The following is a 107,000-nucleotide window of genomic DNA, read 5'->3' as shown; positions in this document are numbered from 1 at the left end:
GATTTGGAGTGAGAGTGTGGAGGAGGGAAAGAAAAGAAATGAGTGAGTTTAAGTTTAAAAACTCTAAAAACTCACTTTTTATGTTTTTAGATAATAGACTATATTTTTTAGTTAGTCTTGAGTTCAGTTTTTGAAAATAATCCCACCAAACAAGTTTTTAAGGCCTAAAACTTGAAAATTGTTTTTGAGTTTAAAAAGTTGGATTCAAGTAGAGTACCAAACAGGCTCTAACTCTCTTCACAAATCACAGTTTAAGGCACTGGAGTGGAAGGATTGGATTCGCGGTATGAAGGGGATCTGGGGATGAGAGTTGAGGGCTTGGGGCCAACTGATTTGCGGAGCTTTTGTGTGAAGTGGAAAGATTTGCATACTCGTTGAGACTTGAGACCCACCGATTCACAGTGTGTGAGAAAGATATTAATGAGACTGAAAACACTGACTTTGAGCGGGCGAAGATTGAGAAAGTGGTCAAATTATGGTGTGGTTGAGTTTTTAGTATGAACTGTAACAACCAACCAATTAGGACACAACAACTAATATGGGTATTTAATTAAATATTTTTTTAATACTTGCAGCGCGGTTTAGTTTTGGTTCGATTTCAAGGGTGTTGTTTAGTTTTTCTTACAATTAAATGATTGTAATTTTGGTAGTTTTATGAAATACTATGTTCTTTATTTTTCTGATCTGTTTAATTTTTTTGATAAAAAAACTAAATGAAGAATTATAAAATTAGACAATTCAGACATTAAAATAAAATTTATAGTGCTCTCACAACATATTCCTCAAATAAAGTTATATAAAGAGTAGAGATTATTCATAAACTTTCTTTTCGTGTGCATGTGCTACTAACTAACAATTCACATTAGGAAATATGCAAAATTTCCTTTTCCATATATGGAGTGATCACTATTCTTGAGCTATCTAGCTACCTAGCGTGAATATATGAATATATCACTGTTCACTTTGGAGAATATGGTCTGTCTGTGTAAAGCAAACGAATGGGATGTCGGTCTCTGTGTGTGCTGGTTTGAGCAGAATATGGCGTATACATGTATGTCTTGAAGTTTAAAGCAAAAGGTTGACGCTTTCGTAAGACAGCTTTTGGAGTGGGAGAGTGGGAGTGGAGAGTGGAGGTTGTGAAGTGGATGAAAAGCATAACCTAAAAGATGCAACTATTTCTACAGTTTTAGTTTCTCAAGTTTCCTAATATTTTTATACTACGTAATTTTTAATTATTTAGTGTCATAATCCTTACTTTAGGAATTAGGATCGCGTTAAATGCATGGGCCAAAAAACTATGGTGACCAACATGCGTATACGTAACAACATCACATACATACGTGGCAAAATATTTCGAAGATTTTTGTATACTGTTTGATGATGAGTTAGTTAACTAAAATTTAACCCAAATTAACACGTGTTTTCAAATGCACATACGACTTTAGCTAAGTTAGCTAAAGCAATCGATATGCTTCAAGCTCTGCAACCAAGTTTGAATCTCATTTTTCAAAGTTTAAGTTAATTTAATTAATTATCTTAATATTTGTCAAAACAAAAATAGATATATTCAAATGAAATTAATTTTTCTAGTTATAAGAAAAACTGGACATGAAAACCTAATGAATTAATGGTGAAGGGTAACAGAGCGTACAGAACTGGGCTTTAAGCCTTGGGGTTTCGTAACCGGTGGACACGTTAATGTTGGGCTAAAAAGGCAAATACATAGAGTGATTCTTTATACAGGGACTAAATTTTATTTCTGAACGTTCATCAATTTTAATTTAAAAAAAAAAAAATTCATATTCAGTTATATTACGCATGTCTGGCTGACCACAGTGAACGTCAGAAGTCAACCAACGGCCCTGGATAGCAACGAAAATGCTGGAAAGGTTATCAAGGAAACCCTTACCCTTCTTGATGGTTGCCAAGATACAACTTTGCGAGTAATGTTACTCCTACTATATTTTTACATACTAAATTTGTATCACTTTTTTAATAAAAGTAAAATCCGCTAATATATGTAGGTCTTATCTTTATAAAAAAATGGTGAAAAGTGGTATGAAGATATGGTAAGAGTAGTATTTTTGCTTTGCAATATATATGTGATGGTACTGCTATAGTCATTCTAACGAAGTAATGACGAATGACTATTAGACAAGCTCTAATGGTGGGCTAAAAGCCAAATTACTCCCAAAAATTTCCTCTCAAACCCAATCCAACCTAAGGGGAAAATTTTGGCTAAATGCTAAATGCTAAACCAAGGCCATATTCCCCCCAAATTTAACCCATAAATTGGAATTTAATTTTTTCAATATTTATTGGAATTTAATTTTTTTTAGATTAAAATATTCATAAAATTAATTTACGATAGTCTATATATTTATTTAAAAAATAATAATTTAACAAAAAAAATAGCATAAGTTCATTCTTTAATAATCCCGGGCTAAAATTTTAGGATAGAACGGTTAGAGTAGAAAAACTGTTTATGGGCTAAAAGCTAAAATATTTGGCTTTTAGCCGAATCATTGGAGATGGTCTTATGGAGTGCTAATAACAATTGTGATACAAACAATATATTGCTATAATTGATCATAATCAGCAAGCTAGCTAGCTAGATCCATTAACCCGTTATTAATCTTCTTTTAACTGCAACGGACTTAGTTTGCCTTGTTATAATATAATTACAGATATTAACGATTGCGAGGTATCAATCCTTTGCGTTAGCCCAAAAGACGGGTCAACTTGCCTGGAGGCTTTAATTGCAGTTGTCCAAAACAAAACAAAGGAGATGGGATGAGAAACGGAGTGGTTGAAGCTTAGAGGAAAAGTCTGGCAGTCAATATGTAAGGCTGCGTTTGGTACGTGGGACAGGATGTGACAGAACGGAACGAGGCGTTCCGTTCCGCGTTTAATACGTCAAAAATGGGTGGAACATGATGTTCCACGGGATAGAAATTTGGTGTTTTTGCGTCCCACCTCCCCCCTCCTGAAACGGGTTGTTCCACGTATGTGGAACACAAAAATTCCACTGTCTACCCTCCCTCTCTCTCCTGCAGCCTTCCTCTCCCGTAGCTTTGTTACCCTCCCTCTCTCCTGTATCCTCATCCTCCACCATAAACCCAGCAACCCAAATGCTTCGTTACCCAGCAACCCAGATGAATTCGAGCTCAATTTCGAGCTTTCCGGGCTGAGTCGGAGACGAATCCGCCGAAATATCAACGAAACAGACCGAAACACACTTCCTTCTAGGGAAAAACTCGGCGTTTGCGCTGGTAGGAACGACGCGGCGTTTGCGAAGTGCAGGGAAATCATAGTTTGATGCAGCTCAGTCCACACTCGCCTCCCTTAGCCTTTTCATATCGTTGGTTTTAAATTGGGGAAAAATAATTTAATTTATTGGAATTGAAGAGAAAGATAATGAAATGAAGAGAAAGTATGTGACACGCCCCGACCATGATATTCCCCGAATCCTAGGATCGACACGTGCTGGCCGACACCCGGGGGTGACAAAAGCCATTAATTGATACAAAAGCTAAGAATAAGAAATAAATAAGGGTTATGAATTTAAAGTACAATGACATAATAATTTAGGAACGTATTCAGAACATACAACTAAACCTAATCACTAAAAAGAATTGAGATAAAATTGAATGAATAAAGAAGTGGGTCCTACATCGAGAGAATTCAAAGATGCTGCTGCGGAAGTGTCTTGACGCCGGGATTAGGTGCCTTAATCCTAAGTCCTGAATGGGGGCGCAAAACAAAGGTGAGTGGACCAAATTTATATATATATAATAATAATAAAACAGTTATCAAGATATTAACCCCCACAGTTTAATAGTGAAAACTATTAGCATAATAAGTGATGGATTTAATAAAAATCCTAGCATGCCAAAAATATCTCAAAGGCCATATTGCAGAATATCATCGCGTAAAACCAAAGCATGAATCGTCTCACAGATTGTCTCGTAAACGCGGTGTGTTGCTAGTAAGATCATCGAATAAACATAACTCCCGGCCCAATGCCTGCACCTAAGTCTCTGTGCCCGTAGCCAGAGACAACTCCCTCCCGGCCCAATGCCTGTCACCGTGTCCCTCAGCCTTTCGCTAGGGATTATTTCTCCCGGCCTAACTGCCAACACTAGATCCTCGCCCCGGGCGGCATAATGTCTACTAAGTACGCACAAATAGTTACACATCTCATAAATAACCACTTCATAGCATAGATACCGATCATCGTCTACACTATAAAGAAGGGTTCAAAAACATGTTCTAGCATCCTATCGTCATATGTCAGATAGTCTACCAGTTCATGGTTTTTATAGAAAATACGATATATTAAAATATAGCTCAAAATAGGCTAACAATTTATTTCCTCACCAAAACACGAGACGAAAATCAATATATTAAATCAACAAATTTCACATAAATCAAATTATAAATCCGTAGGCATGCTAATCATTTATGCAATTAAATTATCAAATCATGTAATTTTAAAAGGCGTCCACTCACAGCACTTAGTTGCCAAAAACTGCGCCACTAGCGAAGACGGGAACGTCACAATAATTGCCCCTAAGCACATAAAGAGTCCAATAAATAAAACTATATAATAGAAATTGAATTTGGGAAAACGGACGTTGGAAATGGATTCAGAACGTTGAATTACCCTAAGAAGAGTCTCGGACGAAACCCGAAAAGTCAACCCTAAAGTCAACGTTGACCGGGGGTCAACGGTCAAATTAGGTCTAACGGGTTCTAGGCTTGAAATCCGGATTAGGGTTTAGGTTAAATAGGATTAGGATATATTGGGTTTTGGGTTTTTTAAGGTTTTTGGTTAAAAAGGGTTAGGATGAAAAATGGTGGTTTGAGCTTAAGCCCAAACACACGCACATACACCACTAACACACACACACATGCACGGGCTACACACACACAGCCCATACACATATACACACAGGCCCTAAGGCCTTATTAAAGGGCTGGGCTTAGAGCCCCTTAACCAAAAACCGGCCCAAGGCCATTCTAAATAAGGCCCGTGGCCTTTGGGGTCTTTAAAACAAATAACTAAAAATAAAAATCAAACGGGCTGGGGATTTGGGCTAAGGAAAAACGGGCTTAAGGCCCGTGGGATTCTAAACGGCCTGAGAGGCCTGGTTTTGCCGAAGAAGAAGGCCGGAAATTCGGCCGGAAAACCACCCATCTTTAAACGGCTATAACTTTGTCACTACTCAACGAAATCAAGCAAGACAAAAACAAAAGTTGTAGCCCTTGAAGAGACGAAGAGAATGGTACCTCACACGATGTCTAACTCGCCGTGGTTTGGCCGTAAAATTCCTCGAAAGCCGTCGGACGCGCCGGAAACTGGGTAAGATTCAAATGAGTATAACCTCTTCAATACTCAACGAAATTGAGTGAAACAAAAAGGAAAGTTGTAGTACTCGACGAGACAAAGAGATTGATACCTTACACGCCGGCCAACTCGCCGTGGTTTGGCCGGAAATGGCCTTGAAAGGGGCGGGTGCTCGCCGGAGCTCGTGTACGGGGCTTCGTGGTTCGACTTTCAAGATGCCAAGACTATGGTTGAGTTCGTAGCGACGAGATAAAGACGATGGTGATGATTGTTGGTAAGAAAAACTCTCGGAGGGGTTGAGATAGAGAGAGCCGAGAGAGTGAGGGGGAGAGAGTTGCGGAAGAGGTGAGGGAGAAGAGAGAACTGAGAGAAGAGAGAGGGAGACCAGAAAACATAAAATAAAACAAGGTGGGCCCCACGGGCTCACCAATTAAGGACTAAACCAATTTTAAAATATAAAAAGGGGGTTGGGGTGTTTCAATCTACCACCCTTATAAAAAAATTTCGTCATCGAAATTTAAAATAACATACTACACTAAAAAACTCGAAAATACGAAAAAGGATACACATATATATACGTAGCGAAGAAATCAAATCAGAGCGGTTGCACAAAGGAAAAATGCCATCCCGTCGCGATCGGGTTGCAATGATTCCATCTTCCGTGCCTCCAGGCTCAAACTTTATTTCCCCATCTGTGTAAAAAAATAGGAAACATACTTTAATAAAATGTAAAGTCGAAAACACAAAATAATTTAAGGCCAGATAACGTCAAAATAGATATGTACTAACATATATTCCAAAAACTCGAATCAACTTAAAAACGAAAACAGCAATACTTTTCCAAAACATTTGTAACGTCAAAACAATTAACTAGAGTAAATGAAGTTAAAATACTTACACTGAAAACCAAAACTGAAAAATAAGAGTGGGTCTCGCCCAAGAATTCGAAACGTCACGTACTCCGAAAACATATGTGTCTTTGGGTCGAGTCCCAAGAATAACAATTCTGAATCTGCGTCAGTTGCTGTAGATGAATCTTGTTGTGCACTTGCTTAATGAACCCAACAAATAAGCTATCGATATCACAGTCGGGCGCCCGTGATATTGATCACACATTTGTTGTCTCGATAAGTAAGCAGTAATTCCCTGAGGATGCACAATTTTACACGTCGTAAATTCGATCCCCTGAATACAAGCTCGCACAACTCCTCTAACAACCAATGTTACCTGCAGAAATTCTAGTACCATGTCGCAATAATGCCATACCCAAACCAAATAAAACAGAAACTGCCGTCGTAAAACTCTATCCATCACCAAGCATCATATTCTCCTCAGTTCTTCCAAATGTGACCAACTACTTCAAAATTTTGCCAATAATTAACCCATTTGAAAACTGTACCTTGGGATTCAAGAGAAGTGGCTACCATGTTAATAGTAGACCCAAAAGCTCGAACCAAGCAAGCAGAAAACGAGAAGTCATCTTCCTTAACACGCAGTATCTCTTGGGAACTGTCGTAGTGCTCAATCCACCTCTCCATTTTTGCTTAGTTGCAGATTTCTAGTCAAACAAGGTCAAAGTTGGTGGAAAGAAGAACGACTCGCAAATGGTCAACCTAAAAACAAAAGAGAGTACACACCTTTCAAGAGAAGTGTAAAGATTATCCAATTCTCGCTTCGACCGTCCTGTAGTGCCATTCCAAAATGCACCAAACAGATCTGCTAGAAATGTTTTAACAACCACGTACTCACAACAATAAGGTTCGAAAGTGAAGCAATGGAAATATGCGTTGAGACGAACACATATCGTTGGAAAATAACCGATGTGATGCCCATGAATTCTAGTAAGATGGTGATACAATATGCTGACCTTCTGCACCAAAATCTTCACCAGTCTCTTACCAAAGGACAACTCAAACTTCACACCCACGATGAACTCTTTATGGTAAGTCTGGTAAGCTTGTGAACAGATTATGCTCCCAACATTCCTGTCCAAATCGATAAGAATTGGGCGTACGCTTCCGCCAAATCGATCGATTGTGAATTCCTCACTAAATGAGTAAGAATCCACGTCGAGAAGGCTAAAAGAACACTTAAGAATTTCTCTAATAATTAGAGGTGAACCTCATTTTTTTCCCCTTCTTTTATTTACCATGTGAGGGCAGGCGTTTGCGTAGGCATTTTGGTGTTGATCACATGAGGTTTTTGGATTTGTTGGGGAATAAAGAAAAGAAATCTCATCAAACTCAGAGAAGTTCTTTCAACATAATGATAGCTTATTGTTACTACAACAACTCATCTCCGATCATAAAGGTTCCGTACGTGGAATTAATAGAAAATTTCACTGCAGAAGAGCTCGAAAACGCCACAAACAATTATGACGATAGTGAAGTCATTGGCCAAGGAGGAAATGGAATTGTTTACAAGGGAGTTCTACATGACGACAAGGTGGTTGCCATTAAGAAGTCCGATATTTGTGACTAAATCCAGATCGCACTTAACGAGGTAATTTTGTTTTCACAAATCAACCATCGCAACGTGGTATGGTGAAGCCATTCAGTTGTTGCTTGGAGATGGAAGTGCCCTTACTAGTTTACGAGTCCATCACAAACGGGACTCTTGCAAGTCATATTCACATTAATAACTTTAATCAGCAGACGTTTTCACTTAGACTTTCATGGGAGATGTGCCTTAAAGTTGCAACGGAAACTGTAGGGGCGCTTGCGTACTTGCACTAGGGAACTTGTGTGCCCATCATACATAGAAATATCAAGACTGCCAATATCATGTTGGATGATGTCTACACGGCAAAAGGTTGCCGACTTCGGAGCTCGAGACTTAATCCTATTGATCGAACTCTGTTAGCGACTTTGGTGCAGGGAAAACTTGGATTTTAGACCCAGAATATTTCGCAAGTGGCCAATTGACAGAAAAAGGGACGTGTACAGTTTTGGTGGAGCTATTAACAGGTAAGGAAGCTGGTTTTACTAATAACCAGCTAGATTCTAAAAGGATTAATCTGGCAAAGTACTTTGTTACTTTTAGGGAAGGTAATCACTTGCGCGAAATTCTTGACGATCAATTGGTAATCGGTGTCAGTGAGCTAATCTTTGAGTAACTAGAGGGTTGCTGACCTTGCAATGACGTGCTTAAAAGAGAGAGGAGAGGAAAGACCAAATATGGAGGAAGTCAAGACTAAGTTAGAAGAGCTCCTGTACATGAAATTTTTTGAAGTCGTAGTGTATATGTTACCTAGACCTAGTTAGAATATTTATTCCAAGCCTTTTCTTGATGGATAATGCTACGAAGACTAAATGTGTAGACTAAATTTTATAAACTAAATGATATGGAAGTTGACGATTAAATTATTATATACTTAATTGTTGATTAACGTGCTTAAATCTTATTAGTGACACGTTATTTAGTTTGCAAATTGAATCTATTTTAGTCTACTTGTCATTACTCTTTCTTGATTATTCGTTTTCTAATTAGACAATGAGGATCATCAACAGAAGATGAAACAAATTCTTTTGGCATATTTGTTCAGTTGACTAGTGCTGTGCAGAGTATTAATTTCTAAAGTCTAACCATTGTGCATTGTCCATTTTGGGAATTGAACAACAATTCAAGGGACGGACATACATTTGAGTTTGGAGAGACACCTCATTACGTCTGTCTGGCTAGGCAGCTCTCACGCTTGGCAGGCCAGCCACTTGCAAACGGCTTCAGGAATATTGTCAAAACCCTATTTTGTATAATTTTCTAACACTATATTTATTTCCAACTCGACGGCCAGGTCTTAATTCCCATGGAAGTATCCGCCTACTTTCTCACTGATGATGACAGCGCGGGTACTTTCGGCATTCTGTATATATTGTGCTTTCTAACAAATGAGCTAATCAAAGACTTGCACCTAGCCTACTTGATGACCGATCAGCCATGTCGAACCACGAACAACTTCTGCTATTTCTGGTCATCATCATCTTCTACTTGACACCAAAAACAGCATTCGGGCAACCAAAGTCAGGCTGCCCCGGCACCTGCGGCTCTCAGAGCATCCCATATCCATTCGGCACAAGTCCAGGCTGTTACCTCGACGAGTCGTTTCTCATTTCCTGCAACAACACGTCAAACGGTCAGAAAGCATTATTTTTCCCAAAAAGCAACGTAACCATCCTCGGCATATCGCTCGTTGATCACGAAATACGAGTCTCCAGCTCCATATCCTACGATTGCTACGAATACGACAACTCAGGCCATCTCAGCAGCAGCAGCAACAGAGTCTCTTCCATGCTCACGTTCTCCAAGTTCCCTATTTCAAGTAGCCGCAATAGGTTCACGGCTGTCGGCTGTGACACTGTCGGGGTTATCGTAAGCTCGAAAGGGCGAAGCTACACGACCGGATGCGTATCCCTTTGTACAAAGTTTGAGGATGTGGAGAACGGGACATGCTCCGGCATTGGTTGTTGCCAAATACCTATACCGGAAGATGTGATAGATTATGCCACGGCAACTGCGAGCTTGAGAAACCATTCGGACGTCAGAGGCTTCAATCCGTGCGGCTACGCTTTTGTTGTGGAAGAAGACGCCTTCAACTTTTCCTCCTTGGATCTTGGAAACTTTCAGAATAGGGAGAGTGTCCCGGTGGTGGTTGATTGGGCTGTTGGGAACCAAACATGCCAACAAGCTAAAACCAGTGCTACTTATGCATGTCTGGCAAACAACAGTGAGTGTTACGAATCAAACAACGGGGGTGGCTACATCTGCAAATGCAATAAGGGTTATCAAGGAAATCCATACCTTCTTGATGGATGTCAAGGTACTAATTAAACTCATCTATAAATATTACTAAACCGTAGTTTTTGTGACAGCTAGGAAACCTATCCTCTTCGTTCTTTAAGCTTAATTAATAATCATACGGTTGGTTAATTGTACTCTTAATTAATTAATTTTTCTGATGGATTAATTGTTAATTTCAGATATAAACGAGTGCGAGGTTTCAAACCCGTGCAGCAGCACAGCAACATGCAACAATATCCTTGGAAGCGTGAATTGCTTGTGTCCCAAGGGACACGACGGGGACGGAATGAGAAACGGAGAAGGCTGCAGCCCAATTGATAAACGTAGTACTCAATCTCTCAAACTTGCTATTGCCTTAGGTGAGCACAATAACATTATTTATGAATTGATTAATATTCTCAATTATATTTCATACTCATTAGAGTGGATCGATCCTCTATTTAGATTTTCTCTAACGAGTTCAAATATTCTGCATTCATTTTGCGTGTAGTTTTTTCTGTGACCTCTATCATTGATTAACAAGTTCAGAAGATTTGGTCTCTTCTCTGACATGGTTTGCTTTTAAATATAAAAATGTCAAAAATCTGACTTAAATACACATAGACATATAATTAATTTGAGGGTTGCCTAGGTGTGGCATTAATCATGAAGACTTTGAGAAATCAACTTTCCCAGCTAGTGTTAATATCACAGCAAATGAAAATGATATAAATCAAATGATAAATCTAATTGACTAAATCATGAAGTTAAAGAAAGACCTAGAAGATATAGAATATGGACGAAGTAAACAACGTTGGAATTACAAATGCAAACATCATTATCTTCAAGACTAGTTCAACTTTGTTCTCTTGTGGACTGGGGCTTCTTATTATATATGCAGTAGTCGTCGATTTATTCAATGGTTTGCCTTGTTATCTTAGTTTTCATACATTTAGTAGCTTTTTTTTTTATTGATTTATTATTTTTGGTAAAAGCATTTTAATCATGTTTTATGCTATTGGTTTCTTTGAGTTAACAAGTCAAGAAAAACTGCATATTTCTATAGTTTCTTCTTAGAACAAAATTTGGGAATTTCATTGTTTCTAAACCTCAATTTATGGTCAGCAAGGGGAACTGAACATGCATTGTCATACCCAATTTATGGTCAGTTCATGTTTCAATTAATTTGTAAAACTTTACTGGTAGCTTACAAATGTACAAAGGAAATTTCTCTCTCAAAGTAAAATAATGGACTCTAGTGTACGCTTAAATTGCGTGCTAGTGTCATCAAATTTATATATGTACGAAATTTGTTTAGCAATTCATGTGTCAGCGTATGTGCCAATTAATGCAGGCATCTGTATAGGCATGTTGGCATTGCTCGTTGGAGGTTTTTGGATTTATTGGGGAACCAAAAGAAGAAAATACATTCAACTTCGAGAGAAATTTTTCCAACAAAATGGTGGCATATTGCTGCAGCAGCAACTCTCTTGTCACAAAGGATCTGTCGAGACAGCCAAAATTTTCACTGCAGAGGAACTGAAAAATGCGACTAATAATTACGATGAAAGTAGGGTTCTTGGCCAAGGAGGCTACGGGACAGTGTACAGGGGATTGCTATCAGATAACAAAGTTATTGCCATTAAGAAATCCAAAATTTGCGACCAAAGCCAAATCGAACAATTCATAAACGAGGTAATCGTGCTTTCACAAGTAAATCATCGTAATGTGGTCAAGCTATTGGGGTGTTGTTTGGAGACCGAAGTACCCTTACTAGTTTACGAGTTCATCACAAATGGTACTCTTTCCGATCATATTCATGATAATGGCCAAAACTATTCGTTGCTTCCTTGGGAAATGCGCCTTAAAATTGCAGCAGAAACAGCTGGGGCACTTGCATACTTGCACTCTGCAACTTCTATGCCTATCATACATAGAGATGTGAAGACTACCAATATTCTATTGGATGATAATTATATAGCAAAAGTTGCTGATTTTGGAGCTTCAAGGCTTATTCCTATCGATCAAACTCAGCTAACCACTCTAGTACAAGGAACACTCGGATACTTAGACCCTGAATACTTCCACAGCAGTCAGCTGACAGAAAAAAGTGACGTCTATAGTTTCGGAGTTGTTCTAGCGGAGCTGCTAACGGGTAAAAAGGCACTTTCTTTTGATAGGCCAGAGAGCGAGAGAAACCTAGCAATGTACTTTGTTTCTTCGATGAAAGAGGATCGCTTAATCGAAATTCTTGATGATCATGTGAATGTCGATGAGGAAATAATTATCAAGCAAATACGGGAAGTAGCTATTCTTACAAAGAGGTGTTTGAAGGTAAAAGGAGACGACAGGCCTACTATGAAGGAAGTCACGGCGGAGCTAGACGGACTGATCAGTTTGGGGAAGCATCCGTGGGGAAGAGATGGGTTTGGATTCGAAGAGACTGAGTACTTGCTCAACCCTAATTCTGAGCGTTACAACGGAGACGGGGATGAACCTGGTGGAAATTGCAGTACTAGTAATACTAGTTATGCAGGGTTTGATAGCATGAAAAACCATATAATAATGCCACATGATGATGGGCGATAGATTCTTCTGTCTTTTAGCTAGTGGATGTTAATTAGACATGTGTACTATATTAGGATTAATGTTAATATTTGTTGATGGTTATTGTTTGAAGTTGAATGATTATGTTGGATTCTTTTTATTAAATTAGCAAATTCGTATTGTAGTGTTGTTTTTCTACACTTGCAAGTGAAAAAATTTATGTTTTTTTTTCTTTGATTACAAACCCAATTATTATAATTAGTCATGTTTAAAAAAAATTAAGAAAAGGAGAAAAAGGCTATTTCAGGTAAAGAAAAAAAAAAAGAAGGAAAAAGGGAATTTAAGAAAAGGATAAGAAGTAGTGAGAAATCAATTGTATTATCCTATCGAAAGTTGTATTACCATGTTGGGACAATCCCCCCACGCGATTGGGCCGTGGCCATTCCTTTTGAAATATATAAAAGGCGGTCTGTCTTATCCAACGGACACAAATTCTACTTTTTATCCCGTTGAAGATTCAACTCTCTCCCTCCCTAGAGTCGGAGTCTCACTCACACAAAAAGCTCCCAAATTGCACACAGACCTATAATAACCTCCCTCAAGTCGGAGTCTCACTCACACAAAAAGCTCCCAAATTGCACGCAGACCAATATTATTATATATACGATCAGTGGACAGCAGTAGTAATTGCTAGCAGTCTCTGTCTGAGATTCTCCAATGGCCCTTAATCCTAATTTGTTGAACATGGCTATGATATGGTGTCTAGTACTACTTTTTCCTGTGACCAACGCCGTGAAACATGAAGAAGTAGAAACGCAGGGACAACTGGGAGAAGGTGACAGGGTCACCAACTTGCCCGGACAGCCGCCGGTGTCATTCCCGCACTACGCCGGCTACGTTCAACTTCCCAAATCCGGCAAGGCCTTGTTCTACTGGTTTTTCCAAGCTCAAGAGAATGCATCTCGGAAACCCCTTGTTCTTTGGCTTAATGGAGGTCAGTTCCCTCTCTTCCAATCAAAATTTGCTTTTCATTTTGGTTTTTTGCTAGGGCCGACATACATTTCTTCTTTTACTGTGGCGTTTTTATAATTCACAAGTATATGAGTATATGAGATACACCGGTAACGGTTAAATTGATATTGCCGAAAGTTAATGTTTAATTGTCTACCGCACTGTGCATTTCATACACCAATGTATTATAAAATTTTCAAAAGAAGGAAGGGATAAGATTTGGATGTTTCAAATGAAAAGTGTTTCTTTCTTTTTAATAATATAATTATATTTTTCATGTGTATTTCATTGGGTTGGATGGGTTTACGCTTTAGCCTTTCCATATTTTGCCATTTGTTTTTCTTTATCTTCTTTTAGAATTGTGTGTTGGTGTCTGTTGAGAGGCACAAAATGTCAACAAGAAGACAAAATAGGCATAAGAAATCAGAAAACACAAAGCATTAGATTTTAGAATGGTGGCTTTTTCCGTTATTCTTGACGGCGAGAGCCGGTTTGCCGTAATGTTTCTCCACTCTCAGTCTGAGCACACCAGACGGACAAAGTGCCATCTGTCCTGTCCAGTAACGGACTTGATTCTCAGGTCCTCTCTGGGTCTGGAGCCTCTGGATCGTAGAAGAGCAGAGAACATAACAGAGAGCAGGGATCATCCCATCCCATCCCATCCCATCCCATCCAAATTTCAATGAAGTCAAAAACTTTTACAGTAACGAATATTTGCCGCCCCGCCGTAACATTTGACGGCCGTCCTACCCATACCCAAACCAAGAAGTGCATTCCCCCGGGCCCTAATATGTGATAATTATACAGGAATGAAGCAGTCTTTGGCCTCGTTTTTCACTTGGTATGATTTTAAGTAAAATCACATGGTTGAATCACGAACCAACTTTGTTGGCACCTTTAGACCAAAGCAGATATATAATTAATATATTTCCATCTTCATCGTCATGATTTAATCATAAATAAAAGGGACACTTTGGATGCGGTCCCCAATTATCAATATTCTTTGATTGAAACCTTGTTAGTTTTTAGTTTTTTATTGAGGTTCCTGATATTAATGTAATAATGTAAGTTACTATATTTTTTAAATTAAAAATAAAAAATTGAAATTTGTAATTGTTTATATTAATGAGATTTTAAATAAAACCCATAATTTATGGGATTAAAAATAATAAAATATAAATTATACTCTCTATTATATTGTGTGTGTGTGTGTACATATATGTATGGGTACATTAACCAAAATTAACAAAAAAAAGTTATTGTACCAAAACATGGATACATTCTCAAATCAACGAAAATGAATGTATCCATATAAGTTTAAACATGGATTAAAAAATTTGAAAGGATTTTATATTAAAAAAAAGGGTACATTTTAAATATAACAAATTGATATATTTGAGAATGGGTACATTTAAGATTAAAAAAATTGAAAAATTATATGAATGGGTACATTTAAGATTAAAAAATTGAGAATCTTTTTATATATATTTAAAAAAAAACTAATAGGTACAAACTTAATTTAATTTAATTTAGTATTATTTTGGAAATGTTTGAATTGAAAATTAATTAGAAGTTTAATAGAGGTGTGAGTATTAAACCCTGAATTAATTACTAATTTTTATATTAAAAAATTATATAATAAACATGTAAATTCATTATCACATTAATGCTAGGGACTTGAATCAAAATTTGAGAACTAATAAGGTCTTAGTCAATGAACAGTAAGAATTAGGGACCGGATACTAATTTTTCCTAAATAAAAAGAATAGAGACGTTAATGTTTATATTGTTTTAAAATATTAACTCATTAACTAGTGTACATGTGAGTCCAGTCTCTATTATATGAAGCGAAATCATCTTCTGTGTCTCTCTAGCATTGTTGGCAATGGTAGGGCATGCATATGGGATATTTAAATATTTTCACGGATTTTCTCATATACATTGAATACGGCCTGGCCTGCCTCTGGCCATCACTGATTCAGTTGCAGGCCTATGCTTCTATTATTATTTAACTAGTATATAGGCACATACAGGGAAGTTTTATTTATTTATTATTATTTATATTTTAATTAAAGATATATTAGTATTACCTGTAGGTGAGTCTTTGAAAAAAAAACAATAAAATTTGGTTACGTGAAATTACATTTATATCTCATATTTCTTATTCATGTTTTATTTTAATTAGAGAGTTAAACTGGTAATTTTATAGGATTTTGAATTGATAATGAGTATTTTATTAATTAATAAAGATGTTATATTTTCTTTTGGCCGAAATTTCTTTACAAGACTGAGAGAATTCTACAACTACTTCTAATAGTGGAGAAGATAATATAACGGATATATTATCACGGTAATATTTCGACTTTATAGTGTAATATTGTATGTGAATTTTTTTTGTAAAGTATTTGCATTATAGTATTAAGATGTCACGTGATAAAAAAAATTAAAAAAACCTGTGTCGTGCAAAACCTTTGCCTAATGAGTTGGTAGGACCCACTATTCTCCCGTTCTCTTCGTCATCATCCAATGCAAAAGCAATATACCCTTTTTTTTCCTTTTTCTTTTCCAGTTTTCACCCCACCACTTCAATTTATTTGTTTCTTTGTTATAATTGGTAGCAAGCCTGGTTCTGGAAGGCTATGCACATGCAAATGCAAATGCAACAACCAACGCCCCAATAGTCATCAATCCCTACTTAGTCAATGCCGGCCAATTTGATTTGGTTTACTAATTTGGACATGCAATTAATTAAGATAAATATCCCCTCTTTTTTCTTTTTTTTTTCTTTGTATTTTTTGCGCTTTTACTGAAATTGAGAGAGAGCTAGGTCTTCCCAACTTTAATTTTAGGCATTTCTTTCCATTTTTTGCTTGAATAGTAATGGTCCAGTAATGATGTATTGGTCCAATGACACCATCTTCCATCATCCAATTATTTATCATCTACCTCCGATCTGTGTCAGTGATTTATTCATCAGGAATGTTTTTTAGGGAAATTTAACGAAAAACATCCGGTACTGTTCACTTTAACGAAAAACCACATTTTTACACTAAAAAGTCAATCCTGGTACTATTCACTTTACCCTTTATTTTGTCCTTATCATTAAAACTCAAAAAAAATTTCATTAGTTTTCCTTATTTTTTAAGATATGTTCTAATTTAATAAAATTGTAATATATATATATATTTCAGGACCTGGGTGCTCATCCGTAGCTTATGGAGCTGCACAAGAACTTGGCCCCTTTCTTGTTCGAAGCAATGGAACCCTAATTCTTAACAATTACTCCTGGAACAAAGGTTTATATTAATTAATTAATAAGTAACATTGCATAATAAGCTTGATTTCTTGAATACTTAGATGATCATATATGTATGATCATGATGTTCAGTTGCCAATGTGCTGTTCCTGGAGTCACCTGCTGGAGTAGGGTTTTCCTACACAAACAACTCCAAGGATCTGCGTACGCTGGGCGATCGAATCACAGCTGCTGATTCGCATGCTTTCCTGGTGGAATGGTTTAAGAAGTTCCCAACCTTAAAATCCCATGATTTCTACATTGCTGGGGAGAGCTATGCTGGCCATTACGTCCCCCAGCTTGCCAACCTCATATACGACCGAAACAAAGGAGCCACCAGATCATCATCCCCATCAGAGTATTCCTCCTCTTTCATAAATCTGAAAGGTTTCATGGTGAGCCAGCCTACATGAACCCTAACTCTACATACAATTAACTCATTTCTCTAATTATCTAGCTAATTAATCGATCATTCGCATTATAATTGAATTAGATTGGGAATGCTGTGATCAATGAACCGACGGACAACAGTGGGATATTTGATTACGCATGGAGCCATGCCATAATCTCGGACACGCTCCACAACAATTTAGTAAATAAATGTGATGTCATACATGATGACAACCAAACAGAAGAGTGCAATGAACACATTCGAGCCTTCTTACAAGATTATTCTCAAATCGACATCTACGGCATTTATGCACCCATCTGCCTCACTGATCCATCTCCATCTACTACTGCTTCTCCCAAACCAACAAGGATTAACAATTTCATGAAAAATGTTGCACCTCGTCTGCTCAATCAACATGTAAGTCATCATTCACTCTGGTACGAGTTTATCTCACCTAATTCATTAGCTAACCAGTAATTAGTAACACTAATAAGTTAAGGAGTTATGTAATTTTGGTGTGGTTAATTAATTATGCCAAATGTATATATAGGAGCTTTGGCAGAGGCTACCATCAGGGTATGATCCCTGCACAGAGGATTATGTTGAGCAATATTTCAACCGAGAGGATGTTCAGAGGGCCCTGCATGCCAATGTTACTAAACTTTCCTATCCTTACTCCCCATGCAGGTAACTATGATCTACATATATATAACCAGTTCTCTTTCTCTCAATCCCTCTGGAATTTTGGGGGAGAGAAATATTCGGAGAGGTAACTGAAAGTCAATTTAAAGAATTTATTAGAAGGAACATGCACGTTGAGAAATCAATCAACTGGAGCTTTCTTTCTGTTTCCACACTGCCGCAAGGCCCAGATCATAATTAATGAAAGATATCTTGCAGTAACATTTGTCCTTGTCTTCTTCCTTTTGTTTTTTCTTCTTTTTTTCTCCAATAAAACGCAAAATTGAAATATTTGATAAATTATATTGTGCAATCGGAAATCAATAATTTAGATAGATAGATATCTAGAGGATTACAAATTATCGACACCTCGTTTTAATTTCCTTACTATGGTCCATGGTTGTTCCCTTCCCACTAAAACCAGTCAAGCTAGCTGTTATGTTTTTCCTCCATATTTGTCTTTTATATAATTAGTCAGCAGAAATTAGTCATACGATAGCAAAACAAGAAAAGCTGGTACTGGTTGGTGGGTATGTCTGTGGTAATATTAAGTAATTCGTCAAAACTCTAAACACAAATTGCATGCAGGAGGACCGTCCTATACTTTACTACTCTATTTAGGGTGGTGGGGAGTGGAGTGGGGACATATGCAAGTTGGTTTCCAGTATGGGATCTCACTTATTATTACATTCTCGAATCTCACTTGCTTTTTTAATTTCCCACCTCAAATTAGGCATTAATTATTTCCGCAAGCATTTTTCTGCAGCATATACTTATTGATGTTCACAATAACATCTATGGTATATATCTTATTCTGTTGCTTCCTGTGGCATGCAGCGGCATCATAAAGGAATGGAAGGACTCGCCTGATACCGTACTGCCAATCATTCAGAAGCTCTTGAAAGCTGGCTTGCGTATTTGGATCTATAGGTAATCGAGTTAATTAAAGATTACTGCACTAATAACTTGTAATTTTTTATTAGTAATAATTAAAACCCTAATCAATTACATGCATGCAGTGGTGACACGGATGGGAGGGTGCCGGTAACATCAACGAGGTACAGCATAAAGAAGATGGGTTTAAGAGTAATTCAAGGATGGAAGGCATGGTTTGATAAGGGTCAAGTGGCCGGGTGGGCGGAGACGTACGAGGGCGGGCTCACGTTTGCGACGGTGAGGGGCGCAGGGCACCAAGTCCCGGTGTTTGCACCTCGGCAGTCTCTTTCTCTGTTTACCCATTTCCTCCATCCCAATCCCAACACCACCCACGGCCTCCCTTCTTCTCGTTTTTAGGCTTTTACCTAGTAATAAAATAATAAAAATTAAGCTGCCTACCCCTCTAGTCTTTTACACATAGGAATACGATGCTACTAGCTAGCCATCGTTGCATTTGCAAGTTTACAGCCAACAAGGTGTACTATGACTCATAATTTATTAATAATATATATTCCAATATTACGTGTTATATATCTTTTTCATCAGATAAATTAGGGCTTGTTTAGAAGACTTTTAAAATGGTTGAAAACGTTTTTTTAGAGAAAATGTTTTTTTGTTGTAAAAGCATTTAAAAATGTTTCTTGCAAGAAGCACCAGTTATGTGCTTTTGGTAAGAAGCACTTGAATTGCTTGTACCTAATTTTGCATTACTAAAGATTGATTCAAAAATATTTTTACAAAAAACGATTTCAATCATTTTAAAATCAGTTTCTAACGAGCCTTTATTAACTAAAGTCAATACACATGGACAAAGACTATATGTTTATCAATGATATCACGAGTTTATTTTATATACGCATAATTAACATAATTGCAAGCAGCCCTACCATAGGCGCAGCCACTCCCCCATTCATCATCTTGACAGCGTCCACGGGAGAGATTCCATGTCTCTCAAAAATTAACACAAGGAAAATCATTTCCCACTAATAAAATGAATCGATACCAGTCTGTTTGATCTGGACCGTTAATTTGATGGAAGAGGCCCTAGAATTGTACAAGGGAGTGCTTGTCCAGTTATATCTTCATCGTTTAATGTTAGCCCACTTTATTTATTTTTTCTTTAAAGCTGGCCCAGTCCAATTGGTTTGGTTGGTTTTCTTGGAACCCAAAACGAATTAGATGCAGAAATTGAACTTTTACAGTTGCGAGCGGCTTCATAGCTTCCTTCCTTCCTCCGTCGTCTGCTGCTAAGTGTCTGTCTACTGACGACTGACTTGTATTGAGAGTGAGAGTATTCATCCCAATCATTTGAATCCAAATGGCGTTCCTTTTCCACAAATTTCAGGAGGTAAACGTAAATCCTTCTCTCTCTCTATTTCTCAATTTCCCTAAACCAAACATTTCGCATCTCTATTTTCAGTGATTTTCGTATTAAATCTGCTGTCTTGTCACTTTTTCTAATTCTTCATCGTTTATGTATATTTATTTGCACTAGAATTTATTTAGTGACCACAAATTTGGCTTTGAATCATTCTCAGTGTTCTTCAGTTGGATGAAATTACCACATTCCAGTTTGAGAAAATTAACAAACCCATGAAAAAGATTGAATTTTGCTGACAGGATCTCCATAAGAACCAAGACGCAACAATAAAAATTACGACTTGCAAAGAAACGTACTTTACAATTTGAGTTTCCTAAGTTGCATTACACAAATCCTATTTCCCTAGACTAGAGAAATGGGCATTGGACATGTTCATCCTGAGGTCAGGTTTTCGTCAGGATTTGGTGTTAATGCACTTCCAATTCCAAATGGGCTACCGCACTTCGCCATGCTATATGTGAAAATTAACGCTATAATTGTTTTTATTTTCAGGGTGTGAGAACTCTTGCTAAACAACCCATGTTTAACAGGAATCCAAGGCAACTGCAGTTTGAGGCAGATATGAATCGCCTCTTCCTATATACCAGGTTGCTCTCACACCACCATCTTCCCATATGAAAACAAAACTACTAATTTTTCCACCACTAAGGCCCTTTCGTTTCAAAAGAAAAAAAATACTTGTATTGTACATCTTGGATGTTGATTATGAAATACTTGTATATCCATATTGTGCATATTGTGCATATTGTTCATCTTTGATGTTGATCATGAAATACTTGTACCTTTCTCACTCATTCGCATATTGTGCATCTTGGATGTTTGTTATGAAATTCTTGTACCTTTCTCACTCCTATCGCATATTGTGCATCTTGGATGTTTATTATGAAATTCTTGTGTATCCAGCTACAATCGCTTGGGAAGGGATGCGGATGAGGCAGATGTGGATGAGATCATTGACATGGCTAATAAAGCCTCCATTGCCGATCAACAGAAACAAGTCCAGGAAAACGTTCATCTCCAAATTAAAAACTTCTGCATGTCTATGGATGAAGTTCTACTCCCTGATGTTAAGAAGCTAAATGAGGGAACTGAATCACCTAAACAATCAAATGCTTCTACTCGACGAAGTGGTCTTAGTTTTGCCATTGGTAGGAATGGTCCACCAGTTAAACATCGTGGTGAGCTTTTTACTTCTGTTTTTGGCTTCTTATTCCTCTCTTCTCAGCAATTTTTCAGAACGTTTGATTACTATACTGATTAGTTATGGTTTTCAGTACAGATGTGCCCGAAACAAGGCCATTACAGAGCACTGATGTTTCTCAAAAGTTAAAAGATCTCTTCGGCTACACGCTTGATATCAAACCTTCTCAAATACCCCACAAGGAAGCAGGCCAAGGTTTATTTCTAAATGGTGAATGTGATGTTGGTGCCGTCGTGGCCGTGTACCCTGGTGTAGTATATTCCCCTGCGTATTACCGCTACATACCTGGATACCCAAGAGTTAATGCTCAAAACTCATATTTGATCACAAGGTATGATGGGACTGTGATCAATGCACAACCTTGGGGTTATGGGGGCGAAACCCGTGAATTTTGGGATGGTTTAACTGTTCCAGAAAACAGGCCTAATATGCAGGGAGATGAGAAAGGTCGAGATCGGATCTGGAGACTTCTCAGTAAGCCTTTGGATCAGAAGAAATTGGGAAACGGTGGCGACATAATAGAGCGGAGGAATCCATTAGCTTTGGCTCATTTTGCCAACCATCCTGGAAAGGATATGTCTCCAAATGTTATGGTTTGCCCTTATGACTTCCCGTTGACAGAAAAAGAAATGAGGGTCTATATTCCAAATGTAATATTTGGAGATGCAGAAGAAGTGAAGATGAAGAGATTTGGAAGCTTTTGGTTCAAGCTTGGAGGTTCAAAAAATAGCGGCTCAGACGTTCCTGTTTTGAAGAGTCTTGCCCTGGTGGCTACAAGGGCACTTAGCGATGAAGAAGTGCTTCTGAACTACAGGTTGAGCAACTCCAAGCGTCGGCCAGAGTGGTATAATCCTGTTGATGAGGAGGAAGATCGAAGGAGGTGGAGCTAAGTTTTGTCAAAGTTGCCATCTTGTGTTTTATGTATTACTTTCAACCGGTTCTTTCTGATGATGAGCGTACTTTTGGTTCTTGCTGGGTGGGGACTTTTTCTGTCTTTTGGTATTAAAGATCTGAAAAGCTGAAGGTTATCTAGACTTGCAGAAATCATGATGCTCAAAGTTAAGTCTTTGCCTCCGTCATCCAAAGCGTTTATGTTGCGAACGGTCTCTCCCATTTGTTTTCGTTTGATTTAGTTGCGATGATCTTTCTTTGAGTGAAAACCAAGCAAAACAATGTGGAGCTTGAGCTTTTAGAACTAGTATAGTTTGCTTGTTTGGATTCAACAACAGGTCTAAAGAGTAAAGACAACGAGGTTAGGATCTATTCCATATGTGCACACACACACACACAAAACATTGATCAACGATGAGGGTTGGTGGACGACGATCCTCAACCCTTTTACAACCATCATTCTTTAGTTGGGCCAAAATATCCCCTTTGGTCCTCTTGATTCATATTTTGGAAGTTAGTGTATAACATTGCACACACTTACAACACTTTCATCCATGACTTTCCAACAATTCGAGAACCTGCTCTATTAATTTGTATGTATGTGATTAGATCTTGCCATTTCACCACTGTGGATGCAAATTTCTTCTTCCTTGATCTTGGACAATTTTGCACCTACAAAACAATTAACACTTTAGGTTAAGGCCAAGAGCCTCACGCGCCCACGATGAATGGGGGGGGGCTTTGGCCGAAGAACTTCCGATGCCAAAGTTAGAATTTAGAGAGACATAGTGTTTAGAGAATTTTGGGATTTTTGCCGAAGTGTTGGAGTGAATATTTGGTGAAAATAGGAGCCTATTTATAGGGCTAGGTTGGTTTAGGTTTTATTTTGGTTTAATTAGCCAATTAATTGGCTAATTAAACATAAAAGGAAATATTTTTGTGGTTATGGAATTAATTGGCTAATAAAAAGGAAGAAATGGTGAAAAAGGTAGAAAAAGTGATGGATTAGGTTTTGAATGGGGATAGCCGGCCATGTGGTGTTTTAGGGTTGAATTGGATGTGTTTTGTGGTTATTTGGATATAATGGATGGTTTAATTGACAATTAATGGGTTAATTAGGCAATAAACCCATTAATTAGACAATTAACATAATTTAAAAGGAATGTGTTTGGGAATTACCTTATAGAAAGGATTTGATGAGATGGACTTTGAATTGTTACCTATTTTGGGCACTTCTGTCTTGGTTGAAAGAGGGTTGCGCGCTGCTTGGGCGTAGGAACCTCGTTGTACTGCAAGGGTATTTTTGTCCTTTTTGTCCAAAAATCCACGTGTCGCCTTGAAAATATTTTTAGCTCCACAAATGCCCCCACACCTGTTGGGCTGCTCGCAGAAAAGGGCAGCAGGTGTAGAGATCTTCTTGCTTTAGGAAACTTAGGAATGCTTCCTATTTTGATGTAGATTCTCTCTTTAATAAGAAATTAGATCCTTCTAGGAAAGGGAAATAAATTTCTCTCAAAGCCTATTTAAGTCCACCTTAAGTGGGTTATTAAATCAACTTTGGAGAGCGATTTATTCTACCATACAAGAGAGAGATAGCTTAGAGGATATTTGTTCCCCCTCCTCTAGCAATCTTTTACATCTTACCCGTGCGAAGGACCGTCTTTCGTTACTTTCTTCGTCTTCTTCGTGCCACACTGAGGTAAGAAAAAATTAATTTTCCTTGTCTTCTTCTTGGATGGTGCTACCGCGGGGCAGCCGTTGGGGTGGTGCGGCACGTCGGCTGGCATGGGCCAGAAGTCGGCTCGGCATGGGCCGAGGAGGTATTGTGGTAGGGACCACTGCTTTAAGCTGCTTGACTTGGCTAGAACCAAGGGCAGCTTGTGAGGCTGGGGCCGCGGATTGTTGTGCTGGGGCGCAGTACTAGGCGAGTCACATGGTTCATGTCCTTTTAGGCTTTTGGACACGACGCGAGCTAGGCTGGTGATTGAGAGAAATGAAGAGGTTGCGGGCTTCATGAGCTGCTGGAATGTTGGGTTGAACTCCCCTGCTAGGTACCACGAATGACGTTGGCTACTTTAACTCTCTTCGTTAAGAGAAACATGGGCTGCTCCCAAAAGAGGAGGTGAATAGGATCAAGGCGGATGCATTGGCTCGTCCAATCACTATTGTGGATCCTGCTGCAAGTGAAGGTGGGAAAAAAGGATATTCCCTGCCTGCTCAAGAGAAGCCGGCTGAGAAAAACCAAAGACTTCTTTCGCTCGCGCGGGTTCGTCGACTGCCTCCAGGCTTGTGATTGACTTGACTTTTTCCAAGAGGATGAAAAATGAGGCTGCTAGATCTGAGCATGTGGCGCCTGCCATGTCAAGAATGGCTAGTACGATTGTTAATAGGATTGTTCGGCATAAAGGTCCTGTCATGCCCCTAGTACCGAATTTTGTACCAAGGCGTCTGTTGGGAGCTAAGTCTGGTTCACCTTTGGAGATGCTTGCTATTATGAAGAGTGATAAGGTGGACTCTGCTGCTAAAGTGGCGCCAAGGCCCATTTCTTATGCTGCTGAGACTGATTCGCCTGCTGGGAATGAAGAGACTGCTCGCGTAGGTAGCTGTGAGAAATCCACTAAGCCTGCTTCTGGGGAGGCTGCTGAGATTTATGTGCTTTTGAAACCAGATCTCTTGAAAACATGGACGCTTGTGCCAAGTTTGTTGATGGCGTCAGAAAGGTGTTTGCCTAAGCTCGTTTGCGAAGCATACGACCCAATATAGAAGAACTGCTTTGCTTGCTATGATGCAGATATAGCAAGGCTGCTAAGGAGATGGCAAATACTATGGCAGATTATGAGCTCATTACTTTGAAGGGGTCTAATATTTCTGCCCCCATTTCTTTGCAGCTTGAGACCGCTCGCCAAGAGATCGTTAACTTGAAGACTAGGCTTGACGCGATCCAAGTTAAGCATGAAAGTGCAGAGAAGAAGATCGGATGTCACATACCTTAGATTCAAGATCTTAAGCATGTCGTTTCTGAGCTTCATTTTGCTACAAAGGATGAAGAGTTTATTGCTGCTTATAACTAAGTGATCCACTTCAAGAGAATCATCGATAGGCTTGAACCCCAAGTGTTGGAACTTCAAGGCATACTGAAGATCAACGAAAGTCTGAAGAAGGAAGTGGATGAGCTGCAGAGCATCCATGTTGGTCTGCTCGAGGAGGATGAACAGCTGAAAGGTGAAAAGGCTGGGCTCGGGGTTTTGAGACCTTCTTTATTTCTCCGGAAGACTTGCTTGATTTTACTTTTGAGGCTTCCATTGGTGAAGTAGTTGGAGAAGTTAGTGCCTAGGCTGGGGTAGCCGGGGGTGAAACGCTGGATGATACCGCTGTTAAGAGCGTCGTGGCTGCTGAAGGTGTGGCGACCGAGTAGTCGTGGGATGTCCAAGCTGCTATAGTCTTTTAGATAGCCTTTAGGATTTTATTTGTTTTTTCTTGTAGCTCTTGTTTTGCTTGAACTCCTTCGGCCTTTGCTAGTTGTTTATAAATATGTTTTCCTTCGCTTTTCTTCATCTTCGCTTCTTTTGTTCATGCCTTAACCTTTAGACTTGATAGACCAGTGGCAGACATGCTACTTTTTTATAAGCAGACAAGCCCGCGTAGCCTATGCAGCCGTAGGTGTTGGTGTAGAACTTTGCAAAGTTGTTAGCCATAGGGTTGGCAGCCGGATGCCTTACTTACAGAAGCAGACAAGTCCGCGTAACCACTAGGCTGTTAACTTGACTTTCTCCAATTCTGTAGGTTGCGTAGTAAGTATCACAACACTTTATGACTTGGTGTAGGTTGTTTCGCGTTTGGCAGAGGTGAAGCTTATCGACTACATAGCATGTCGACAGTGGATAAAACTTAGTATATGCGTGCTAGCTTGTTTAACCTTTCACAAGAATGTGCGGTTGTAAAAGTCTAGTGCGACTTTACTGCTTGAAGGGCAAGCCGTAGGCAGTCTTCCGGAATCCGTAGGCTACCTTAGTGCACTTGGTAGCAACTTTAGGGTTCCAGGGCAGCCGTCTGTAGGGCGTACTGCATAATGTGCCCCCTCCGTATCTAGGGCCCGGTTTCCCACGGATTAGGCCAAGAGACCCAAAATCCTTCAGTTAGCTAAGCCTTGAAAAAGACCATTGTGGCTAATTATAGGAATCCCGGCGCAAGCCATCGTGCATCTAGTTATACTAGGGTAGCCAGGCTCATCCACGTCTTGATATTCGGAGTGTAAAGTTTATCCTCCCATCTTGGAGAGCTAACCCATATGGGTGTCGGGGAATTGGTTTACCCTATCGCACTGGAGAACATGGTTGGTCCCTCGGGGGGTGCAATTCCTGCGATGAGTCCCTAAGAAGGGCGCAGTCTTCTTTTGAAGTGCATGAGTGATTAGTTGTTGTAAGCATGCAGCCAAGCCAAGTTGTGATTACTTCTAAATTCCTCATTGAAAAACGAGTGAAACGAACGAGAACTTTAGCTGTAAGGTAGGAACTGCATAACAACTGGATAGTCCTCAGCTTGTGAGGTGGTGTCCGTTGAGCTTTTTGAGTCTTCGGGTTTTGATGTAGCGGGAGGTCACACATGGTACTTCTTCAGATTGTAGGCCATCCACTGCTTTTCGATCTTTTTGCCGTTTCATGGTGGCGAGGGTGTAATTACTTTTGCCGCCTACTCTGCTGATCTTGTACAAACCTTCACAGATGAGATTCGTCTTTTTGGATCCTTCTCTGCAGGCAGTGATGAGGGCTTTTCTGCGCCATCGACATGCAAATGCCAGAAGTCTCCATCGGTGGAGTAGGCGCGGCTAGAGTGTGCTCGGCTACTTCTGAGGCATCGTTGGGCAGCTCTGTTACGTCACCTAGGCTCGGCGTGAAGGCGCAGTAGGGAGCTGTGGAGATGGGGCCATGTCATACGCAGCATGAGATGCTCAACTGCCGGTATTGGGCCACTCTAGAGTTGAATCATTGAGCAAGGGTCCGCTAGGGCCGTGTGGTGCGCAGCAAGAAGTGGTACTCAACTGCCGGTACATGTTGCTCATATGTATAATCTTTTAGGGTGACGAGGATAAAACTTGCTTCTGAGTGTGTCCTTCCAGTGTTGCGTTCGTCAGAAAACTTTATATCCGCTGGGGTCTATGCCTTTATCGTCGCGCGTCTGGATTGGGCAGAATAGTACGTCATGAGGATGACTGCATGCATTTGAAAGTAAAACTTGTGCTTCCGGGTTGCAACAACTATCACCAAAGTTAGCTTTTGAATTTTTAATAGCATCGAGGAGAGCTTTTGAACTGTAAAATACAGGTAACTGTAGAATACAGGTAGTTGGGCCCCCATCTCTTCTCGCATGATGGTAGAGCTTATTACTACTTTAGATACCGTCAAACATGTGAATAAGTTCTCCGCTGCTTCTATTGAGGTGATGTCGGGTACTTCTTCAAGTCTTTGAATGTGCATTGGCGAGCCTCATCCCAAAGTGCATACTTTTCTACCAAAGTAAAAGAGTCTGCCAGAGTTAGATCTTCTTTCATGATCAATTTTCCTAATAACGGGTGGTCTGCTGGAAGTCATTTTTGGAAGGCTGCTCTAGCTATCGAGTCGTTGCATCCGACTATTTTTGCCTTCTCTACTTTGAACCTCCTCACATAGTCGTGAAGCGACTCCTTTGGGTTCTTCTTGACGTCGAACAAATGGTCAGACTTCTTTTTGATTGAACGATAAGATGAATATTTTTTGGTGAAAACCAAAGAAAGTTCGTAGAAATTCCGAATGGATTGTGGCGGCAGGGTGTAGAACCAATCTTGCGCCTCGCCTTGTAGAGTGATGGCGAATATCTTGCACATGAGATCATCATTGTTTCGATAAAGGATCATTGCGCTTCAGTAGCGCTTTATGTGTCTCTCCGGGTCTTCATCCCCTTTGAAAGATGTGAAATGTGGCATGCTAAACTCGCGTGGAGGCTCTGCCTGCTCGATCTCGTCTGTGAAGGGTGACCTGCTTATGTTTGGTCATGTTCCGTCGAAGTGCCTCGTCGGTGACCTCGTTGCGTTGGAAATCATGCAATCGCTTAGTCAAGAGTCTCTCTACTTCTTTTTGAATTTACCTTTATTAGGGTAACTGAGCTCTCGACTGCCCCCAGCCATGACTTGCTGGTCTAAGCTGCTCTTCCAGGTGTTTGGCTCGTCTATGCCGCGGATGCAGTGCATGTGGTGCGTTCCTAGCAGGCGAGCGAGTTCTTCGCAGGCTGCTGGTTGAACTTGAGCTGGATTGAGTGACTACTTCTCTCCGTCCGTCGTGCTGCCTACTCTGATGTGAGGTGAATGATGCTCCTTGTGGGCTTAGCTGCGAATGAACACTTTGCCCGGAAGGTTGCTTATGTTGACTATCAGAGTATGACCCCAACCGTGAATGTATGCCCATCCGTGGGCCTAGTCGAGAGTGCATGCTCCTCCGCGTGCTAAGACGGGAATGTACACTTCCCAAACGTTCGGCTCGTGGCTGGTTGAGTGGCCGCTTGCTGGGACGCTGCTGGAAAGGTCCGTCTGCCCTTGTCCTACTTCGAGATACCTCGTCCGGGGCAAGTTGGATCCCGATGCGTTGCAAAAGTTAATTCACCAAGGCCGTCTATTGTGCAAGGGCGCTTGTCAACTCTATAACTTGTCGAGACAAGTGTTGTTCGCCATTTGGATTGGAAGAGCTTGGAAGGAATGCGCTTCCTTAGGCAGTGGAATGGTGGTAGACTCCGGGTGCGAGATTTGAGTGGGAAATGTCAAATCCGTGAAAAATGTGGTGAGAATGCCCCCGGCTCGATGGTAGGTCTGGATGGTTGAGATAGTCTTGGGCCGACTTGGGCTGCTTGGAAAGCCATAGGAGCAGGTTGGGCCATGAGAGTGGGCTGCTCGACTGGAGCTGGCTGGGCCACGGGAGTGGGCTGCTTGTCGGGAGCAGGCTGGGTCACGAGAGCAGGCTGCTTGGCAGGAGCAGGTTGGGCCACGGGAGTGAACTGCTCGACGGAAGCAGGCTGGGCCAAGGGAGTGGGCTGCTCGACGGAAGCAGGCTGGACCACGGGAGTGGGCTGCTCGTTAGGAGCAGGCTGGGTCACGAGAGCAGGCTGCTTGGCAGGAGCAGGCTAGGCCACGGGAGTGGGCTGTTCGACGGAAGCAGGCTGGGCCACGGGAGTGGGCTGTTCGACGGAAACAGGCTGGACCACGGGAGTGGGCTGCTCAACTGAAACAGGCTGGACCACGGGAGTGGGTTGCTCGTCGGGAGCATGCTGGGTCACGAGAGCAGGCTGCTTGGCAGAACAGGCTGGACCACGGGAGTGGGCTGCTCGTCGGGAGCATGCTGGGTCACGAGAGCAGGCTGCTTGGCGGGAGCAGGCTGCTTAGTATGTGATGCATGCGAATGCGAGGTTTGGGCCCAGGCCCGTGCAAACTTGGATGGCACGACTTGGATAATGGCCTTGGTGTCGTGAGCCTTTGATGGCACGACTCGAGCCGTGGTGAATGCACCATGGACCTCGCCACGAGTGGCTACCGAGGTAGCCACCGTGGTGGTTCCCATGTTGGAAACTCGTGGTGGTGGTGCTGCTCCACTTATTGTCGCATTTAGCCTCACGAATCTCCGCAATCCCATTTCTTGAACATTAGAATTTTCACTTGTGGAATTTTCTAAATTTCTAGCCATTATATTTTGCTTATACGTTTTATCAAAGAACCTTTGCAAGTAAAAAATTCTAATAATAAGAACATATGAAAATTATTCAAATGGACTAGAAAATAAAGAAAAAACCTTTTTGTGCGAGAGTCTTCTACGAGTATGGATTTCAACTCTCAATGAAAGCACCAATTTGTGGATGCAAATTTCTTCCTCCTTGATCTTGGACAATTTTGCACCTACAAAACAATTAACACCTTAGGTTAAGGCCAAGAGCCTCACGCGCCCACAATGAATGGGGGGGGCTTTGGCCGAAGAACCTCCGATGCCAAAGTTAGAATTTAGAGAGAAATAGTGTTTAGAGAATTTTGAGATTTTTGCCAAAGTGTTGGAGTGAATATTTGGTGAAAATAGGAGCCTATTTATAGGGCTAGGTTGGTTTAGGTTTTATTTTGGTTTAATTAGCCAATTAATTAGCCAATTAATTGGCTAATTAAACATAAAAGGAAATATTTTTGTGGTTATGGAATTAATTGGCTAATAAAAAGGAAGAAATGGTGAAAAATGTAGAAAAAAAGTGATGGATTAGGTTTTGAATGGGGATAGCCGGCCATGTGGTGTTTTAGGGTTGAATTGGATGTGTTTTGTGGTTATTTGGATATAATGGATGGTTTAATTGACAATTAATGGGTTAATTAGGCAATAAACCCATTAATTAGACAATTAACATAATTTAAAAGGAATGTGTTTGGGAATTACCTTGTAGAAAGGATTTGATGAGATGGACTTTGAATTGTTACCTATTTTGGGCACTTCTGTCTTGGTTGAAAGAGGGTTGCCCGCTGCTTGCGCGTAGGAACCTCGTTGTACTGCAAGGGTATTTTTGTCATTTTTGTCCAAAAATTCACGTGTCGCCTTGAGAATATTTTTGGCTCCACAACCACGATGACAACAAATCATTATCTTCCTAAGTGGGGTTAGCCAAACATATTTCTCAATTCACAATTTGAAAAAAAAAAAAAAACATATTTCCCAATTGTCATCCATCCGTTCCGTTTAAGAGTTCAAACATTTTCCCTTATCCTTATTATAGCTTAGTGGAGTAACGTTACAATAAAAAAGCTCTAGAAATCTTGCTCTACATTCCTCACAATAGTATTTTTATTTCTAATTATAGAAAGTTTGGAGTGTAAAATAAGATTTTTTTTAATGCTAATAACAATTCCCTAAAATAATAATAGCAAAAATTGTCACTCTCCATATATGGATCAATGGAGGTGTAATGATGAGAAGAGTTGTTCAACATTAAAATGTTTTTACATGAGTTTATAACAAGTTGACCTACTCTTATCCGCAAGTCCAGGATGTTCTTCCGTTGGTTTCGGGGAGGCCCAAGAGCTTGGCCCATTTTTAGTGAAGGAGGGCCCGACAGTAAAATTCAATAACTACACTTGGAATAAAGGCACGTCATCTTGAATCTCCAGCTTTCTCAATTTCTAAACTAATATAGCAACAATTTGATGAAGGCATGCTATGCAGCTAGTTTTAAGTAATCCTCTGGCTAACTGGAAGATTGAAAATTAATACAGAATTACTAATTGTTGTCTTGTCTGATCTGGTTCTGTTATGGTTTTTCGTTAAACATGAATGTACGTACTTGATCATCATCGGCAAATTTATTATTTTTGGACGCACCGGCTGGTGTTGGGTTTTCATACTCGAATTAATTAGTATTATGTTCTTAAGTATTCTATAAATAATATATAGGGCACCACTACGTTCCACAACTGGCAGATGTTATATACACAAGAAATCAACAAAGGATGATTATATAAACCTCAAGGGTTTGATGGTAATTAATTGTCTCAAGACGTATATATTCACGCATGTCATCACAGAGAAGAATATCACTTAAATCCTTAATTAATGAATTGTGAAAAATGCAGATTGGGAATGCCTTGTTGGACGATGAAACAGACACAACTTGGATGATTGACTATGCATGGGGACATGCCCTGATATCTGATGTTTTGTACAAATCAATTAAGGCAAATTGTGATTTTAGCAAACAAAACTTAACCACAGAATGCTGGAAACTACTTACTCAAGTACTACGATCTTTACAGTCTCATCGATATATATAGCATATACTCTCGGACTTGTCGCCTCGATAGACCCTTCACCCAGTCGTCGTCGTCATCAGTAATGAATAATAAGATAAGCAGAAACTGCCACTCAAATTCGGTTCTCGATTTGTATGTTAGTTAATGTTCCTTTATTTTCTTGTTTCACCGTGCAAATTGCAAGACAAGAATAAAGGAAAATTAATTAAGATTAATTTTTCTTTAATTTGCAATGGAGCAGGATACATTGCGGAGAATACCTGCAGGTAGTGGAGGAGGTTACGATCCGTGTACAATGACCTATGCAACAACATACTTCAATCGTCCAGATGTTCAAGAAACATTGCATGCAAACGTAACCAAAGTACCGTATTCATGGAACGGAGGCTTTGCAAGTAATTTCATTAAGATTATACTTTAATATACGTATATCAAAGAAAATTTAGAATGATCACTACTCATTTAGAATTAAGTTCTTAAATTTTAGGTAGACGGGTCATGGGTCCACTCCAACAACACTGATATTGTTCCCACTTGGTCACCTAGTCAATCCGTCAGGTGTGAGGTTTTAATACAAAAGGTCTCGGTAATAGTTAGAGTGGGGTAATTGTAACATCCCACATCGCCCATGGGAGTGATCCTTAAATGTATATTCCCATCCCTACCTAGCACGAGACTTTTTGGGAGCTCACTGGCTTCGAGTTCCATAGGAACTCAAGTTAAGCGAGAAGGGGGTTAGAGTACTCCCAGGTGGGTGACCCACTGGGAAGTTGCTCGTAAGTTCCCAGAAACAAAACTGTGAGGGCGTAGTCGGGGTCCAAATCGGACAATATCATGCTACGGTGGTGGAGCAGGCTCGGGAAGTGATCCTCCCTAGGCCGGGATGTGACAAATGGTATCAGAGCCAATCCCTGACCGGAAGTGTGCCGACAAGGACGTCGCACCCCTAAGGGGGGTGGATTGTAACATTCCACATCGCCTAGTGGAGTGATCCTTAAATGTATATTCTCATCCCTACCTAGCACGAGGCTTTTTGAGAGCTCATTGGCTTCGAGTTCCGTAGGAACTCCGAAGTTAAGCGAGAAGGTGGCTAGAGCACTCCCAGGATGGGTGACCCACAGGGAAGTTGCTCGTGAGTTCCCAGAAACAAAACCGTGAGGGTATAGTCGGGGCCCAAAGCGGACAATATCGTGCTACGGTGGTGGAGCGGGCTTGGGAAGTGATTTGTCCCGGACCGGGATGTGACTGTAATTATATTTAAAGGGTTTGTTTTCAAGTCTTCTGGCCGATGTGGGATAGAGGAATTCTAACAATCACTCGCACATGAGACCCCATTTTATGGGTCACACGTGAAGTTCCACACATTAGCAACCATATGGAGCCAGGCTAGGGCTCACCCATTTGCACGGGGCCAATGGGGACCCACCTGTTCACGTGGCATCTCTTGGCCTACGTGGAGTCAAGCCATGGCTCATCCGTTCGCGCGGGGTCAAAGGGGACCCACCCGTTCACGTGGATGTACGGACACGTCCCCTGGCTCTGATACCATCTTAAATTTTAGGTAGACGGGCAATGGGCCTACTCCAACAACACCGATAATGTCCCCCACTTGGGCACTTGCTCAATCCGTCAGGTGTGAGATTTTAATACAAAATGTCTCGGTAATAGTTAGAGTGGGGTAATTCTATTTAAAGAACTTGTTCTCAAGCCTTTTGGTCGATGTAAGACAGAGGAATTCTAACATAAATTTGTTGATTATATTGCGCTGTATATAATTAGTTTGCTTAAACATATCGACCGTTAACTTTTCTATCACGTACTAGTGCTAATGTAAGCAATGCATGGACGGACTGGGCCTTTTCAATTCTTCCAATTATCCAAAAACTCGTTGATGGAGATCTTCGTGTATGGATCTACAGGTATATTTACGTACTACGTAATTGCAATCCACTCTCTCGCTAGCTACCTAAAAACTAATTAAATAAACGAATAAGATAAAGACAATTAAATAGGTAGAATGTGTGCAACATAATTCCAAGATATAAAAGATGAAGACAACTAATTCAAGTTTTCGTGCAAATTCATTGTGTAATTTGGAATTTTAAGTTTATTTTTGCTTTATTTCCTTGTGAATAGTGGAGATGCAGATGGTAGGGTTCCGGTGACCTCAACAAGGTATGCATTGAACAAACTTGGCCTAAACATTACCGAGGACTGGACCCCACGGTACAACCATAGAGAGCTAATAATTTTGTTTTTTGACAAACCATAGCTTTAATGGCTTAAATTGTTAATTGTTAGGAGGAAGATGATCAATGGGCATTGAATCCGCACAAGAGCGCATAATACTTTGCACTAATGTGGCAAAACATCATCTACACTGTAGACGTAGAGAGATAATTGGTTGTATCTTAAAATGCCAAAAATGTCAATAAAAGGAAGAAAAGGAAAGAAAAAAACATGTAAGATAAATAGATAAATAAATTGTGGGGTTTAGCTGAAATCAGTGTCTAAATTGAATGTCTAATTATCTATAAAAGGATTGGATAGAAAAAGATCAAACCATTCAAAGGAAGGAATCTTAAGCTTTCCTTGGAATATTCGTAGGTCTACCTACTTCATATTTATTTTCTTTCTTTGGTAAAATTCTACCTACAGTTAATCACAAGCGTTTGATAAAACAGAAAAATGAATAAAAAAAAAAGGTTAATTGCTCGCGGCGGTAAAGTAAAATAGTATCAAATTTATGATCATTGGAGATTATATTGGGTTAATAACAATGATTTAGAAATAAGGAGGTAATGAATGTATGAAATATGAATGCATGGTTTATTACTAATTAGGTTGGAGGGTGGAGCATAGATACGAGGGGTTGACTTTCTTAACGAGAGGCGCAGGCCATTTTCCCACATTTGCTCCCAGGCGTTCTCTCCGGATCATCAGACACTTTTTGGCAAACCATAGGCTGCCATCTGTCGCATTTTGATATAAGCTCTGATCTGCTATTTCCTACATAAAAATTAAAAGTACTATCGTTTTGTATGGTGTTTTTTTATTCTTGGATTTGTACGTTGCATGGACAGCCTTTTACTATTGGAATTAGGAGTCTTTTATGTCCAATTATTAAAAACTTCAGCTAGCCAATGCTAGTTTAATAGTGAGAATGAGATACATGTTAGTATGCCAATGCCATGCACAAATATCAAATTATTACTTCGCCATCATTCAATTGGTGATGTGTGTGTGTGTGTGTGTCTATATATAATAATGGAACGGTTCACATATAAGAATTATAATGGAACATGCATAAAGGGGTGATTGATGACATACTTAATAGTCGCTAAATGAAACTCTTGATGTACACTTCTAACATTAATATAAATAGAGAAATATAGTTTTCAAACCCGAGATAAATTGAGATGTTTTTTTCCCTTTTGAAATTAAAGATAATCTTAATATGGCTTTTGAGCTTTTAGCTATTTGGATATTGCCATATTGCTACGTACGTAATAGCTGTTAACTACATTGGTCAAGTACATACAAATATTAATGTATTCAACAAAAAAAAAATATACAGATAACGTTAGGGTTTAGAAAATGAGGTTACAAGTCAAAGCAATTGACTGAGCCAAACACAAATCTCTCCGTCGTGATATACAAATATATTTCACAGATCAAATCAAGGAGAATATGGGTGTCAAATTTGATCCTTGTATTTATGACTAGCTTTTATATTTCGTGCATGTGTAAAATAAAGTACATCTTCAATGTGAAGGTGTATCTACGTCAATTCCCTTTAAAATATACATTATCTACATATACATGTTGAAACGTACGCTTTTAATAGTCCAAATTAAGAGTCCCTTTGGTTCAAGTCTACCCAAGCAAGCAAACAAAAAATCAAATACAAAATGACAATTTATACCATATTTTACTAGTATATTGATGCATTTACATACTATGTCCTCAAGGTTACATTACAATTTACAAGTATACTTCCAAAAGGAGATGGCCAGACAACTAGCAACTGAGAATAAACTTTTAAAAGAAGAAATAATAATAATAATAATAATGAGAGTGATTTGTGCACATAATCTATTGATTCTTGATTTTGACCCTTGATTTGTTCAATTCAATAATTATGTTACAATTTACATATATTACTTTCAAATAGAAGATGTAGAAAAAAATAGCGTGTAAAAAACCATTTTCCTAATAATAATAATAATAGAAAATTATTATGGATACTCTAAAAATCTAATTGTGCACTTCTTGCGAGAGTATTTTTATATCTAAATATAAAAAAATTGTAGTGCACAATTAAATTTTTACAGTATCAATAATAGTTCGGTAATAATGCAAGATGAAACCATATCAATAGCAACGATAAGAAAAACTAGCATTCTTATGTGTCTTTGGACCACTCGAACTTACTACATAAACCACACGCTTAGACGATCAGGGTCTCATTCTATGATACAAATCCTCAAGTTTACATTACAATTTACATGTATACTTCCAAAAGGAGATGGCCAGACAACTAGCAATTGAGAATAAACTTAAAAAAAGAAATAATAATAATAATAATAATAATAATAATGAGAGTGATTTGTGCACATAATCTATTGATTCTTGATTTTGACCCTTGATTTGTTCAAATCAATAATTATGTTACAATTTACATATATTACTTTCAAATAGAAGATGTAGAAAAAAATAGCGTGTAAAAAATCATTTTCTAATAATAATAATAATAGAAAATTATTATTGATACTCTAAAAATCTAATTGTGCACTTCTTGCAAGAGTATTTTTATATCTAAATATAAAAAAAAATTGTAGTGCACAATTAAATTTTTACAGTATCAATAATAGTTCGGTAATAATGCAAGATGAAACCATATCAATGGCAACGATAAGAAAAACTAGCATTCTTATGTGTCTTTGGACCACTCGAACTTAATATATAAACCACACGCTTAGACGATCAGGGTCTCATTCTATGTATGAATGAATGATCTGTCTGGCTTTACCATTTGGATTTGGAATAGTCCGACTGTTACGACTACTACTAGCTACTTGTGCTGTTGACGTGCCTCATAAATAGGATTTCTCTGTAGATAATAATTAGATAGATAGAGAGAGAGAAGAAAGTCTCAGTCCCAAGTTCCCAACTTGAATGGCTTTTTCTTCTTCGTTTCCTTTGAATATTATTCTTCTTTATTTGCTTGCTTTTAGCATATGTTGTGCTACTCGAACCCTAGGCGCTAGACTGCATCAGCATCATGATCATATGAGACAGCAAAAGGCAGACCAGGTGACTGGACTCCCCGGCCAGCCTCCGGTGAGCTTCAAGCATTACGCCGGATATGTTACCGTCAACCAGACTCACGGAAGAGCACTCTTCTATTGGTTCTTTGAAGCCATCAACAACCCTCAAGATAAACCCCTCCTCCTTTGGCTTAATGGAGGTACGTGACTACGTCATTTCCACACCACTCCTTAACTGTAGTTAACACACAATTCCTCGTTAAACAACTTTTCTAGTTATTCTTCAAAAATTCATTCACAAATTTCTTTTTTTTTTTTTGATGGAGAATTTTCACTCAAAATAATTTCGTATACATTATATTCTCATGATCACCTAGTTTATTAGTTTTTAAGGTAAATTTTATTCGTTTCTTGCCATTTATCACTAGAAATTAAGGAAAACTAATGAAAAGGGTTTGAAAACTTTGAGTTTTAATGATAAGGACAAAATAAAGGGTAAAATGAATAGTACCAGGTTTGACTTTTTAGTGTAAAAATGTGGTTTTTCGTTAAAATGAACAGTACCGTGGGTTTTTCGTTAAAACTCCCTAGAAATTACCCCAAAGATAGCCTATCTACCTGTTGTGAGCAAAATATCCAACCTGTCACAATCATGCATTCATCTTTTTGTTGTGCATTCGCCATCGATTCTTTCCCTGTCATCATTTTTTTCTTATTTTCCATAGTCATATATAATTGTGAGCTTAATTATGTTTTTGTTTCATATAGATAGGTTCAATTAGAAGGAGACTTTCAAATTAATAAATTCTTCTAAACCGCATTTGAAAATCAGGATACCATGCATGCAAATGAAAAGAATAATATATGTACATGCGCTTGTGTAATTTCCATATCCTCATCGGACTAAAAGAGGAGCTGTCAGATCCTACAATGATGGATTAATTCCCAATTCCTTTTCCTTGAATAATATACAGTTTCAAGTTTCAACCGCAAGTATGATTATCATTGCTCTGAATCTGACTTTGTCTCTGGCTTCATTTGCCTAATATAGAGATGCCCTCGATTTTTCATTTAAAAATATTTAAAATAAAATAAAAATTGAAAAGAACGGAGCTGTGTCTGTATGTGTTGTTGAACAAAAAGAGTATCCAAGATAACTCTAATTATCCCAAGAAGAAGAAAATAAAGCACACTCTTAAAGAAAGCTCACAAAAAACACTAATTAGCAAAGCTTTTCTTATTTAGCACTTAGCTTTGTTTTTCCTTTGGATGATGTACAAGGCTTGGGGACTTGGGTATTTATAGCAAACCAAATGAAAGCTACTTAATTAAACTAAGATTATTTACTACCACACAAAACACATTAATTGCACCTAATTATTTTTTTCACACAACCATACCTAACATTGCCTAACATTGCCTAACATTGCCTAACTTTGACATTGACTCTCAACACTCCCCCTCAATGTCAGCTCTCATTCTTTGCACTGTGCTAAGCAGACAGCGAAATATTTCGAGCTTACCTGTACTCAAACTTTTTGTGAACAAGTCCGCAACTTGATCATTCGTCTTAACCTGTCTCATCTCAATCTCTTCTTGCAGAACCTTTTCTCTGATAAAGTGGTAGTGCACTTCAACATGTTTAGTTCTTGCATGAAAAATTGGATTCTCTGCCAAACAAATTGCCGATTGATTGTCACAGTACAACAGAACAGCATAATCTACTGATTGATGTAGATTATTCATCAGCTGTATCAGCCATGTACTCTCTTGAGCTACTATTGCTGCTGCTCGATACTCAGCTTCAGCATCCCAGCCATCTTCATTATTCTCCTTTGAACTGGAAGTAGCAGTATTACTTTCAACATGCTCTTTCTTGGTCCAGCAATCTTTCGCCATGTGGCCCTTTTTCCCACAGTTGTAACATTCGCCATCAAACTTTCTACTATTAACGCGATTCTTCGAAGCTTTCCCTAGACGAGAGCCTTCCTTTCCTTGGTGATTTTTCACCTTGTCTCCATCCTTTTTAGATTCACTACCAGTGTACCGCTTGAAAGTGCCTTTGCTTTTGTTGGTGTAGAGCGCTTCCTCTTCACCCTTCAACGAAACTCCTCCCATTTGCTTGGCCATAGCTTCTTGACCTGCAAGCAAATTTTCAAACTCAACAAGTGATGGTTGTGTCGGCCATCCCTGTATAGCGGCAACAAACCCACGATATTCGGGTCTCAAACCATGGATAATAATTCTCTTCAACCTGGTTTCCCCAATAGGAGCTGTTGGATGTAACTCTGAAATTTCGCGGCATATCGACTTCACCTTGTGAAAGTACTGGGCAATCGTCATGTCGCATTGCGCCATCGATAACAGCTCGTTCTCGAGAAGTTGCAGTCTTGTATCATTCTTCTTTGAGAAGAGTGTAAGAAAAGTGTCCCATGCTTCCTTTGGCGTTTTGGCATCCCGAATGTGCTCCAACATTTCTTCTTCAATTGTGGTTTTTAAAGCAAACATCGCTTTGCCTGCTTTAATTTTCCATTTTCGCAAGATGCCATTGGCATCTTCTGCCGTCGGTTGTGTAACCTCACCACCACCGACAACCTCCCAAAGGTCCTGACCTTGTAAGTAAGACTCCATACATGTTGCCCACGTGTTGTAGTTTTTTGTTGTTGAGCTTCTTGATTCCTCCAACTACTTGAAGGTCACCCATCGTGCCGGCAAGACTTCGACTGTAACGATCAAGCTTGACTAACAAACTTGCAGAGTACCAAACTCCTCACGACTCAAGATAGCTCCACCAAGAACGACCCCTGACCGTCTTGGCTCTGATACCAATTGTTGAACAAAAAGAGTATCCAAGATAACTCTAATTATCCCAAGAAGAAGAAAATAAAGCACACTCTTAAAGAAAGCTCACAAAAAACACTAATTAGCAAAGCTTTTCTTATTTAGCACTTAGCTTTGTTTTTCCTTTGGATGATGTACAAGGCTTGGGGACTTGGGTATTTATAGCAAACCAAATGAAAGCTACTTAATTAAACTAAGATTATTTACTACCACACAAAACACATTAATTGCACCTAATTATTTTTTTCACACAACCATACCTAACATTGCCTAACATTGCCTAACTTTGACATTGACTCTCAACATGTGTATATAGTATATACTATATATTATATATATATATATATATATAGTCGTATTCTGTCTAGTTTTACCTATTTGATAGTATCTGCAATTGCATCACAGATTCATTCATAAAGATAGAATTTTTCTCTTTATACGCGCCGAGTAGAGTAGGCAACGGCCCATTTGGTTCTGTTTTGCTTTCTAGCTATGTCACATGTCCGTTTTTCTTTCGTTGTTTGATAGATTTGATAGAAAATGAATAAATTCTCTGAAAATTCTAGTATAAACATGATAAATGAACGGCTGAATGTACATTTGGTCGCATACTATATGCTCCAGTATATACACAACCACACTAAACTGTCTAACTAGTCTTGAGAAATTAAATTAACTCAAAATAAAAATCCTGATGTGGATGCAGGGCCTGGATGTTCATCAATTGGATACGGAGCAATGGAGGAGTTAGGCCCTTTCTTCCCTCAAAATGACACCAAACCCAAGCTCAAGTTCAACCCTTACACCTGGAACAATGGTAATTTAATTGCTTGCCAACTTAACTGCAACTTTCTAATGAAACACATTGTTACATTTAGATTTATAGTACACATAATTTAATTTTCCCATTGAGCTGATCGTTTTCTTATCTGAATAATTAATCGTGCACGCGTAATGTTGTCTGTACTTCATTTTCAGCTGCCAATCTGTTGTTTTTGGAGTCTCCTGTTGGAGTCGGATTTTCTTACACCAATACTAGTCAAGATATTAGGGAGCTTGGCGATACAATTACCGGTATCTGATTAGATTAACACGACTGTCCATCAATTTTTCATTTCTTATGAATCTGCAAGTTATACGACTCAGCCATTTTGTTTCTTAAAATGCCTGCTAGCTGAGGATTCCTACAATTTTATCATCAACTGGTTTCAACGGTTTCCACAGTACAAGTTCCATGACTTCTACATTTCTGGAGAGAGCTACGCAGGTACTTAATATATACATAGGCTTTATATATACGTATATAACCATATATACATACATATATGTGTGTGTGTGTGTGTGTGTCATGCATGCAGCTTTGATTAACTATATATCTTATTCTTCTGTATGTCCATGTGCATTTTACAGGGCATTATGTTCCACAGCTTTCTGAGCTGGTTTTTGACAGATCCAAGGAGAATCGTATCAACTTCAAGGGATTCATGGTCATCATTTTTTATCTAGCTACTTATTGCTCATCATATAAATACTTTTCTTCGTTGCTCGATTTTATGCGTCCCATTTACGAACTAGCTATGCGCTGATGCAGATTGGTAACGCAGCAATAGATGATGAAACAGATCAGAAGGGATTGATTGATTATGCGTGGGATCATGCTGTGATCTCTGATCGCTTGTACCATGATATTCAGAAGGAATGCGACTTCAGCAAACAAAACATATCAAAACAGTGTAACAAGCTGCTAGATGAGTACTTTGATGTGTACTATATCATAGACATGTACAGCTTGTACACCCCTAGGTGCCTCAGTAACGGTAGCAGCAGCACCAGCAGACAATCCCGTACGATTCAAGGTGCTCCCACTCTGTTTTCCAGAGCCGTAAGTAGTTCCCACTAACTATATTCATTCATTATGTTACAAAGCCAAACAAAAAACAAAACAAAAAATGAAATAATTAGAGGAAATAAAGTTGACTACAAATTTGTGGCGCAGGACGTACGGCAAAAGAGACCTGCAGGATATGACCCTTGTACATCAGATTACAGTTTTGTGTATTTGAACAGGCCTGACGTTCAAAAGGCACTTCATGCCAATGTCACCAAAATCTCCTATCCATGGTCTCACTGCAAGTACCACCTCTAACCTACTACATATTGATTCACCAAATTAATTAACCAATGATGCAAGAACTAAGTGGTCGTACGTGTTTATATATATGAATGTGATTACTCATCATCAGAATATATATATCATCCAAATGCAGCGATAACATCACGTTCTGGAAGGATGCACCACCATCAATTCTTCCTGTAATTGGAAAGCTTGTGGCTGGGGGTCTCCGGGTTTGGATTTATAGGTACTTAAATAAATGATTCATCATTCATGAACTAATGAATAGCTAATTACCAAATCTTTCAATGATTGAAGTTCTGCGATCACGAATAGTCCATCATTAACTGTATAGAACTGCTATCTGACATGATATGCAGCGGGGATACTGATGGGAGAGTTCCGGTAACATCAACTAGATACGCATTGAAAAAGCTCGGGTTGAAGATTAATGAAGATTGGACTCCTTGGTACAACAACCAGCAGGTACTCCCTTCACTCCTGAGTATCCTCTTAGCATTTATCGTATTTTGTTGGTTTGATTTGGTTCGGTTGACATCCTGTTTTTAATTAATTAATTAATTGTAATTTTGATATGATAGGTTGGCGGGTGGAGAGTTGTGTACGACGGGCTTATGTTTGTGACAATTAGAGGAGCAGGCCATGAAGTTCCGGTTTTTGCACCAAGGCAGTCGCTCCTCCTGGTTGAACACTTCTTGGCTAATCAGAAACTCCCTTCGAAACCTTTCTAGCATTCCTTATCTTCTTCTTCTTCTTGATGTCAATAAGCAAACGATTCTTTGTAAGCTTGGTTAGCCTCTGCCATCAATCGTACAAGTCAGATTTCCTAGTCTTAATTGGTGGAGTCTTTCAAACTTTGAAGCAGTTGCGTGAAACGAATCTGCAATACCTGTGCATACATTTAGTGGCGAACAGAAGAAAAAATAGCGGCGCCACAGGATCCGTGTAACTGTAAGTTCACCATAAACAAAAATAGCCGTCCAGATGCAGGATTAGGCGTCGCTATTTTTTCTACAGTTAGTTTTCGTTTATTTGCATCCCTGAGCAGGCAGCCACCATAAACGAAAACTGACTGTAGGTCATAGAAAACTACCAACCATTTCCAATCATGTGTGATCTACAGCCATGAGAGAGAGAGAGAGAGAGAGAGAGAGAGAGAGAGAGAGAGAGAGAGAGTCACAAAATTTTGGCAATTAAATGAACTCAGACAACAATCAAGCTAAGCCTATAGTGTGACCGATTTATCTTCTAAATGCTAATATACAATCAATGAAACAACTATCCTTAAAAATGTAACAGACGCTCTTTCTAGCAACAAAATCAAAGAAAAACAAATACTAATGTTACAACAGACAGCTCAAATGATGATAAATAAACTAATTGGTTGCAACCACCAAAATTTGCACGAGGAGGGAGGAAGGCTGCATTGACTTCCGCAGCTTTCTCTATTAGCAAGTCTCGTGTTAAATACCAAAAAAACCTGGACCTGCACGTGAAAGAAGTTCCTGGCCAGCATCCTTACCCATGTCGATCATATCTTGAAAAGCATACGGGCCTTTCCTAGAAGTTTCAAGTACTGAAAATAGACAGAAGGAGAGCGTAATTAGTGCCAAAAATTAATTTCTTTTCTTTCCTTTTTAAGTTTACAGTGGAGAACAAGGAAATAAAACTGAATGAATGTTCCTTAGAGTATGAGCACAAGCATACCACGGGTTCCATCAGGGGAAGCCACCAACCCTTTGAATATGCAATTACCATCCTCATCTTTGCTAGCATATCCAGCAATAGGAGTTCGACAAGACCCATCCAGGGTCAGAAGGAACGACCTCTCGCATGCAACTGCTAGTCTTGTTTCCTCATGATTCAAGGACGCTATGTAATTAGCCTGCAAGGAAAAGACGAACCAAAAATTTAATAATATTTTGGAGAGGCAAAGCAGAGCTTAGCAGTTAGGAGGCAACTATTTCTGTATTAATATTGCTTCCCTTTAGCTATTTAGAACACTTCCTGCTAAATACCCAAGTGTGTGTTCATGGGGCCAATTCAATGAAAGTACTTTACTCAACTAGTGCAAAAGTACAACATCATTCAATCTGTTAGCTTGAGAATGGAAATGTCAAGATTTATACACACCATTTTATCGTCATTGGTTCGGCAGGCTATTCCAATTGCCCCTTGGGCAACTGCTGGAAGCATTTCATCTAGTGAAAGAATTGAAGTCACATTTTCTGTCATATCTAAGCGTTTGAGTCCAGCTAATGCTAATAAGGTTGCTTCGACCACCTTTTCATTAAGCTTTTTCAGCCGTGTCTGGACGTTACCCCGAAAATTCTCCTGCACCTGCAAAATGAAATTAACCACAACGTGAATAAAAAGCAACAGGAGAAACGTCAGAAACCTAAGAAATGGCATGCAATAGTGCTAGGGAGAGAGGAGCAAACACACAGGGATAGAGAATTATAAATAGGAAATAAGAAAAGAGTCATGCTTCAATCGTATCCAGGAAGGAAGGGGGCAGCTGCATCGCCCTATTAATTATTCCTGACAAGCCACAATCAAAGGGCATGAATGTCATGGATCTGAACATCTAGCGCCACTTCAAATCCATCCTAAACATTTTCTCATAAGGGCAATTGGCTAGGAAGGAACTAAAGTCACCACCACTTAGCATTTTCATTCAGATAACGAACATATACAACGGACCTTCAACCCAACCCTACTTCAGGGCAACACACACACACACACACACAACCCCTTCTTAGGACAAGATTTTTTCACCGGGATACAATAGAAAGAAGTAAATGTACCAATGGATATCCATTCAATGGCCCAAGCAAAATACAAGCCCCGTGACTTTCAAAATCAAACACATAGCTAGCACACAATCTTCTCGACATGGTATAAGCAAAAGTCAGAGATGCACGTGACACCAAAGAATAATATGGTAGCTTACATTGAGTGTTGGAAATCTATGGAGTATCTGTGACTTTCTTCTAAGTGAAGCAGTACCAACAGTGCTTCCAGCTGGCAAATCTGCAAGAGAAGATGCAGTTAAAGATATAAATGCATCTCGGACATCCTCTCGCGGAAGGTTGCAAGGAAGAATTGTCTTCTCGGGTAAGTAGGTAGGCACGTCTTTCATTGAGTGGACAGCAATGTCAACATCGCCATTGATGAGTGCCTCATCTATTTCCTTGGTGAACAAACCCTTCCCGCCAATGTCTGCAAGGGGCTGGCTCAGTATTTTATCACCTGTAGTTTTTATGATAACAATCTGAATTGCGCCCTCTTCAGCTAGCTCGGTGTGCGATGCCATGAGTTTCTCTCTTGTCTCGTAAGCCTGAGCAAGTGCTAATGGGCTATCCTATATCCAGAAAGAGTATCAATAACTCACGAAACAAGGCATAAAATACAAGAAATCCATCATTATAACTTATTTAGTCAAAGTTTGAAAGATTATAAAAATACAATCAAAGATTCAAAATCACATCATTTGTCCTAAGAAAAATCTTCAGAAAGTTTTTAAATTTGAAGTAGTATCACAGATTGTTGGCACAATTGAGCATATTTAAATCTAGAAATCCACAGATAACAGGGAGAATTGGAGTAATTGAGCTAAAATCAGATTACACTTTCAAATAGGAGGAAACCCACAGGTAAACAATGGGGAAAAACATGGAAAGTGTACCTTCCCCGGGTGCCAATTTTGATTAGGGCGAGTTTGGACTTCTGGGTCTGTTGCTCAACAGCGACGGAGGCCCTTGGGAGCCCAATTAGACTGTGTTTTCTGATAGAGTTGGGAAAAGCTCGAGGCTTGAGGGAGGGCATGGACAAGTGGAGGACTGAGACGGTGCGAACTCCTGCTGCGAAGTTGATTGAAGAGCATGAAGGAAGCGCCTGCTTGGTCAAAAGAGACGAGGAGCAGGAAGAAGAAGAACAAAAAGCATCCATTGCACTTGCAGATAGAGAGAAAGAGAGAGAGAGAGAGAGAGAGAAGGAGCCGGGGATTGGAGAGTGTTGGAGTTCGAAGGGATTGTCTGAGGATCGATGTTGGATAGGATAATTTGGGTCTTATCGTCCGGTTCCTTATCAACTTCTCATGATTGCCCTCAGCCAAGTCCAACTCCTGCCTTGCCACGTCGGTTTTATTTTCACTTTTTGGAACCCACCCCGGCCCCGCTTTTCCTCAAACCAGATTTGGATCCTTTTTCCTCTTGGACTTCCAATTTTGAATGTAACTTGTGCATAACTATGGCCCATGTTCCAATTTTGAATGTAACTTGTGCATAACATATTTAGATCCTTTTTTACTTCTCACATATCTTTCTAATTTTTGGTCGTCGGATCAGATGAATTGAAGAAGATCAACGGACAGAAATTAACAAATGGTGTGTGAGAAGTAAAAAGAGGTGTGTGGATAGCACACCTCTTTTTTTCATCCAGTAAAAGCAATATTTGGGAATATGCAACTTTTTTTTTCTAAATATGTTACAGGTTCCTAATTATATACTAAGGTCCTTTTCAATAAAAAATTTCACTCAGACTATTATTTCGACATGTTTTTTACTTTAATTTGTTGAACTCGAATTTACTTTCTTCTGTTGGGTTTTCAAAAATATATTAACTTTAGTTTAAAGGTAATAAGCAAATGATGACTGAGCCTTTTAAAAGATGTGTTAACTTAAAGTGAAAAGGGCTTATCAAATTGAATATAGTGCAGGCATAACCTTGATCACATTAGCCAGAGAGAATATACTTCTATTTTGAAAAAGATGTTGAAATACCGGACCCTCAAACAAAGTTTACATAACATGATCCTAGTTTTGTTGGCTAGAGCAAATGTATTCTTCTTCTGAACAGTAGTTTGAATCTCAAAGTAGGGCAATCCGTTCTTTGCATCGTGGATAAAATCTAACAAGAGGGGTCAATTGACTATTTTTTAAAATTTATGTAGTTAATTTTTTAAAAAGTACTTAAAGATTCAATTTTAATTAAAATTATAGTTTAGCCATGACATTTTACAATTACACATAAGAAAAAAATAGCAATTTCACTAAATTAAGGATACGCTATCAAATATGACATGTAGTCGAGGGCACATTGCAAGAACAAAACTTCGTTGTTGCTGATAACCTATCACGCGCGCACACATGTTCAAATTTTAATTTTTTTAATCAAACTCGTACACGTGTCCATGTATGATAGCTCATCAGCTTTTCAGCAGTGAAGTTGTTTCCACATTGCAATTTCCACCAAATTAGTTTTTTTCTTTTAATTATTAAAAGAAAAAAGGCGACAGGTCCAGATGCTTCTGGAGGCTTCCACGATCCTAACCAGTCACAAGCATTGATAGGGTCATGGGCATTCTCCTGCGAATAATTATGAAATAAGGAATTTAGACGTGAGGCTGAGAGTGATCTGGATACACAAATTGCAGATCAAAGTTTGAAATACTGAAGAAATTACATAGGTCGATCGACCAACAATAACAATGTCGTACTTGCTACCGCACCTGCATTCAGGGTGGGCCGTCGACCAGGCCATTCTTGCCGAGGAAGAGCGCGTTGTCATCATCCGATTCGGCCATGACTGGGACGACACTTGCATGCAGGTACTTCTTTTCCTTTTCCCTTTCCATTAATTAATTCAATTGCTTGATTCATATTTCGTAGCCTTGATTCCTTTTCTTATACTAGCGATGCCAGGTGGAGGAGATTTGAATTCGGAACCTCGGATGACGAGGTTGAATACTCTTAACGAATTTCTTGCTTGTTTTGATATTAATGTGGAAAGGCTTGATCATCTCAGGTTCACGCGATTGCTGTTTTCTTATCTTTAATATTAATTCATTAATTCTTGAACGAAAAACGAATTGGAAGAGAGGCAAAACAGTCGCAGAGCCAAATCCAAGATGCTCGGAACCCGGGACTCGCGGGTTATTCCGGTTCCGGTCATACGGGTTCAGTCCGTTACCTTTCTCAAGTTTTAATCTGGACCCTTCGTTTCATCCAACGGTTCTAAAATGTTACTCGTAAAAGCAACGATGCCCCACCGACTACATGTTGGTATAAGTTGGTCGGGGCGCGTGGTATCCATTATTCTTTCTTAAAAAATTGTCAAACTATTTTAGATTTTTCTGAGAGCGAGAGAAAAGCTTGGGAGAGAGTAAGAGGGAGAGGGTCGACGGGAAACGATGTCGTATCTGCTGCCGCACCTCCACTCAGGATGGGCCGTCGATCAGGCCATCCTCGCCGAGGAGGAGCGTCTCGTTCTCATCCGATTCGGCCACGATTGGGATGAGACCTGTATGCAGGTTCGGATTCCTTTTTCGCAACTTTCGTTAACCCTAAATCCTCAATTCTTTTAATTAATTTATTTATTTATGATTCTTTTTTTTTTTTAATTCAAAATTGATTCGATTACATGGTAAAATCCTATTATTTTGGAGAGAGACGACATCAGGAATGATTCTTTAGCAACTGAGTAGGTGTGGCTGACTTTTGCTAGGGTTTTATTTCGTATATGCATATAGTAATTATATCCTTTGAAATTCTTTGGTGTATGTAAACTTTTCGTATTTGCAGTATGCTTGAAGATTTGAGTTGCTTAGACTAATTTAGTAAAATTTTACCAAGTATGAAGCAGTTTCGAAATTCTAGTAATCTCTTATATTGATATATTCCAAACTGATTCCCGAGCAAGCCAAATTATCAACTAATATCGTAAATGTTTGATCTTGTAAACCGTTTTCAGTGTTCTATGAAATTCTCTCTGTTTTTTTTGGGCTGTTCAGTGTTCACTGTGGTGATTAGCTTTCGTACGGGCAACGATTTATTTTCATACGGATCCATTTCTTTATTGTGATGAAAAAACTTAAGTTAGATGGACCGTGTTCATGAAAAGTAGTCCGATTTATTTTAAGCCTCTTATCTGATCCTTGTTTCATTTATCAACTCTCTTTTTTTCGGTATATTGGATATATTTATTAACCCTAATTTGAAAGCTGCCGGTTAACTTGTGGTTGGTTATCATGTCCGGTTTGTTAGATGGATGAGGTGCTGGCTTCAGTTGCTGAGACATTAAAAAACTTTGCTGTGATTTACCTTGTGGACATCACGGAGGTTCCTGATTTCAACACAATGTATGAGCTGTACGATCCATCGACAGTGATGTTCTTTTTCAGAAACAAGCACATTATGATTGATCTTGGCACGGGGAACAACAACAAGATCAACTGGGCTCTCAAGGACAAGCAAGAGTTCATTGACATTGTTGAGACAGTGTACCGCGGGGCAAGGAAGGGACGCGGTCTGGTCATTGCTCCCAAGGACTACTCCACCAAGTATCGCTACTAAGCCCTGCAGACATGTTTTTCATTTCGGGGAATATCTTGTAATTTGAAATTGGTTGGAGTTGCATTGAACCTTTGAAATGTGTAACCCGGCTATCGGACATCGTATTTTCTTTACGTTGTGGCATTAATGAAAGTGCTTTATGGACTGGGGAAGAAGATGATGGGTCTAATAAGTTATTTTTTAAGATGAGAGGTTGTAGGCAACGCGTTACATAGATCATCAAATAGCAAATGTATTTGCGTCAAGTTTTTGACTGGTCCTTGGATGGTTGATGCATGAAATTTAGTCCATGGATGGTTGGTGCCCGTGCGTCGCCACTGCCGTGTAGGCGGTACGGCTTTTTCCTGCTCGAATAATAATATTTCACTCGCGTCTCTTTAGCAACGTATAAACACAAATCTGGCGGACAACTTCTTCGCTATCATAGTACAGGCAGTTTCCACCTCCACCTCTCAGGCTCAACAACTCGGAGATCGATGAGTTGGTTAGCTTTGACATAGAAATCGAGGTGTTTCCTCCCATCTCCTACAAAGATTACCTCGTCCTTGAGATCATTACTACCGCTTACCTTTACCCTTTCAGCTCGACGAGTTTGACCACCAAACTTCAGCTTCAACATCAGATATATATCTTCCACTTCACTCCGCCAGAAAAGCATAATGTCACCTTTGGTGGACCTGAACAAGGACGCTCTCGCATCTTCCATTTCACCAGGAATGTCGTGGGGAACTCATACAAATAATGTCTTTCCCCTGCACTCATTTTTGGAGGAGAGAACCTCTTGGGGATCGAAAACCACTAGATAACTGATATCTTCCTGCACCATTGCGTACAACTTCCCATCATCGTGGAATAGATTGTAGCAGCACGAAATTGTTCAATTACAAATGAAAAGGTTCCATGTTCTGTAAGTATAGCTAGCTATATATTAAGAATATTATTCAATCTGGACGAAGAGATTGTAGCAGCACGAAATTGTTGGAGAAACAAATCGTAGCATCTTCATCATCCTCCTCGTCACAATCGTCAGTGCTAGTTGGATGACATTCTCTGACGACAGGAGCAGGATCAGTACTTGTATAGTCTTTGACGACAGGTTTGGGTGTAAACCAAACCGAAATCCGATGTGGTTTAAGGGCGCCTGGTCCACGCCGGGTAGGAGGATACTTGACTAGTGTCCCTTGAGCTACGTTGTAAACACAAATCTTACGAACATCTACCTCGCTAGGAAAATAGATGCAGTTTCCACCTCCCAATCCTAGAAACTCCTCCGAGTTTGGTGAGTAGTAGTCCAGCTTGGACCTAGGAACCAAGGTGTTTCCTCCGCGACCTACAAAGATGTCCTCGTCCTTGAGATAGTGACTGCCGTTCATCTTTACCCATTCGGGTGGACCATTTGCATCATCAAACTTCAACTTCAACACTATAAATGTGTAAGGCTCATCCCGCCAAAAGAGCATGATATCACCTTTGGAGGAACTGAACAAGGACGCTGTCGAAGAATGCATTTCATAAGGAATACGATCGGGCACTGTTACATCTAATGTCTTGCCCTTGAATTCGGTGCTTTGATTAGAATCTGCAAGAACCTCTTGGGGATCAAAAACAACCACACGGCGAATATCTTCCATCTCTAGTGCATACAACTTGCCATCGTCATGGAATTGAATTTCACAAATTCTTTTGTTGTTCAATTGGCATGTCCATTTCTCATCAGTTAGCCAGCAAAACAACAGCATACGTCTGTCTGCTGCAATTGCTGCCACAATGCATGCATTGTTACTAGTATTCTTGGGAACTGAACAGGCCTGTTAGTTGATTAAGGTCTAAACTGTATTTTCCTTACTTTAGCATGTGTAAATAAATCAGTTTGTGATCAAGGGCTGAGATTAGATAATATTGTGCTAGGCTCAGATGTAAGCATGTGTCAAGATCTCATAGGTTCTTGTAATGGATGGTATGATGAGCTCATAGGCTCACGTAGCTTCTCTCTCCCTAATGTCATGTAAATGTTGAGGTTCTGAAGGAATATATGCAGAGAGCATTTTTGGCTCTCACAGATATATTTTAGAGAACTCTCTCTGCCTCTTCACTTTCTCTCAAAACTTCTTCTTCCAACATGGTATCCAGAGCCTAGGTTCGATTTCGGACTGGGCGTTGAATTCTGTGAAATTGTGTGAGAGCATCCAATGTGAAATCTCTCAATTTCATTCTGAGTCAAGCTAAATGGCTGGATCTGGAAGCAGTGATTTACGAGCTCCTATTTTTGATGGAACGGAGTTCGAGTTCTGGAAAGTGAGAATGGTCACCATTTTCAAATCGTATGGGATATGGAAATTGGTTGACAAAGGGATTGTTATTCCAGAATCGAAGAAGAAAGGAGAAAAGAAGAAAACAAAGAAGGAGAAAGACGAGGAAGATTCATCCTCATCGGATGATGATGAAGGAGATGATGACGAGTTGGACGCACACATGGAAGATCAGCTCATGAAAGATGCTAAGGCACTGGGCATTATTCAGAGTGCTGTCTTGAAGGAGATCTTCCCTCGGATTGTGAATCAAGAGACCTCAAAGGGTGCCTGGGATCTACTCCAGGAGGAGTTTCGCGGCGATGAACAGGCAAGATCTGTTAAACTTCAAAGCTTACGTCGTGAATTTGAGTATATGAGAATGAAGGAGAATGAATCTCTATCTGTCTATCTTACTAGACTATTTGAGTTGATTAATCAGATGAAATCTTATGGTGAGAACCTCACTCATCAAAGAGAAGTGCAAAAGGTTTTGATTAGTTTGTCTAGTAAATATGATCCAATCTGTGTTGTGATTGAAAGAACTTTTGATTTGAATACTGTGACTGTGCAAGAAGTGGTAGGATCTCTTAAGAGTTATGAGCTTAGATTGAGTAGACATGTTGATGAAATTACAAGCAAGGAGCATGCTTTCTCCACTATGGGTCTTGTACCTAAAGCACAGAATAAGCCACTCACACAGGGAAATCACAGTAAGGGAAAGAAGAATTGGAAGTCTATGACTAGGAAGTGGGAAAACAACACTCGACTGCCTGAGAGACAGGGTGAGATCATTGAGGGTGTTAAACAGAAATGCAAGATCTATGATAAGGCTCATCATGGAGAGTGTTGGTTCAAAGGAAAACCTAAGTGTCATAACTGCAACAGATTTGGACATGTAGTGAGAGATTGTCACCAGCCAAAGAAAAATCATACTGCAAATTACTTGAATCATGTTCAAGATAATGCAATGATGTTCTATGCCTGTCATAAGGCCTCTGTGCAAGAAAATAGTGGTGTTTGGTATCTGGACAGTGGTTGCAGTAACCACATGACCAGTACTGAATCACTGCTGATCAACATTGACAGAAGTATAAGGTGTAAGGTGAAAATGGGCACAGGGGAATTGGTTGACTCAGTTGGCAAAGGCACACTGATTGTGGAGACCAAAAGAGGCACTCGGTTCATACCAGAAGTAATGATTGTACCTGGTTTGGATGAACTTCTTCTTCCAACAAGGCCACCATCTGTCGTAACATGATCACCGGTCATTGGGTGGAACAAGTAGACCCTCACCTTGGCACTCTCAAGGTTAGTAGTCCTGCAGGTTTTGTGCCATACGCAATCCGAAATTATCAGCCAATCGTCCACTGATCCCAAGCACCGGATTCCCCGGTAGTTTACAACATGCTTACTAATAGGGGCGTCGTCATCTTTTGGACCAACTGGTGCAGGAAATAGTGAAAACCTGTTGAGGTTGTTGTAGATTTTGTTTTCACTTGGATTGTACATACTGTTGATTATTGACTCAAACATGTAGTCAAAGTCCAAACCTTTGGGCTACTTTTGTGGTCAAAATTGTTGGATGGCATGCTACATGTGGGAAACCAAAATTGGATGCACTTATGCCTAATTCTTTTTTACTTGATGTTAGGCCTTTGGCCATTGATGTCTTTGAGAAGCTTTTCTTTGGCTATAAAAGGAGAGCAAGGTGCAGCTCATAAGCATGGAGTAGAGACAAGAGGAGAACAAGGAAAAGAGAAAAATAGCAATAAGCCATTCGGCATAGAGAAGAATTTTCTCAAATTGTCTTGCTTTGTATTTTTTGTTTTCTCTTCCTATTGTAAGTGTGAGAGCTTGGGTTATTTGGGTCTTTGGGAAATTGAGTGATAAACACTATTGTATGTTCTCATTGATTATAGTGGAATACTCCGTCGTCTCCAAACTGGATGTAGGCATTGCCGAACCAGTATAAATTTTGGTGTTCTTGTTGATAGTGGTTTTATTCTGTTCTGTTTAACTATTCACTTACAGTTGTATGCCGCTTCCGCACAACACATACTACACATCACCTTTGTTGAATATGGAGAAGAATGAGATTCTATCACCCATGGAATTTGAATTTTGGGAACAGATTCCAATTCCTGGCTGCTGTTTCTTGTTCTTGTTAATTGTTTTGAACAGTTTGATGCTGCACTGCTCCAAGATCGACACACGGCCCCCATTCTTACTCTATCTTTAAGGCTTAGCCGCTTCGCTATCTCTTCAATTAAATCCTTTAGAAGATGTTCCGACCACTTGTACATGATCATACTGTCTCCGCAGCTTTTGCTTTTACTTTTCCTATTGCTATCATTATTGGTATCGGTATCAGTATGGCTGTTATGAGCCTTGAAAGGATGTGCACTCGAATTTGACTTTGCATTCTGAACCTGTGTAGCGGAAACACCACCAAGGGCTGAACTGCTCACACTGTCACGATCACTTGGATTATATTTGGGGTTTAAAAAAGTTGAACGCATATGCTTCTTCATTTTATGCCAAGTCTCAATCTTATATTCTCCTCTTCGCGAACATCGATCATTGTTGAATCTCTCACGTATGGATGCTTACTTATATAGAGATAGAGCCTAAGGGGATACGCATATCACAAGCTGATTAGAAATCCTTATATACTTTTCTAAATTACGTCCAAATAGAATAGGAAACCTCCTTTGCCCATAACAAAAGGGAAATTGTTCAAGGATCAACATGTTTGTACCCCAAATTTATTACTGTCTAGGCCTTGAGATGCTATCTTAATTAATTGGCAGGAAAACTAATTGTTTTTGCACACAAAATAGTGTCGTGGAAATAAAAATGGAAAGTACTGCAAGATTTGGCTTGGAGGTCAAGACTCCTAGGGATATCAACAGTTAAAGCACGTGAACAATAAAAACATATAGCTTCCTATTAAATTTCAACAGATTCTAGAAATGGGATTCTGCATACAACTTCTTTCCTTTTATGTGATTCTACTTTGCAGATCAAAGAAAAAGGGAGAAACAAAACTACATTAGACAAAGAAATCCCATACAGAATATATAACAATCCTACGTATTAATTAAATTAATTATATATATAACAACGTAATTGTCACTTTTGTTTGTGATTAACTACTGTAAGTATGATTTATGAATCCTACTAACTTTTCTTGCTCTGAAAGGCATCTGCAATTCCTACAATGATCATACCGATGATGTACCAAGTAATGGCAACCAATAGGATCTGTAACCAAGAACTGTTAACTATCTCCAACGCAAAAGAGCCACCTATATGCTCCTTTATCCCTCCTCCATTGCTGACAGCCGCCCTGTCTCCTCCTTGTAAACCTACAACTGCAGCCATCAATGTTGCTGGCACCATAGGCGCCAACCATCTAATGGGGTTGGGCCTCCTTTGTGCTACTTGTGATCTATAACCATTATCACCAATGGCATTATTATTCGTTTGCTTCCATTCGTCTAATGATGAGGCTGAAACTGTTGTTGTTGATGAGTTGGAGTTGTCGTTTTGGGTTGATGAGGCTGATGCTGCAGGAAGAGCATTGGTTAATGGCATCCAATAGTAGTCCTCCTCATTATTTGACGAACTGCTCTGGAGGGGCCTTGTGGTCTGATGATTTCTTGCCTGTTTCCTAGCAGCAGCTGCATCTCGGAGCTTGCCAATATTCGGCTGATCCTGGGATTTACCGGCCATTAATAGGAGAGGAGTAGTGGATTTATCACCTGCTGCATTTGAATAGGAGGAATAGGGTGTTTTCCAATACAACCAGTTGGAGATTGATCTGATGGCTTGAATAGCTGATAGTCTTGCTTCACTTTGTAGGTCTGTTGACGACTTAGAAGCTTTATCTTTTGCATCCTGGAATGTGTTCTGAAACTTTTTGACATCAACAAAGATGTTGGCGACGCGCTCGCCTGCTGCATTCCCCATTCCTATTCTTACACTGCCTCGTGGCTGCTTCGACATTAGAAACTCTAGAGCTGCTAGGTTTTCCCTCTCCACAATCCTATGATATATGTTAAATTAGTTCAGGTGATTAATCCTATACAATGTAGGTACTAATTGAAAAGTTAGTCAGAGATTCATTCACGGTTAGCATAACAGCGTCCAGATTAATTTATACTTATATGTAAATGCAAGGGCAAATTAATGAAATGAGAAAACACTTACGAGATGCAATCGACAGGACAAGCCTGGATGGCCTCTTGGATTTTGGATTCAGGGTCAGCCCACTGTCCTACAACCCTGGCTCTTCCATAAACTGATTCTATTGCAAATGTTTTCTCAGCGCATAATGCGCATTTTAAGCATCCAATGCACTTCACTTCATCCACGAAAACCGCCCTTTCTTCGCTCTCTGAACCAAACCATGCCGAGTATATTGGTTTCCCTGTGTATCCTCGAAGCTGTGCGATTTTCGATTGCTCCTGCAGGCAGTTCATTGGTCAATTTTGTTATATCATAATTAAACAAGGGAGTTGTTCAGTTGATTAATTATACAATGGTGAGTAGATTAAATAAGTACCTTGTCATAAGCAGAACGTGAATTAGGATCAGAGAGAAGAGCGTATGCTTCGTTGAGGATGATGGCCATGTCATGTCCTGCTGGACCTGCGATGTCCGGATGGCAGCGCTTCTGCAGATTGCGATAGGCTGTTTTGATCTGTGAGCGGTCGCAACTGCTGTCGATCCCCATGAGATCGTACAGATCAAAATCTGTGATGTTACAAGTTGAACTGCTAGCATTTTCCTTACTTGTATTATTAGAAGCAGAACAACAAACAACCACGCTCCTCTGCCTTCCCCTGGTGGCCCTGCATCTAGTAATTGTTATGACATTTGATGAAGTAGTAGCTGATCTGAATCTGAATGGGGAGCTGCTTCTGGTTATAGCGTTTGTAGTGGTAGCAGCAGGAATGAGAGGAAGAAGAGGAAGAGTCAGAGACGCTGCTGCCGGCATTTCTTCTGTTCCGATGTTAATTGTTTCTATGTTGCTAATAAGCCCACGTCTGAGAGACAAAAGATAAGAAGAGGAGAGGAGGAGGAGGAGACTTGTAGATGTAGTATACTTGTATTACTTGCATATTATACGAGGGAGTGACAACGATGATTGAGGAGCCTCCAAGTCCAAGATATTTGGGTAGAGAAGCAACCAAAGCCAAGCCATGACAAGGATGTGAGATATTTTGTTGAGCATTGTCTTGTAGACTAGAAAAAAGGCGAGTAGTAAAAAAAAAGAGAAAAAAGGCGAGTAGTAAAAAAAAAGAGAAAAAAGCAAGTTGCCCCCATGCAGGATCGAACTACAGACCTTCAGTTTACAAGACTGACGCTCTACCACTGAGCTATAGGGGCTACCCGTGATAATGTTGTCCAACTTACTTATTTATAGGAAAATAAATTAAACACTATAAAATTCCAGAGTCGCAGAGTTGGGAGGGACCAAACACAGAAGTCTCTGGAGTGTAGAGAGAGTGTTTAGAAAATCAATCGAGAGAGAGATGGAGAAGGAGAAGGCGGTGAGCGTGAACGTGAGAGCGGAGATGGAGAAGCTGAGCCCTGAGCAGTTGAAGGCCGTCAAAGAACAAACCGATTTGGAAGTCAATCTTCTCCAGGACTCCCTCAACAACATCCGCACTGCCACCGCCCGCCTCGAGATCGCCACCTCCGCCCTCCACGACCTCTCCCTCCGCCCTCAGGGAAAGAAGATGCTCGTCCCCCTTACGGCGTCGCTTTACGTCCCCGGCACCCTCCACGACGCCCACCAAGTCCTGGTCGACGTTGGCACCGGCTACTTCATCGAGAAAACCATGCCTCAGGCCAAAGATTACTGCGAACGTAAGATCAGCTTGCTCAAATCTAATTTTGACCAACTTGTCGAGGTATGTTCAACTTTTCATTTATTATTATCATTATTAGAGATTAATTAACATGTAATCTTGCAAAAAGTTATATTTCAATATTGAGTACTTTCCATTGATTTTGATAGTGCTAGGGTTTGGGATTTATTCTCTTCCACATTGTGGACTCATTTACTAAATTGAATTGGGAGCTTAATTGGTAGGAACAGTTTAGCTTTCAAATTTTGTTTGGGTGATTTGATTGTGTATGCTTCGTTTCAATTGTAGTTTAGTTGAATAGTTCTTGTAGGAGGAAAGATGTTACTTTTGTTGGTTGAGGAAATTAGGAATGAATCGAATAAAGCGGATATCAAAAGGGAAGTGATTTCCGCATTCTGCACACCTCCTGTTTGTTTCTGGCCTCAATAAGTCAATCATAATTGATAGAAAAACATTTAGGGTTTGTATAGAAAGAGAAAGCGCTTGTGCGGGAATCGTTTCCCTAAAGTATAAAAGTCCTTTGGTTGCAACCTTCTTCAACTTTGATTGTTAGTTTGCTGGTGGTGATCCTTTGTTCTGCGTTTTGTATTGCTGTTATCACCCATTTAGAAAGAAATCAGGAATTCAATGTTCTGTGCAGGTTGCTTCTAAAAAGAAAAGCATTGCAGATGAAGCCGGGGCAGTTTTGCAAGCCAAAGTGAAGCAGTTGGCTGCTACGACGTCGCAGGGGTAGATAATATGTTTGTTATGATGTTGAAATGTAGTGGATTTCGAGTGTGAACGAGTGCTTGTTTTCTTGCCCTTTTAGATTTCCAGGATTGATTTCCCATCTGGCATTTAATCAAGTGATCCTTGTGAATCTGAGAAACACGATGCTGTTGTGTGGCAGGACAGAACCACTTGATAGTTGATTGTTTCAAATTTTATCAGATTTCAGCTGTTGGGTTTAACTTCAAGGATGAACAGTGCCATTGTTCGTCTTCTTTTTGTTTGGAGGAAACCTTATAATTTAAACATTCAGCTTGTTAAAAGCATCAGGTTTCATAGCTGCACTCCCTGGGATGTGTGAAAGAATACACTGATTCGCAGCCTCAACGAATCATGATGCTGAGTTCACTGGTATTATGATTTATGCCTACAAAAGTCAAGTAAAATTTTGGTACTTCTTAAGAGTGAGGGGACGTCAATTACTCGATTTGCTATGCATCAATAATTTCGTTTTTCAGTTTTTACTGTTTTTTTTCTTTATAACTAAATCTTATTTGACAATTACTTTTGTTTAAAAAAAAATGAAAACTGAAAACCACTTTCTTGAGTTTTTTTATGTTTTTGAAAACTAAAAATGAAAGTAAGTTACTAAACAAGTTTTCTGTTTTCAAAAAATTGAGAGTTGAAACCAAAATCTAAAATATAAAAATGAAATGGTAATTAAACGACCCTTCCAATGCCCCGTCCCTACACTTTGAAAACTATAAAATTTGGAGGTTGGAATTTGATAATTAAGATAAACCATCCAAAAGAAGTTCAAAATATTGTCGATTGACTAAAAGAAGTATTCTCGTGAAGGAAGTTATTTGCACTTCAAAAAATCATCATACTCTAACCCCTAGTGAAAATATAAAGAAGATGATGCTATTCACACTCTTTTTACTTTCCAAACTCTCTTGTTAATTCTTGTTCATTGATTTTCTTCAATTTATTCATTCCAAATGTCAAACATTGAAAATGATGTATAAGAATTAAAAATGAGTGTGTTGATAGCAACACCCTATAAAGAATTCGTGCTCAATCACTGTTTTAGAACGCCAGTTTTTCTAATGATAGTTCCTTCTTGATTATTACCAACTATAGCGGAAAAATTAGCACCAATTGTAACTAGGGCTTTTCAACGAAAAAGAAACTATGAGGACTTGAATGAAATTTGGCTCAAACTAGGTGGACCAGAACGTAATTTGATCATATTAGTGTGAGGAGTGAGGACAGACTCGAACAAGGCCTTGATGAAAAGAAAAAGAGATTATATTCACATAAATCAAATTACTTCTCTCACGCATTTTTAATTTTTTAATATTTTTCTATCAAATGTTAGTGGTGTGTAAAAAATATTAAAAAATTAAAAAGGTGTGTGAGAAGTAATTTGAGTTCTGTGAATATAATCTCTCAAAGAAAAACCCTATATGAATATTAACGAAGCTTCTTCCTTGATCTTGAACTGGATTTGGTAAGTTCGCTCGCCCACAACCGCAAAGAGAACACCGCGGTGAACGGTAGATCCCCTGCAAGCGCATACAGATTAGTACCTCTCAGTATCAATCATCATCAGGTAATGTTTCTCTATCACAGTTATCATCAGAAGGTTAATATATTCCAAATAATCCTCCTTTTGTTTTTAAGATTATATGCGTTTCTGTTTTTTCAAATTTCATGTGTTAAATTAGATCTCAGGTTCGATGCTTTTTGCTAAGTTGCGGGTCGTGATTTGTTTGTCATGAAATTGAAATTAGAAATCAGAAAATTGGATTGTTGAAATTTGATTGATTTTGTGTTTTAATTTCATGTAATTGTGTTGTCAGATTTGATTGTTTTGTTCAAAATCTGCACGTATGGTTTCATAGTTGGTATTCATTAAGATGTTTAGCATATCAGAATCCTGGTGATTTCCTTGAAATGTGAACTATTCTCGACCTTCTTAATCCTGTTTTGTGCAGGATATGTCCTTGTTGAAGCATATTTGGCGTGATGTCGAGAGACTATTTTTGGCTTCAACTGCATAGAATGGTTTTTCTGTGCCATGTCTGAAGTAAACTTATTTCTTCGTTACAGCTTTTGGACAAAGATTGCTGCAACTTCATCGAGGCAGTTATTCCTCTTAGGTCTAACTACAGTAAACCAGAGCCAAAAGTCGATTCACACTATTGTAGCAAACATGGCACAGCTCTTCAGTTACACGGCCTGCAGACAGTTGTCTCAGATGTTCCTGGCAGTAATATTTTTTCACGGTTCTGAATACATTTTAGCAGTTGGCATTCACGGGAAATCAAACGTTACTCTTAAGTCACTTCTGATCAGCAAAAACTATCTTCTTGCGATGGTTTTTTCCTTGGTGGAATACTGTGTTGAAATTATTTTGTTCCCTGGCCTCAAGGAACACCGGTGGGTCAGCAACTTAGGCCTTGCAATGGTCATAATAGGCGAAATCATACGGAAGATGGCAATAATTACAGCTGGTAAGTCCTTCACACATCTTATAAGGACTCATGCCTCAGAGCATCACAGATTGATTACGAATGGAGTTTATAGAGTTGTTCGTCATCCTGGTTACTGTGGTTTCTTCATATGGTCGGTGGGTACTCAGATAATGCTCTGTAATCCCGTATCAACAATTGCATTTGCACTTGTAGTTTGGCGCTTCTTTGCACAAAGAATTCCGTATGAAGAGTATTTCTTGAGGCAGTTTTTTGGGCCGCAATACGAGGAATATGGCCGACGGATTCCTTCGGGGGTGCCTTTTGTAAAGTGAAGATCGAATTCCTTGGGATTTTGTGGGCAGGGTACTTGATCAAGAGTAGTGTTGTGTTGTTGAACTGATAATGGGTTGCAAACTTGCAAAGGAGGCCGAATTACTTCATCGCCTTCTACAGCTTAGTTGTTGCTTGGAGGATTGGAGCGGATCATATTCAGTGAAGCCGTTGTTGAGATTGATAGAATGCATCCATCCCCGATTCCTGTTGTACGATTTGTTTACAGAATGTATCAACCAATTTAGAAGGCTTGAATTCAGAGGAAATTACTGACTCTAGACTCTAGTTATTTGTGTATTTTTCACAGATCATGCTTGATAGATGTGTTCAAGTTTATATATCTAGTTGCTTTTATATAGCATTGGTTTGACCACCAGTTTTTAAGCTAATTAGGTTTTGGAGATTAAGAGTGGGGATTACATATAAGAACATCTGTTAGTATTTTTTTAATAATTGAGTTCACTAAAGCAATGACGTTCAGTATCAATAATATAAGAACATCTATTAGTGTCTTTTTTTTTCTTTTTCTAGAACTAACGATATTATCTACAATAAGAGGAGGGGTTGGGCTGCTGGGTTAAGCTCCGCAATGGATTGGTAATAATGTGGTTCAAATTTGTCTTTAGCGAGATTTCAACCTAAGACATTTTACTTACAAATAAAGAAGAATACTAACACATTTTTATATTATTGACTAGAGACGTTACATGACCGCCGTCCGTAACGTGCAAGTCCTCCTTAATTAAACCCAAAAAACAAAGCCACAATAAATCATGTGGGTCAACTCGGGCAGGTAAGTTTATCACTTGAGCACTCTCATTGCACATGGCCCAAGTTGAAGTCCAAGCCCAAATGAGAAATTAAAAATAAAAGCGACAGAAGAGAGCAGAGGGAGAGCGCGATCAGCATTCAGCAACGTCTCCATTGTCATCCAAAGGCTTCTTCTTTAGGTGAGGCACCGACCACCCAATCATCTCCTCCTCCTCCCTTCATCTTTTAATTTTATCTTTAATTATTAAATTCATGTTTTGATATCGACAATGAATCTACGTATTAAGTTGTCTGAAAAGGTTGATGAGATGGATTTCATCTGTTTTGTTGTATCATTATTTTAAGCGTAAGAATCTGTTCATGTTTAGTTTAAATCAGTGATGCTTAATTGCTTTTATAAACTTGGTGATTCTGCTGTATATGTGAATTGGGTGGCTTAAATTTCTCTTCATTTCATGCAATTGTGGCAGCAATTTGATTTGTGTTCCTGATGCATGCTCTTTTTTCCCCTCCTCCTTTCTGTTCCTGAGCGATTAGGGGATGATTTACAAACCCAGGATGATGTTAAACAATTCCAGTCTACCTTGAATTGGGTTTGGTTGATAACTTGATATTCAATTGCTTAAACATCTATCTGAAATAATTCTGCAACCTTTTTCTCCCTGTGCGTGTTTCTGTCTGCCTGTGAGAGAAATTTCATAATTTTTGTAGGAATACGCATACGTTTTTCTTTTTGTTCGTTTGCAGTAATGTTCCGTTCTTTGTCTTCTTAAGGTCGAAATATCAAGAAGGAAATTCTTCTTTGTATATAAAAGATTTACCAAAAGAGAAAAGATTTTGCATCAGTTACCCAATTCACAGTAGGTCTTGTTTTTCGGACTGCCAAACATTGCTATTTTGGAACTTTCATTTCTGACAGTCCATACACTTAAAATAGCAATTTATACACAGTGGTTGTTTTGGTAATGGGCACTTTATAAGTAAAGTTATTTAAATATTTGGTAACCATATAAAATTCTCGTACTCTCCCTCTTGCTAATGGCTTCTGTTTATGGCCTTTTACTTCCATACTTACTCTCTCTCGTTTGATTAATCAGTTGAATTAAGTACGTCAAGGTGCTGTCTGGCTACCCCTACTTGATAGTAAAATCTGTCTCATACCTGAGTAGTGAGAAGTTTGTTTGTTGCAATTAATGGCAAACCGGCCCCAGTCGCTTTCATTAAATGTTCAATTCGGAGGTCCAAGCGTTTCAGCACCAAGTGTCGCTGGAGCTCAAGCAAACAAAGATCGTAAAATGGCATCCGCAGAGCACTTGGTGCTTGACCTGAGTAATCCTGATCTTCGAGAAAACGCACTTCTTGAACTTTCAAAGGTAACTTTTGCAAATTTTGATTGGTCACTTCCTATATTAAGAATGAAGCATTGAGTCTGAGGCTTGTAATTTTGGATGTAACTGACTGTTATTTATGTAATTTCGTTGTTTTCTTCTCATTTTTATAACTAACAAGAGGAAGAAAAGTGAATTTGTTTCCTGTAGCGAGAAACTGGATTCGGAAGCTTGACAGTTGCATCATTATAAGTGGGCATTCAAAAGTTTACCCTTTTTTTTATTAAATAGGACCCATAAACGACTCGGAGCATCTTGATTGATACATATGCTATATGCTTTACATGTTATATGTTTATGATCATGGGGAAGCTTGCGTAGGTTTTTACAGCAGATTTTATAGTTGAATATTTGTGCCCGTGACTTTCCTTTAGGTGGTTGTGCAGTTTATATTACAACATTGATATGCTGCCCTATAAAATCTGTGTGCCTTTGGTTTCATTTTTTAGAACAAGGAATTATTTCAAGATTTGGCTCCTTTCGTGTGGAATTCTTTTGGTACTATTGCTGCACTCATCCAGGTACTTTTGTTTCTTTCTGTTCATACTTTTAGAAGAGAGAATTATTTCAAGATTTGGCTCCTTTATTGTGGAATTCTTTTGGTACTATTGCTGCACTTTTACAGGTATGTTGTATTGTTGCTTAAGTTGGTAGCTTGGGATAAGTCCCACATGTATTACATCTGATGTATGCTTGTCATATATTTATTGTCCATCTCACTTTTTCAACTCGGTTGAACGAAGTTCGTTAGCAGTTTTCACTCGTTGCTGACTCTCTTTGTTGCTTTTCTTTACCTATTCTGATCACAACTGTTGAATTGTTTAATGTTTACATTTCTTTAAATTTAGAGTGAGATTTTCATATGTTAAGGTTTGTTGACATTCCATTTTTGATGGATGCTTGTTGGAGCTATTCCCTGATGTTGGTTTCTTTTTTATTTGCAGGAGATAGTTTCAATATACCCTGTCCTATCACCACCAAATCTGACTCCGGCACAATCCAATCGAGTTTGCAATGCTCTTGCTCTTCTCCAGGTCACATGATTTCCTGTTTCAAGTATCAAATTTATGTTATATACGTATATTTTTTTTTTATATATACTTATGATTTTGTAATTCATCCGTATGAGAAGCACCTTCTGACTCCCCTTTTATGGTTTCTTTTAAACTAACTTAGGGACTGAATTTTAAGCTTGAGTAAATGAATTATGTACAAGGCCCATATTTACAATAAAAAATTTGAAAAGCCCATATTTTTGTCAATCAAAATCAGACGGTAGTCGTTGTTATCTTTTGAAATCTGGATTTGATGATTATGCTACTAGTTTTCTTTTCTTTACCATTTATGTTGCTTAGATTCAAAGATCAATTCTGTGTTTCTCAGTAACTGATATTCGATTCTTCATTTCTCACTATAATTCTATTAATATTGTGTTACGTTTTGTTACGTTTTGTATTTTCTTGCAGTGTGTAGCTTCACACCCAGATACAAGAATGTTGTTCCTTAATGGTAATTTGTCCTTTTATCTTTTATAGTATGTAAAGTTATCCTACCTGTTGTAGACTTGTAGTATGATGCTATATAGCTTATATTTCTGGTTTGGTTTTGTTTAAATAAATTAAGCTATATTTCCTTTAAGGCTCAAATGTATTCAACCGTATCAAGACAATCAATTATGCATTGTCCAATTGTTTATTAATGTATGCCACGAAACATTAACTGTTATTTTCTCTATGACATCTCCATTATAATGTTTTCGCAAGCTAAAAAATGGAAGTTCTTAATTCTTATGGTCTTGAAGTTTTTTTTTTCTTTCAGAAAGTTCATGTCTATGTAGAAAACATCAGCATATTAAAAAGTTTGATTTATTCTCGTGAAACATGGATATGGAAATGCAGTGTAAGACAGCATAACACTGATTAAAATAATTCTAACCTAGATATAATATGGTACTGTACACATATATTTGTATAAAAGTTGAATTTGTGGTGGCAATCATCTTGATGCATTGATTTCAGGTTGGATATTAACTCCCTTGTTTTCTCTTATAGTATTGTTGTAAGAGTTTACCCTCTGATTATGTTACGGTTACTTGTTATAAGGGTTTCTTGACATTGTATTAGCTATTAGGTACTTAATCGCTGACTTAGCCCCCAAATATTTAGGGAGTGTCAAGTCCTTTCACTGGCATTTCTTTGTCTTTGTTTTCGATTTCTTTTGGGAAATAATGTCTTTCCCCATGTCTTTGGATGCTTAAGTATGCATTTCATGATTAAGTTGTTATGTTTTATCATGCTTTTTTTCATGTAACTCTCCTTGTGTGCATTGCTTAAGAATAGGAATATTTCTGCAGATGCTAATAATTGCATTAACTTATTCAGCTCTAAATTATTATTCCCGTTCAACTTTTCTCTGTTGCCTTGCAGCTCATATACCTTTATATCTGTATCCTTTTCTCAATACAACAAGCAAGGCAAGACCATTTGAGTACTTAAGGCTTACTAGTTTAGGAGTCATTGGTGCCCTGGTGAAGGTACTTTTTATGGGATAACTTCTCTTGACCATTTCCTTTGTTTGTGCTATAACCTTGAGTTCTCTAATGAATCTTTAATTCAGGCAAGGGAATATCTGAGTCCCTGTCATACTATTGTTGCACCCACATTCTCCGCCCCTCCTCTTGCACAGAGGCATGCTCAGATACAAGAAATGGATATTCGCTCTAATTTTTATTCACCAGCCTCTTATGATCATATTGTTTTTATATTGTTCTTTTTCCAGGTTGATGATACAGAAGTTATTAGTTTCCTTCTATCAACAGAAATAATTCCACTGTGCCTTCGCACTATGGAATTGGGTAGTGAACTCTCAAAAACAGTTGAGTGTCCTGATTATTTCATTAAAGTTTCTCTTTGGAATGCTTTCTATCTGATACCTAATTTTTTGTAGAAGAACTATATTCCTAAAGGATGTCATTTTACTTTTAGAAGGCCCCTCTCTCTGATGCACGGGGATGGTTTAAAAGTTCTTAGTTATCTGACAAAGGATCTTGTTATGGCAGGTTGCCACATTTATAGTTCAAAAGATTCTGTTGGATGATATGGGATTGGACTATATTTGTACTACAGCAGAGCGGTTTTTTGCTGTAGGTCGAGTTTTGGGGACCATGGTTGCAGCACTGGCTGATCAACCCTCCTCACGCCTTTTGAAACACATCATCCGATGCTATCTTCGATTGTCAGATAATCCAAGGTTTGGTTATGCTATCTTCGGTATAATTATTTGATTCTTTTCCACAGCTTTGGCTTTTTCTCTTTCATTGGGTTGGGTTCATATTTTCATTAGTACACTAAATTTGTTCTTTGGTCTTTTATTGTGCAGGGCTTGTGATGCTTTAAGAAGTTGCCTTCCAGATGTGTTACGAGATGCTAGCTTTAACAATTTCCTTTGTGTAAGTATCTCAGCTGTTTATTCGTGTTGTTTCCTCATAAAATAATCCTGGGATTCATAATCCCTAGCATGAGCTTTATTAGTAATAGTGTCCCGTTTGAGGTGTTTAGTGTCCTTAATTTCGCCGCCTGCTAGCCTCTGAATTTATGGTTTCAAACTAGCTTAATTCCGCCGCCTACTAGCCCCTGAATTTATGGTTTCAAACTAGCTAGGATGTTTGTTAATTTTGCTATGTCTGTTTTTGTTGATTTCATTTTGTTTCTTGTATTATGCATGCATACAGGAAGATCCAACTACTAGAAGGTGGCTGCAACAACTGCTGCAGAACGTTGGAGTGAGCCGGATTCCTGCACTGCAGGCTGGGGGAGGATTTGATCACATGATGGTGAATTGAATGGAGAAGCGTACTTTCTTTTGAAGACCGGCACCTGTTGTATTGATGGAGATGTTGAGAGCAGAGACGTTGTCCTATTAACTTATAAATGTTCATCTTATTCTTCTTGTTGCTAAATGACATAAACATAACTAGTTTTTCTTTCCTTGTAGTTAGTTCTCTATATTCTATATATATTTGTTTTTAGGGTTTTGATGTAGATTCTACATAGCTCTATTGTTATAGTTAAATTATGAAATTGCAGTACTTTTGTTGCCTGTGCCTGTGCCTGTGCGCACTCTTATTGTGATGGTCTGTCTTCGCTTCCCCTTCCACCAAACCATAGTAGTGAGTGTTGTAACGGTCCAACCTCTTGCCAATTAAACCGGGGACCTAGCTCTAAAACATTTACTAATAATTACGTGCGTGTAACCTACAGACGTTTGTTAAGCTAGTTGACCTTGACTTGCACCCAAGTCGGGATTTTTCTATATGTAAATTAGAGTAGTTTAGACTATATGTAAATTGGACGTGTGAAACTTGTCTTGGAAAGCAGGGTAGGTGCGTGTTTTGTTCGTTTGGCTTGGGATCTGTCGAGCTAGCTGATGTTTATGGAGGCTGGAAAACTTTGTAGCAAGTCTCTTTTCGTAGTCGATAATTCACACGGAAAACTTTCTAGCAACTCTATTATTTATTGTTATAAGTCGAGTATAGCTGAAGGTAGTAGCGTCTTTAATTATTGAAGGGCATATAATATGCCAGACTGAGAGATCACACCCCACCCCCACCTTTCCACCTTTCCATCTTTATTTATTTATTTTTCTCCGTTGGCTGATCGATCCATCCATTCACTTTATATCTGATTATGCTAATTGAGAACTACAAACACATGCATTGTTTAATATAAATCCTACAATTTTCTAGCTAGCTTGGTCCAACTGATGAGAACTAGATCCATATATTACTTGCTTTATTATTATTTGCCCCAATCAAAACCACATGGATACTTTATTTAATCACTCTCTGCAAGTATTCATCTTTCTTTATTCGATTTTGTAAGAGTTGTTGTTACTTTAAAATGCATTATTCTCGAGCGCAAGGAGAAATGAAAAATAAGTGCACGATAGACCTTTTTTTTTTAATGGTTGTCAGATGACTTGTGACTAATTAGGACGAGATATCCACTCGACATCAGTCCACCTTTAGCAAACATAACAACATATATGGCATGGCAGACCAGGCAAACTACGTAGATAACTATAAATAATAAACTATATGTAATTAAGCTACAAATGGCAAATTGGCAATGGCAGGCCGGGCAAATTGGTAGTTTGCTTGGGAACTGGATCCTCTCCTGAGATCAGGATGGGGATTCTCATGAGCAGCACATCCAGAGTGTTTTTTAATATATGAATTTATAATAATAAAATATATAACATTATGCTTACGAGTCTGTAACTTAATTAAGAAGACGATCGATATTCATAAGAAATCTAATTTATGAAATAATTTAACCATAACCTATTGCTTTTTTGCATGACCATTGAGTCATTGACTCCCCTTCTATTTCCTTTTCTGTATGAGTTTGTTTTGTGTCTATGGAGTGGAACATGATCGATCCATATATGCCTGCATATAGTGGAAAGTGGAAACTACCTTTTCAATTACTTTTTGCTGCACCCAGTCTCTCCTATTGTACACCTCGATCCATCAATCTCCTAACAAATATTTATAGTAAAATTAAGAAAGAGGCAACAAGGTTAGCCCAATTCCTTAATTTAGATGGAGTTATGGAGAACAGCTAACGTGCGTGCATGCATGCATGCATGCATTTTTTAGACCAACGAGGTCACCACATACGGATGAGTATATAGATACGTGTTCAATGAAATGATGAATGCATGCATGCATGCATATATATATATATATATATGTACGCATAAAACATTTGTCATAATTACCTTGTACCCATCGGATGACCTAATATGTAACCTACAGGAAACAGGTCATTCATTTCTTTCTACCACTCGACTCGACTCGACCTTCCATATTCCCAAAAATAAATTAATTAATGATACGCTGCTGGGGTATTGGGCCCAACTCACCCAAAATTAAATTAATTAATGCTTGCTTAGTCTGATTATTCGCATTTGGTTGGTACGTCGGTTGGTTTCGGCTTTTCCATGCATCCGGGTATTTTCTTCTGGTTGGCTGCCGTTCGGTTGGCTGTCATATCATACGAATGAATTATGAGGTATATATGATCCGTAATTAATTATGTTAAAAGTTTGACCAGGCTGTCATATCATACGAATGAGTTATGAGGTATATATATGATCAGTAATTAATTATGTCAAAAGTTTGACCACAAACCTCACCCACACGCAATATCTTGACAAGATAATCTGATTAATTACGTCTGAAGCAGTGTTGTTGTACTCGTGAGAAGGCTCGCAGCAGACTAATCGATGTTAAAAGAGGACACGTACTCTACAAACAAACAAGAAGAAAAATTCAAACGCTCATTTATTCGATCAAATCTTAATTTCTTCTTGGACGGTTCATTATTCTCTTTATTAATTTATATATTATTTGTAGTTGATCCAAATTTATGGTTCTTCACATGGCTTCGTGTTCCATTAGATTCGAATCATCGATATTACAGCTTCAGCCACCAATTTTTTCAAACATCCATCCATCCATCTCACTCTTTTCTTTTGGCACAATTAACCATTTGTCTTTAATTACCCCAAAATTTTACGTTTGACAAAAAACGAATATGTTAATTAATTAACATATATGTACCAAAATTCTATTTTTTACATTAATTTCAACTGTCCAACTACATTATTTTCTCATCATCAAAGGGCACAGCAAAAATGTGGCTGGACCACCAAAGATATATAATTCTTGTTCATTTGTAAGTATTAAGGTTGTAGTTGGGTTTGCTTTGAAAAACAATTGTCTAGTGGCTACCAACGGTGTCATTTTAGGAGGAGGATTCTCTACCCTCATATTCACATTCCCTTACATCCCCTCATCTCACATACTACATTTTGTCTTATTATCTCTATAAAAAAATAAATATAAAATGTTGATGTGACTTAATCGTGACCGTTCAAATATGAGATGATGGATGGGTGGAGAGATTAGAAGGGTAGAGAATCTTGATCCGTCATTTTATATCTTTAACTTTGAAGTTTCTACACTATCTTTGGAGTACCTTGCATTTCATATCATCTCGTTTGATAATCATTTTGTTTTTAATTTTTACTTTTTTGTTGCAGTTTTTACAATTTTATTGAAAATAAAGGAAAGAAATTAACAGAATTTCTCCCAATAAGGGGTTATATATCTTTCGGACTCTATATGAGGCTATATATTTTATTTATGTAGTAATTTGATTGCGCGGTAAATTTATTTTTGTCTTAACTTTTATTAACTTGAATTTTTAATGTGTTATATCTGAAATTTTAGTTTATGAACTTTTTAACCTAAAAAAAATTCAAATTATGACAAAGTTAAATTTCATCACTTATGCACTGTTGTAGGCTTTCTTATCTCAATCTCATCTGTTGGTTTGTTTCTTTGAAATCAGACAATATAAGATTTCATTTCATAACAACCATTGGATTTGATTATGTTATCTCAATCTCATCCGTTGGTTTATTTCTCTGATTGACACATTCTCCGAAATCAAACAAAATTTTCATTTCATAACAACCATTGGATTTGATAATCTTATCACAATTTAGTTATGTTATTTGTTATATTTTTGGTTTAGGTCTCCAAACTACCAATGTTAAATTTCATCATTTCTTATGATTTTTTTCAATCTAGAAAATTAAACACAAAGCACAACATTTTTTTCTAATCAATCGCACAAAAAATGGTTGTTGTTTGTATATGTTTTCTTAATTGAACAAACAATTGAAAATAAACCCTTTAAATCATGTCTTGGAATTAAAAATGAGGCTCACCTATTTCTAAACTAAAAAAAAAAAAAAAACCCAAGATTGGGCCCTCACTTTGGTGTGGGTCCCCTACTTTTTGGGACTAGATGTAATCTAACTTTTTGTTACCTAATGATTCAAATTGCTAGCCCATGTGGTGGATGTAGTCATATTTTTCAACCTATTGGGGATGAAAATTTTCATTTAGAGCTACAAATGTGGTAGCCTCAAAGAAAATAAAGCCTCCATTGAAGATGCTCTTACGCAGTCATGACATGAGGATCTATCTAATCTAAAGAAATGATAAGAAGACTCTAAAAAATGAGATTCTTTTCGTGCTAGTATTATAAAATATTGTTAAAAAAAGAATGAGGTAGTGGTGATGAGAGGGGGAGGCGGGAAGGAGGACAGTACAAAGTGCATTACACGGTTACACCTTACGCAGTCATGACATGAGGATCTATCTAATCTATTGGTAATGTTTTCCCGCCTGCCGACGAGTGCCGGCTCTTTCTTCTTTTCAAGTTGGAACGAAAAAGTTGTGAGGCTGTCTCCTTCTGTGTGTTGACGTGCCCTAATCACATGCTCTCACTCCCTTGTTAACATCAGACCTCGTTGCCTCTTCGCCCTCCAATCCCTGTCCACATCCAAATCTAAAAGTGTAGCAATTTATTTGGTTTGAAAGGGACTATTTAGATCTTGAAAAAAACCCGGACCAACCCCAAGGGCCCCAACCCAACCCAAAACTACTTTCTTTTGTGCATCGGAGGAGGAGGCGCAGGACCCACCTTCTATTTTAACCTCTCCTCAAAATTGCGTATTCAATCCATTATTTTAAGGTCAAGCTATTCGATTCCAATAGCCCAACCATTCCATGCTTTTTTCTTTCTAATTTTTCACTTTTTTTTTTCCTTCTTTTCTATTTTCCCTTTTTAAGTTTTAACATGTTATGTTAGCTAATTTAGTGGTATAAGATTTAATTCGCTTCATATTCATGCTTGGGTATGTACAAAAACAATTATTTATGAAATATTAGTGTTAACATTTTCATCAAAAATTTCCACTAAAATTCCTATAAAAGTGAAATCTTAAACTCTAAACCAATGACAATTGTAGACAGTTATGTAATTAATCATATTTTTCCATCACTATACTTACAAACATGAAAAATAAACAAAATCCCATTCTCGCAACAACCGATTCACGCTTCCGTTAGTAAACCCATAATTTGAACAAACAAAAAAAAAACCCTTTAAATATTAGCACAAATTGGAATTCAAATTACAAATTTAGATATGAATCTTCTTCATATCATTTGTTTGATACGTGAATCTTCGGTTTTGGATTTCGTCTCCATTGTACCAATTGAAAGGGCCAACACCGTCAATTCACCTCCAATTCCCCAAACCGTTAATATCTTGGTTTTAAAGTCGGTTGGTGCCGTGCCAAAGCCCCGAATAAAAATAAAATTTTAATACCATAAAAAATTCAAATTTAAAAAAATTCCGATTTTTCTTTTATCGTGGATTCATGTGGAGCAGTGAAAAAAAGAGCCAAAAAAGCTGCGTCCTCTCCACACACCTTTGCATTTTTCTCTTCTCATTTTCTCACAATCCAAACACATACTGTCAGATTCACGTTCAACATTTTGATTGTTTTTCACAAGCGCCCCCCCCCCCCCCCAAAAAAAAACCCAATTATTAGGGTTTTTCCTGAAAGGAATCTGTCTTCCTCCTCACGTTCTCTCAACTTTCCTCGTCAAAGGTTAGAGCTTTTGCCTTGAACTTTTGGGCTGAGCTCTGAGTTTCTGACCACATTTTTAGGGTATTCGTGATTGATCGGAGGATTTGAGTCGAATTCCGAAGTGGGTTCCACTTTTTGTTCGAGGTAAGTGGATCAGTTCGAGTTTGAGTAATTCTGTGTGTTTTAAACTTGAATTTGGTGGTTACTTTCTGAGTAGATGAATGAAGTAAATAAAAGGGTAATCTGAGTTTCCTGGTATGTTAAGTTTGGCTTCTTTGTGTTGAAATTTGAAAACTTGAACTCATCGAGTTGACTAGACTGAGTCAAGACAATTTATTGCGAGTCGACCATACTTTGTTGTTTTATTCAATTTCTTAGCAACCAGACAGTGCATGGAAGAAAAGATCTGTTTCTCCTAAACGGCATTGCTCTAAAGATTATTCAAGAAGCAGTTCTCTATTTACAAACTGTTGAAAGATGAGATTGATTTAGGTTTCTTCAGATAAACTTTGCTTAGATTAATTTTCTGGAGATTTGGTACCAGTATCAGTTTGAGATTCTTTAAGGATCATACCAAGCATCATTTGGCGTTGAACATTTGATTGGTGGCTGACAAGAGAAAATTAGTGTGGTCTGTATCTTGGATTATGGTCCCCGCCACTGAGATTGTTGGATAAGTCATCTCGTGGGACCTTGCTAAAATTCGATATGCCTATTTTCTTTGTTGGAAAAGTAAGTCTTTTGATCTCAGTTTTATTTGGTTTTCGATCTTGAAGGTTGCAGAAACTCTATAGAGGAAATGTCGCAGAAAACCAGGGCCCCACCTTCCTTCCAGTCAATCAAATCATTGCCCGGAGATTTTAGGTTCTCAGGTCTACCAGCTTCTGATCGATTTGGAAAATCTGATGATGGGAATTTGGGAAATAGCAATGTCATCTCCTCGAGTATTCCAGAAAATGGTGGTTTTGAGGGAGTTGAGGGTAGTATTGGGCCTCTTGGCGACATGGAACAGGTAGACGATTCACCATATGGCAGGAACACAATCTCCATCGAAGACAGCCCCCCAAGGGGTGATGAAGACTTGGATTCTGTTGCTCCATCTATGCCTTCAATAGCTTCATCCCGTAGGGAACATAGGTGGGGTGACACCAATCCTTATGCTGTGAAGAAGGTATTTAGTCATGCACTTGAAATTTTAGCTAAATTTGCTTCTTGGTAGAATGAAAGGAAAAGAACCTTGACTTTCTTGCTTACATGCTGCAAAATCAGGGGTTTTATTTGCCCCTTTGCTTTTGTTAGCTTGCATATACTTTTTTTCATAGATATTCATATAATCATCTATGCATACGCACAATCAATGTAGATGCACGTGTGCTGTATTATTATACATGTGTCCTTTAGTTCCATGTTGATTGTCAGTTACATATAGGAATTTTGTGGTGTGTGCCTCAAGGTGTGAGAACAAACTAGTATCCCATTTGCAGCAGGGGGAATTGTTATATTATAAAATCTCTAGGGTTGTTATCTTCTGGCCTGTGCCTTGCAGAAATTAATGCTCTACGAAATGGGTGATTCACTTGTAATTCTTTTTTCATATTTCTCTATCTCCATGAAAGCATATGTAATTCTATTCTTAACCTGCTGACAGCAGATATGGCCATGGGATTATAAAAAGTTAGCTGTAGTTATTTTATAATGGTTTGAGTTGATCTTGATAACTTATTATGGTTGTATTAGTACTTCTTACACGTTAGAATTATTGTTTCAGAAGCTTCAATCTTGGTTCCAACTTCCAAACCGTAATTGGGAACTGGGGAGAATATTGTCTACCTCAGGCGCTGAATCTGTTATATCACTTCCTAACGATAAAGTAAGACACCTTTTGAAAACCATGGAAGTATGATGTGATACTAGTTTGATTTTTGAGTTAATTTCATTTTTTTATTCATGTGTAGGTTGTAACGGTAAAAACTGAAGATTTGGTTTCAGCTAATCCAGATATCCTTGATGGTGTGGATGATCTCATGCAACTTAGTTACCTAAATGAGCCATCAGTGTTGTACAATCTTCAGTATAGATACAATCAGGATATGATTTATGTAAGTGTTTATATTGTATTTGTCTACTTTGAAATCTACTTCCGAGTTTTCTTTCGTTTAATAAATGCTTTTGTGGGTATAATTGTCTATCTCAGACAAAAGCGGGACCGGTGTTGGTTGCTGTCAATCCCTTTAAGAGAGTTTCTTTATATGGGAATGAATACATTGAAGCATACAAGCGTAAAGCAGTTGAAAGTCCACATGTGTATGCCATTGCAGACACAGCCATTCGGGAAATGGTTAGAGGTGGATTTACTTATTCACAATTTATATGATGGAATTTTCAGCAGTTCATACCATATTAGCTTAGTGTCATTAATTTGTAGATTCTAACCTACTCCTATTTTTCTTCCAGATGAAGTAAATCAGTCTATAATTATAAGGTCAGTAAAGTGTGACATTTTCTTTTCTGTATTCAATTGTTCCAGTTAACATTTTATTTTAAATGAGTCAGTTATATAATTGTAGCCTTTTGTTCCTTGAGTGAATTTGATCGAAACTACATGATTGCTGCACCACAATTAAGGACACTGATCATAAGAAAAGATGTATAGTTATGAAAGCACTCCAACAGACATACAAAATAACACAAAAAAATAAGAGAGTAAGAAGAATAGAAGTGTCGAATGAAGCAGATAGTTCAAGCACAGCCTTTTATTCTTGCAGAATAATAAATCTTCTAAATTAAAGCATTCCTCATTTTGCTTAGGAGTATAAAAGAACCTTTTGTTAAGAAATCAACTCTTATTCCTTTAAGTAATATCATTTGTAACTTTCATGATGTAGCACCTGAGATATATGATGTTATTTCAGCGTCCCTAATGAATGCTTTATCTCCATATTGGATATGTATTTAATTTGTGTATAGAATTAGCCTCAGTGACACCCAAACATCTATTTTTCATGTCCATACAGTGGGGAAAGTGGAGCAGGAAAAACTGAAACTGCGAAGATAGCAATGCAATATTTGGCTGCACTTGGAGGTGGAAGTGGAATAGAGCATGAAATTTTGAAAACTAACCCGATACTGGAAGCCTTTGGTAATGCGAAAACATTGAGAAATGACAACTCAAGTCGCTTTGTAAGCTCTCAGTTTTCACATGAATGCTCTTTCTTTAGGTTCATTTCTTTCTACTTATTAAATTAAGAAAAAGGAACCAGTTTCCAGTCTGGCCATGGTGCAGAGGACAAACCTCCACGCCATGGCTGTGGCCGGTGCAGCTGGGAGAGAGAAGTGGGAGGAGGAGGAGAGGCAGGGAGAGGGGGATGAGGAGGAGAGATGGGGAGAAGGGACAAGGCTGGAAAAGCGGGAATACAGATTGTGGAGTATATTTAATTACCCTTCATGTAGCAATACTGATTACTATGAGAAAATATGTTGCAGGGAAAATTGATTGAAATCCACTTTAGTGAAACTGGAAAAATTTCTGGTGCCAATATTCAAACTTGTAAGTTCAGTCCTCCCAAGTTTCCTCAGCGAATTCTATTTACATATGTGTTTCTTTTTTTAAAACCATATTTAGACTGACCTTTTATTGTGTCTGTTTCCCCTGTATGACATAGTTTTGCTTGAAAAGGTAATCATTTTTTACTCTGATCCTTGTTTGTAGCTTGTTTAATTTTTCATACAAGTCCATTGTCTAATTGAATTTTTTAACAGTCTAGAGTGGTCCAATGCACTGAAGGTGAAAGGTCCTATCATATATTTTATCAGCTTTGTGCTGGAGCTCCACCTGCTCTTAGAGGTTAATAATTCTGATTACCTTTTCTATTTTCTTCATATATCACTTAACAATATATAAGATACGTATTATATTTAGAGGCAATTTTGTATTAACTCATATCATCCATTATGTCTTCTTTTATAGTTTCAGAAAACTATATGGCTGATGACTCTCATACGTGCTTTGTATAGAATTGAGTCACAAAGCCCCCTCAACCCACACACTCATAATGTTTGCCTGTAACTAATTGGTGTATACGTATGTTTTGCATGTGTGTGCTGGCTTAAGAAAATTCCGTATATTGTTCCTTTGGTTGTATGTCACAGAGATGCTGAACTTGAAGAGTGCAGATGAGTACCAATATCTGAAGCAAAGCAATTGTTATTCCATTTCTGGGGTTAATGATGCTGAAGAATTCAGTGTGGTGAAGGTACTCTTTCCTATTTTATGCAGCACACACCTATCTGTAGTCTAGGTATCTATTTCGCCTTTTAACCATTTTGAAATATCATGTGCATGTGAACTCACGATGAATCTTACCATTTTCAGGAAGCTCTAGATGTTGTCCATATAAACAAAGAAGACCAGCAAGGTGTATTTGCAATGCTTGCTGCAGTTTTGTGGCTGGGAAACATCTCATTTAGTGTGATTGATAATGAAAATCATGTTGAACCTGTAGAAGATGAAGGTAACAATCTTCGAGAGGATAGAATGAACGAAAATAGGGGAGTGATATTAACCTTCTCACTTACCTTCTCATTTCAACATTCTCACTTCTACACATGCCACGTGTATTCCACTAGCATGCAAAACTAAAAATTTTAATTTTTTTTTTTTGTTGACAAACTAAAATTTATTTATACTAACAAAAGAATAAAAGTAGTGAGATTTTAATATAATTTTAGTTTTGAGTTCTATTGGAGTACACGTGGCATGATGAGAAGTCAGAAGGTTGAAATAAGAAGGTAAGTGAGAAGGTTGCTAAAATTTCTTAGGACAATATATAGCTTAGCTGAGTGTAATACTTGTGTTGGCATCGTATCAATGCTTCGTGCTGTAATTTTCATTTTAAAGGATTTGAAGTTCTTCCACAAAAAGAAGGGACCTCCTTTTTTGAGACAGATTTCCTTGAAGTTTTGTGATTTGTTGATTCCTTTTGAAAGAGGAGATTTTTGTTTTTCAATTTTCATAATGAGAACTATTTGAGCGGGTTTTTTTTTGGAGGGGGGGGGTTGTAAATATGGCTCTTGTTGTGATTTATTTTCTTGCTGACTATATAGTTCACTTTGTCTTTGTTTTCATTGGTTAAATGAGTTTAATGATTCAAGTTTCATTTTCAGGTTTGTTCAATGTCGCAAAATTGATTGGATGTGGTGTAGATGAGCTTAAGCTTGCTTTATCAACTCGAAATATGAGAGTTGGTATTGACAGTATTGTCCAAAAGCTAACGCTATCACAGGTAAGAAATCTTTCAGAGAGTTAATAGTTGTCTTGGGTTGTATAAATAAAAAAGATACAAAAATGAATCTCTTTCTCTCAGATCACTTGTACAAAAGAATTCAGATGATTAGTATTTGGTTCTGTAACGACCAGGCGGGTTCCATTAATTGTTGACTAAACTATACCAAGCATACTGATATGATTTTCATGTCCTCCATTAAATTCTCTTGCATTTTTCAGGCCATCGACACAAGAGATGCTTTGGCAAAGTCAATTTATGCATGTCTGTTTGAGTGGCTGGTTGAACAAATTAACAAATCACTTGCAGTAGGAAAACGGCGTACTGGCAGATCTATCAGCATTCTTGATATCTATGGTTTTGAATCATTTGATGTATGTTTTCTTTATGCTTTAATCGGATCTCTGTTTGTGTATTACATTTTTTTAACTGAACATTTGTTTTTTTTTTTTTTTAATCCTGTAGAGAAATAGTTTTGAACAGTTCTGCATTAATTATGCAAATGAGAGATTGCAACAACACTTCAATCGTCACTTATTCAAGTTAGAGCAGGATGTAAGTATCCCATTCATTTTTAATACTATAACTACAATAATGACTTGTTGATTCCTTGCTTTCTCTGTTCCACAGGGTTTCATTGAGTTCTAGTTAGATATTTATTGTGTCCATAGATTAGACTAGAAAACCATTCGCACTGCACAGCCTGTTTAAAAGCAACCATGCCATCACAATTATATTTCTCATTTTAGTTCATCAGTAATAATTTAAAGCCAAAATAATTAAAACCCATGATAAGTACATCATGCTTGCCCTGTGAATCAAATTCTTAAATGATTCTTAATTTATTGGTACGTTTATGCTTGGATTGAATTAATCGAACGAAGAGTTTATTAGAGCAGAGCACATGCTTAATTTATTGACTAGCTATTATTTATTCTTTTCAGGAATACATCCAAGATGGAATTGATTGGACAAAAGTTGAATTTGAAGACAACCAAGATTGTCTTGGTCTTTTTGAAAAGGTACTGAGCTTATCCCTTTCCTTCCCTTTACAGTTGTCCCTTGTTTAAGTGATGATAACCAATGAAGTTAGTGATGCTTGGAACCCTTGAGCCAATTAGTATATGAGAACTAAATTTATAGTACGAGTGTCCCTGAACTTCTTGTGACATAAATGCAGAGGCCGTTGGGATTACTGTCCCTGTTAGATGAGGAGTCCACCTTCCCAAATGGTACTGATTTGACCTTTGCCAACAAGCTTAAGCAACATCTGAGTTCTAATTCTTGTTTCAAAGGAGAACGAGACAAATCGTTTGCTGTCAGTCATTATGCAGGAGAGGTACTCCTTTTGATTAATTGATTTTCAATTTTTTTATATTCTCATTAATTGTTAATGTACAATTATATTATATTTTATTTTCTTTATAATTTCTCCTGATTATATTAAAGCACAACTGGCATAAAGAAAATTGTCAATGTACATTTCCTTGCTTGATCAGATTTGAAAATTTCTGAACCGTAGCCAAGCCCAACCCTCCCCTTGGACCTAAATCGAGGATTGGGTGCTAACAATTCTTCTATACATTATCTCGTAGTACTGACAAAAAGAATAGAGAAAAAGCTTTTTATTCAACTTTTTCTTGCTTGCCTGACTGTTGATTGTTCCACCTGGTCTTCCACTCAGGTTTCATATGACACAACAGGATTTTTGGAGAAGAACAGGGACTTACTGCATTTAGATTCTATTCAGCTTCTTTCATCATGCTCATGCCACCTTCCTCAGATATTCGCATCTAGTATGCTTAATCGACCTGAGAAGCCTTTAGTTGGTCCCCTGTATAAAACAGGTGGCGGAGTAGACTCCCAGAAGCTGAGTGTTGCAACGAAATTTAAGGTATGTTGCTTTCCTGTTTTTAAGAACATGACTTTGAGTTCAACGAAGATTATAATTGTGATAAGATACAGAACTATCTGCTAACTGTGTTCTTTCAATTAACTTATTTGTGTTGGTATTTAGAGTCAATTGTTCCTATTGATGAAACGTCTAGAAAACACCACTCCACATTTCATACGTTGTATCAAGCCCAACAATCTTCAATCCCCTGGACTATATGAGCAAGGACTCGTACTGCAGCAGCTGAGATGTTGTGGAGTTCTAGAAGTGGTTCGCATATCAAGATCTGGCTTTCCTACCAGAATGTCACACCAGAAGTTTGCAAGAAGGTAACACAAGATATCTTTACTTCTGTTTCGTCTTTCAAATACCTTATACATGTCTCCAGTATCTTATCATTTTTGTTTGCTTCGCCATTGTTGAATGTTGCATCAGATATGGTTTTCTTCTGCTGGAGAATGTTGCATCGCAGGATCCACTTAGTGTTTCAGTAGCTATTCTTCACCAGTTCAACATATTACCAGAGATGTATCAAGTGGGCTATACAAAGTTGTTTTTCCGAACTGGACAGGTAAATTGATGTATTGCTTTTGAGGAAAGGAAAATGAATATGCTACCTGTTTTGGACAGTCAGACTAGTGCATCTGGGTAGAGATAAGACTATCGTGTGGCTATGCTTTTATCATGCCTAGGTTCCAACACTTTTATGCATATATTTTAATGTTTTCCACCGTTCAGATATTTTGATGTGTTTAAATCTATATACAAGATTATCTAAAAACCTGAGCTAAAGTCATTGGCCGTGTCAGCTGTTTGGAATATCTTTCGTACATGTTATTCTTTACTGATATCAAAGTGGTGTGGAAATTTGATGCAGATTGGGGTGCTTGAGGACACCAGAAACCGTACGCTCCATGGTATTTTACGTGTTCAAAGCTGCTTTAGAGGACACCAAGCCCGGTGTTACCTCAAGGAGCTGAGGAGAGGAATCACCACGCTTCAATCATGTACTAACCTGCTCATTGTTTATTTTGGTGAACTTTGTCAAATTTTGTCAAGAAGCATTTGGTTATTTATTGTAATTTACTTAATGCAGTCATAAGGGGACAGAAAACCAGGAAGGAGTACTCAATATTACTAGAGAGGCATAGAGCTGCTGTTGTCATACAAAAGCAGGTCAAAAGCAGGTTTGCAAGGAAGAAATTCAACAACATTTATGCTGCATCAATCGTGATACAATCAGGTGCAATAGCTTTGTTCCTCAATCTTGTTGAACTTGTGTCAACATGTTAAAGGTTAAGCAGTCCATACTACCCAACGTCTATATATTTGATAATTTTGTCTAAGTTTAAGCTATCTTTGCAGTTCTTCGTGGCTGGTTGGTCAGAAAATGCTCAGGAAGTATAGGATTGTTGAAGCCTGGAAGCATGAAGGTAGTCCTGTACACTTCTATCTATTCTAGCTTCCTTGTTACCTCATTATGGCCTTTGCACCTACATTTTAACGTTTGTATCTTTCAAATTATTGGTATTGCCCATCTGGTATGGATTTTATTTGCATGCTTTCCAGTGATGCAAAACTTTCATGTATAAATTGAGCCTCATAATGGCTTTCATCAGGTTCAATTACTGCTGTTTGGTGTGAGTGCCATAAATGTTGTTTGAGACTTTGTGGGTGTTTATGCAAGCACTTGCACCAGTTCGTACTATGTTTTCTATCTGATAACAATATTCTGCACGGAATCAGGCATATGTTTCATGGGAATAATTAACAGTTAAGAATCTCAAACAGGCTAACGAGTCAGATGAGGTTCTGGTAAAGGCATCTTTCCTTGCTGAACTACAGCGCCGCGTTCTTAAAGCTGAAGCTGCCTTGCGAGAGAAGGAAGAGGAGAATGACATCCTCCACCAACGTCTCCAACAGTATGAGAGCCGCTGGTCGGAATATGAGCTGAAAATGAAATCCATGGAAGAAGTGTGGCAGAAACAAATGAGATCCCTACAATCCAGCCTCTCAATTGCGAAGAAGAGCTTAGCCATTGATGATTCTGGGAGAAATTCTGATGCATCAGTGAATGCAAGTGATGACCGTGACCAGAGTTGGGATACAGGAAGTAACCATAGAGGCCAAGATAGCAATGGGGTGAGACCATTGAGTGCAGGTTTGAGCGTCATAAGCCGGTTAACTGAAGAATTTGATCAGAGGAGTCAAGTTTTTGGCGACGATGCCAAGTTCTTGGTGGAGGTAAAGTCTGGTAAAGTGGAAGCAAGTCTGAATCCAGACCAAGAGCTAAGAAGGTTGAAGCAGATGTTTGAGGCTTGGAAGAAGGATTACGGGGCAAGACTAAGGGAGACAAAGTTGATTATGCATAAGATTGGGAATGAAGAGGGGGGCAGTGCTGACAGGGTGAAAAAGAAGTGGTGGGGAAGGCGGAACAGCTCGAGGATAAATTAAGTAACAGAATTATTCTGTTGGAGATGGGCTAGCTGTGTTGTTTATGCTAAACCCCTTCCATTTTTATAGTTGAGGAATGTGGTTGCCGCATAGAAATTGTGACACAGAGTTTAGTTGTTGCAAGCGATTTGGTGCTTTGTTAATTTGTAGAGCAGAGCAGAGCTGAGCTGCTAGTTACTCCAGTATGTATGTATACGTTTTCTTATTTATAGTGCAAGTTCGATTCTCTACATTGATGAATGACTGAATGAAATCTTTGACATTACCAGAGTATATGGAATGTTGTTATTATTTAAAGGCAACAAAGTATGGGGGAGAGAGCGAGAGACTTCCCTGCTCTCGGAATGCCACCGGACCAATTGGGGGTGGCATTATGAGAGGTTAGGGGAGGGGAGCCCAATCTCCATCGTGCTCCTCTTCCTTACCAACAAACGTCACGTTTCCGCCGACAAGAAAATTCACCGGCGACCCTGGAAAAGTCCTATTTATCTTACAATTATTATTGCTGTTCATGGTTTTATCGTTATGATTATGTAAGAATTGGAAAATAAGGCACAAAGTTGAAGAATTGCGACTTTATAACGGTGCGCACCAAGGGGGTCCCATTCGCTCTCCACCCCCACAATGAACTTGCACGTTTCATGAATCCAGTGATCCACATTCCACAATACTTGCGGGTTATAAAGTGAAAAAAAAATAATTCAATCTATTTGTGGCCGTAGGATTGTACACGGACGGCCAAGATTAAACCATCCACAGACTCCGCATAGAAGGGATCCGGAGAGGATCCGACTCCGGAAACCCCAACAAAATTAACAGGACAGAGGAAGCTTGTTTAGTTTGTGGGTTGAGTTGTGAGACTGCGTCCGCGTCCGCGTCCGCGTCCGCAGATAATGTTGAGCCGTGGTGGCGGCTGCTCTCGTCTTACCCCTCACCTGCGACTTCGGGACTCCAACCTCCACCGGCTCAACCTCCACCTCCACCTCCACCTCCACCTCCACCATCCGCAGCTGGGCTTCGGCTTCGGCTTTGTCTTTATCTTCGGCTTAGGGTTTTACAACACCAGAATCGCCCACCTCCGCTGCTACCCCTGCCCTCCGCCTCTCAAACCCCTACCCTTGTCGTCTGCCCTCTCTCACTCTCACTCTCACTCTCACACAAGGGCGGTTCGTTTTTCGTCCATCCTTCCTTCTTCTAAGTCGTCTTCCCCCGACATTACCGCCCTCCCCCATTGTTTTAGGTACTCTACTCTACTCAACTGCTCATCCCTGCCCTTTCCCTTTTATTTTATTTATCTTTTGCTTGATTTATAAATTCATTCAGTAATGCAATTCACATTTCATTTTACTTGTGATCAAATTTTCCCCTTGCTACAACTTAATCATATCTTAAATCTAAAAGGGTGTTCATTGTTCAGAATCTCATCTTGATATTGTTATCGTTCAATTTGGTTTAGAAATTACGATGTAGGAGTTAACATGAATCAATTGATTCGATTTTCCTTAATATGGTTTCAATGTTGATTACTTTTTAACATGAATCAATGTTTCAATTTTCCTTAAGATGGTTTCAATGTTGATTACTTTAGCTACACACCCTGCAATGCAAGTATATGTAGGCATGTTTGTCTGTGGTCAAACTCTGATTCCTTTCCCTTTTGCAAAGCCAACGAGAAGATGAATGCGAGCTTCCCCCCGAAGGATTGTCCTCTGTTGCAGGTTTCATTCCAACTCTACTTTCCCTTTTTCACCTTCTCAACGGCATTTTTGTATCACATTATATATGTAAGCTTTTTCCTTAGTTTGATATTGTATGCAATATATTACAGTAAGAATTTTGTTAGCATATTATGCCATAATTCCTTTTAGCTGCTTCTTCAAGTACCAAGTCAGTATATTGCGATTTGCGATTCTTCTACACTGTGACACAGTGCATCTGGTGACGTTAGATTTACAGATGCTAATTTTGACGAGGAGAACTAACCTTCTATGTCACCCAAGTCTAAAGTCATTTAAATAACTTCTAAGCAAAATAGGGGAAAGAAATTATCCACAGATTCGGAAAAGCACAAAGATTTCCTATGCTAACAAACACGCTTTGAGTAGAGTTTAAGGATTAAGAAAACTTCCAAGTTCCTCGATTCGGTTCATCAGAACTGCACCATTCCGATGTCCCCATATGCATTTTCAGTGATTCAACATGTTGTCTTTTGTAAAAAAAGTTATTCAACAAGTTGCATCTTAACACTTCCCCTTTGTTTCTAGTAAGTTTTCATCTAGTAAAAACATCATCTCCTTGTTGGGAACTGGAAACCCTAAACATAAAGAATGCTGTGAACAATTGTATTTCTCAGTAATAGAGGAGTTTACCAACTCAACTTGTGCCAATTTTGTGGAGCTTAACAACCCTAAGCAACGGAAATAAATTTAAATGTGGTGAACAGACTCAACCACATCTCCGACATTCTAGGACTCTAGCTTGACTTGGTCTCTAAGTTACCATGTCCACTTTATTTAACCAAAACTTAATTAAACATGACTAAATAACTCTTAGCACCCTCCCTTAAACTGATTTCTACAAAAAACAGTTTAGGGTTTTTCTACCAGCACATAACCTTCATCATGATCGACCACATCTCCTACATTGTAGGACTCTAGCTTGACTTGGTCTGTAAGTTACCACGTCACCTTTATTTAACTAGAACTTAATTAAACATCACTAGATAACTCTTAGCACCCTCCCTTAAACTGATATCTACAAAAAACAGTTTTAGGATTTTTGTACCAGCACATAACCTTTTTCATGATCAATGCTTTGGACTGAACAAACACCAAGCATGTTCCTCAACTTCTTGAATGCGGGTTGCTTCAAAGGTTTAGTTTAAGATGTCTGCAACCTGTACTCATTCTTCATATAGTGAAAGATTGTTGTTGCTTTCCCGAGGACGTAGGCACATATAGCCGAACCATGTTAATTCTTAGTGTTATTTGTCTTGGTTATTTTGTTGTCGTTTTTTTTAGTTTATTCTGTTTTTTCTCAATTTTAAACGTTATATTCACAACATGAATGAAAGCTTTCATCTAAATCAACAAAGGAAGACTTACATCCTCTCATGTGGTTGCTACAACCAATGTCCACGTACCTTGTCTCCTGATCAGTTTCTGTCAGTGCATGAAAGGCCATCAAAAGTGTATCTTCCTCCTTTTTCTTAGCAAAGTTTGATTATTCTCGTCTTTTCTTTTGGCAACTTTGTGTAGCACTCATGCTTGTAGTGACCAAAATTTCCACATTTATAACACTCAACCTTGGACGTCATAGTGGCCTCGTCTTTTTCTTGAGAGACAACATCTCTCCTGAAAACACAAGATGATTTGCTATCATCCTGATTCCCAAACCGTCCACCGCTTCGATGGCATTGACTACCTCTTCCTCCTCGAGCATTTAAGGGCTTAGAGAAAGTGGAAGCGTTCAGCGCTGTTTGTTCTTCACTGCAATGGTGCGGTTAAGCCTTTCATGCACTAACAAAGAGCTTTGGAGTTCATCATCTCGTAACTTAACAACGTCCTTTGACTCCTCAATTGAATAGACAACGTAGTCAAATTTCGGAGTCAATGATCTCAAAATCTTCTCAACGACTTTCACTTCTTCTATGGTGCCACCATTGGATCTCATCTTGCTTGCTGTTCCCAGGGTTCTAGCAAAGAAATCAATGATGGACTTACCTGATTTCATTTGTAGGGTTTCAAAGTCCTTGTTAGGGTTTGAAGCACTGCACGCTTCAATCTCTCTAACCCTTCATATTTCTTCTCCAAAGAGCCCCATATTTGTTTGGAGGTCTCCTCTGTTATAATTCTGACTTTCCTGTGGATCTTGCTCTTTGATGTATTCGGCAGTAGACTAAACTTAGCAAATTAGAGAATAACTAGAAACACACAAGATTTATAGTGGTTCGACATAACTTTTGCCTACATCCAGTTGTGATTTCCCTGGGTAAAGAAACCATGGCTTCTTTGAGTTAGCACTTTTGCAAAACTCTAGAACTAATCACCCTTTATCCATGTCGGCTGTGTCTGGCTTTTCTCTCTTTCCCTAGCCTTGCCACACCTTATTTATAATTATAAGGTGTGGTTTACATGCCTATTTTTTGATTAAATTTCCTATTCTATACTTTCTTACCTTTTCCAATTAGACTTCTAGGATTCCTAATCTAATTGTATAAGGAAAATTTGATTCTTTCCTAGTCCTTCTAAGAATAGAGTCGGTGCACCCTTACTTTCGTTGTTGCTCAGTCAACACGACTCCCCTATGTTGGGCTTCGATCCCTGATTCCACAAGGTGCCAGTATTCTTTTCATCTAAGGAATTTTTCCATCAGCATGCTCCAATTGTCGTAATAACCATCAAACCATGGAATCACAGGTTGAACAAAATTCTCAGTGGCTTTGTCAGTTGCCTATGTTTCTTGCTGCTGCAAGACACTATCTTTTTCGAGTTCTTCCAGAGCCCCAAAGTTAGCCAAGCTCCACGATAACCACACTTGACTTGTGCAGATTTTGTGGAGTTTAGCAACCCTAAGCGACATAAATAAATTCAAATGTGGTGAACAGACTCAACTGCATCTCCTACATTCTAGGACCCTAGCTTGACTTTAATTAAAACTTAATTAAACATGATAGTAGACACAACAGTCATATAAACATCTTCTAAAATTAATTTTCAGCATAAAGGAATCAAGCCTTTTGTACCACTGTCTTGGCAGCTTTCACATCCATTTGCTCAATTTCCATGTTATGTTGTGCTGTCATTGCTAAAAACAATCTGATAGAAGTATGCTTGACTACGGGTGAAAGGACCTCGTCATAATTCGCCCCTTCATTCTATGAGTACCCCTTAGCCACGAGTCTTGCCTTGAATCTCATGGCTTGCTGTTCATGTAGTCCTTCCTTTTTTTTTTAAATACCCACTTGCATCCAACTAGCTTTGTCTTTGGGCATAGGAACCAACTCCCATATATAGGGTTCTTGTAAAGAGACTCCATTTCTTCTGTCATAGCACTTATCTAATTAGCTTGCTCATCACTTGCTATAGCTTCTTGATAAGTAGTTGGATACCTTGACTAATGTTCAGAGCATATTTAACTTCGTCTTGGTCAAACCCAAACTTGTCAGGTTTCTTCTTGTTTCGATTGGGTTTGTCTAGTGCAATGTATCTCTTGAAGAGTTCGAACCCTTGGGATATCTAGTGGAATGGAGTGCCTTCAATCTGCCCTATTTCCTGCTCCACTTGATTCTTAATTGTTGAGCGATACTGATGCTCTTCTTCTTCCCCAAAATTATCAGATTCAGCAACTTGCTCAATTGGCTCCACTTGAGCTTCATCTTCCTCTAGTTTGATTAACGGAATTCTTGTAAAACATATTGTGTTGTAGGTCACTACTTTCGGCTTTGTTTAGAGGCATGGTTGTCTCATCAAGACAACATCTTGGCTGACAACCTTCTTGTTGTTGATACCCCAAAGCTTAAAGCCGTTCACTCTTTTCTCAAAACCTAAGAATATGTAATGTGTAGACTTAGGTTTGAGCTTGGACCTTTCATCACTTGGAATATGTGCATAAGCATTGCAGCCAAACACCCTGAGCTTGGAGTAGTCCACTGGTTTCTTAGACCATACTCTTTTGCACTCTTAAAACGAAAACTGTAGATGGTGACCTATTAATCAAGTAGCTTGCATGATTAACAACCTCTGCTAAAAAACGATTAGGCAATTCTGCATGAAATCGATGCTTCTCTCTCTTTTCATGAGAGTTTAAGTTCCTCATGATGCCTTCCGGCTTATAGTGATCAGCAAACTCCTTACTTGTATAATCACCTCCATTGTCACTTCTCAGGCACTTGATCTTTTTTCCAATTTGATTCTCGGTTTCTGTCTTCCATTCCTTGAACTTTGCAAAAACCTTGGATTTCTGCTTCATGAAATAAACCCAAACTTTTCTCCATGAAAATAACAAAATACTTTGCTCCACCGTTGGATTTAGTTGGTGCTGGGCCCAAACATCTAAGTGAATATGGCTGAGTTGCTCCTTGCTTCGATTATCTGCATTGCTACTTGTGAACGATACCTTCCTTTGCTTCCCGAGAACGCAATATTTACAGAAGTCCAGTTTGCAATGTGACGCTTTCCAGCAGGCTTTTCTTGTGCAATTCATGCAACCTCTTCTAACTTATGTGCCCTAGCATGTGATGCCAGAGTTCAATAGTCTTCCGTTGTGGAAACAACTGCTCCCCCAACTATCATAATCCCAATTAGCTTATACAACGTATTGGATTGTAGGTCACCTTGCATTACCACTAGTGATCTTTGTTCACATCGCATTGAGTCGTTCCTGCTTTAGAACTGTACTCATAGTCCGGCCTTGTCTAAAGTACCCAAGGAAATCAAATTCTTCTTCATTCTAGGGATATAATTGGCGTTTCACAAAGTTCGTATCATTCAATCAAACATTCTGATTCTAACGTTGATGATTCCTCTTATAAGACATGGTGAATCGTCCCCATTAAATCTCTGCTGCTGACCTCTTTGTAGGTACCAAACCATTCTCTTACTGCACACATATGGCATGTGTATTCGGTACCCGAAATCTACCTTGTGAAAGCCTTGGAGCCTGATGTTACTGAAAGAAGCTCTCTGTCACTCGCTTCTTAAGTGACTGCATAAGCTGAACTTGAGCTTCCTTCCATCTTGCCGTTCTTCTCCTTCCAAATTTTGCAGTTTTTCTTCACTGATTGGCAAAAACACATTCTAAACAACCATCCTTCTTTTCCTTTTTTTCTCGGATTTTGATCTACCCTTGTAGCCACATCATCATCTTTGTAAATTTCTTCGACCTTCTAAAGATTGGCTATGCAATTCTAAAACCTTCATACTTGATCTTCAATATCACCTCTTTCCAGTAGAATCCTGAGTAGTTCATCCTTGAGAAATAGTTTATTGGACATGTTTTTGCCCATATAAACATTCTCTAACTTGTCCCATGCTTCCTTAGCAGTTATCTTTTCTGTGATGTGGGATCTGACTGATTTTGCAAGATGGATCTCAATGGAGCTCGTGGCCTTCTTGAGAACCTTGTTCCGTGCCTCTACTGTCATGTTCGTAGGCTTCTCAGCAACGAGTGCGTCATCCAACTCTTGCTGTATCAATACATTCTTCATCATCCTTTGCCAATCTGTGAAGTCATCCTTGCCATCAAAAGGTTTTAATGCAGGCCCTAGGTCTGCGTTCGCCTTTCCTTTTGACATCGTAGAACACCTTGAACTAAGCTCTTGATACCAATTGTTATATTCTGACTCTCCTGTGGATTGAAGTATCTGGCAATAGACTAAACTTAGCAAATTAGAGAATAATTAGAAACACACAAGATTTATACTGGTTTGGCAGAACTTTTGCCTACTTCCAATTGTGATTTTCCTGGGTAGATAAACCATGACTTCTGTGATTAATAGTAGAGTTTTACAGTACTTCTGCAAAACTATAGAACTAATAACCCTTTATCCCTCTCGGCTGTCCATGGCTTTTCTCTCTTTCCGTAGCCTTGCCGCAACCTATTTATAAGTATAGAGTGTGGTTTACATGCCTATTTTCTAATTAAGTTTCCTATTCTATATGGAATAAGAAAGTACACTCTCTTACCTATTCCAATTAGACTTCTAGGATTCCCAATCTAATTGTATAAGGAAATTTAATACATTCCTATTCCTCTTAAGAGAAGAAACGGTGCACCCTTACCTTTGTTGTTGCTCAGTCAACGTGACTCCCTCTACTGGGGCTTCGATCCCTGATTCCACAAGGTGCCAGTATTCTTTTAATTTGAGGAAGTTTTCCATCAACATGCTCCAATTGTCGTAATAACCATCAACCCGTGGAATCACAGGTTGAACAAAACTCTCTGTGGCTTTCTCAGTTGCCAATGTTTCTTACTGCTGCAAGACACTCTCTTTTTCGAGTTCTTCCAGAGCCAAAGGGGCTGTGATACCAGATATTGGGAACTGGAAACACTAAACGTAAAGAATGCTTTGAACAATTCTATTTCTCAGTAATTGAAAGCTGAGGATTCTCATTATAACCGACTGAATAAGTTTACATCTGAAATAGTGTTAGCCAAGCTCCACAATAACCACTAACTTGACTTGTGCAGATTTTCTGGAGTTTAGCAACCCTAAGCAACAGAAATAAATCCAAACGTGGTGAACAGACTCAACTGCATCTTCTACATTCTAGGACTCTAGCTTGACTTTAATTAAAACTTAATTAAACATGACTAAGTAACTCTTCACGCTCCTTTAGATGGATGCTACTCTCGTGGAATATATCTTTCTATATTTTCGATTGACCTTCCCCTCATTGATTCTGAGCCTGTACTTTTGGTTGCTTGCTGCATATCACCTTGTATCCTCATAAAGAAGGTTTTCCATTTGTTCATTATATATTAACTTCTTTGGTACACTTTCTGTATTCGTCTTAAGATATGCAACTCATTTCTCTTTTGTTATCATTCCCAGGAGGAATAGTCTCACTGGGAAAATTTGATGCCCTTCACATTGGTCATCGAGAACTTGCGGTTCAAGCATCCAAGGTTGGACCTCCGTTCCTTTTGTCATTTGTTGGAATGGCTGAAGTACTGGGTTGGAAACCAAGGTATTGTCATTAGTTATGATCTGAGCTGCACATTGGAACTCAATTTCCTTGTTTGGGTGGTTCTAGCTTTGTTAAATTAACTTCATATATTCTTGTAAATTCAATTGAACAGGGCTTCCATAGTTGCTAAATGTGATCGCAAGCGGGTTCTTTCCTCTTGGGCCTCGTACTGTGGTGACATGGCACCTGCAGAGTTTGAGATTGAATTTTCAAGTGTTCGACATCTAACACCAAGGCAATTTGTTGAGAAATTATTGAAAGAGCTTGGAGTGCGTGGGATTGTGGCAGGTAAGTTAATGTAAAGAAATCCATTTATTACATACTTTAAGTTAGAAATGGAGTTTGCAGTGGCTGGTTGTGGCAGGTGAAAACTACCGATTTGGATACAAAGCTGCGGGTGATGCGACAGAGCTGGTGAGGTTGTGTGAAGAGTATGGCATTGGGGCTTATATCATAAACCCTGTTATGGACAAGAATGAATGCTCCATAAATATACAGTGGAGTGATTTGAAAGACGGGACAAGTCTCGTCTACTCGTGTTCGCCATGCCCTTGCTGTGGGAGATATGAAGTATGTCTCACAACTCTTGGGTCGGCAGCATCGTCTGATAATGAATGCTTCGAAGGACCAGGAAGGATTTCCAGGCAGCAAACACAAGTTATCAGTTCCAAAGTCTAGTTTGTTAAATCTGGCTCCGAAGGAGGGTCTGTACGAGAAGTGTTATCTTTGTATTGGGGAGGATGCTGACCGAGCATCATCGTGTAGGGTGGTGGTTGACACGGGGTACGTCCATATAGAAATGGATGATGAGGTAGACGTAGGCGTATGTAATAGAGTTGGTACACATGACTTGAGGCTCTTACGTATTGAATTTGGTGATTCGCAATCTTGAGTATGTTCAAATGATTTGATTTTCATTTCGTCTTTTTAAAAGAAGGATGAAATCCGTCATCCTCTTCCGAAAAATAATGAATGGCACACACATGAGAGAGAGAGAGAGAGAGAGAGAGAGAGAGAGAGAGGTATTACCTTTCTGATTGTGCTACGTCATGATGGATTCATGGATGATGAGGGTACATCACATATATCATTATTGCAACCCATAAATTTTGTACAAAATTATAAATTTTAGTTATAGAAAATATTTTACACGGGAGTGAAGAAAAATGTTGTAAGACCAATGAACGTAATCTTACCATTAATTAGGTCTTAAAACTAATTTTTCTTGACTTTTAAAGGTTAAAAATAGAAAAATTAATATAACCTAATGGAGGGCTCCCAAATATATTTTATATGTTGAAAATATTTGGATTATCTTAAATTATTCTTAGTAAAAAATGTTGTGCAACTAGAAAGGCTCGTATTTTGGCTTATAACGAATCTTGTACAAATTCACAAAATTGATTAGAAAACGTGAGTTATATAACTCACAGCTTTTGTCAAAAAATTGAAATTTTTAGTTTTAGAGAATATTTTGCATGGGAGTTAAGAAAAATGTTGCAAGACATTTCAATGTGAGTCTACCAATTATTAGGTCACGAAACTATTTCTTATTGATTTTTAAAGTTGAAAAATAGAAAAATAAATATAAACTATTAAGGGGTCTCAAAATATATTTTTATGTGTCGAAAATATTTGGAATGTCCTAAATTAATTTTAGTAAAAATGCGGCGCGACTAGAATGACTCGCATTTGACTTAAAATGAATCTTGTAAAATCAATTGGAAAACGTGGGTTATAACTCACGATTTTGGTCAAAAAATTGAAATTTTTAGTTTTATGAAATATTTTGCGCAGGAGTTAAGAAAAATGTTGCAAGACATTTGAATGTGATCCTACCATTTATTAGGTCATGAAACTATTTTTTCTTGATTTTTAAAGGGTTTAAAATAGAAAAATTAATATAAACTAATAGAGGGTCCCAAAATATATTTTCACGTGTTGAAAATATTTGGAATATTGTAAAGTAATTTTAGTAAACATTATGTGACTAGAATCACTCGAATTTTGGCTTATAATGAATCTTGTATAAATTCTCAAAGTCGATTATAAAACGTGGTTTATAAGTCACAGTTTTTGTCAAAAATTGAAATTTTTAGTTTTAGAAAATATTTTGCGTGGAAGTTAAGAAAAATGTTGCAAGACATTTGAACGTGATCCTACCAATTATTTGGTCCTGTAACTATTTTTTATTGATTTTTAAAGGTTAAAAATAAAAATAAACATAAACTATTGGGGGGTCACAAAATATAACTTTATGTGTCGAAAACATTTGGAATGTCCTAAATTAATTTTAGTAAACATGCAATGCTACTAGAATGGCTCGCATTTTGGCTTCATATGGATCTTGTATGAATTCTCAAAATCAATTGGAAAAATAAGGGTTATAACTCACAGTTTTGGTCAAAAAATCGAAATTTTTAGTTTTAGGAAATATTTTGCGCGGGAGTTAAAAAAAAATATTCCAAGACATTTGAATGTGATCGTACCATTTATTAGGTACCGAAACTATTTTTTATTGATTTTAAAGGTTAAAAATAGAAAGATTAATATAAACTAATGCCCCAAAATATATGTTTACGTGTGGAACATAATTGGAATATCCTAAACTAATTTTAGTAAACATGCAATGTGACTAAAATCGAATTTGGGCTTATAATGAATCATGTATAAATTCTCAAAATCGATTGGAAAACGTAGGTTACAACTCACAGTTTTTGTCAAAAATTGAAACTTTTAGTCTTAGAAAATATTTTGCACGGGAGTTGAGAAAAATGTTGCAAAGCATTTGAAGTGATCCTACCATTTATTAGGTCCCAAAACCATTTTTTTGTGATTTTTAAAGTTTAAAAATAGAAAAATTTAGAAAACATGCGATGCGACTACAATGACTCGAATTTTGGCTTATAATGAGTTTTGTATAAATTCTCAAAGTTGATTGGGAAAACGTGGGTTATAAGTCACAGTTTTTGTCAAAAAATTCAAATTTTTAGTTTTAGGAAATATTTTGCGTGGGAGTTCAGAAAAATATTGCAATACATTTGAATGTGATCTGACCAATTATTAGGTCCCAAAACTATTTTATATTAATTTTATGAAGTTAAAAAATAGTCAGAAAAAAATATAAACTGTTAGAGGGTCTCAAAATATATTTTTATGTTTCAACAAAAAAATTAAAATATTATGCTTCGAAAATATTTGGAATGTCCTAAATTAATTTTAGTAAACATGCAGTGCTAATAGAATGGCTCGCATTTTGGCTTAAAACGGATCTTGTATAAATTCTGAAAATCAATTAGAAAACATGGGTTAATAACTTGATGTTTTGGTCAAAAAATTGAAATTTTTAGTTTTAAGAATTATTTTGCGTGGGAGTTAAGAAAAATGTTGCAAGACATTTGAATGTGATCCTACCATTTATTAGGTCCCGAAACTATTTTTCTTGATTTTTAAAGGTTAAAAATAGAAACGTTAAAATAAACTAATAGAGGGCCCAAAAATATATTTTTATGTGTTGAAAATATTTAGAATATCCTAAATTAATTTTAGTAAACTTGTAATGCGACTAGAATGACTCGAATTTTGGCTTATAATGAATCTTGTATAAATTCTCAAAATCGATTGGAAAACATGGGTGTGAACATGGAAAATTCCTGAAACGAAAGAGACAAGAACTGACGCGCACAAACAAATATTATGTATTTGATGATTTTGGGTTACAATCTCTCTCTATTTTGATCCTCTGATTCGATCTCCGTAAGGTGTGTATTTGTGGATGTGCGATTGATCCAAAGGGCTGTTGGGCTTGATCTAAGGATGAACGTTCTTCAAGGGCCGTGGACTTGATCTTAAAGGTGGATTTGAGCGGATCTTCAAAGGGGCTTTTGGGCTTGATCTTTGAAGAACAGTGATGAACGGATCTCCAAGGGCTTTTGGGCTTGATCTTGAAGAACAGTGATGAACGGATCTTCAAGGGCTTTTGAGCTTGATCTTGAAGAACGGTTGGATGTGTGGATTTGTCGACGCTGTTGATCCAAAGGGCCGTTGGGGCTTGATCTTGGATGAACGGATGATGAACGATGGTGCTTTCTTCAAGGGCCGTCGGGGCTTGATCTTGAATTGGTGGATGATTGTTGATCCAAAGGGCCGTTGGGGCTTGATCTTGGAAGAACGATGAACGAAGAACGAAGAACGCTTTCTTCAAGGGCCGTCAGGGCTTGATCTTGAAGGTGGATGATTGTTGATCCAAGGGTCGTCGAGGCTTGATCTTGGAAGAATGATGAACGAAGAACGAAGAACACTTTCTTGATTCTTCGGGAACCTGGATGCTTGAGAGCTTCGGAGTTTCAGAGCTTCAGAGCTTCAAGGTGTAATATGAATTGGTTCCCCAAAATGAATGAAATGGGCTTGTATTTATAGAATTTTCCAAGGCCTAATTTTGAATATAATATCCCAGATGAAATAAGTCGTTTCTGCCAGGTGTTGACACGTGTCCTATTTGATGACTTTTCCAACTCATTTCAATTTTCGTTGAGTCACACGCTACGTGTAAAATTTATGTAATACATGAGCGTTGACACTTTGATTTATCGGTCAACATTTATTTACCGAAATTTCGATGTCTACAAATGCCCCCACTTCAAGGCACGTCGTATACATGTGCTTGTCACGTGTAGGAGATGCGTTTTGAAGTCCCTTACTGTAGATGTCGATCCAAGGGCCGTTGAGGCTTGATCTTGAATTGGGCTGGAGATTTCTTCAAGGGCCGTCGATGCTTGATCTTGAATTGGGCTTGAGATTTCTTCAAGGACCGTTGAGGCTTGTTCTTGAACTTTTGTTTGAAATTTCTTCAAGGGCCGTCGAGGCTTGATCTTGAAGGTTGAAATTGGACCACAAGGAGCTTCATGTGGTAGATGATCTTTGGCTTTGGTAGTGGGTGAATCGGCACATATTTTGTTGCGCTTGTTGACTTTCCACAGCTTTGATCTTGAACTGGGCTGGAGGATTTTCTGGATTCCTCAAACTGTTGATTTTCCACAGCTTATTCTTGAACTGGGTTTTGATTCAAGGGTGGTAGACACTTAATCTTGAATCGGACTTGTGATTTCCTCAAGGGCCGTCGGCTTGATCTTGAACTTTGGCTGAAAGCTTCTTCAAGGGCCGTTGAGGCTTGATTCTTGGAGGTTGACTCGAACATATGGCAAGCAAGCACGAGGTGAAGGTGACGACTTGTTGTTTTGTTCAATCTTTCTAATTCACACCTGAGCAGTTTGGTCAACGGTATGATCTTCAAGATTGATAGGCTCTTCTTCCAGTTGGTGACTTGGTATTTAAGGATTTGATTCAAGGGTGGTGAATCAGCACGTGCAGCCCACAACGCCTAGTAAGTCGACCCAAGAATTTGAGGGTCAAAACGAGTTCACCGTCCTCAGGCAGATGCGGCATCTTCTCGAGTTATTCATCTCAGACTCTTTCTGCTGAGTTGACTGTGCATGCTGCATTCTTCTCTACTTGTTTCTTTAGGCAGATGTGGCAGCTTCTCGAGTTCCTCAGTTCGGACTCCTTATGCTGAGTTGACCGTGCAGACCGCATTCTTCTCTGCTTGTTCCTTCTACACCTTGTCTCCACATGCTGCAAGGTATCATTTTCACTTGCCTTATCTGTTCTCCAGGCAGATGTGACAGCTTCTATGGAAGTACAGCAGCAGTGGGAGACGAGTACTCGAGAGCAGTGCTAGGCAGGCAATCAGGGAAGGGTTCTAAGTAGTCGGTTCCTTACCCGAGTTTGAGTGGAAGTTCCGGCATATTGTTTTCTTTATCCTTGTCTTTATAGGTAGGAGCAAGGACAAAGGAAAGGACAGGGAGAACGCATGATATGAGATACTCTTGCTTTGGAGTCATTGGCTTGCAGAGGTACCCCAAGGAATAAGGAACACTGAATGACTCGAGAGGTTTCGTTGGGAAAGCATTTTTGGAGATGAAGAAAGGCTCTGTATGTCTGCCTTGCTATGGAAGGTGAAGGTGGACAGTTATAGGAGGTCCCTTAATACCTGTAGAGGTACTATTCTTTCACTTGTGTCTGCAACTAACGCGTGATTGAACAGTAAACTTTCACGTGCTTTCTCCTTCACCGAAAATCTTCGACAAATTGCCCGTGATTTGCGCAAAGTTGAGTGTGCATATGACAGGTGATGACGCGGCTGAAAAAGACTGGCGCCTCTTCGATATCTGGGATCGGCGCTTCGACAAATTACCCGTGATTTCCGCAAAGCTGAGTTTGCGTGTGACGGGTGCCGACGCGTCTGGAAAAGCAAGATGCTTCTCCGATTTCTGAGCTTGCCTCTTCGATTTTTGAATGGCCTCTTCGAATTCTGAGCTTGCCTCTTCGATCTCTGAAATCCCGTCGAGTGCTGATTTTTCTTTATAGAGGCATGCAGTTTGTTTCAAAGCACACTTGAATTTTCGCTTGTGAAAACTCCCTTCTTGCACTTCTAAGATCTTGATTTGTCCGTTTTCTTCTTCCTTCAATACTTTGAAAATGTCTGGACCCTCCGACCGTCGTTTTGACTTGAATCTTGGTGAAGAGGCAGTCCCTTCTTCTCCAAATAACATATGGCGCCCATCTTTCATATCATCTACTGGTCCTCTTACCGTTGGGGATTCAGTGATGAAGAATGATATGACCGCTGCGGTGGTGGCCCGGAACCTTGTCACTCCCAGAGATAACAGATTACTTTCCAAACGGTCTGATGAGTTGGCCGTTAAGGATTCTCTGGCTCTTAGTGTGCAGTGTGCAGGTTCTGTGTCTAATATGGCCCAACGCCTATTTGCTCGAACCCGTCAAGTTGAATCATTGGCGGCGGAAGTGATGAGTCTCAAACAGGAGATTAGGGGGCTCAAGCATGAGAATAAACAGTTGCACAAGCTCGCACACAACTATGCCACAAACATGAAGAGGAAAATTGACCAGATGCAGGAATCTGATGGTCATATTTTACTTGATCATCGGAGGTTTGTGGGTTTGTTCCAACAACATTTGCCTTCGTCTTCTGGGGCTGTACTGCGTAATGAAGCCTCAAATGACCAGCCTTCGGTGCCTCTTCTTCCTGGAGTTTCGCCGAGTGATAAGGCGCCACCTGATCATCCTTGAAGATCCCCTTCTATAAATTTGATTTGTCTTTCTTTTTTTTTTTTTCTTTTTTTTATGGGTATGTATAATGCAAATTTATGTAAAATTTCTAGAAAAAATAAATAAAATGGACTTTTATTTCTCTTAATGCTTTTTTTATTTTTTATTTTTATGCACGTGGTGCTAGATGCACCATCCATTTATATTTTCCTTTCTTTTCCTTTTTATTTTTTTTATTATTTTTTTTATATTTTATTTATTTTATTTGCACATGGTACCAGAGCACCAAACATCAAACCTTTTTTTTTTTTTTTTTTTTTTTTATCATGGTGCCAGACGCACCAGAGATAAAGCATTTTTTTTATTTTTTATTTTATCTTTTCTTTTTTTTTCTTTAATCATGGTGCCAGACGCACCAAAGATCAAACATTTATATATATATTTTTTTTGCTTTTAATCATGGTGCCAGATGCACCTCTTCTTTTTTTTTTCACGTGGTGCCAGCACCTCTTTGCTCCACTATGTTGTTTTTTTTTTTAATTTTTTTATTATATATATATTTATATAAATTCTGGTGATGGGATGAAGAACTTGCAGGGAAGGACGAAGACGGACGGAGAATATGGTGCTTCAAGCTTCATGACCGGCTAGTCGTTTGACGGCGGTCGTTTGAAGTTCTTCGCTATCATGGTGGTCATAGTGACGAGCTCGAGGGAGGCCAGGCGCTGCGGTGGAAGGAGTCGATGCCGAGAGCGCAGCCCAACTTGCTCCAGGTGTGCGCACCATGTGCAGCAGGTAGGGTTCGGTGGAGATTCAGACGACGCGGCGACATAGTGACGGCCTTGAGAGTGTTGGAGTTGAGGCAGAGCTCCTTGCACACTGGCAGCCACGACTTGCAGACCAACATCGAACCCGGAGGATGGCTTTGGAAATTCCGCCAAAGAAAACCCGATCCAGATGAAATCGAGGAGAACTGATCCAACCCAGATGTCAATTCGGATATGTTGTCGACCCTCCAGCATTTTATGGTGCCTGTGACGACGATACCTGGCACAGAGGTTGACCGGCTTGCAGAGCGTCACATAAGGCAGGGTCCAGGTGCTGCTGATGCTTCAATGAAGGTAGAATCCGGCATGAAAGACTCCACGGACGACTCGAGCAACGTTACCCGGTTTGTGATGTTGGCCCTGGAAGCCGGATGTGCGCGTGTAAGCCTCTGCAGAGAAGAAGCCTCCCTCGCTCGCAGCCCAAAATTTAACAGAGAAAATCGGCGAGGAGAAGAAGAACTGCAAACTCAGAAAGTTTGGTTCTTGGGCAAGGATTTTGCTGCTCCTGCTTGATTACACATTCTCTCTCTCTCTCTTCTAGAGGGTTTGTTTCTGTGAAATGGGGGGTCCAAGATTTCTGGGTTTTCATTTTTTGTTATTGGGTTTTGCTTCCAAGCTCGGATTTTAAGCTCCCAAAACCTGATTGCTGTAAATGGGCAGGCATCACTTGCAATTATTCGTGGAGGTACGCGATCGATCTCGCCACACCCAAAGTGATTCGGTATCGGATCCCCCAAGCATTCCGGCAGAAATTCAGCAATAATAGACCTGAGTTTTGGTCACGTTCGCCATTGAAGATGAACCAACTTCGACAACCCATTGCAGCGCAACCCACGAGGTCACCCACCTTCAGCCCTCTCATTGTTTGCAAGATTCGATATCTGCGAGAACGACATCAAGCCATCCAAGCTCCTTAGTTTCTCTTATTCAGAAACATCCGGAAGTGACTTACGCTTCACGCATTTCACATACCCTCCAACCACATACACCTTGAATATGACGCCGCCATGGTTCACAAACTCTTGAAGCAAAATTGGGGGCTTGAGGTTGTCCAGACCGTCATGGTTGAAAACCAAGGCCATTTTGTGTGACTTGGCGCTGCCGTCCGCCACCAGTGGCTTCGCAATCACCGGAAACTTCAGACCTTCCCACGCTTGGCGATCAAACAGTGTTTCCTTGTCGTATATCACAATCTGCTTCGGAATCCCAAACGTGTTGCTCTCGTGCTCGATTTTTCAGCCCTGAAACCACCTGCAACATGGAAATCCGATTGTGCAGGCGCTCGATCGCCTCCGGCGCGTCGAGTATCACAGCATTAGGGTTCTTGACCTAAACTCCGCCAGCTGCCGCTTCCAGTCGTCGCCGTAGAGCTTGTGTAGCACGCAGTCGAAGGGACCCTGATCCGCCAGCGAGCGGTCAGTGTCGATCCGAACGAGATCGATTCCAGTAAGGTTTTCGGCGAAAGTGACACCACCTCCGCATCTGGATCTGGAGTGCCTGCAGGTCTTCTCTTTCTTTTATTGGTGTTGCCATTTTCTAAGCAAGAAAAAGGATCAGATGAAGGGACCAATGAAGAAGAGTTATTGGGGAACATAGGGGATTAGAAACTCTGATCTCTCCTGCGTGAAAATCTTCTGTAATATAAGCTAACTAAGATGCAAAGTGATCTCTCTCTCTCTCAGTTGGCTGTTTGGTTTCGCTAATGTATAAGCGGTTGTCTGGAAGCTGACTGGAGCTTTTGCAGAGAGAGAATGGTGGAGCAGATTGAGAGCAGGAAGAAGAAGAGGAGGAGTTTGGGCCCGTTGTAGCTTGAGCCCTTTTGCTGCTGGGCCGAGATACTAATGAGGATGGGTCACTGATGAGGGCCCAGCTTTTGAGTTTTGTATATGCATATATATATATATATACTTGTATATTCCTCTTTTTTTTTTCTTTTTTTTTCTCTTTTTGTTTTTTGGTACAAAGAAATTGTAATAGCATTAAAACTTTTAATAAAAATTTTTATTCCTTATTTTGGTGTGACTGAACTCAAATTTTGAATATTCGAGCTGCCTACGTACCCCTTCAAAGAAGATATCAAGTCGTAACGTAGTTCAAATACATACATATATATATATATATATATATATATATATTTTTTTTTTTTGGTATTTTCTTTTGGTGCCGTTTGCAGTTTCAACTTGTGCAGACAAGGAGTGTTGGTGTCGTTCGCAGTTTCAACTCGTGCAGACAAGGAGCTTTTGGTGCCGTGTTGCAGTTTCAACTCGTGCAGGCAAGGAGCGTTGGTGTCGTTCGCAGTTTCAACTCGTGCAGGCAAGGAGCGTTGGTGTTGCCTTTTATGCTCGTGCAGACCAGGAGCATTGTGCCATGCAGTTTAGGCTCGTGCAGGCGAGGAGCCTTGTGTCTTGCAGTTTAGGCTCATGCAAACAAGGAGTTTTTGGTGCCGTGTTGCAGTTTCAGCTCGTGCAGGCAAGGAGCGTTGGTGTTGCATTTTATGCTCGTGCAGACCAGGAGCATTGTGCCATGCAGTTTAGGCTCGTGCAGGCGAGGAGCCTTGTGTCTTGCAGTTTAGGCTCATGCAAACAAGGAGTTTTTGGTGCCGTGTTGCAGTTTCAGCTCGTGCAGGCAAGGAGCGTTGGTGAATTTGTTAAGCAATTTTGGAGAGGCGTTCCTCACAATCTTCATAGCAAGGAGCCTTGACCGAGTGATTGAAGAAGTCTTCGGGCAAGAAATCACGCATCGTGATGGGGACGGACGATCTATATGCCGAAATTTCATCATCTTCAACATGTTCATGTTGCTTTGAAGGTTGACAATAGCTGCTTTGCCCCCTTTCCGATTGGCGGACTTGTGGAGGAGACGTATGCTTCTTGTGCAATTTCTTAGGAGTGACTTGAGTCCATCCTTCAACTTTGCTTGTCTTTGAGGATGCCCCCAGCGGTTGAGGTGAAAACTTTGAGTCGGAAGAGCCAGAAGTGAAGGTGGTATAGTTTGATTTCGCCACTTCGTCAAGATCTAGCTCGATGATTCCTTTCTGAGCCAGCTTCATGATGAGATCTTTCAGCACGAAACATTTTTCTGTCGGATGACTGATGAAGCGGTGGAATTTACAGTATCTTGGACTGTCGGTACGATTCATCTCTTCCGGCCGTCTGCACTCAGGCAAACTGATCACCTTCTTGTCCAATAGGTCATCTAGCATGGCAACCACATCAGAGTCGGGGAATGGATAAGTCTTCTCCTCAAGCTCCTTCAAAGTGCGTATACGCATCTCTTGATCACGAAAAGCTTCGGTTTGAATCGCCTTGCCTCGTGTGGATATTTTGACGGGAGCTGTGTTGACCGTCATCGCTTCCTTGGTGGGTTTCCATGCAGCCTTTTCCCCCTTTGTCCCAAGAAATTTGTCGTTCTTATAGTCGGCGATCGGTTCTTTCTTCCCATGATGGGCGATGCTCAACTCCATGTCATGGGCGCGGGTGGCTAGCTCTTCGAAGGTCCGTGGTTTGATGCCTTGAAGGATGTATTGCAAACCCCATTGCATGCCTTGGATGCACATCTCGATTGAAGAGGTTTCCGAGAGCCTATCTTTACAGTCGAGGCTCAGAGTGCGACATCTGTTGATGTAGTCAATGACTGGCTCGTCCTTCCACTGCTTTGTGCTCGTTAGCTCTAGCATGCTCACAGTGCGGCGGGTGCTGTAGAAGCGGTTGAGGAATTCCCGCTCTAATTGCTCCCAGCTGTTGATGGACTCGGGCTCTAGGTCCGTGTACCACTCAAAGGCATTTCCTTTCAGCGAGCGCACAAACTGCTTGGCGAAGTAGTCTCCCTCTGTCCCCGCGTTGTTGCAAGTTTCGACAAAATGTGCAACGTGCTGCTTTGGGTTTCCTTTTCCATCAAACTGCATGAACTTTGGTGGTTGATAACCCCTTGGCATCCTTAGGGCATCAATCTTCTTGGAATAGGGCTTCGAGTAGAACAATGAGGTATGTGAGCTCCCTTCGTACTGTGCCTTGATGGTATTGGTGATCATCTCCTGCAGCTGCTGGATAGAAAGAGATCCCATGAGTGCCGCTGCTTGGTCTGGCTCCGGCTTCCTATCGATTTTCTTCACCGGGGGTTCTTCGTCTCCGCCGGCTCTTCCCTTTAGTGGATCATCCTCTGGGTCGGGTTTATCGCCGTCCTGCGCCTCCAGTCGGTTGACTAGTGTTGCAATTTGCAAGTCTTTTTCTTCCACAGTTCGGGTTAGCCTTGCGATTGCTTCATTCATTTGAGCCAGCTGCTCATCGATTGAAGTTGCTCCAATAGTCATGACTTGCATGGCTGAACTGTCGCTTGAATCGGCATCGGAGAGCATGGATTCGGAGTATTTCCTTGGGCTTTCCCCCTTGGTGCCCTTAGTGAGGCTAAGGTGATCAAAGGCTCATGCCTTGGGTGCTCTTGTTCCCTTCGTACTGTTGATGCAGAGGTGAAAGAGGCGGCAGAACTAGCTTTTGCCATGCTTCGAGTCGTGATGCCCAAAGTGACACCACTTGCGACGATGACGCTCTTGTTCTTTGCGCCGGTTGCGGGAACAGTTTGAGCCTTCCTTGATGCCATTAATTTTGGCAGTGCGCTTGAATTTCGTGAACGGAGAAAGAGATGAGAGGCAGAGATGGTCCCACTGGGCGTGCCAATTTGTGAACACGGAAAATTCCTGAAACGAAAGAGACAAGAACTGACGCGCACAAACAAATATTATGTATTTGATGATTTTGGGTTACAATCTCTCTCTATTTTGATCCTCTGATTCGATCTCCGTAAGGTGTGTATTTGTGGATGTGCGATTGATCCAAAGGGCTGTTGGGAACGTTCTTCAAGGGCCGTGGACTTGATCTTGAAGGTGGATTTGAGCGGATCTTCAAAGGGGCTTTTGGGCTTGATCTTTGAAGAACAGTGATGAACGGATCTCCAAGGGCTTTTGGGCTTGATCTTGAAGAACAGTGATGAACGGATCTTCAAGGGCTTTTGGGCTTGATCTTGAAGAACGGTTGGATGTGTGGATTTGTCGACGCTGTTGATCCAAAGGGCCGTTGGGGCTTGATCTTGGATGAACGGATGATGAACGATGGTGCTTTCTTCAAGGGTCGTCGGGGCTTGATCTTGAATTGGTGGATGATTGTTGATCCAAAGGGCCGTTGGGGCTTGATCTTGGAAGAACGATGAACGAAGAACGAAGAACGCTTTCTTCAAGGGCCGTCAGGGCTTGATCTTGAAGGTGGATGATTGTTGATCCAAGGGCCGTCGAGGCTTGATCTTGGAAGAACGATGAACGAAGAACGAAGAACACTTTCTTGATTCTTCGGGAACGTGGATGCTTGAGAGCTTCGGAGTTTCAGAGCTTCAGAGCTTCAAGGTGTAATATGAATTGGTTCCCCAAAATGAATGAAATGGGCTTGTATTTATAGAATTTTCCAAGGCCTAATTTTGAATATAATATCCCAGATGAAATAAGTCGTTTCTGCCAGGTGTTGACACGTGTCCTATTTGATGACTTTTCCAACTCATTTCAATTTTCGTTGAGTCACACGCTGCGTGTAAAATTTATGTAATACATGAGCGTTGACACTTTGATTTATCGATCAACATTTATTTACCGAAATTTCGATGTCTACAATGGGTTATAAGTTATAACTCACAGTTTTGTAAAAAATTGAAATTTTTAGTTTTAGGAAATATTTTGCGTTTAAGAAAAATGTTGCAAGACATTTGAATGTGATCCTACCAATTATTAGGTCCCAAAACTATTTCTTATTGATTTTAAAAGTTGAAAAATAAGAAAATAAATATGAATTATTAAGGGGCTCAAAATATATTGTTATTTGTCATACATATTAGGAAATTCCTAAATTAATTTTATGAAACATGCGGTGCGACTAGAATGACTCGCATTTTGACTTAAAATGAATCTTGTAAAAATTCTCAAAATCAATTGAAAAATGTGGGTTGTAACACACATTTTTTGTAAAAAATTGAAATTTTAGTTTTAGGAAATACTTTGCATGGGAGTTAAGAAAAATGTTGCAAGACATTTGAATGTGATTGTACCAATTATTTGGTCCCGGAACTATTTTTTATTGATTTTTAACTTGAAAAATAAATATAAACTATTAGGGGGTCACAAAAAATAATTTTATGTGTCGAAAATATTTGCAATGTCCTAAATTAAGTTTAGTAAGCATGTAGTGCAAAAGGTATAAAATATCGATGATATCGGAAATATCGGTTATCCAAAAACACAGAAATTTGGATGGAAATATCGAGATATTATCGATATCGATAAAAATTGAATAAAAACCATGGAAATTATAAGAAAAATTTGGAAATTTTTATTGAAACTTTGCAGGATGTTTATTTAGTCAATTATCTATTAGTTTATCACAAAAAATTGGAAGGAAATGCATTGCATTATAGATATAACAAATTTAAGTTGATTATATAGCGAGCTGGCAAATATTGTGAGTGTAGAAAATATGTAGTAATTAATGAAAGAAGTTTAAACACACCATAATCATTTATATATAATGAATTAGTACAATATTTTACACTTTATACATTGCATGGTAAGATACATGAGTGACTTAGCAAGGTCTAAAATATCGATGATATCGGAAATATCGGTAGTCCAAAAACATGGAAATTTCGATGGAAATATCGGGATATTATGGATATTTTAGACCAACTATAGTGACTCGCATTTTGGCTTAAAATGAATCTTGTAAAGATTCTTAAAATCAATTGGAAAACGTGGACTCACAATTTTGGTCAAAAAATAAAAAATTTAGTTTTACGAAATATTTTGCACAGGAGTTAAGGAAATTGTTGCATGACATTTGAATGTGATCCAACCATTTATTAGGTCTTGAAATTATTTTTTCTTGATTTTTAAAGGTTTAAAATAGAAAAATTAATATAAACTAATAGAGGGCCCCATAATATATTTTTATGTGTCGAAAATATGTGGAATATCCTAAATTATCTTTAGTAAACATTATGCGACTAGAATCACTCGAACTTTGGCTTATAATGAATCTTGTATAAAGTCACAAAATCAATTGGAAAACATGAGTTATAACTCATAGTTTTTGTAAAAAAATTGAAATTTTTAGTTTTAGGAAATATTTTGCATGGGAATTAAGAAAAATGTTGCAAGAAATTTGAATTGATCCTACCAATTATTAGGTCCCAAAACAATTTTTTATAGATTGTTAATGTTGAAAAATAGAAAAATAAGTATAAACTATTAGGGGCACACAAAATATATTTTTATGTGTCTAAAATATTTGGAATGTCCTAAAATTTAACAAACATGCATTGCGACTAGAGTGACTCGCATTTTGGTTTAAAATGAATCTTGTAAAAATTCTCAAAATCAATTGGAAAACATGGGTTATAACTCACAATTTTTGTCAAAAAATTGAAATTTTTAGTCTTAAGAAATATTTTGCACGGGAGTTAAGTAAAATG

At 38.8% G+C, this 107,000-nt stretch overlaps 12 protein-coding genes, 1 non-coding gene and 1 pseudogene across 21 annotated transcripts; 10 read left to right on the top strand and 4 right to left on the bottom strand.

The window, feature by feature from the left end:
• The first annotated feature begins 9,190 nt into the window (after positions 1-9,190).
• Positions 9,191-12,838, top strand: LOC103452204 (wall-associated receptor kinase 2-like). The gene is made up of 3 exons (XM_008391728.4): positions 9,191-10,166; positions 10,327-10,506; positions 11,481-12,838. Exons 1-3 carry the CDS (start codon positions 9,287-9,289, stop codon positions 12,713-12,715), a joined length of 2,295 nt encoding a protein of 764 aa, XP_008389950.2. The 5' UTR covers positions 9,191-9,286; the 3' UTR covers positions 12,716-12,838.
• Positions 12,839-13,103: 265 nt separating this feature from the next.
• Positions 13,104-19,516, top strand: LOC103452206 (serine carboxypeptidase-like 35). The gene is made up of 7 exons (XM_029091847.2): positions 13,104-13,667; positions 16,876-16,980; positions 17,073-17,374; positions 17,473-17,787; positions 17,921-18,057; positions 18,889-18,981; positions 19,071-19,516. Exons 1-7 carry the CDS (start codon positions 13,391-13,393, stop codon positions 19,342-19,344), a joined length of 1,503 nt encoding a protein of 500 aa, XP_028947680.1. The 5' UTR covers positions 13,104-13,390; the 3' UTR covers positions 19,345-19,516.
• Positions 19,517-20,138: 622 nt separating this feature from the next.
• Positions 20,139-22,648, top strand: LOC114820658 (uncharacterized). Of its 2 annotated transcripts, XM_029091772.2 has the most exons (4): positions 20,139-20,335; positions 20,861-20,955; positions 21,272-21,546; positions 21,648-22,648. In XM_029091772.2, exons 1-4 carry the CDS (start codon positions 20,306-20,308, stop codon positions 22,457-22,459), a joined length of 1,212 nt encoding a protein of 403 aa, XP_028947605.1. In that variant the 5' UTR covers positions 20,139-20,305; the 3' UTR covers positions 22,460-22,648. The 2 variants fall into 2 exon arrangements, with proteins under 2 accessions (XP_028947605.1, XP_028947606.1); XM_029091773.2 differs by lacking the exon at positions 20,861-20,955 and having other exon boundaries at positions 20,171-20,335.
• Positions 22,649-37,273: 14,625 nt separating this feature from the next.
• LOC114820568 (serine carboxypeptidase-like 34) lies at positions 37,274-43,337 on the top strand. 2 transcript variants are annotated; one of them, XM_029091542.2, is made up of 10 exons: positions 37,274-37,726; positions 41,074-41,184; positions 41,346-41,441; positions 41,542-41,634; positions 41,778-41,854; positions 41,959-42,249; positions 42,364-42,500; positions 42,635-42,727; positions 42,861-42,966; positions 43,083-43,337. In XM_029091542.2, the coding sequence occupies exons 1-10, from the start codon at positions 37,435-37,437 to the stop codon at positions 43,230-43,232; spliced, it is 1,446 nt and encodes a 481-aa protein (XP_028947375.1). In that variant the 5' UTR covers positions 37,274-37,434; the 3' UTR covers positions 43,233-43,337. The 2 variants fall into 2 exon arrangements, with proteins under 2 accessions (XP_028947375.1, XP_070667011.1); XM_070810910.1 differs by lacking the exon at positions 37,274-37,726 and adding an exon at positions 40,758-40,868.
• A 335-nt stretch (positions 43,338-43,672) lies between these two features.
• Positions 43,673-46,616, bottom strand: LOC103423833 (porphobilinogen deaminase, chloroplastic-like). Its single transcript, XM_029091544.2, has 5 exons — positions 46,190-46,616; positions 45,455-45,860; positions 44,635-44,841; positions 44,209-44,386; positions 43,673-44,077 (listed from the first exon to the last, which is right to left on the bottom strand). The coding sequence occupies exons 1-5, from the start codon at positions 46,450-46,452 to the stop codon at positions 43,965-43,967; spliced, it is 1,167 nt and encodes a 388-aa protein (XP_028947377.1). The 5' UTR covers positions 46,453-46,616; the 3' UTR covers positions 43,673-43,964.
• A 1,267-nt stretch (positions 46,617-47,883) lies between these two features.
• LOC103451446 (thioredoxin-like protein YLS8) lies at positions 47,884-50,011 on the top strand. Of its 2 annotated transcripts, none has more exons than XM_070810908.1 (3): positions 47,884-48,112; positions 48,198-48,814; positions 49,548-50,011. In XM_070810908.1, the coding sequence occupies exons 2-3, from the start codon at positions 48,695-48,697 to the stop codon at positions 49,854-49,856; spliced, it is 429 nt and encodes a 142-aa protein (XP_070667009.1). In that variant the 5' UTR covers positions 47,884-48,112; positions 48,198-48,694; the 3' UTR covers positions 49,857-50,011. The 2 variants fall into 2 exon arrangements, with proteins under 2 accessions (XP_070667009.1, XP_070667010.1); XM_070810909.1 differs by having other exon boundaries at positions 47,920-48,112; positions 48,310-48,814.
• A 5,168-nt stretch (positions 50,012-55,179) lies between these two features.
• LOC103414182 (chaperone protein dnaJ C76, chloroplastic) lies at positions 55,180-57,337 on the bottom strand. The gene is made up of 3 exons (XM_008352589.4): positions 56,715-57,337; positions 56,360-56,616; positions 55,180-56,195 (listed from the first exon to the last, which is right to left on the bottom strand). The coding sequence occupies exons 1-3, from the start codon at positions 57,147-57,149 to the stop codon at positions 55,328-55,330; spliced, it is 1,560 nt and encodes a 519-aa protein (XP_008350811.2). The 5' UTR covers positions 57,150-57,337; the 3' UTR covers positions 55,180-55,327.
• Positions 57,338-57,469: 132 nt separating this feature from the next.
• TRNAT-UGU (transfer RNA threonine (anticodon UGU)) lies at positions 57,470-57,541 on the bottom strand. Its single transcript has one exon. It is a non-coding gene; the product is annotated as a tRNA-Thr (tRNA).
• Positions 57,542-57,581: 40 nt separating this feature from the next.
• On the top strand, positions 57,582-58,976 carry LOC103414183 (prefoldin subunit 5-like). Its single transcript, XM_008352590.4, has 2 exons — positions 57,582-58,068; positions 58,667-58,976. Exons 1-2 carry the CDS (start codon positions 57,688-57,690, stop codon positions 58,757-58,759), a joined length of 474 nt encoding a protein of 157 aa, XP_008350812.1. The 5' UTR covers positions 57,582-57,687; the 3' UTR covers positions 58,760-58,976.
• Positions 58,977-60,208: 1,232 nt separating this feature from the next.
• LOC103423699 (protein-S-isoprenylcysteine O-methyltransferase A-like) lies at positions 60,209-61,908 on the top strand. Of its 2 annotated transcripts, none has more exons than XM_008368746.4 (2): positions 60,209-60,349; positions 60,735-61,908. In XM_008368746.4, the coding sequence occupies exon 2, from the start codon at positions 60,818-60,820 to the stop codon at positions 61,544-61,546; it is 729 nt and encodes a 242-aa protein (XP_008366968.2). In that variant the 5' UTR covers positions 60,209-60,349; positions 60,735-60,817; the 3' UTR covers positions 61,547-61,908. The 2 variants fall into 2 exon arrangements, with proteins under 2 accessions (XP_008366968.2, XP_008360007.1); XM_008361785.4 differs by having other exon boundaries at positions 60,212-60,349; positions 60,850-61,908.
• A 463-nt stretch (positions 61,909-62,371) lies between these two features.
• Positions 62,372-67,804, top strand: LOC103451444 (uncharacterized). 4 transcript variants are annotated; one of them, XM_008390847.4, is made up of 10 exons: positions 62,372-62,497; positions 63,416-63,691; positions 64,260-64,331; positions 64,651-64,740; positions 65,173-65,215; positions 66,133-66,239; positions 66,485-66,580; positions 66,765-66,955; positions 67,085-67,154; positions 67,437-67,804. In XM_008390847.4, the coding sequence occupies exons 2-10, from the start codon at positions 63,512-63,514 to the stop codon at positions 67,545-67,547; spliced, it is 960 nt and encodes a 319-aa protein (XP_008389069.2). In that variant the 5' UTR covers positions 62,372-62,497; positions 63,416-63,511; the 3' UTR covers positions 67,548-67,804. The 4 variants fall into 4 exon arrangements, with proteins under 4 accessions (XP_008389069.2, XP_008389066.1, XP_070667008.1 ...); XM_008390844.4 differs by lacking the exon at positions 64,260-64,331 and adding an exon at positions 64,156-64,227; XM_070810907.1 differs by lacking the exon at positions 64,260-64,331 and adding an exon at positions 64,156-64,227 and having other exon boundaries at positions 66,323-66,580.
• Positions 67,805-73,023: 5,219 nt separating this feature from the next.
• LOC103451443 (myosin-1) lies at positions 73,024-83,082 on the top strand. Of its 2 annotated transcripts, none has more exons than XM_008390843.4 (24): positions 73,024-73,366; positions 73,999-74,393; positions 74,991-75,092; positions 75,178-75,321; positions 75,417-75,567; positions 75,677-75,704; positions 76,237-76,402; positions 76,706-76,769; positions 76,885-76,898; positions 76,982-77,066; positions 77,372-77,475; positions 77,595-77,733; positions 78,386-78,504; positions 78,726-78,878; positions 78,970-79,059; positions 79,449-79,526; positions 79,685-79,843; positions 80,189-80,398; positions 80,522-80,727; positions 80,834-80,969; positions 81,276-81,405; positions 81,495-81,641; positions 81,764-81,831; positions 82,190-83,082. In XM_008390843.4, the coding sequence occupies exons 2-24, from the start codon at positions 74,022-74,024 to the stop codon at positions 82,850-82,852; spliced, it is 3,528 nt and encodes a 1,175-aa protein (XP_008389065.2). In that variant the 5' UTR covers positions 73,024-73,366; positions 73,999-74,021; the 3' UTR covers positions 82,853-83,082. The 2 variants fall into 2 exon arrangements, with proteins under 2 accessions (XP_008389065.2, XP_070667007.1); XM_070810906.1 differs by lacking the exon at positions 73,024-73,366 and adding an exon at positions 73,831-73,853.
• A 595-nt stretch (positions 83,083-83,677) lies between these two features.
• Positions 83,678-92,459, top strand: LOC103451442 (FAD synthetase 2, chloroplastic). Its single transcript, XM_029091638.2, is given in 6 exon segments — positions 83,678-84,092; positions 84,518-84,570; positions 91,407-91,542; positions 91,655-91,830; positions 91,907-92,057; positions 92,059-92,459. Coding segments are annotated over 6 exon segments (1,239 nt in total). The 5' UTR covers positions 83,678-83,745; the 3' UTR covers positions 92,435-92,459.
• Positions 92,460-100,106: 7,647 nt separating this feature from the next.
• On the bottom strand, positions 100,107-102,960 carry LOC114820564 (inositol-tetrakisphosphate 1-kinase 1-like; annotated as a pseudogene).
• Between the last annotated feature and the right edge of the window lie 4,040 nt (positions 102,961-107,000).

The sequence above is a fragment of the Malus domestica genome, chromosome 13, assembly GCF_042453785.1.
Source record: "Malus domestica chromosome 13, GDT2T_hap1".
In the NCBI taxonomy this organism is placed as follows: Eukaryota; Viridiplantae; Streptophyta; class Magnoliopsida; order Rosales; family Rosaceae; genus Malus; species Malus domestica.
This window is presented reverse-complemented; position numbering and strand designations above follow the sequence as displayed.

Excerpts from the sequence above, each read along its gene's own strand:
- LOC103451443 (XM_008390843.4), top strand. The coding sequence starts at position 74,022 with ATGTCGCAGAAAACCAGGGCCCCACCTTCCTTCCAGTCAATCAAATCA. Across the intron at positions 75,322-75,416 it reads ACAATCAGGATATGATTTAT|ACAAAAGCGGGACCGGTGTT; the intron begins GTAAGTGTTTAT and ends TGTCTATCTCAG. Across the intron at positions 80,728-80,833 it reads CACCAGAAGTTTGCAAGAAG|ATATGGTTTTCTTCTGCTGG; the intron begins GTAACACAAGAT and ends ATGTTGCATCAG.
- LOC103423833 (XM_029091544.2), bottom strand. The coding sequence starts at position 46,452 with ATGGATGCTTTTTGTTCTTCTTCTTCCTGCTCCTCGTCTCTTTTGACC. Across the intron at positions 45,861-46,189 it reads AAAATTGGCACCCGGGGAAG|CCCATTAGCACTTGCTCAGG; the intron begins GTACACTTTCCA and ends GATATAGGATAG. Across the intron at positions 44,387-44,634 it reads GAACCAATGACGATAAAATG|GCTAATTACATAGCGTCCTT; the intron begins GTGTGTATAAAT and ends TTTTCCTTGCAG.
- LOC103452204 (XM_008391728.4), top strand. The coding sequence starts at position 9,287 with ATGTCGAACCACGAACAACTTCTGCTATTTCTGGTCATCATCATCTTC. Across the intron at positions 10,167-10,326 it reads CCTTCTTGATGGATGTCAAG|ATATAAACGAGTGCGAGGTT; the intron begins GTACTAATTAAA and ends TGTTAATTTCAG. Across the intron at positions 10,507-11,480 it reads CAAACTTGCTATTGCCTTAG|GCATCTGTATAGGCATGTTG; the intron begins GTGAGCACAATA and ends CAATTAATGCAG.
- LOC103452206 (XM_029091847.2), top strand. The coding sequence starts at position 13,391 with ATGGCCCTTAATCCTAATTTGTTGAACATGGCTATGATATGGTGTCTA. Across the intron at positions 17,788-17,920 it reads CTCGTCTGCTCAATCAACAT|GAGCTTTGGCAGAGGCTACC; the intron begins GTAAGTCATCAT and ends ATGTATATATAG. Across the intron at positions 18,058-18,888 it reads TATCCTTACTCCCCATGCAG|CGGCATCATAAAGGAATGGA; the intron begins GTAACTATGATC and ends TGTGGCATGCAG.
- LOC103414183 (XM_008352590.4), top strand. The coding sequence starts at position 57,688 with ATGGAGAAGGAGAAGGCGGTGAGCGTGAACGTGAGAGCGGAGATGGAG. Across the intron at positions 58,069-58,666 it reads ATTTTGACCAACTTGTCGAG|GTTGCTTCTAAAAAGAAAAG; the intron begins GTATGTTCAACT and ends TGTTCTGTGCAG.
- LOC114820568 (XM_029091542.2), top strand. The coding sequence starts at position 37,435 with ATGGCTTTTTCTTCTTCGTTTCCTTTGAATATTATTCTTCTTTATTTG. Across the intron at positions 42,728-42,860 it reads CTCCGGGTTTGGATTTATAG|CGGGGATACTGATGGGAGAG; the intron begins GTACTTAAATAA and ends CATGATATGCAG. Across the intron at positions 42,967-43,082 it reads CTTGGTACAACAACCAGCAG|GTTGGCGGGTGGAGAGTTGT; the intron begins GTACTCCCTTCA and ends TTGATATGATAG.
- LOC103414182 (XM_008352589.4), bottom strand. The coding sequence starts at position 57,149 with ATGCCGGCAGCAGCGTCTCTGACTCTTCCTCTTCTTCCTCTCATTCCT. Across the intron at positions 56,617-56,714 it reads CACGTTCTGCTTATGACAAG|GAGCAATCGAAAATCGCACA; the intron begins GTACTTATTTAA and ends AACTGCCTGCAG. Across the intron at positions 56,196-56,359 it reads TGTCCTGTCGATTGCATCTC|GATTGTGGAGAGGGAAAACC; the intron begins GTAAGTGTTTTC and ends CATATATCATAG.
- LOC103423699 (XM_008368746.4), top strand. The coding sequence starts at position 60,818 with ATGTCTGAAGTAAACTTATTTCTTCGTTACAGCTTTTGGACAAAGATT.
- LOC114820658 (XM_029091772.2), top strand. The coding sequence starts at position 20,306 with ATGGCGTTCCTTTTCCACAAATTTCAGGAG. Across the intron at positions 20,956-21,271 it reads CGCCTCTTCCTATATACCAG|CTACAATCGCTTGGGAAGGG; the intron begins GTTGCTCTCACA and ends TTGTGTATCCAG. Across the intron at positions 21,547-21,647 it reads TCCACCAGTTAAACATCGTG|ATGTGCCCGAAACAAGGCCA; the intron begins GTGAGCTTTTTA and ends TTTTCAGTACAG.
- LOC103451446 (XM_070810908.1), top strand. The coding sequence starts at position 48,695 with ATGTCGTATCTGCTGCCGCACCTCCACTCAGGATGGGCCGTCGATCAG. Across the intron at positions 48,815-49,547 it reads GGGATGAGACCTGTATGCAG|ATGGATGAGGTGCTGGCTTC; the intron begins GTTCGGATTCCT and ends CCGGTTTGTTAG.
- LOC103451444 (XM_070810907.1), top strand. The coding sequence starts at position 63,512 with ATGGCAAACCGGCCCCAGTCGCTTTCATTAAATGTTCAATTCGGAGGT. Across the intron at positions 66,581-66,764 it reads GTAGTGAACTCTCAAAAACA|GTTGCCACATTTATAGTTCA; the intron begins GTTGAGTGTCCT and ends TTGTTATGGCAG. Across the intron at positions 67,155-67,436 it reads GCTTTAACAATTTCCTTTGT|GAAGATCCAACTACTAGAAG; the intron begins GTAAGTATCTCA and ends GCATGCATACAG.